Source organism: Cyrtonyx montezumae, unplaced genomic scaffold, assembly GCF_038088225.1.
Source record: "Cyrtonyx montezumae isolate F1298 unplaced genomic scaffold, pur_monq_1.0 scaffold_3, whole genome shotgun sequence".
NCBI lineage: Eukaryota > Metazoa > Chordata > Aves > Galliformes > Odontophoridae > Cyrtonyx > Cyrtonyx montezumae.
Window position 1 is genome coordinate 157,705,749 of NW_027072034.1, and position 144,179 is coordinate 157,849,927.

The window sequence follows — 144,179 nt, forward strand, 5'->3', positions numbered from 1 at the left end:
GTGGGCTTGGCTTCCTTCAAGACCTAAATCCATGCTTTGTAATGATCCTTTTCCCATCCCATAACTTGGTATACTGGACTTACCCATTGCCTAGGCTGATATGTACTGCCTATGCTTTAGGAAAACATGTTCTTCTGCAACTTATGCAATGATCCACATATCAAAGCAAGGGCGCATAAAATCACACAATAAAACTAGTGTACATCCCTCTTACCAGCTCTCAGAGTTCCCAGCTCTCACATCAGTATTCAATCAAGCTAAATACTGCACCTCAACATTAGTCATATCCTCATCTTCCTCCAGCTTGATTTTTCTGGAAGTCTATTTCTTTGAGAACTGTCCACCTTTGGGACTACAAATTCCATCACTATTCAGAGCTGGCTCAACAATGAGCATGGTTGTGCTACACTTCAGAGGTCTGCATGAACAGCCAGATAAATCAGGACCAAATCTTCTGTTCTGGGAGACAAAGAGGAAAGTATCTTAATAAATTATTTCAGCTTTTAATGTGTGCAAAAATGTATTTCTTTTCATAGTGCTGGATTTCAGTCATGTTCAAAGATGACAAAATGAAAAAGATCAAATGATAAATCAAAACAAGAGTAAGAAAAAAGCCTGAGGGATGCAGAGAGCTGACAACAGATGATCACAGAAGAGATGATCAAATTCTTGCTTATTCCAGAAAAGCTTGTCTTAACTAAGAATTATTTCCTGGATATATGTGTAAGTGACACAAAAATTTCAGATTGACCATTTTTAGTATACATTGTTGGACCAAAATGTCAGTACATTAGAATTCTAGACAGTCTGTTCATCATTTTCAAGGCTGATTAGTACTAATATACATATATAAATATTTAAAAATTTGTTGAACAAGACAAAGACCCAGTAACTAACAAATCAATTTCTTATTAGGTTACACCAGAAAATAGAGTGTCCAGAAGTGTGTGCCATCTGTAAATATTAAGTGCATCAATCTTGGTTCCTTCAAATAATCAATTTCCTTGTGAAAGGAAGATAAAGGTTTGAAATAAGAAAAAAAAAAAAAGGAAAAAAACTCTGAAACCAGCAACAGCTAAATAAGCATAGTAGGCTAAAAGTAAATTGTTCTACTGTCAAGAAAATAGCTATTTCAATTTTTCTTTTATTTCTTCTTATTTTTTAAGGAGTTGCTGTTCTTGCTCATTATAATGACAACTAGTTTAAAAGTGTTAAGAGAAAAAGATAAATCACTTCTGAAATGTGTTTTGAAGAAGGTTAGCTAATACATAGGGCTTTGCAACACTCACTGCAGTTATTTTTTAGATGATTGATTGGTTTGGGCTTGTCTCTGATCAGCTGAGGGACTTTTTTCATTCTCATGTGGGCAGTGGAGGAATATCCTGTAAGGCAAGGAGGTGTCCTCCCTGGATACCCATTATTATGAGATATTATGAGGATGCAGACTCCATGGGAGCATGCTGCCTTCTCTTCCTAAAATCAGCGTCTTATATTAGCTGAGCACTTCACAAAAGTACTGTCTTGTTGTTGTTTTTTTCTTTAATTTGCAATGAAAGCCTGCATAACTAGTTGTGGCATAGCTGTCTACGGTAGATAACTTCTTACCTAGCTATTGAAGTCTTGGCACCTGGTTGCTCTCTTTTATTTAGCAGGGCAGAACTCCTCCATCAATGGAAACTCTCCTTGTTTGGGAGACAAGATCTTTGGATTCACCCATTCAGGCATTGTTACAAGTGTCAGTATGTGAGACATTGGTACACTTTCACTGTGTTTCTAATCACTGTACCAGTTTTCCAAATTTCCATTCAAGTTAACAGATCTGGCTACTCAGCCTGTCACATTCTATATGATCCAGTTTGGTGGGGTTTTTTCACCAGCCTGTTTCTGCAACAAGTTTTCTCACAGGTGTCTGGTGTGAATTCAGCAGAAAAGCCATTTTGCAGAGATTGGAGGTATATTTAAATAACCTCATTGCGCTTGCATTCCTTGTGGGAAGAAACCTTTCAGCTTTAACTGAAAAAATACCCTGAGTCTTCTTGAGGAGTTCTCAGTGAGGGAGAAAGAAAACATGCCCAAAGCCACCAATGTAGCATATCTTCTAGTCTCTCATCTCCTCATTAAAAAGCCTTGATTTGATTTTAAAATGTTGCCATTCGGCTGTTCAGTTGGGACTCTGATTTTCCTTCTGCCAGTGTGATGGAAATCAGACTCCTGGGTACTGGCAATAATGAATTAGTTAAGCCCAGATCCCCAGACAAATTTAGGCATGATACCTCTGAACTTGAAGAACTTTCAAGTAGCCACATCCTAGCATAATAACTAAACCACTGTGTGAGGTCTGCATTTTTTTAAACCTTGAAGAGGAGCGGCTGGGATCACAAGAAGAGAATTCACATTGAACGTGTGCTCACCTAAACACAAAAGAATAGTCCTTATTTGCAATGGAAACAACAGGGTGTGTGTCCACTGACGTGAACACACACACATATATAACAGTACATTTTATCCAATGTAACTTTTAATTTATTAAAAGAGTATACACTAAGAAGCTCATCTTACAGTAGGGTCTCAGGAAGGGTCATGTGCTGTTGCTTGTGTTCAGTGAAATAAATGAAATCATACAGTAGAGTTAATCAGCACCATCGTTTAAGAGCAGGTACATACTGCTGCAGTAACGAATGACTAAATATAAGTGACATAGGTGTACTAAGCCAGGAATATATCCCAAACAGTATATCAGTGATTGTATCTCTCTGCTAAAGCTGAATTATCTCTCAGCTGTGGCTCCTGCTGCTTTTGCCTGTTAAGTCTTAATATTCTTGCTCTGTAAACTCCACAAACTCATGCAACTGCTGTGGAAGGATGATTGAATTACAGCACTGTTGTCGCAGCTGTGGCTGGAGGTAACCAGAGGTGGTTAGGTGACCAGAGCTCAGATAATCGGGACAGAAATCAAGTGAGAGTGGAGGAAGGATATAGCAATCCACAATAGGTATGATTCCAAAAGAAGAGTGGCCCCAAGGTGGGTTGTTGTCTTATCTCTCTGTTCCTTGTTAGAATTAGGACACTTGTTCTAATTTAAACTTGCTTTGCTCTGTACTCTGTTCTTCCATTGGCACAGCTTCTGAAACCAGCCTTTGTGATGATGAATGTGTGAAAGCAATGCATTTCTATAGCCCAAGGGATGAGATCTTGGCCATTCAGTGCATATCCCTTGGTTAAGTTGTGGTCTCTTCTTCTATTCTCCACTTAACCTAGCCAAGTGACACATGCCTTTTCAATTTCTTTGCACACCAATGCTAGATGGCAGATCATTTCTATTTCATGGCACACTTCCATTTCATTAATGAATATTTGAAAGTTTACTTTTGTTCAGAGCTCAGTGGAAGCCTTTCAAAAAATTAAACATCGAGGATTTGAAAAGCTAAGGACACTAACAGGTGGGATAGGTGTTTTCCAGTAACACAGTGTTCAGCCTGAACATGACTACAAGACCACTGGGCATGAGAAGAGAGTTGTGACAACAGGCTTGGCCATGATGACAACCAGAGTGCACACCTGTGTAAAGCACCTGATTTGGTGGTTTGCCAACAACTTGCTTACCAAAGCAGCCAATAGTGGGCGTGAAAAGGATGACCAAGTGAACAGAGTGTGGATGTGAGATCTCTAGCTGTTTCTGATGGTTCAGGCAGTGCAGCAGCTGTTAAGTGCAAGGATCACTGGCTGAGATGGAACCCACATCCTTTCAGTAGGCAGCTATGAGAATTCCAGGTTGGTTGCTTGTAGCTGAACTACTTTTACTATAACAATGTTATGTTGGCTGTGCCCAGAATCCCTATTTCACCTGCCTTCTTCCCAAGGGAATTTAGGCACCCTGAGCATCTGCTGCATCCTTTTCATATGCCCCACTGCAGCACAAGCCTAGCCTTTGTGGTACCAGATTTTCTTCCCTACATCATGCTGTTTTTCTTCAGTTGAATCTCACTCATTATTTGCAGCTGATATTATTAAACTTTTCCCTTCCCTGTTCATTGTTTCTCTGTTCTGACTGCTTCTCCTGTCAGTTTGGTTATTATCAGTACTTGTTATGTTCTTTATTATCAATAGAGACCAAATCCTCTATACTCCACATCACTGCCATCCGCAGCAAATCTGATTTTAGCTTTACTTTTAGGTGACAAACATCATCTTTTGCTTACAGTCCCATAGCCATGATGATGCCTCCCTCAGTGTTAATCTGAAAGAGTTTTGCTTCAAGTAAAATCTCCCAAAAGATGCTAGGAACTGCATCTGTAACAATGCCAATGCTTATTCATCCAGATGCACACTGCTCTGTAAGAGCCAGGGGTATTTTGTACTCTCTCTTAGGGAAGTGTGTCTGCTGCAGTGAAGCAAGCAGGATTTGAGCTGAGCTTCAGATGGAACAAGAAAACCATGCACTAATTAGTTAATTGGCTGAAGGATCCTGCATTATATTGGCTGTGTTTAGCATATTCATCCACAAATATATATGCTCTGCAGAGCTGTGGGCCTTGTAAATCCTAGTTTTGCCATCACTTATCCCAGCATTACATTGACAACAGGATGACTGATGCTACTTCGTATTCAGGAATATTACACAAGCATAAAATCAGGAGTGAGGTGTGAATCGTGTCTTTCTTTCATGCTCTGTTATGCCTTCAGTTAGCTTTATCATGAAAGGATGGTGTGAATCACTGATATATACAGGAGAGACATGAGTATCCCTTTTCTACACAAAAGAACCATATGGTTTTGAAGAGAGAAATCTACATGCAGTCAATAATTTTGTGACTTGCCTCTGTATCCCAGCCCATCCAAATACTGCTTTGCAATCACTTTGCAACACGGTGACTCTCACTTTGTGGTGAGCTATTCTGGCCAAGCTCTTCTCCTTTTGGTTTACTCCTTCTATCACACACACAGTTCCCATAATAAATGGTTCGGAATGATCAAGGCGTATCCAAATTACTGTTGTTTAGCTTTAAACTTTCTGTGGAAAGAAAAAAAAAACAAAACAAGAAATTCTGGGGATACAGGAAGAAAAGCTTTGGGACTTTCCTAGTATTTGAGGCTTTGAGATTGTTTCTAATAATGAGAAGTGGAGGGGCAGGGATTCTGCAGTGTGAAACAGCATAAATCTCACAAGAATAAGGGCATGAGATTAGCCTGGTAGTATAAAGTTCACAATCCCAGGTGGAATCTTGAAATAAAATGAATGACACTATTTCCAAAGCCAGAAAGGTTCTGGGGATTGAGATGGGTAAAGGGAAGAATAAGGTGACTCCTATAGATACAGGACATAATAGCTTAGAGAATTTTTGTATTTAGAGTACAGTTCACTCATCTGAAAAAGTATAGAGACAATTGTCAAAATTACCTGGGAAATAAAATATGTGTATATAGGCATGGCGAGGGTGAGAACCTAACTTGATGTCAGGGAAATTGCTGCAGAAGAATAAGTGATGATTAGAACCTCTCTTATTCCACAAACCTGATATTGAGTCTTCCAAAAGCACAGTGACTATTTACCCCATTGAAAAAAATGTAAACGACCAGATTTCTTGTGTGTGTAATGCCAGGAAGGGTAAGAGAAGCCTACAAACTGCTTTTTGGAGTGCACCAGTCACTGTAATTCTGAGCACAAAATGCCAGTAGTATTTAATCAGAGCATAGGATCAGAAGTATTATGTCTCGTTTTATTTACATCAATTTTCATAAATGTCATTCAAACAGAAGTTGTCAAGCCTGAGCTTTTGTGCACAGTAAAAAACAAGGATTTTCCCAGAACACTGCTTTATTCATTAAGTTCGGAGTCTTACATTTGGAGACAAAGTCTTTCAAGAGTGACACACAATTAACACCTTCTAAAAATTGATGTTTCTAAATATCCCACCTTGCAAATATCCTAGCAATCCATATTTTTAATGTCTTCAGATGTAAAACATGCAGGAATGCTTGAAAAGCTTTGCAAGAAAAGCTTAGGCACCTGATTCCTACAGAAATACATTTGATGTTGAGTGCCACTCCCCTTCTGCATTTGCCCACTTTATCCTTCCTAAATAGATTATAATGAGTGATTTTAATATTCCAGTCATGCAAATCTTCCCCCAAGATTTCAATAATGCCAACAAGGTCTAATGTATACTCATAAATGAGCTATTCCAATTCCAATTCTTGTTTATTACTCAGACTCCCAGCATCGGAGTATAGGCAATTAAAGAATTTCTTCTCTTCACATCCCTTGGTGCCTTGATTAATTTTGTTCTTGACATCTTAATTTTGTGCTAAATGAATGCTCATTCATTCCTCCCTTTCTGCCTTCCACTTTTCTTAACTTAACACTCTCCTGACTGCTCAGCTTGATGCCTTGAAGACTTGTTTCTCTCCTGTGAAAATTGAGACCATCCCACCAAAGTAGATCTTTTCAGTTCTTTCAGCCACAAATGTCTGCCTCATTCTAGTGACGTTTGGCAGGTTTTTTTTGTTTGTTTGTTTGTTTTCCTCTGCTTGTTGGAAATAAGATTTCTAGGCAGAAGATTCATCATTATGAATCATCAGTATGCAGGGATCCTTCATCTGCCTTCACTCTATGCCACAACTCATAGAGAGTGTGACTTATTTTTCTCTGGTACACCACAAGCAGTGAAAGCCCTGGGCAGCGTATCAAAGAATCATAGATTTGTTAAGCTTGGAAATACCATTATTCTGTTCTACCACTCTACTCTTCTATTCTAGTTCTAGTTTTATTTTACCATTCTATTCCAACCATCAACCCATCAAGCCCACATGTCCATCCACCCTTGCAGTAATACACTGTGATGCAGTTTGGATGAAAATATCATACAATTTCTTCATATCTGGGAAAGTTCATTTCATTCTGAACAGTCTTTTTGCCACAATTGGTGGCCTTCATGTGATCAGATATAGTACATGAGAGGTAAATTTCTCCATCTCTACCTGTTTATTCAAAAGAGATGTAAGGCCTTCTAGGGATAAATTAATATGAATTAGGGCAGATAAATCATGTCTGGAAAATACTCATTGCTCTCTACAGGCAAGGATGAAGAGTTCAGCTGTAGTTTTCTGTAACTGAGACTCCTGGATCATATCTTCCCCATGATACACCACCAGAAACAGCATTTCAAACCCTTGTAGTTCCATTTGGGGATCTCTGCTCTGAGTTATGTGAAGGTTCGTGGATATGCATTCAGAGTGTGTATTATGTCAAATACCATTCAGAAACATAGGCAAAGGCAGCCCACTCTCTAGAGTATTTGTAATCTAAATGAAATCTTCAGTTTCTATCCCTTTTCTGGCCAGGTATAATGCAGAATAACTTCTAAAACATTTTAAACCCTTCCAGCTTTGCAGATTGTGACTGTTTCTCTGCCTGGCCATCTGAGATATTGAAGAACTGAAGATGTACTATACATAAAGCATGCTAAGTTGTAAATACACTGTATTTCACTGCTGGCATGCAAACAGATGCACATGTGTATTTGTGCCAAACTGTTGCTCTTAATAGCATTTCCAAGCAAAGCATTTCATGTTCCATTAATATGAAATGGTAGTGAGATATTGATTTAGATGTGGATGCTAATAATCATGCAGGGCATTGAGACAGTGTAATGACTAACCCAGAAAGAGAAACAAGTAGCAGTGCAGGATGAGCCCCCAGTGCTGCCTGGCTAGGAAAAAAAAAAGGTTGGGCAACAAGTTTATGTATACAACAGAGGAGATATTTGTAAGCTGATGGTGTCCTTTTGAAATGAATTCTTCAGAGAGCCACAGCAGATTAAGTTACCATCCTGCATCTGTGATTTACTCTGGCCTCATGTAATTTCTGCAGGTGCTGATTAGAAGTGCTCCTGAAATCTTCAGCCATAGCTCAGCTGAAGGGACAGGCAGATTGCCCTACATCTGCAGTTCCTAGGAAATGACCCTTTTTTCCATCTGGATTTTTTTCTTTAAGATGGAATTAAAACATTTTTTCAAATTTATTTCTCTACTCAGTCCCTTGGTGTCACATCATTTGAGGAAGCTGGCAGAGCTGATAGCCAAACCACTTTCCATCATCTATTAGCATTACTGGTCAACTGAAGAGGTAGGAGGCTTGCCAGTGTGACTTCCACCTGCAAGAAGAGTCATAAGGAGGATGTGGTAAACTACAGGCCTGTCAGCCTGACCTCAGTGCCAGGAAAGGTTATGGAGCAGGTCATCTTGAGGGAGAGTGCAGGACAACTGAGGGATCAGGCCTAGCCAGCATGGATTCATGAAAGATAGATCCTGCTTCACCACCTTGATCTTCTATGATCGAGTAACCCACGTGGTGGATGAAGGAAAGGCTGTTGACAGTCTACCCAGACTTCAACAAAGCCTCTGATACAGTCTCCCACAGTATTCTCCTGTGGAGGAAGCTGGTAGCCCATGGCTTGGACAGATACACTCTTTGCTAGGTAAAGAACTGGCAGGATGGCCTGACCCAAGAGAGTGATGGTGAACAGAGTTAAATCCAACTGGCAACTGGCCACAAGTGTTGTTTCCCAGGGTTTGGTACTGGGGCCTGGCCTCTTCAATATATTTGTTCAGTGATATTACTCATCATATCTATCTTCAGTGAGTTTGCAGATGACACTGAGCAGGCAGGAAGTGTCAAACTGCCTGGGGATAGGAAGGCTCTTCAGAGGGATCTGAACAGTCTGGATCGCTTGGCTGAGGACAATGGGATGAAGTTCAGCAGGACCAAGTACCAGGTCTTGCACTATAGCCACAACAATCCCAGAAAATGCTTCAGGCTTGGGGCAGAGTGACTGGAATACTTTGCAAAGGAAACAGATCTGGGGGTATTGGTCAACAGTCGGCTGAACATGAGCCAACAGAGTGCCAGGTAGCCAAGAAGGCCAATGGCAACCTGGCTTGTAACAGAAGCAGTGTTGCCAGCAGGAGCAGGGACGTGATCATCCTGTGTGTTCTCAGCCCCAGGGAGACCACACCTGGAGTACTGCGGTCAGTTTTTGGTCCCTCACTACAAAAAGATATTGAAGGCCTGGAGCATGTTCAGAAAAGGGCAATGAAGCTGGTGAGGGGTACAGAGCACAAGTCTTATGAGGAACAGCTGAAGGAGCTGGCACTGTTCAGTCTGGAGAAGAGGAGGCTCAGGGGAGACCTTCCTGTTCTCTGTTCGGCTCGATCAGTGAGGATTGCCGCTTCGGAGCTGTCCCAAACAGAGCTACAAGGTAAAGGGTTCCCTCAGCCAGGGACCCCAGAGACAATAGGAAGGCCACAACTCTTGGACGGGCAGCTCTCACGAGAGCGGCTGATGGCGGAGTGCACGTTGCCGGGTTCCCGTTCCCTGGGTCCCCCTAAGCAATAGATGTGTAGCATTGGACATTGAAGAGGAGGTGCGGGAAGGTTCCCCTAGGAGGTCATCAATAGTAAGGCAGTCGACTCTGCGCCCTGAGACTGCCACTGCCAGGAGAGAAAGAGGGGTGATTGTGGTTGAATCCCTTCTCAGGGGTATGGAGGGCCCCATTTCCCGACTGGACCTGAGCCGTGGGGAAGTGTGCTGTCTCCCTGGGGCCTGGGTCAGGGACATAACTAGAAAATTCCCAGATCTGATACTCCCCAGAGATTACAGTCCTGAACTGCCTGCCTGAGCTATGAGTTCAGCGATGAAATAGCGCAGAGAAGCCTGTGAACTACGAAAAGAGATTTCAGGGATTTAGGGTGATTAGTTCAAGGGGTGGGAGCACAAGTGATGTTTGCTTCCATATCTTTTGTCCTTCATCTTATGGGGTGAAGGACATGGAATGGGCTAGGAAAATTCAGGTAATGAATAACTGGCTGAGAGACTGATGTAGAGACAGAAAATTTGGGTTTTTTGACCATGGGGCAGTTTACTCAGCCTTTGACCTGTTGTCTGTTGATGGAATGCCCCTGTCTCAAAGGGGGAAATGAGTCCTAGCATAGGAGCTAGCAGGGCTCATCAAGAGAGCTTTAAACTAGCTGTGACAGGGGAAGGGGATAAAACAGGGCTTACTAGAAAAGGGCTTAGGGGAACAGTGCTGGAGCTGGAGGTGAGGCAGATGTCTCAGCTGAAGTGCATTTACACCAATGCACACAGCAGGGGCAACAAACAACAGGAAGCCATTGTGAGACAGGCTAACTATGACCTTGTTGCTATTATAGAAACACGGTGGGACCACTCCCATAACTGGGATTGATGGCTACAAGCTCTTCAGAACAAATAGACAAGGAAAAAAAGGGTGTGGTGTAGCTATCTATATTAAAGAGTGTTTTGATGTTGAATAGCTTCAGGTTCAAAACGATGAAGTCAAGTGTCTATGGATAAGGATCAGGGGGATGTTCTATAGGGGTGACATCTTGGTGGGGGTCTGTTATAGACTGCCAGATCAGGACATGGAGATGGATGAGGCATTCTATGAGCAACTGGTAGAAGTTGCATGACTGTCAGCACTCATTCTCATGGGGGACTTCAACTTCCCTGATATATGCTAGAAATACAATACTGTGCAAAGGAATCAGTCCATGAGATTTCTAGAGTGTGTGGAAGATTGCTTCCTGACACAGCTGGTACAAGAACCTACCAGGGAGGTGCCCTGCTTGACCTGCTCCATGCTAACAGAGAGGGACTAGTAGAAGATGTGAAGGTTGGGGATTGTCTTGTCCAGAGTGAATACTGTAGTGTTTGCTATGCTTGGAAATGTCAGGAGGGTGACTAGTAAAACTGCTATCTTAGACTTCCAGAGGGCAGACTTTGACCTGTTCAGGACACTTGTTGCAAGGGTCCCTTGGGACTTGCTCCTGAAGAGTAAAGGGGTCCAGGAAGCCTGGATGCTCCTCAAGATGGATATCTTAAAGGCATAGGAGCAGGCTGTCCCTGAGTGCTGTAAGGTTTGCTGGAGGGGAAAAAGACCAGTCTGGATAAACTGGAAACCTTTGTTGAGACTCTGTTAGAAAAAGAGAGTCTTCATCCTCTGGAAGAAGGGACAGGCTAATTGGAGAGACTTCTCTGTAGAAGTTGCCAAAATATGCAGGCAGGAATTTAGAAATGCAAAAGCCCAGCTCGAATTCAGATTGCCTACTGCAGTAAAAGAGAACAGAAAATCCTTTTACAAATGCATTAATAGTAAGAGAAGAACTAAGGAGAATTTCTCTCCTTTGCTTGATGCATCAGGGAATGTGACCACTGAGGATAAGGAAAAGGCTGAGGTTCTCAACGCCTTCTTTACATCTGTCTTTAATAGACAAATCATTTATCCTCAAGGTACTTTTTGCACTGACCTGGAAGTCTGGGATGGAGCTCAGTATATACCCCCTGTGATCCATGCAGACACAGTCAGAGACCTGCTTCTTCATCTAGACTGCAACATGTCCATGGGACCAGATGGGATCCACCCAAGGGTACTGAGGGAGCTGTCGGATGTGATTGCTAAGCCGCTTTCTACCATCTATCAGCATTCCAGGTTATCTGGAGGGGTTCCAGAGGATTGGAAGCTTGCTGATGTAACTCCCATCTACAAGAAAGGCTGTAAGGAAGATCCAGGGAACCACAGGCCTGTCAGCTTGACCTCGGTATCAGGAAAAGTTATGGAGCAGATAAATCTTGAGGGAGATCACACGACATGTGCATAGCAGCCAGGGGATCAGGCCCAGCCAGCACAGGTTCACGAAGGGCAGGTTGTGCTTGTCCAATCTCATCTTCTTCTGTGACTGGGTCTCTTTCTCTGACTCCTTTCAGACTGGTAGATGAAGGAAAGGCTGTTGATGTAGTCTACCTAGACTTCAGCAAAGCCTTTGACATGGTCTCCCACAGTATTCTCCTGGGAAACTTGCAGCCTGTGGCCTGGACAGGTGTACCTTCCTTTGAGTAAGGAACTTGACAAGGGGATTGAGTGTACCCTCAGTAAGTTTGCAGATGACACCAATTTGGGAGGATGTGTTGATCTGTCTGAGGGTATGGAGGCCCTTCAGAAGGATCTGGATAGCTGGGCTGAGGTCAGTGGGGAGAGGTTCAATAAAGCAAAGTGCCGGGTCCTGCACTTTGGCCACAATAACCCCATGCAATGCTATAGGCTTGGGGCAGAATGGCTTGAAGAATGTAGAGAGGAAAAGGACCTGGGAGTGTTGGTTGATGCTTGGCTGAACATGAGCCAACAATGTTCCCAGGTGGCCAAGAAGACCAACAGCATCCTGCCCTGTACTAGAAATAGTGTGGCAGCAGGAGCAGGGAGGTGATCATCCCCCTGTACTCAGCTCTGGTGCAGCCGCACCTCGAGTACTGTGTTTGGTTTTGGGCCCCTCACTACAAGAAAGACATTGAGGCCCTGGAGCGTATTCAGAGAAGGGCAACAAAACTGGTGAGAGGTCTGGAGCACAAGTCTTATGAGGAGCGGCTGAGGGAGCTGGGATTGTTTAGTGTGGAGAAAAGAAGGCTCAGGGGAGACCTCTTCACATTCTGTAACTTCCTCAAGGGAGGTTGTGGTGAGGAAGGGGTCGGCCTCTTCTTCCAGATAACTAATGACAGGACGAGAGGCAATGGCCACAAGCTGTGCCAGGGAAGATATTGACTGGATATGAAGAAAAACTTTTTTCTCTGAAAGAGTGGTCAGATGCTGGAATGGCCTGCCTAGGGAAGTGGCGGAGTCACCATCCGTAGAGCTGTTCAAGAAGTGTCTGGTTGAGGTACTAAGGGGTATGATTTAGTAGCTTAGTGAGTAGGGATGATGACAGGAGGATGGTTGGGTTAGATGATCTTGTAGGTCCTTTCCAACCTAGTGTTTCTATGTTTCTATAACTGCCTGAGGGGAGGTTTGTAGCTGGGGGTCAGCCTCTCTTCCCATGTAACTAATGACAGGACTAGAGGGAATGGCCTCAAGTTGCATGGGAGGAAATTCAGGTTGGATGTTAGGAAAATTTTCTTGGAAAGAGTGGTGAGGCATTGGAACAGACTGCTGAGGTAGGTGATGGAGTCACTGCTTCTGGAGGTGTTGAAGAAAAGAGGAAATGTGACAGTAATAGACATAGTCAGTAGGCATGGTGGAGACAGGTTGTCAGTTGGACTAGATGAGTTTAGAGGTCTTTTTCAAAATAATGATTCTATTATTCTATTCTAACTACGGAGATGTTGCAATGAACACACAGAGGAAACTCAAGGAGGCCAGAAGGAGAACTTAAACCTTTTTTAAACCACAAAATCACAGTATAATGGAATTTGGAAGAGACCTCTGGAGATCATCTAGTCCAACCTTTCTGCTGGAGCAGATAACCTAGAACAGATCACACAGGAAACCAACTCCTCTGTCTTCACAAGTTAGAAATGCTATAGCTGTGTGGCAACGAAAACCACAAGACCATACCTTAGAATACTGTTAAAGAAGTCAAATCAAACTATGCTATGTGGTATTAATTTAGAATTTCAATTAGAGCTTACAATTTGCCATCCTCTTAGTCCAAGTCATCTTCTCAAACCAAAGCTTCCCTTTCCTTGTCTGTTTCCTTGAACAATATGAAGATGGAAGGGAATTGTTAACATTATCTGATTTAATATGATGACTAATCATTCTCAGAAGAAAGCATGGATTGATTTTGTCAGACTGATTATAACTGAAGCATGACTGGGAAGGGGCTGGCTGCTCCAGTTAGCACGGTCAATGCAGATTTGCAGGACCTGAGCTGGTTCCTGGCATTTCCACGGTGAATTCAAAGTAACTCGACTTTATCAGCTAAGTATAGGACAGCTTTGTATACTTGTCTATGACAGCTTTGAGTTCCTCCCTTCCAGGGGTGAGTATGATGAAGAAATAACTGCATGTTTCTTTCATTTCAATGGAGCCTGTGTTCCCTGAAACCCACCCTCTCACTTATTCTGGCATTCATGCCATAATTGAGGAAACCCTGTACCTAATTTGTTTTGTTTCACTCTCCTGGGAGAGTTTTAGGCTTTGTGAAATAGTTCATCAATAAATGGCTTCTTTATTATCATTTTTCAGGGTTCTTCTTTTTTGGATTTTCATTACATCTCTGGCTCTTGTCTTGATTATTGTTGATGGCTGACCCTACAGTGCAAACAAGAAAGATGGTGGTGGCTTACACAGGATCACTTTTCTGAACACCTTTCTCTGCTCTCCCTTTAGGCTGCACAATGGGCACCACGAGTCATGATAGCAGAATCTGATTTTTGCCAGGAACTTTCATGTGTGCCTTCATTCCCCACTGGAAGAGCTTGATGTTTTCCTTTGGAGTTTGCCTGGTTATTTTCCCACCTCTTTTCTTTTATTCAGTCTTTCTCTGAAGAGCCTATAAGAAAACCTATTTTGTAAAGGCTTTATTTATTTATTTTTCTTGCAGAAAAAATTAACTCCCTGCACAGACATTCTGGGAACTTTTCAATGTTCTTTTTCTGTGTGACACAAGAAGCTACAAGAGGAACATTATCTCTGCAAAGCAGGAAGTCATTGCGTTGCTTCTAAAAGCTGATCTTGTTTTATCTCACTAGGTGTTTTGCTCTGTTAGTGATGCACTGGAATCTTGCACCTTGCACTAGCTCAGTAGCTCTTGCTTTCCTTCCTTTTAGCACTGCTTCTCCTGCAGTCAGACTGTCCTCACCATGAGCAAACTTGTCAGCATCTGGCCCATTAATAATGACTTGTTATGAAATAAAAATTAAGCAAGCACTAAGATTATTGTGCAGCATTTCTCAGGACTTATTATCAAGAGTGATTGTGCAGACATCTCATTGCATGGGGGTAGACTGCAGTTTGGTTAGAATTAACTCACAACATCTGCTTTATTACTGTAATGTATTATTATATATGTGGGATGAAAGATGTGAATAGCACTTGAGCATAACAGATCTATGCACAGAAGAGTTTACAGTGTAAGGGAGAGACAAAGCTGGAGCAGATGACAATAAGCAAGGGCATGAGACCTGTGTGGCTGCAGTTCAGTTTGTAAACTTCAGCAGACTTACTTCATATATCTTCTTGTTCTTCCTTATTTAAGGAACATATATAAGCAGCATTAATCACACAGGTGAAGAGTCAAGGGCTTTATCTTTAATAGCACTTCAGTTTTTCTTGTTTAACTTTCTCCCTGTGGACCCAGTACTTAGATCTGGCCAGGTTTCACCCCACTGAGGAGCCAAAGAAAGCAAATAAAGGAGGTTAATAGGGATTTATGCCAGAAGAACAGCAAGTAGGTTTTGATCTTGAAGGCGTAATGGCTTAATGCAAGAGTGAATCTTAAGCATTTTAAAATGCTGTTAAACTGTATGTCAATCTTTACTCTAACGCCATTTAACTCAGAGTTGCAAAGCCTGGAAGAATAGTGGAAGGTGGTAAAAACACAACAGACACGTATTTTAAAGAATAAATGAAAGCAAACTGATGTGCAAAAGGAGAATACAGACTTTAGTCAGCTGTAACTGAAATGGATGTATGTTGACCCTGTCCAGGAAGATGCACATGTCGTATGGCTTATTACTTTCCTAAAGAGCACATAGGCCTTGGACTGAAAGGGTTAAAATGCTGTAATGTGGGGATTGTTACCCTCCTTTTGCTGGAGAGGGAATATAGAATCTTAGAATTATTAAAGTTGGAAAAGACCACTAGGATAATACGGTCCAACCATCAGCCCAGCCCTACCTACCATGCCCACTAATCTTGAACACCTCCAGGGACAGTGACTCCACCACCTCCTGGGCAGCCTGTTCCAGTGCCTCATCTGTCTTTCTGAAAAGAAATTTTTCCTAATATCCAACCTGAACCTCCCCTGGTGCAACTTAAAGCCATTATCTCTCATCCTATTGCTGCTACCTGGGAGAAGAGGTGAACCACAACCTCCTTTCAGGCATCTGTAGAAAGTGACAAAGTAGAGAGCCTCCAGACTGAACAATCCCAGTTCCTTCAGGCAATCCCCATCAGACTTGTGCTTCAGCCTCTTCCCAGCTTCATTGTCCTTCTTTGGACACACTTTTAAATCACCTACTACTTCACACCAAATACATTCATAGTATCACCCACTACCTATTATGCCAGTGAACACACCTACCAGCCTCAATCTGTACTGTGCCCCACTACTTTTAATTTTCTGTATGCGTTTCAGGATAACATTTGCCCAAGGAAATGCTGAGAAATCAGCTATTGGGTGTATCTTGCCTTTCCCAGCTGAATGTTTAGCTTCTAAGAACACCTTAAATCTGCCAGGAACAAAATGGAATATGAAGAACCAATTTCAATTACAGTGTGTAAGGTGGTTTCCCAGCAACAGGAGTATTTAAAAGCAACAAAAATTAACATGACTTAAAAAAAAAGCAAAAGCAGTAGTTGCTGATTTTCACAGTGTAATATTTTGTATTCATTAAAAAGTACTTTTTGAGCATTGCTTCTGCCTGAAGGCACAACCCCAACTCAGCTTAAAATCACGTTTCTCATTTCTTCTCTGAAAAAATGCTTACAACTTTACAAAGACAGAGAGGGAAAAGAAGCAGATGGAAAGAAAAGACAGAATAGACTGGAAACATAATTGGTTGAAGCTAAAATACTGACTACTCTCTCACTGGAATATCAAAATGCAGTTTCTCTGTCAAGGAGTAATCCCATTTCCTTTTGGACCCAGCTCCTATTCTGAAACACACAAGGAAATATTCCAGCCTTTCCTCCCCCCCTTTTCCCCTTTTGTTATCTCTACTGTACAAATATCCTTCTTTATTCTCTCTAGACACTACAGTTTTTTTCTCCAAAACCTCTCACTTGGCAGATAAATCCAGGTGAGTTTGTGCTCTGTGAAATATCTGTTATAATGGAGAGTTAATAAATCCCAGATGTTGTGCCCCAAATCAGGTAACACAGTTTTAAATGCAAGGAAATGAAGGACTGGTATCAATAGAAACCAGTAAGATCCATAGCATCTTAATAAGCTCAAGTACACATAGAAACTGGGACAGGTAAGGGATTCTTGTATGCTCTTGTGACCTTAAAGGATTCATAGTATTTGAGACACTTATTTCCCCTAACACCTTATACCTGGCAACAAATATGCATTCTCTTTGCACAGGTCTGGCAAAGGGCAAAAGTGAAGGGAAAATGAAATACATCCTGTCTAACCTTAGGCACCTCCTATGTAGACTTGTATACTAAGGGAAGTCTCATTCCAGAAAGGCCCAAGAAAACAGGTCTCTGACAGTGGGGAAAGGCCATTAATTTGGTGAAAGAAAACAGATTCTGGCCAGCTCAGAAATGAAAACAAAACTCTTCAACCTCAGAAATCTATTTCTCTATTCTTTTTACTACTCGAAAAAAAAGTATCTTCCTCAAAAGAAATTAACTTCCTCAGAAATACATTACCGTTTTCAACCCAGATTGGACCAGAGGAAAAATCCTCAGCATTTGTATGCTTAATGTTATTCAGAAAGAGACATCAAAGACATCTGTTGCTTTGCACAAAAACAGCAGGACACAGATCACTTGCGCTGCAAGCATTGCCCTGACAACATCAGTCGTTGGCATTTGGGGATGTGAAGAGAACATTCTGGTTAATCTGCTTTGTCTGGGATGCTAGACATCCAGAAATCCTGGCCAAATGTTCATATTCTTTATTGCATGAGCAGCATTTCTAAGTGAGTATGGGAAGATATATCAAGGAAAGCTGCTGGGGAACAGGTGCAGTTAGAGGAGTATGGACAATAAATATTTTGTTTCTCTAAGGGTTGCTTATTGACTGATGAAGTAGTAGGGAAAAGCTGATTTATCTTTCCGCATCAATTCTAGTTGTAGGACAAAATCACTTATCGCATGGTGTGTAAACTCACTGGCTTGTACCTCTTCAAATACAGATTCTTAAAGCAGCAACAGATTGCTCCAAGTATGAGGATACAAATAAGGATTTGAGCCTCTTGCCTGCATATAACAGCCCTGTAGCAGATGCAGTGCCGTTTAAAGCATCTTCATAGGGTTGACCAAGATGAGGAGTAGGCTTGAGACATCTTTATAGGGTTGGCCAAACAGAAGTTCCCAGTTTCATCATGTACTTATGCTTGGACAACCAGACCGAATCTCCCCAGATGAGGGGGGATCTTATCCTGAGCTTCCACATTTATTATAGAAGTGACCTTGGAGAAGATGAAGTGGCAGCCAAAGAAGCTACAAAGCATAATGAAATTAGAGAGATAAAAGTGGATGTAGACAGCTGCCTTTTCCCCTCCGTGCAAAGAGCAGAGAGGAGAGACCCCAGGGAGACCTGTGAGCTCATATTCTCTACAGGCTAACTGTCAGCAGAAAGCCACTGGGAGTGAAGTATTTGCAATTTAAATAAATTGAATTCAAAAGCAAAGGGCATGAAGTACTGGTCAGCAATAAACTCATTCTTAAAGTTTCTTCAACTCCTTGAACTGACTGCTGCCATTCCTTCATTCAAACTATTCTCTTAATGAGGTCAGTCCTCTACAAAGCCACCCAAATACTAATGGTTCATTTACTCTCTGCATCCTCAGCAGTAATGACTTAGAGCAGCTTTCTGTTGTAATTAGCATTTATTTTCCATCCTCTCCCAGGTCATCTCTGAAGCTGACTGTCTCCATAGTTCCAGGTATTCAAGCTTGGAATTAGATTTTTGCTAAGATTTTCCATCCAGAAAGAATACAAGACATCTGAATTTTCTTAGAGCCTCACAGTTCTGTGGAGTTACTTGGGGTGGTGAGGAACTCATGATACATCATAGCTGTGGTGAGGGGTTGTCTCAGGGTCCATAAGAACTGAGAACCATGACCACCAATAAATGTTCATCGGGCATTATGAGTCCTTGTCCCAGATATATATATATAAACAGAGATTTAAAACTGGTTGTTTTATAGGTGACCTCCATCTCCCACTGCTTTCAATGTGATAGATGCTGTTGCTATAGACACAGTGGTTGCTGAAACCATTGGGCAGCTGAGACTTGTGGAGTAGGAAATAAGAATAGTGCTGTAGAAATCAGGAGAGTGGAGAAAGAAAATCTGTTGAGAAATAATGAAATAAATGGAAGGACTGTTCTGAATGATTATATTTGCATTTGGTTATATTTATATATACGTATATGCAATTGGTGGAAATTTTGTAAAAGCTCGTTACATTTGCATTTGGTTATGTTTATATATATATGCAATTGGTGGAAATTTTTAAAGCTCTGAGTACTCAATTTCTTCTGAGATGTATTAAATATATGCTAGAGAATTACTTTGCTAAGGAACACTAAGAATTTTCAGATAACAGCGATGTGAGGCAGTCGTGTTTTCTTTGCTAGTTAGAGAAGAAAACAGCAGTCAGTGTGGAAAAGATACATATATATATATATATATATATATATATATATATATGCACATTAAAAAAAATAGCAGTTTTTGTGAATTTTCACTGAAAAATGATATTGGAGGGAATTAAAGAGTATCAAAGTGCACTACTGGTATGCATAAGTGGCTGATTTTCAGGCTGGAATTATTTCATGGACACATCCATTGGTTGCAGATACTTCATTCTTATTCATGTTCAGATTAAATTTCCTGCAGTCCAGTTTGTGCACATTGCCCCTTGTCCTGCTGCTGAGGACCACTGATAAGAGCCTGTCCTTTAGTTATTTGTAAGCATTTATAAGATCTCTTCTCAGTTTTCTTCAGGTAGAACAGTGCCAGATCTCTCAGCCTTTCTTCCACATCCCTCATCATCTTTGCAGCCTTTTAATTTCTCTGTCTTTCTTGAACTGAGGAGCCAGAACTGTGCACAGTACTCCAGAGGTGACTTATCTAGGGCAGAGTAGAGGGGAAGAAGGATCACATCCCTCACTCTGCTTCCCATGCTCTTTTTGATGCACTTTAGGCTCCTTCTTGGCCACAAAGACACATTGCTGGCTCATGGTCAACCTGTGGTCCACCAGGGCACTCATGTCCTTCTCTGCAGAGCTCACCTACAGCAAGTCAGACCCTCTCTTGCACTGAAGCATGTGGTATAGGTTATTTTGTCTTCATTCACCAAGTGACAACGTTTCCAGGCACCTATAGTGCTGAGAAGGAGTTAAAAATATTGCAAAGCTGTCTGAAAAAAAATAAAACGCACACCCACAACACTGAGACTAATGTTTACTGCTGTTTGATCTTGCTGCTTATGTGGGGGATCAGGAGAGTTTTGATCTCTTGAGGTAAGTGAGACAAATGTTTCTTATCAGTTGAGGTTGGCAGTGGAGGGGAGCAAACTTCACATCAACTGCCTCAACTAGCAGACTGGTGCAGAGCTAAATACAGCCATGTTCACAGTCTCTAGCTTCGTTAGTAAATTGCTACATAATGAACCAGTACATAGTGACTATCTTGTTTTCTTCCATGGCCAGTGACCTGTTAGTATTTCATCTGTAGACTTTTTTGAGCAGAAGAGGTGATTTAAATCACAGCCAACCTATTCCTATGACAAGCAGCAGCCTGATCCCTCTTGGATCAGTCCAAACCCTAGAAGTGGAGCTGAAAATAAACACAGTGCTGATTATGCTGGAGAGAAGAGTTCGATCATTTCATTAACCCTGATAATGTTTCAAACGAAGACCTTAATGGTACAATCAATAATTCAGTCTGTGATCAGTTTGTTAGTCAGCCTCAAACACTTTTCTTTTTAATATGGATCTCCCAGGAGGACCATGAACTACTACTCACAAGAAGTAATTTGGGGTGTGTGTAAAGAATGAATTCTGGGTTTTACTTTGCATCTTCCTGTAAATCACAGTCATTTAGATGTTGTGTGATTTATTCCAGGTGCACTCCATCTTCCTCCCATCTGGTATTTCTCATCAAATTATTTGGGTATTCATTTCCATCTTCAGCACTTTGCAGGAAAAGCAAATCTCTGAGATTTTCCATGCTAAAGATGATGGGTCTCCATATTCAGTGCTGGTGGGTTTTTTTTCAGAGATTTTGCTAAATATTTTTGCCTCCACTTCAACTCCATAACATCTGTGGGGCTATCACATGGCAGCACAACCTGAGATACCCTTCACAGAGCTCATTAGCTCAGCTCAGCTGCATGTCCCTTCAGTGCAGGCCACCGTTTTCCTGGAAAACCCCATGCAGGTGCCTCTACAGGCTCTGCCCCTTTGACACTACCAGGGTCCCTTGGACCCCTTTATTCTTCCCTTTCTTCTCTCCTTAGTGAAGGTTTCTAGCTAGCTGATAAAAAGCTCCCAGATACCATCCTGTGTGCAATGGCACACTCAAAACAAAAAAAGAAAAAAAAAAAGAAATGAAAAAGAAGAAAATAAGTCTGTGTCTTGCAGGCACAAAGGATCTTTCTACTCTTTGAAGACACTTAGCCCAACGGGAGCTGGGCAAAGGGAACTAACATGGAAGTATTTGTTATTTGTGCCGGATGTAAAACAGGAGAGTGATTTCTTTGCGGAGTTTCAGTTGTAAGAAATATTGGCATTTCCTTTTTGCTTTCGATAGAATTTTATCTTCTGGCTTTGACATTTATTAATTTTCCACTTATTAGGTTGCCTGTGAGATTTTCACTGGCTACTTTTTTTCCTTCCTTTTCATTATTATTTAAAAGATCAGGATGTGCAGAGTTTTCATTGTCAAATTAAACAAGCTGACTAAATATAGACCCTAAAACAGGAGATTTTATCTGGGAAACTCAGATGAAATTATGCAGCTGACAGTTGTTCAAATGAGTCCTCTCAGCTACAGTACAATAGCAAATGATATTCTTCGTTCCCTTTACCTTTTCTTCATTATGTGTTGAAGGGAGAGGAACAATAGGAAGGGGCTGTCCTGGCATTGCATATATTCCACTGTGATAACTTCACTGCACACAGATAACAAAGCATTTGTGGTGAGCACAACACACAGCAGCGAGACCTTGGATATAATGCAATCCACAACCTGCTCCAGGCTGCAATGACTTGCTAAGTCAGCTAATTACTTTTCCTAATATTTCCGTGGTAGAAGAGCATGTGAGAAGTGAGTGAAGACTATACTGATTCCTACACAGATTGTCTGGAGTTAATGTACCTGAGCACTGAGGCAGCTCTCTAAAGGAAATGCTCTATTTTCTGTGGCAGATATTTTGCTATAAGGGGAAAAGCATGTTCAGCCTTGTCTGTCGTAGTTCTCATGTGGTTCACAGTGAAAGAAATCACATTACTTTTAGGAAAAGATGAATTACGTAGAACTGTGGGTGGCTGGGATGGTGGCTGAGAAGCACACCTAGCTCATCCTGAAGGCAAAAAGTGAAGTCTGGCATCCCATAAAGATCATCAGGCTTTTTACAAAGAGGATGAGACAGTATATATAAATAAGCTTAAAATATGGTGTGGGGTGGGTCTGACCTTGGGAGTAGCTCATATTAGAAAAGACCTCCAAGATCACCAAGCCCAACTGTGAATTGATCACCAACATGACCATTAAACCATGTTTCTAAATAGAATCACAGAATCACCAAGGCTAGAAAACACCTCCAGGAACATGAAGTCCAACCATCAGCTCACCACCACCATGTCCACTCACAGAATCATAGAACCACAAAGGCAGAAAAAAGCCTCCAAGGTCACTGCGTCCAACTGTCAATCCATCAAGCAGAGTGGGCATCCACTTGAAGTCCCTATATCCAAACACAGCATCCATCTAACTGATGGGTGCAATTCAAGTTAAGAGATAGGGCCCGTGTGTCAGTGATTCAGTGAGAGCCCATGTATAGGATGTAAGCTTAAGTATTCAAAATAGTTTCAACCCTTCACATCTGTATGCTTGATTTTCATTCTTCTCTATCAGTATTTCATTTTTCAAAACATTCCAGGTTCTCAATGCAAGGCCCAGCAAGTCAAGGGAGGTGATCCTCCCCCTCTATCTGCCATGGTGAGGCCCCACCTGGAGTATTGTGTCCAGTTCTGGGCTCCCCAATACAAAAAAGACTGGAATCTCTTCTGAAGAGTGCAGTGGAGGGCCACAAATATGATAAAGGGCGAGGGGGTATAGGGGGAAGGGGAAGGGTATGGAGATAACAGATGGGTCTACAAAAAAACAACGGCATGATTTGAGGAGGAACGGTAACTTTACTAACTCTAATACAGCTGAAAACTTGGGAGAGACAAAAGTTTCCAAACCAAATCTGAGAGCTTACATTAGGGAAAAACTGCACGTGTTGTATCTCCCTGGCAGCCCAGAGAGTGTGCTGAGAGAGAGAGGCTGGTGTCTGGTCTGGACCTCCACCTCTCTTCTGCTCCCCGCCACAGCATTACCTCCTTAACTCCCTGCAAGATGTGATGTGGAATACTGGCATCAGAACCACAAAACCACATCTTTACAGTGCTACCAGTAACTTCACTTTCAGTTTGCAGTTCATGAAGTTGAGGTATCAAGGAAATTTGACTTGCCAAAGGACTTTGACTTGACCTAGGACAAAGGAACACAGTTCAGGTCTATTGAGCTCATTCCACTGCTCTGGAGCTGAGCTCTGTTTCAGCATACATGAAAGATTTTGTCATAGACCAAACTCTTCATTGCAAATGCCAATGGGGGGATGGATTGAATGAGTGGTGATATGTGCTTATAATCAATCTATTTACCTGGAAACCAACTTACATTAATACTTCTCTTTGCTGTTCTAGCTCAGATTCCATTGGGAAAAATTTCCTCCCAGGGCATGGTCCAAACCCTCCGAAATTCAGACATTACCAGATATAAGGCTGCACTGGAGAGATAACAGATTGCCCCCCCCTTTGGGTCTGAGAGTTGCCCAAAGTTTTCTTCCAGAAATGTCTTGAGAAAACCTTGGGAGATATATTCAACTGAAGAACAGCTGCACAGCTATTCTTCCAAGCTGTCTGGATAATGGCATTTTTGGGGACTAGTGATTCAGTGACAAAGCACACATAGTCCTCTCTTGACCTCTACTCCCCCATTCAGTAAGGACATCCCTCACCAGCTGGGAAATGGTCTCACAAAGCCTTCTGCAGGTTGCTGTCACTCTTATACCATGCCAATCTTTTTACTGTTCTCACATTTACTCTTAGATGCCTGCTGAGTGTGTTTACACTAAATATTGCTTTTATTCTGTCCCTCAGTGCTCAGACAGGGTAGGGGGGAGTTCTAAGGAAAAGGTGCTTTGTAACAATACTATTATTATTTTACTTGTGAACACTTTCCCCTTCTGCTAGATTGGATTTCACTCCAGCTATATTTCTTTTGAGTTTGAAGGATTTTTTTTTCCTGTCCTTGTTTTTCTTTTAGTCCTATTCTCTGTTTAAAAGCAAAGTCATCAATAATTGTAGATGAAATGTATTTGCTGTAACTCTCCAGGATAACATGGTTTGAATGCTTTGATTGATTTATGTCTATAAAAAAAAACAAACTGCATCAGCCATTTGTCTGTAGAAACCTTTATTTTCTTTAAAGGTATGAGCCCTGTGCCTCATTAGTCTCTCAAGCTTTCCTTTTGGTACCTGTTGTGTTTCACACATTTTTATAAGCTGTCTGCCTCTAATAAATGAAATTATACTTCAACTGTAAAGTGTTCCCATAAGCAATCAAAGAAACGCTGCCTCATATTCTCTGAGAATAAGCACCATCAGTACCATTGTCACATCATCAAGATACAGTAGAGGTTGGTTATTAGTTTTATGCTACTCTGACAGCTTTGGTGGTGCAACATCTCTTAAAAACCCCATTCCGGAGGAATCAGAGAATTGAAAATCAGCATTTATCAGCCGAACTGTGCCACTATGACGTTACACCTGATTATTAGACAGAAGGGTGACTCGCTTCACTATAATCCCTTGAAGGTCAGGAGCTGAAATTAGATGAATTAGAAGTGAAAATCACATGCAGATTCATTATCATGACTTGAAATTGTCAGAATGAGTTATGGGGGTGTGGCAGCACCCTCATAGGGCTTCTGAGAAGACCAGCTAAACCTCCTTTGGTATCCACAGGCAAGTAGGAACTTGTTTGCTTTCTCTCTGCTTCTTTGTTTAAAAGAGTGAGAAGTGAAAGGATTATGCTTTTCCAGGGGCATCTTCAGGTCAAATGAGAAGATGAATGCAGTAGTGCTTGTGCTCCGGTCTGTTCTTGTCGCACACCTACAGTGTAATCCAGAGGAAGAAGATGAGCTATCTTATGACCTGCAGTATTATTAAGTTCCAGAAGAGCACAGGCTACCAGCTTCCTATTTTCCTAGCACTGTACTGGCATCCACTGATGACCAGTTACCTGCTCCCAGGTAACTACAATAGCACGAAAGGGAATGGCCTTAAGTTGCACCAGAAGTTCAGGTTGGATATGAAGAAAAATTTCTTAATAGAGTAGTGAGGCACTGGAATAGGCTGCTTGGGAAGATGGTGGAATCACTGTCTCTGGAGGTGTTCAAGAATTGTGTAGATGTGGCACTGAGGGGCATCAGTAATGCGTTGATGGACCAACTAAATGATCTCAGTGGTCTTTTCCAACTTCTATGATCTTATGATTCTATGATTTGGTAGCAATATTTGGAATCTGGCACTGCCTACACCTTTTGCTTTTAATGCCTTTTCTGAGGTTGCACCATCCATTGTCATATTTATAGATCTAGGTTATGCCCTTTAGTTGCTTTGCAATAACTGCAGCCACAAGAACAAGATAGCTGTGGGAGACACTTGCCTGCTGAGAGAGCTTAGGGCACCATTGGGTGTGAGTGGAAGCAGCCTCACAAGACAAGAAAGCTACAGAGGAGTGGGTGCAGAGCACGGGTATTGTTCATGGCAAGGCTAGGCACTGCACAAAATTACCTTAAATACTTAAAAAGTTTTGTCTTAGCTTTAAATTCACTGCAGCTCAATAATCCTTGCTTATATACAAATCTTTTTGCCTTTTTCTTTTCAAACTGGAGAGAAGCAGAAGGACAGGCAGAGTGGAAATCAGCATTCAAAACTCCTCTCTGCTTGCATGCACACTGCATTACTAAAATTAACATTGCGTCTGGTTCGGTGGGATCAATGCTGTAGTCAGATTATGTAGTAATTAAAACACAGACATATCTAGGAAGCAAAAATTGAAATCCCACAAACTTCAATATGCCACGTTATAACCCATCCTTGGGAAGCCGCAAATGCTTGTTTTTATTTACAGGCACATATATATTTAGAGAGAGAAAGCAAATAACAAATTCTTTATTGCCTCTCCACCCCACCCCAGCTATTTACAAACACACATCTGAAATCCTATTCAGAAACTGCTGATTGTGTTCATTGTTCCAGAACACATAATAGCAAAGGGAAACAGGAACTGCCTTTGCGAAGCAGTAATCATTTCAGTTGCCCAAATGGGAGGGGAGCAGGGAGAGCAGCAGATAATTTTTATTTTTACAGTCCAAAGGCTGCATAGACCCATAAATCAAATAATAATCCTTACACTCCATGAATCTAGCATCTCCACTGAGCTACTGTCGTGATCTTGATATCATAGAATCAAAGAATGGCTTGGATTGGAAGGCTCCTTAAAGATCATCTAGTGCCAACCCTGACATAACCTGGTTGCCACCCACCAGCTTAGACTGCCCAGGGCCCCATCCAACCTGGCTTTGAACACCTGCAGGGATGGGGCATCTGCAGCTTCTCTGGTCAGCCTGTGCCAGTGCCTCACCACCCTCTGTGTACAGGGTTTGATATGTTATCAGGACCTAGAGCTTAGCCACAGCTCCTAACATGTGAGCTAGATCATCCTGACTTCTGAATCAAAATCCATATTGATCTTACAGTGCCTCAGTTGGGTTTTCTATGGGTCACATGTCACTCAGACACAGAGCTGTCACTGTGCTTGAGTAAATTGTCCTGGAGAGGGACATCTCCTGGATTCCTGTGTGATGGAGAAGGAAAATGCTTTGGGTAACCAACTTCATTCTGCAGGCATCCATTGTGTTTTTCCTGCACAGACTGGGATGGGGTGTAGAGGCCATGCAGAACGGTCAAAGTAGCAGTTATTACAATGGCTTGGTTAGGAGCAGTTGTAGACACCTAATGGATGCTAACCCTATTCAAAAGTCCCTGAGGTAGCAGGTAGTTAAACCTCCAGTCCTGTGTGTACGCATCAAAACTTTGGTCTATCTTTCTCAACCTAATATTCCAAGGCCCTTTAATACAGTGGTTCCTAGAAAGACCCATAGGTCTGAAACACACCAACTTCATGAGGATATGTCAGATCTGTCAAGGTCACCTCAAGTGAAAACAGATGCCTTTGTTAGCCAATCAATTTGAGCTCCCATCCAGTGTTCCTATTTACACTTCATTATATTTTACACATATCAGTGGTAATGGCTCCAGCCTCAAAGAGCTGCTCTGTTTAAAGCTATTCCTATATTTTAGTTCCATGCAGTTAAGTTTCCTGTACAAAGGAGAACCATTAGAACATGTAGCTTGTGCTGACCCATTCCCCCAGCAGAGCAATTAAAATAAGAATCATGAAAGAGCAATATTATTTTAAAAACACTGCACAAGTTCTGATATAAAATGGCACTAGGAGAGGACTTGTCGAGAATTATTAGTGTCTTATTTTAATTTTCAATAAAAACAGGGAAAGAAGGAGTGTTTACAAGCAGAGCAGTCTGTTCTCCAGTCAAAATACTCTGTCAGACTGTGCTCCAGGACCAAGCAATTAACAACGATCAAAGAACATTTAGTTGTTAAAAAGCTAATGGGGATAAAAACATCACTACATTGATATTTCTTTGCTGCTTTTTTTTTTCTCTAGAAATAAAACCATAATTCTATATTATTTGATACTAGTGAGCAATATTGGTGGTAGGTGGGCAGTTGGACTAGATGATCCCAGAGACCTTTTCCAACCCTAATGATTCTATGATTCTATCTGATGATATAATCCTCATTATTGCTTAGTTGCTTTTCTATGGCTGCAGAAGGTACTTTTTTGTCTAAGAGTAAAAAGAAAAAAAGGAAAAAAAAAAAAAGGGAGCATGTAAACTTCCTGAATTAATCCCTTCCTTTTCCAAAGCCCATCTTTTATTTTAGAAAAGTCTCGACATATTTACAGATTGCACAAGGTGGTTAGTTCAATTACAGCAGGAAAAGGGTAATTCTGAGAACTAATTAAATATGCTGGTATGCAGATGGTTAATTGGATTAATAATTACCTTGCATATGTAAAAAGAGATTTTGTGTTTGCACAGGCAATTTTATCAGGGTTCTCCTGGGAGTAAAAATAATCATGCTAATAAATGATTGTTTCAAGCACTAAGAGAATTCTGTCTTGGTTGTGACTCAACTTTGAAACAAGAAGCTGCTTCCATCAGAAGGAAATTTAAAGAGAAAAACGATTTTTCTTTCTTTTTTACTGTGCTCTCACCTAGAGTCACTTTAGGGAAGAGAGAAAAGCAAAGTGTGTTGTAATCTGTAGAAATCAGAAGACAATGGAAAAATCTGTTTTTAAGCATTTTTGGGGGGTGGGAACAAATTGCCATGGCAACTCTCTAAACGGATATGTCTTCAAGGAAATCATGCTGTTCTCTTGAAAAGTGAGATGCATAATACAACAAGCACTTGAAAGTTATCTTTGAAAGGCATGTGTACAGGAAAATCAGAAATATTTTATAAATTCAAACCTATGAAACATTCATTCTGATTCACTAATGTTTCACACAGCAATTATTCTACCCAAAAGCAGAAGCTGAATAACCTTGCCTTGTACATCTGCATTTTCAAGTGTGCTTTGTGGTTGGACTTATCTGGTCTATCAGCTCTCTTCTTCTGCTTTGAAGCACTCAGAAAGAGCCTCTTGCCATCAATATATAAGTTGCTACTAACTCAAATTTTCATTTGCTCAGAGCCTAATAAATTTACTCCTTTTCTTATAACACTTCTTTTTCTGTCAGGTGATATCAGTCAAAATTTCTTACCAGCAATATCAGAGCAGTGAAACTGCAGAAAGGGGGATGACAAAAGGGAGAATTTGAGCTAAAAACTTTACTAGGAAAAGCTGTTCCTCCAGTTTAAAGCAAGTGGGTGGTTTGAGGCACTTGGTCACACTGAAGCTTATTTTTTGCTTACAAAATTGAAGAATTCTCCTCCTGGCAGAAAAAGTAAGGGTCTAACCTCAAATCCCCTGTCCCTGTTAACAACAAGAGGAGTTTTTTCATGACTACAGGATATTCAAGTCTCTGGCCTGAAACAGTAAATAAAATAAATTAGAACTTGACCAGTATAAATATAAAAATACCATAAACACTCATCTGCCTCCTTGAGATGGAGCTGCCTTGAAGCTAATTGTCTGGGTTGGTTCTTTCTTCCAGCTACTCTTTTTTTTCCCACAAGGCTGAACTTTTAAAATTAATTGAATCCAAAAGGCTGCATGGACATACTTGTTTATATTTAAACCAGATGAACTATCTAGCTCTAGCCAAAATCAACATCTTCCCCATAAACATGTGTACCAGTTTAAAAGTGTCACCTTCAATTGACATGCTACATAGACAAGTCTTGTGGATTGAGTGGATGTTGGCCTTTGTTTTTTGATTTAAGGTGTAAGAATCATAGAATCACAGAGTGGCTCAGGTTGGAAGGGACCTTAAAGATCATCCAGTTCCAAATTCTGCCGTGGACTGGTTACCACTCATGAGATCTGGCTGCAGGGGACCTCATCCAGCCTGGCCTTGAATGCTCCCAGGGATGGGGCATCCACAGGCCCTCTGAGAAGTCTGTGCCAGTGCCTTGCCAACTTCTAAGTAAAGGATTTCTTCCTAACATCTAACCTAAATTTACCCTCTCTTATTTTAAAGTCATTCCCCCTTGTTCTTCCACTGTCTGCTTGAGTAAAAAATCAGAACTAATATTGTGTCAGGTAGGAGTATCAAGTGGTGGAACAACTCACCAGTGTCTCCTTGAGGGCCTTCTCCATGAGACACCGTGTCATGCTTCAGAGCACTGAGCTGGTATCCACCGTGCAAAGTCATGGCAACAAGTTACAGCTTCAGATATTAGAAACAGCTTGTGAACAACTGATTGATTTTTCCCTTCCAAATTGATCTATTGTATTACCTTTCTAGGAGCAAGCAATGGGTCAGCTGTATGTTCAGTGTTTTTTCCCAGAAGGAGAACAATTGTGACAGTAAAAAAAATTCAACACACTTGGCAGGTAGATCTTCCCACTTGGTGAGAAAGGTTGGTAATTAGAGAGCTGGATATAGAAAATGGACACCTTTCATCTTGGCTAAGAAAGTGCTATCTCATCTTATTTTTTTCTTTTTTGAGGAACAAGGCAATATTTTGACAAAATCTAGTACAAATGGGCCCTTAGGAGATAGTGAAGTAGAAATAATTACTGCTGACGATAGGCACAAAGACTTTAATAGCTCTTAGGTATAATAATTATTGGATCTGAGGAAATCAGTGCCAGATTTCACAGCTTGAAGAAGGGCTGAGAAAGAAAACTGGAGGTTTGAAAATCCATTAGCCCTGGGGGAAGACTGGTCTTGACTCAGATTTGATGTCTGAAGTTCAGTGTATATCTTACCATGTGCGTAATTCTCAGACTTCTTCAAAAGATCAGATGAAGTGATTGCAATAAGCCCATCTGTCCTTCAAATCTAGGAATCTTAGAAGACTGTGGAACTGGGCTGTAGCAGAACCAAGCACCTGAGATTCTTTTATGTCCCTTTACTCCCTTTAATTCCTCCTTATTGTGGAGTTAGACAAACTCTGATTATGGGTACTCATCTGTCCTACTCATTCACTAGGATCAAGCTGTTGCAAAAGATGCACACCAAACAACAACAAAGATCCAAAGGAGTGCATACACATATCATCAGAATCTGGTGCCAGAAATCACAAAGACAAATAAAACATTTGGTCCAGTGTCAGGGCACTGGGAACCAATGTGAAGACCGTGAGATTTGTTTTGGTTTGGTTTGGTTGAGTTGGGTTTGGTTAGGTTGGGTTGAGTGCAAGGAGAGAGGAGAGACACAACTATAGATGCTACCTGTGGTGGTATGACAGTGTCTGAGTCGAAGAGGTAATCAGTCTACCCATTATTCTGCATATACATGGAGAGGTTAAGGTTGTAGCTTAATGCTTTGGAATAGTATAACCAAGCCTAGACCAGCACAATCCACCTGCTCCTCATTCTTCTTTATGTCAGGATATGGCCACAGGATATTTCACAAGCTAACACAGGACAACATCTTTCTAAACAGATTTCAGTTGCTGTGGCCATGCCCTGAGCTGGCCAGAAGCTGTGCAGCTGACCTAACGCAGCCTGCCTCACAACAGAACATGTCACTGCTCTCAGAATGGGGCCGCCTTAAAAGCTGTGTGTCCAGAGCTGGAATGACCTTAAACGTATCTCTGTGCAGTGACTGCATGATATCAGTAGGATTCCTTGTCTCTGTGATGGAATCACTATTTGCATGCGTATGTGAACAGCTTAGGGAAAGAATGCTCTGGCTGCTCTGCCCTGTTCAGTTAGGCATTCATTTCCCTTCAGCTGGTTCCAGTTTATTCTGTCTTAAGGTGTAACAACTCCATCAGAGTTAATGGTTTTGTATTCAATTCCAGCAAGAGGATATCAGCTACAAGGGGCAACTTTCAGGTACTGGAAATGAGTTTATTGAATGATTTACAAGAAGGAAATCAGCAAGATTCAGGAGTGTTACCACATCCATGAGAAAATGAAAATAAACAAGTTATTTCATAAATTAAAAGGTTGGGGTTTTCTTGTACGTACACACAGATTTACATAGCCAAAACACAGCTTTCACCTATGTACTAAAGAAGCGTTATAAATGTTCTCTAGAATGTCTTCTGATATATCCATTTTAGGAGTTTTGTAGGAGAATAAGGACAGGATGAGTCTGTCAGTAATCCTGGTACAGGCAAGACAGAGATAAAGGCGTTAAAAGGCCAAAGAAGTTTTATAATTCAGTAACATTTCTTCTGATAAAGCAGTGTTTAATCTGACAGCTACAGGAATTGGGGTGTGACATGAGCATGAGGCCAGAAAATGTAAAATGAAGTAATCACCCTGAAGAAGGAAGTGTTTTGATTAAAGCAAAATGCTGGAAATGTTCATTACAGCATCAAGTCCTGTTGGTCAATTATTGATTCCAGTCGTAAGCCATTAATATGAATACTGTTGAAAGATTTGGGAGCAAAGGTGTTACAGCAGTGCCTGCCACGTCATGAACATATGTTCTTGCTAGAGAATCCTGCCTGCAACCCTAACAGTTAGGAGATCAGGCATGACACATGAGAAGTGACATCGTTGGCACATATGATTTCAAAATAGTATTAGAGGAAAGATGAAAGGGGGTGAAAGGATTTGCCTAGGTCAATGTCATGAATGGGATTAAAATAGACCAAAATTTTTATTGGAAGTGTCTTGGATTAAAATGATGGTTATTGAAGGGAGGACACTGATATGGTCAGAGGGAAGACAACATGGAGAAAGTGAAAACCTATGTGGAGATTTTGACCCTATAGATACTTGAAAAGTAATCATTTCTTAGTAAATGAAAGAGAGACAAGTTCCTAAGTGCTGAACTCAAATCTCAGGACTTTTAATCTTTATTTACAAAAGTACATCAGAAATACCCCCAAAACAACATCCTCCTGTTATCCCACTGAAGAAGGTTTCTGGTGACTGATAGCTAAGCTCATCTGACTTCCTGGGAGCCACGTAGGAAGGCTGCCTGCCCTTCGCTCACCTTTTCTGTCAGTGAGGAGAGGGTGCAAATCTGAAGTGGAAATATATGATGGAGCAGCACATGAGGGTCTGTAGCATTCTGCTATTAGTAGTGTCTTTTCATCATCATCAGAGAGGTATGGAGCAGTGAGCCCCAGTGAGCAGCAATGCAAGAAAACACATGTAACCTCTTCAGCAGGATTCTCCCAGGAGATACTTCAGTGGTTTTCAATTTTCATCCTGATTTGATATTTTCCCATCCCCACCATCCCCATGGAATTTTCCCCAAGGTATTTTCATCTTTCCTTTGTAGGTTATGCCATGAGTTTAACAAACAAAGCAACTCTCCCTTCCCTCAGACAGCCTTTTACCATGGATGAGTGAACATTTGAGACAACAGGACATCGTGTTAGCATGAGCATGTTGTTATCCTTATCCCACAGGGAGCTAACTGAGACAGGGAGAATAATGTAATAAATTAATACAAAAAGGACAGGCTAACACTGTCTTTACAGCTGGATTTCTTTTACCTAATGTTAACCATCTGAAAGTATCTATCCTTGTGCAGAGTTCTGGTCTCTTTCAATACTTTCTAGAGAGAGGCAGTTTCAGAGGTAATTTATCAAAGAGCATGAATTTCATGAAGAAGCTCAGCCAACCAACAGTCTTGGCATGGACATCCGCCTGTACAGTCTGTTAAGAATAATCTCATTCTTCTTTTCTATGAGAAAAAAAAGCAACTGTTCATCAGCAACATTGTTCCACTGCGTGATCTGGCCAAACTTGAAGAAAGGTGTTTGTTGGTCACAGGTGAGGAAATGGTTGGTCCATTGTGGAGCCAGGAGTTGGACTCAGTAATCCTTACTGGTCCTTTTCAACTTGAAATATTCTATTATTATAAATGTGCATAGCTTTTACAGAATAAGCGGAAGTTATAAGGGGACTGTGAGTGTAAAATCACAGACAGGTCAGGATGTAGTTGGTGATGGTAGAAACTGACCAAAGCTGAAGTTTTGCTGCTGTATCTTTTGTGCACTTGGTCACTGAAGGCAACAACACGTGGATCAGCTCACCTGAGTTTCACACAGGGGGAATATGCTCCCAGTGTTCAGGTTGTTGGTACAGACCAAGACTTAATGCTTTGTGAGCAAGTGTGGTATGACCAGACAGCTCCAGACAAGGTGTGCTGAAGGTTATCTGACCTTTCATTTAACACCAAACTTCCCAATGGCACTGAAGTCTGAAACTGCTGGTGTCCAAATCACAGGAGCTGGTGTCCAAAACCCATCCATTGGTGTTTAAACACAGCAGCTGATACTTCAGGTTACTCTCTTTCCCTATGGAGGAGCTAGCTCTGAACCTCACAGAAAAACTGTGTCCCTACCATGCAGTTAGGGTGAGGAAGACATGGCTGTGCACGTTCACATGTGCATGTTATCCTATTCCAGGGCAAAATATGTCTCTGTGGGTATGATAACTATGGATACCTTCCTTGAGGATGTGGGGAAACTGCAAAGCCCCTTGCAGTAGAAATCCCTCCCTAAATCCATCAGACTTTAGATCGGGGCTATTAGCCCTACAAACATCTCTTCCTTGCCTCTAAATGAACACATTTATCCTGGTCTCAAAATGAGGCAGATTACAATTATTTTTTTTTATTTACTTGTTCCGTGGACAGGTGAGAAAGTGTCCCTCCAGAAGAAAGTATGTTTCTCTTTATGCCTCATTAAGACTCTGAACCTACTGAATTATTTAGAAGAAAGCAGAACAAAAATAAATATGGAGGAAGACTTTGTGCCTCTGATTTCCTCTATTTTTCTTTGCAGAAGTCCATCTTTGAGTATTACGTTATTGAACCTCCCTGTTTAATGACCCTTCTAATGCACTGCTATCAGGTAGTGCCATCTGTACTTGGGCAAATGTGCTCACTCGCCTGTTTACTCAGCATAAATTATCTTTATTTAAAGTTTAATGGAAGTTACATCTATTTGGACATCTGTACTTAACAGATTACTGGCCGCACTGGGCCGCCTGGTGGTTCTGCATGAACTTGCCAGCTGCTGTGAAATGATAAGAGCCTGACATATGTTAAGAGCCAGCAACAATCACAGGGAAGGAGTACAATTTCTTTTTCCTTTTTTTTTTTTTTCAATATTTCTGAACTAATAGCAGAATAAAGGAATCCACCCATTTTCCCCCAAATGCCCCCTCCGTCTCCACAGGTCTCTGCAGTCAATCCAAACCTTTTCAGGAGCTCATTAAAAATATCCCCCTCCTTAACAGTGAATGAACTTTTCTGTGCAAGTCATCAAATCCATATACAGTTTGCTGCCTTTTTTTTCATGCGATGGAACACTTCTGTCCGTAAAAAGAAGAGACCAACCCGTTTAATCAGCATCTGCAACTGATTTGGAAAGGTGCTGCCATCTATAGATAGGTATGAGGATTTGCTGTCACAGTTAGAAAAAGTTCAAGAGACAGCTTGAGAATTGAGTGAAAAGAAAGGAAAAATGAGAGAGAGGACTATTGCAGATGTCTAAGAAATTGTCCCACTGTTGTTTGTCCCATGGAGTCCATCTGCTTCGTTCTCTGCCCATGTCCAGCTGTGGAGGACGTATGAGAAAGCAGCAGGAGACTGTGCAGAGAAAAAGCTTCTTCCTGACTCCAGATTGCCAGAAGTTGGCTTATGCCTTAAGAATGCAGGACTCCAGAAAGCTATAATAAGTTTTATAATCTTAAATAAAAATACAGATATATATATATATACAAGCTCTTCACGCCCTTTTGTTTTGACATCTTTACTAGATGCTCATCAATACTTTTGTTCTCCTGAAAGCTGAGCAGAGTCCTTTTCTGTAAGACAAGCAGGAATGGCTGCTGTTATTTCCCTCTCATCCTTCAGCAGTAAATCCTAATCTAGTCCAGTGCCCAGCTGTACAACTCTCGCCATGAATACACAGGGAAATAAGCCTAATGTATTTGTCATCTCTATAGGTGTGGTGGATACAGATTTCTAGTGACAGCAGGGAGAGGTAAGAGCCACAGCAGCCTGGGCATTAGGGTGGGCCAGTCTTGAGCCTTGGAGGGGAGACATTTCTGCACTGTGTCTATGGTGAGATGGCCCTCTGATCTCCAGCCAGATTTCTGTGGGAAGGTGGCAGTGGTGAGGGTTTCCAAGTGGTTCTGTGCAGGATCTTAGGTATGGCATTGGACGTAGCTTTTACACTGGTTTCCTATGCTTAAGAGGAAATCTGTGCTATACCCATATGAACACTCAGCTTGGATTGCCAGAGTGATTCCTGCTACATGAGACAAAAGGATACTTTCCTTGAAGTCTAGCAGTTAGAGTGTGTTACAGACAGAAGCTGTCTAAATAGGAAGCAAATATGTTTGAGTTAATCATGTCTCCACTGATGGTGCTCTTAATGGACTTTCTGCTAGCACAGCTGAGGAACAGGGCTTTCAAAAATAGTGGATATCACCAAGTCACACTGGGAGCATTCCCTGATCCTCTACTGTTATGCACAAAATACTCTATCCTATTCTCTCAAGGTTTAGCCAAGATTTAATAAAATTTACCTGTACGAGTATTTTATTTCATTATTTTTCTGCCTTTCAAGGGAGTGATGAGGCTGGAAAACTCTGCCTGTGCTCTCTGAATCCAAGGTTTTTTTCTGCACTTGTTCTCAAATGTCTAATATTTATTATACAGCACTCTGAAAAAAAAAATACAGCCAAAACAAGAATACTATCCAGGTTAAAAAGACAGGCATTCAGAAGTTGAGAAAGGGTATGGATGGAGAATGGCTGCAGGCAAAAATCCTTCTCACTTCAATCTGAATTTGAAAAGACCTCAGCTCTAAAGAGTTGGGGAGTTAAAAGCCTCCTTCACAACCTGTGTAGCAAGCACAATGTACAGTCTGATCTTCCTGCCTGTCATATGACATTGTCATTTGCCAAAATGTTTTGCAGCCTGTGCCTTTCAGAGGATCACACAATCAAAAAATTATTTTAACTGGAAGGGACCCTTATGGGTCATCTAATCCAACTCCATTCCCTGAACAGCTCATTCAGGTTGCTCAGATCTCCATCCAGCCTGACCTTGGATGACTCCAGGGATGGGGCATACACCACCTCTCTGAGCAGTCTGTACCAGTGCCTCACCACTCTTATCCTGAAAACCTCTTTCCCTCTAGACTACTGAATCTCAGCTTGTTTGTGATATCAACCTGCTATCATCTGCCCCAGCTCTATTGAAGCCTGCAGAGCTGCACATTGTCTACACATTGTTTCATGAAGCCATGATTTTTATGTAATAGCAATGAATTTAGCCTTCATGTCTTATGAAATGATGCATTTAGTTAGACAGTGCTAAGAAGAGTGTCGTAGACCTCTCAGTCACCATACTCTATCATTCCATGGACTATAGTACAATAATGCAGATTGCCCTGAATTAAGGATGACAGTGCAGACAATGAAGTTTGAAGGTATTCCTGTGTCTTGCCTGGCACTGAGGAAAACCAAGTGCTAAATAAAATCTCAGCACTGACTTGGCTAGGTGAAGGGAAGTTGTATGAATGTAGTCAATGCCCCATTCTTGAAGACATTCAAGGCTGGGCTGGACAGGGCTCTGATCAACCTGATTGAGCTATAAGTATCCCTGTTCACTGAATGGGGTTTGGACTAGATGATCTTTAAGGGTCCCCTCCAATTCAAATAATTCTATGATTCTATGAATCCTCCCACAGTTTGCATTTATTCTAGAGCAAAATGTGAGATTTACCTTTCTTTACAGCAGAGTTGCACTTCTGGCAGGGTAGTGACTTTAATGTGACTGAATAAATTTTCCTACTGAGGAAAACTACCGAGTATTAAAAAAGATGTTTTATGAAAAGATTCTTTACTCTTACTCTCAGTTTTCAGGGTTACTTTAATCCTTTCATACTTGACTAATTTCTCTCAGGATGAGATGATTAGTTGCTTATGTTTCCTAAATTCTTTGATACAAATTTAGCCCTGGAGAAAACAACTGTCAACTTGGATTTGTTGTGGGTATCTACTGGCCTTGATGATCAAATACTACTTAGGCCCCAAAGCTGCTCCTGTTTAAATGATGATCCATGAAGCTCCCTGGAAGCAGAACCAGACTCAGGCTGGGTTTCTGAAAATAAACTCCTAAAGTCTCGTAGTAAAGCTTCATAATTACTGACCCCTATCAAAGTGGATTGAGTCTCAGGGAGAAGTAGCAGCAACCTCCTACTTTCAAATATCAGGGCAGTCAAATACCTAGTTAGGATGGATTTAAGGTGTCTGACATAAAAACATAAAAGACATCAAAGCAGAGTGTGTCTACCAGAAGCAAAGACAAATATGCTTTTCCACTGTAAAATAACAGAAGCATAGAAACCTTTGCTGTTTGGGGCACCAACACTCTTTCTTACAACATGGAGATCCTAATAGGATGTGGGTCACGAGTGAAGATCAAATAAGGTCTTTGGAGCTGCTGAAGAAGGGATGGACCAATGTGGAATGGTAGAAGAAGCACTGCCAGTTTTATCAGGGCTAAAGGACTCTTCTACACTCATACAACACTATGTAAAGTGGTAGGACATAAGGGGATCATAGAATTATAGAATCATAGAATGGCCTGGGTTTTAAAGGACCTCAAAGAACATCTGTTTTCAAGCCCCCTGCTGTGAGCAGGGCTGCCAACCAGTAGACCAGGCTGCCCAGAGCCACATCCAGCCTTGCCTTGAATGCCTCCAGGGATGAGGCATCCAGAACCTCTCTGGCCAACCTGGATCATTCCCACTTCTTCCTTGGCTTTCTGGGGAATGTGTCTCATGCTCAGTCACATGAAGACTGGCCTGAGACAGAAAACATCAAGAAATCTGCCCACCTTTCCTCTATTTCTTAAGAAATAGAAGAAAATTTTCCCTTGGACGCTCCCGATTCAAAATAGTCCATTACAGCTTTGTCTTCCCTAACCTTTATGGAGAGAAACAAACACAGATGAAGTGTGGTCGCTTCCCTTTTTCACCAACACAAAAAATTACTTTTATTTACTGTTATGATTTAGTTGCCATATGTTGTGTTTTCATCACGTGGCTTTATGTAGAGCTAGGTATGTTTGCATCCTGAGGACTCTGTGTCTGTAAATACACATTTTTATTCTATGTTTGTATGTGGTTGTCTGATGTCAATATTCTTATTGTAGTAGAACTGGTGCAATGCAAGCACAGCCTGCCACACTGCGTAGGAAAATACAAAGCAGGGCTAAAAAATACGTGTGTGTGAGAGAGACAGAGAGAGACAAAGAGAGACAGAGGAAGAAAAAGGTGTTGTATACGTACACACATATACAGACAGGTCCAAATTTCTTCTATCATTTACGCTACTATAAATCCGAGTTAACCTTGTTGAAATCATGACAATGACTTGTGAGTAAAATAAGCAAATTCACAACTGTGTTGTAATGTAATTACAGTTTTGATTACTTAAATATACAGACACACACACCTTCCCCTTCCTCCCCTGCATGCACATTCCTGCTTAATTTCTGAGCATTGTGGGAATGAAAACTGCTACTTGCTGATTATTATTCTTGGAACGTATCCTTGAGTTACAGGTACTGGGTGGTGAACGGGCTTGTTTTTATTGAGTCTTTGATGGAGGTAAGACAATACATAATTAAGAAAAGGCCTGCAGTTTCTAGAGGGAATAGAAAGTCAGTAGGTCCACAATGAATTTGTTCAGAGTACCTGAACTGAAGATACAAGCATTTGTTGGAGTCAGTTTCAGGTCTTGTATGTTGCATGGGGCATACTGATTAATTATTGTCATCTCATTCCTGAGTATTGGCCTTTTGGCAGATTAATTTATTGCAGTAGGAGGAATTATATGCAAATCAAGCAATAATGCTTTGTTTCTGAACTAAATATAAGGGATTAAACTAGCTGTGTACCCCAAATCTGAAACATTTATACTTCTAATTTGGTTTTAATATTTAGTGTAAATTAAAATACATTCTTAAAGAGCTTTGAATGAAGCTCTTTTTTTTTTTTTTTTTTTTTGGCATTGCAGATTAAATGTTTTCTTGTTAAAAAAAAATTAAATGGTGGTCTCTTCCCTCAGTACTATATCACTCAGAGCTTATAAACTGAAGCTGAAAAATGCTGTACTTTGGAGCTACTGTGAAACAACTGTACAAATAAATCTGTATGTTAAGCCAGGGATATTTATCAGGAAGAAAACACTTTTGCTATCACCAAAAAGAATGTATTATTATCAATTTAACACATTCAGAAGGCATGTGCTTCTAAGTTAAAGTGGTAGTTTAAAAATATGATATTATATACTTCTTATTTACTCTCTATTGTCTTTTTTTTCCTTCTAATGTCTGTATTCTATCTGTTCTTTCCTCCAATGTGCAAGATATAAAATATTATGTTATAAAAAGTAAACAGGGACTCTTACACAATCAGATGTCTCCAGGGAACCTGAGCAATAAGGTGAAATTACCCTTATATCACCATTAGAGTCACCCTACTATCCCATGAGATTTGCAACAACAGCTCAGGAAATGGCAGCCAGAGTTTCTGGGCCATGGATTACAAATCATCTGCTCTCTGAAACATGCCATGAAGTTTGCCACACTGACTTGCATTGACTTTCACTGCTCCATATGAATGCAATGATCTGTCTCTCACAGGTAATTTAACTAGCAGACAAGGTGCCCCTTTGATGCACAGTGACTTTCCCCAGTCTTATTTCTGGTTGTACTCTCATCACACCATTTTTTGTTGTTGTGTTTATGGTATTTAGCAGCCCTTTTCAATGGATAGATGCCAGGACAGTGTACTGTCCATGAATTCCCTGTCAGGGATGCAGTACCAGTCCTACCACTGGCACTGGGCAAAGAATTGGGGTTGGGAAGACCATGGACAATGCTGGGCTTCATCTTTTGGAGCACAAGTCTTATGGGGAGCAGCTGAGGAAACTGGGATTGTTCAGTCTGGAGAATAGGAAGCTCTGGGGAGACCTCATCACTGTCTACAACAAAATGAAAGGAGGTTGGAGTAAGGCAAGAGTCTGCCCTTTTTCCCAGCTAACAGAGATAGGAGGAGAGATGATGTATGGAGATAAGATAATAAGTTGTTGGCTTAAATGCAGGAACACTTCAGAAAAGTCAAAAACACAAGAACATATGGTGTCATAGGGACAATCCTTATTGCCGGAGAATTTAAAACTGCTTAGATCAATATTTGCTAGGATTCGTTTAGATGCAATGGATCTTAGGCAGGAATAGATTAAATGGCCTGTTGAGATTTGTCCTTGTCCTGTTTTGCATATTTGCAACTTGTTTAGTAAGTTCATTCTCCCACAAAAGCCTAAGTTCAAAAACATTTCTGTATGGGTAGATGATCTTCTTCACTCAAATTCACCTATTTCAGAAGGTATCACACCAGCTCTTGGGTAAAATGCACTAACCTTCTAGCTTCATGTTACACTATGAGTAATTAGTGCATTAATTAAAGTTTACTAAACATTTTCAGATATTCAGAAAAGTGGTACATCCAACAGGAAGGTATTATTGTTGTGTCATGCTATAAATAAATGAGCACTCCAGTAACAATGGAATATACAGCAATAAAGAAGGAAAAGCATCAGAACCTTGACAGTGCAACAAATATTGAATTTGTTGACTGTGAAAGAAGGGGATAAAAATATTATAAACATATAAAAACGTCTACATCACTGCAAGGTACTAATTTATTGTCGGTAACCTCTTTGAGAAGGTCTACCAAACAAGCCAGTGGTAATGTAAATTATTCAGAGAACGACTCTTTGGGAAATGGCAAGTCCTCACCTAGCTAACAGAAATACTGAATTAAAGAATGAACAAAACAAATAATAATAAAAAATACACTGTCTGGTTATTTATTAGACTTTTTGGAGATTAGAAGATAAGTGTACAGCCTGAAATGTTAACTTGATAAGGAGTCATTAGGCAGTTAACCTGTCATACAAATAATGGATTGCTTCCCTTTATGTGGCTATTTCAGTTTAGTAGCTGTTTCCATTAGACAACAAATATATCCTCAGAGATCTGTGGGGATATATTTTTAATAACAGCAGGGGACAATCTCTCTCTTACTGATGACTTGGTCTTCATCTTTTTCAATTACATTTTGATCCAGATTTTCTTTATTCTTGTGGCATAAAGGAGCCAGGATCTGTCCTGTGGGAACAGGTCTATCTCCCATGAGACAGTCACCACGTAGCACTGATCTGTGCCATGTTGTATCAACAATTTGAGCAAATAAAGCTGCAGTCACCAGCTCCAAGAGAACTGTGTGGTCCTCTGTACTGAGCATAAAATGACCTTCTGTTCGTATTCATTTTTCTTGCCTCTCTCCACCAAAAAATATCTCCAGAGAATATTCAGCTCTGGAGGAAGTTCCTGATGTCCTTGATGCAAGTTTTGGCTTCAATAAGATGCAAATATATATGCCTCAACCATCCAGTTAATAATAAGCCAATTGAATGGCAATTGCTTTTAGCCAGCAGCAAAGTGAAATAGTGTGGTAAACCTGATGGAAGTGATCTATCCAGCCACTAAGAATGGTATTTTAATGAATTAACTAATGCAGTTAAGAGATGCTTAGAAAATTAAAGTGTAAAGCAGCTAAATTACATAACAAAACACATGCTAAATGGTGATTATCTGGTTCAGTGCACAGCCTGCTGTGAGCTTTAGGTCACCCAGTATCTCCAAGATGTCATTCCAGTATCTGAGCCATAAATCCCGGTCCCTGAAGCAGAGAAACATCATATTTTCTTAAGCTTTGAGTGCATTTGGTTTTCCCTGCACTGGGAGTGTTTTCAGGTCAAACTTTGTAAACACAAATGCTGCTTCTACAGAATCCTCAAATTCCCTGTTCCAGCTGCCAGAGTAAGGGTTGCATGCCACTTGCAACCTGAAAGTATTGTACATACCTGAAACCACATACTATTTTTATGGCACTCTTGGTGTAGCTTTTGCTCCCAGATACTAATACATAGAATACAATACTGGAGACCAAATTATTCCTCCTAAGAACTTGTTAGGGATTCTCTCCTCATATTATTTGAGTGTATTGTTGATCCATCTTCCTTCATTGCCATGTTGCTGCATGGAACAACATTTTACAAAATGAATGCATAGAGGTGCTTGAACCCCTCCATCCTTCAGATGTGTTTGCAGATCGAGACTTAAATACAACATCAAAGGTTAAAGGAAGAGACTTCTAGTGCAGAGCCCAGACAGGAACTACCAAATGCAACATGAGTTTCCTGGGTGCCCTGCTGTCCAACCTCTGTCACTAAAAGATTTATTATCTGGGATGCAAGTCTTTCCCCACAAGGAGAGGATGTGGAGGAAGGATTGAGCTCTGCCCCTGGCCAAACCCACATAAGAGACATGGACCTGTTTCAGTGTGTCCCGAGGAGGGACACAAAATGATCCAAGGGATGGAACAGCTCTACTGAGAGGACAGAGAAAGCTGGGGCTGTGCAGCCTGGAGAAGGACTCAGAGAGACCTGAGAGTGGCCTTTCAGTATCTAAAAGGGTGCTATGAGAAAGAAGAGGATGGGCATTTTGGAAGGATCTGTTGTGACTGGACAAGGATAAATGGCTTCATACTAAAAGAGGGGAGATTTAGACTTGATATAAAAAAAAGGTCTTTTTTACAGTAAGGGTGGTAAGGCACTGGAACACGCTGTCCAGAGAGAGTGTTCCTGGAAACACTCAAGGTCAAGCTGCAAGGGGCTCTGAGCAACCTGATCAAGCTGTAGATGTCCCTGTTCATTGCAGGGGAGTTGGACTAGATGGCCCAAAATGATTGAAACGATTCAATGAGTCTATGATCAGGAGACTCACTTGCAGAGCCCCACTTCCCTCTCAGCTCCCCCTCAACTGTAGAGCACCTACTCTGGAATGACTACAGACAACTTTTGCTTAAAAAAATAAAACAAAAACTATAAATCATTTAGAATCATACTACTAATCTTATTATAAAGCATTATAACAAATTATAACAAATAGTGCTGCTTAATAACATCATATTTGTAGCAAGATATTATTCCCACATATATCACCGTGGCTCTTGTTGGCTAGGTGCTGTGTGAATAGGTAAGAATGATTGATTGGTTTGCTTTTTCTCCTCTTCTGATTATAAGGCATGGCAGCTTAGATTCAGAATATTAAACTATGCTATAAAATATATTATTAATATGTACAGCAACCCTCTTTTTACAGCCTTATGCCACTTTATTGCTACAGTATCATTCTGAATGTGACATTAATAAAACAGATGTAGTAACACAGCCTCTAAATTGGTGGTTATTGGTAATGAGGGAGCAATTTTGTAGTGGAGTTTGTTGGCAAAACTGAAGGACCATTATTAGTCTGATGACTGACTAATTAGTAATTATTCACTATCTGGTTTGTGACCCAGCCCACAGTTTTTAGAGATATTCTCACAAATACACAATTTTAAAGCTACTAGCCAAAACAGAACTAAAATAACAAGCTGCTGTTCAATCTGAGCATGAATTTCATGAATTTTAGATTCAAAAACAAGTAGCAAGAATTCTTATCCCCAGTCCCATAATCCGATGCCATAAAATTTCAGGGATGTCCATATGCCTGATTGCAAGGGAAGACACGTGCTGGCATTTAGGAAAATGTCAGAGGCACCACTCTGTTCCTGATCCTGTAAGGGCTGTGATCAGCTTTCTGTTCCTGAGAAGCAGGTTTACAGAACTCCATGCACTCCATGGGGAAGGCACAGCTGGGGCCATCAGATACTTTGCCCTGGGAAGCTGGTAGCATCTCAGCAGTCCTCCATCCTAGGTGCTTCAGCTCCTCCATCATCTCTGTGGCCCTTTGTTGAACCCTTTCCAGTTATGTCCATGCCACTAGTCAGGATCTCTCCACTGGCATTCTGACATGACTCAGTGATGATGTTCCTCTTCTCAAGTCAGTTGTAGACAAGGAGCTTCCTTAACATGGAGAGATGCTCCATGTTTGTACTGAGCAACTGGCAAAAAAAGGAAAGGATGAGCTGATATCAAAAGGTAGTTGGTTTGATCAAGACTTTTTTTATATAAAGATGAATTTTCTAGAGATGAAGTTTGCTTGATGAAGCTTCCTGAAGGAGCTGCAAATCTGGGGACTTCATTTCCCCCTGGGGATGTTCACCCCATTGTTAATACTGTTAGATCTACAAATTGCATCCTAAAAAATCAGGGCCAATTTTTTGTCTTCTTAAATGAAACTTTCACCTCATGTAGAATTCATTGTGATACATCAGAAGAGTATAATTATTGCCTCAGTAACATTTGCGTTGCGTTTATGAACAGGTCTTATCATCTGCTTCTTATTGATTTTTTCAAGATATATTTTCAGCAGTGCTCCTTGTCCATAGGAGGAACGGTTTCTACAGCATCTGGACATCTTCCCAGGCTATTTTTCCTGCTAAACCATAAATCATGTGTCTAAGTTACTAAATGCTATTAAGTGAACTTCTATTCTTTTTTTTTTTTAATTATTATTATTTTTTAATGGAAGGCCTTACCTTGACAAAACTGCTGTGAGTGAAATAACAAAACAATGTTAAACTAGAAACTTTTGAGATAACTTTGGAGTGCTTTGCCAAACAAAAAATACCAATGTTCTTTCCTTGATATCACTGAAAGAATATCACCAAGGATTCTTGGATGATTTTTTTATCTGAAAAGTGTTTCTCCAAAATGTATTAAATCTTCATAAAAAGCAGCAGAATCACATGTGTTTTCCTGTGTGATTCACCCATCACACTTGTATGTCTGTGCCAAGCACTTCAGGTTTAAACACTTAACGGTAAAGGATGAGCTACAGAAGTGCCATGTGATGTGGAGTGTGTGCTGGTAGGGTTAAATAGCATTTTTGCCACCATCTGTCCATTCTGCCTTTCCTCCCTATAGCATAGCCAGCATTTCATAGTCACAGAACTCCCTAATATCACATCTGCTTGTAGTTGTCGTGAAGGAGCTCTGATGATTCCAGTCCCTTCAAAAGATAAAAACTCTCAAAGGCAAAACAGCAAAAATGAGAAATATTTACAAGTTCACATGAATACCTTTTATGGCTGAAATTTTCTGTGTTTTTATTGAGCTACATTATCTATGAAGATATGACCAGGATTAATATTTGAGATTCACACAGTGCACTTCATGTTTGGAGCATGATATCTAGTAATCTCAGGGATACAACTTTTGCTGAGAGTGGTGCCAGTCTGAGGAAGTCAAGATCAAACTAAGGCTCAATAAAACTTTGATAGGACTTTTTGGGGGAGTGGATTTGATTATGACCAGTCATGCTAAAATGAAGATGGAAATTCAAAGGCTGAATTCATCCTGTGGTCAAGAGGCCGCATGAGTATACTCTCATGTGACAGTCCAACAGGGAATCTTGCAAAGTCCATTTCAGCTAGTAATTGATGGCTTCTTTCAAACTCGTAACTCCTTTGGCTTGGCAGAACAAGATAAGCTACAAACACTGAGAATTATCAACTTGTCAGGAATTGCTCTTAATCTTTTCTTTTAATGCCTTTTTCTTTTTTATTTTACTGGTCTGCTTTTCATTTAGTTGTAGTTTGCTGTTATTTTTGCTGATATCTTGCAAATAAGGAAAATGGAATTAATGAAAGCATTTTTCCAAGAATTACACACTAAAATCCAGCTATTCTATCTTGTAAGCAGCAGAGTTGAGGCTAGATGACAAGATGAGTTACACTACATCAACACTGATCGTATGCTGCACAACGCATGTGTACCGCAGGGTGCAGAGAGACTTCCCTCAATCTTGTGTTTAAAAGTCAGTTCATTTACATTTATACCTCTTCCATGAGGACTTTACAAATCCAGAGGAACAGTAGAGTCACAGTCCATTAACATTTCAAAGCATACTCACGGTCTAATGCTCAGATATCCATCCCATGTGACAAAGGCATTCAGGTACAACAAATGAACAGCTACGAGAATTTACTGCCTTACCAACACATTGAAAAAACCTTCAAGTTTTCTTTATAAAGTCAAACCATTTCACATAACAGACTACTTCCACTGCTGTTATATCTTGCAGCAAACCCAGTTCCTTTCTCACTATGTAGCCAAGGTTGAAAGGAAGCCTTTACCAAGACCAATAAATATTGCAGCATTCCCAAGATACATCATTATTCAATGAATCTCAAGTATTGGAATTGCTCACACAAGTTTCTGAAATCTTATCATAGAGTCACACAACCATAGAGAGGCTCAGGATAGAATGCACTTGGAAAATCATCTGGTTTGAATGCCCTGCTGTGGGCAGAGTTGTCACCCACCAGAATGGGCTGTCCAAGGCCTCATCCAACCTGACCTTGAACACCTCAAGGAATGGGACATCCACACTTTAGGAAGGGAAATCTAACAAATCTTAGGAAGAGCGAAATGTTTCCCTAGATACAAGTGATATCATGAAGATGATAATAGACTCAGAACTGTGTCCTGCACGCTAAATCAAGAGGAACTGTTATTCTTGCTCTCTGTTCCGCAGTGAAACCAATGTCTTTGTCTCCTTTTGGCTCTCTGCAGTATGTGTTTCGGACATAGGTACAGGAGGGAGGAGGCCTCCAGCACACCAGGCTATTAAGGGTGGAAATGACAAGATTCAGAGCAAAATGTGTTTACTGAGTTTCAGAGGCTTTCTGCATTAGCTACAGACTCAGGAAAAGGCGCTACTATTATTGTGCATTGCTGTCAAAGGAAATAGTGCCTATTTTCAGTCTGTGTTCCGAAGACATTAACAGTTGCTGAGTTGTCAAAAAAGACCACAGTGTAACCTCACAGGTTTTGAAATCTGAGATGAGAAAGGCATAGAAGAAAGTGCAACATGATAAGACCCAATTGATTATATCTCACTATCTGGCAGAAGCAGTGATTCACACTAGTAATGCCTATCTGTTGATGGAGCCAAAGAAATGCGTGGTTGAAACTATGTAAGTTGTATTTTTATCCTGTTAATCTCCTTCAAATTCACGTTTTCATCTTTTCCATTTCAACTCTGCTCATGTCAGCCCTTGCAAATAGATTAGACAGACATACGTCAGGAAGGAGCTGGTTAAATCTCATCCAGCCTTGAGACATGGGAAGGAGCAGAAAACCGCTGAGTATTCTCCAGCCCTGTAACTCCTTGAGCCAGCAAAGTCCCTCACACATATTTAATTTGAAGCATATTACAAATTCTACATTGATTAACAGAACACAATGGGACTTTTAAGATCCAGAACCACTGATAACCAAAAACAGAGCGAACTTTGCTCTTGTAATGAGAGATCATTGCCTTGGAAACATGCAGAAGAGCCCATGAGAAATTTTCAATTGCAGATCTGTTAGGTTTGCAACAACACAAATAATTCAGGTGATTTTGTTGTTGATCATTTTCATTACTCTTCAGATGACTCAGTGGAACAGGAAAATGGGGAATCTGGTGGTGATGAACTCATTGGTCTTGCCACTTCATTCTATCTTTCTCCTGTTTTCTATGTCTACATTGTTTAACTGCTTCTTTGCTTCAATTTTGATCAATCAGTTTTTAACTGAATCAGAAGGGAATGTGCTCCTTACAGGGCACTCCACCACTCCTACTTCCTTCTCCTTTACTCTATCAGATGACATCCTTATTTCCCAAATCTTCCAATTTTTTCAAGGTAATACCTATACAGACAGTATTCTGATTACTTAATTGTAACGTGCTGACTTGTTCTTCAACTGGGAGAGTGCTACCAATGCCTGCCAGGCAACTGTGTAAAAAAACATGAAAAGTACGGGGAGAAATATTGAACTGGAATCAAAAAATACTTTATTTTGAAGTCTGTTGCAAGGAGGTTGTTATATCAGTGCAGTATCAATGATATTTAATTCACCAATACTGTGTTTTAATTTGCTGCTTTTGTTCTTATGTCACTATTCGTTTGTACCCATTGAATAAGTGCTTGAACATAAAACCATATGACCAAGTGTAGTCAGTGTCGCCTTTGGAAAGTTATGTGGTCTTTTTGGCCTCTTGTCTTCTCCTCTAGGTGTACTACTTTCTGGTGCTTACAAAATGCAGCTTTGGGCAAAAATAAAGAACCGCAGAACTGTGAATCAGCAGATGGTGCACTAGATAAATAAGAGGAAAACAATAAAGGATAAATAAACGACATGAAACAAACCTGGTCACAGTCAAACTACAGATTGTTAGCTTCAAACTCCAATAATTAAAATAAAATTTTATGTCTTGTTACTGGTACAATCATTTTGTTTTTCCAATCAGCACCGTTATCTCTTCCCTGCTCTTTACAGCATAGTGTAGAGGACCTGAACACCACTTCTGTGAGATATTTCTTTATACACAGAAAAGGAATGGAATTCCTGAGGGAATTAACACTGAACATTTAAGAAAATGTCAGAGTCTTTGGAAGGATCTATTTCATGACTAGAGACTTGCAGCCCCCTCCTAGCCTGTCTGGTTCAGCCATGACTCTCTCTGCAGGGTAAATAAAACCTCTGAAGGCACATTGGTAGTCAGCTTAACAGCTTCACACCTAAGCTGCTTGCACCTTTTGACAGCCAAATTTCGCTTCTGCAGCTCCTATTTCATGATGCTTATTTTATTCCTTGATATAGACTTGGCCCAGCTCACCAGAAAGAAATACCTTTCAAAAGTCAGTCAGTTTAGAAAATAAGGACCAAATGGAATTTGCTCTGATAGCAGTACTCTAGATAACCCTACAGAGGAATGCCAAACTCTTTGGTCTAAAAAAATAAATCTATTGATTATTCAGAAAGAAGGCAATGTGTAACTGGAGGGTGAAGCAAAAGGAATGAGTACTTCTGCTTCTGAAAAGAAGGGCAGTCATACAGCATCTCAGGATCTCAGCTGTTTGTCACTTAAGGAACATGTGATAATACTGTGCTGTCTGGGAGTGTTTGCAAAGTGGATAACTCTGAGCTGACACTCAGGAAATTTCTAACCAGAACAAAAGGACAAGTCAACACACATACCCACAGCAGCCTCTGATAAATGGAAGGATGCCACATTGGTAGAGCAGGGTGCGTGCAGAAAAGGCTAACACATTCAGAAAATACACAATCTTGAAGTGATTACATGCTGGAAGAGAAAAAGAACAAGAGAACATTGTATTCAGCAAATCACCAAAGAATAGCGAAACTCTGAAGGGTGGTTCAGCATCTCTCAAACAGGCACCATTGCATTCAAAAGATGCATCTCTGTGATGGGAGCTACAATGCAGACTATGGAGTAGCTAAAGACTGAGACATGAATAATAGAATAAACAGAAAAGATGAAAATGAAGCTTCAGGAAAGGAGTTAAAAATCCACATTAGTCACTCTGGGCAGTCTGCCTCCTCCCCTCCTATGCCACACTACTCTTAGGGTAATCTCATTGAAGTCAACAACTAAAAAAAACCCACCAAAACTGAAAACACCTTGGTGATTAAATGAACTAAAGGGATTATAAAAAGGATAAAATTAACTGTCAGCCAGTGCAATATGCATCTTGCTAACATTTACTCATCCTAAAGTCACACTTTGTTTTTTTTCCTCCGGCTTAGTATGTTTCCAGCATGAAGTACAAGAGAGATTAATAACCATAAAACATCAACATCTCATTCAGTGAAGACAATCAAAGTTGCTTCTCCACATTTAAATTTTACCTGAATACCACACTCTTGGGTTTTGTGAGCAGAGGGAAGGAAGGGAGGGGATGAACAAGGTGAGGGATTTTTATTCCATATCTTCCTGCAGTCACAGTGTTGACAACCACATCCCAGCTGTGCTGTCAGTGGAGAGAGGCAAATACTTATGTAAATGTTATCCATGTAATCTATCTAATATCTGCATTAGGATGAGATAACTCACACACTTTAGATGATTACAAAGAGAAACATGGGGGCAGTGATGCTTCACTTTTCAAAAATTCAAAAGTCAAAATTAGGTGAGATGAAGATGATGCCTATAATGCAACATGTCAGGAATACTTGTTCCTGAGGCAATCATTTCTATGCTTTTAGCTCAGAGGGCTTCATGCTGCTGCTGCCTTTACATGGCAGCAGGACTTTAAGGTTTCTGTAAGACTTAAGGATTTGTCAAAAAATATTTGTAAATCATGGGATCTGATTCATCTCCATCAGTTCCGTCTCACGTTCTGCCCAGTGATAACCTGCATACTGACCCAGCCCCGTGCAATACCAGTAATCAAATCCTCCATGCACAGCATTCCATAGAATAAAGCTACAGTCTCTTAGAGATAGATGTACTCACAAAAATGTGGTTTCAGCAAAACATCTTATTCAGTATGAAATTTTTCTGTTTACTTTGTGAACAGTTTACAGAAATGCCTCAATTTTCTAGAATATGGTACTTGCCTTAAGCCTCAGTGCTCTACTCAGGTTTTAATCTATTCAGTATTTGGGGAAAAAGGGAAATTCTTCTTCAAGACATTATGCTCTCTTTCTACTAATGCTGGGGATAAAATCTGTCCCAAGCTCAGATTTCCCAGAATCCTCATTTTTCAATAGAGTGTGTGGGCTTCTGGATACGAGAGAAAATCACTGAATTCATTACTGAAATCCAACAGTTCGTCTAAAGGACTCTCTTTGAATGGTACATTTCAAGTTCTTTGGATTGGAAAATAGGCAGCCAGTTCACCTGTACATATATTACACATTTGCCTTTAACCTTCTGAAAATCTTCTCCTTGGACCAGATTCTGAGCAACCTGATCAAGCTGCAGGTGTCCCCTGTCCAGTGTAGGGGAGTTGGACTAGGTGACCTTTAAAGATCCATTCCAACTCATATGACTCTACGAAGACCAAATGAAGGGTGTTTGCTTTTTTCCCTCTTTTCTTCCCTGAAAAAGATTGAATGAAGTGTCTGTGAATTGATCCTGGACTGAGAATGGACTGTCATGACAGCTTTTAATCTAACTGTCCTAAGAGGCCTTAAATAAGATAGCACTATTCTAATGGGAACATCACAGCACAGACATAGCTGGATCAGACAGCTACCCAAAGCATGTTATATTGTAATTCTTCCTGGCTTTTCTTTAAAGTCAGAAAAACTCTGAATTCTTTCAAACTCTTAGCCTTTTTTTTTCAGTCCTACTTCTTGTCAGCTTCAGGCTATTCCTAAAAGAAAAATACCCTGAGAAAGGCTCTCACTGGTCTTCAAATCTCAATATCTTATTTTTCTTCTTGCTTTAAGTTAATGCTGAGCTCAAATCTGCCCATACAACTATTTTAGTAAGCTCTCCTTAATCTGGTGCTATCAAGCAGGACGTTCAGAGATGTACAGAGCATCCACCCATGGAGTCAGCTGCTACCGATGGTGGTAGTCCAACTCCAGTACATGAATCAACGGCTACTGTTGGTGATGAATTATAATCACAGGATGGCCTGGGTTGAAAAAGAACCTCAGAAATCACAGAATCACAGAATCATAGGGGTTGGAAGGGACCTTAAGAGATCATGGAGGCCAACCCCCCTGCCAAAGCAGGTTCCCTACACCAGGTCGCACAGGTAGGCGTCCAGGTGGGTCTTGAATATCTCCAGAGAAGGAGATTCCACAACCCCCCTGGGCAGCCTGTGCCAGTGCTAGTTTCAACCCCCCTTCAGTGGGCAAGGTTGCCGACCACTAGACCATGCTGCCCAGAGCCACATCCAGCCTTGACTTGAATGCTTCCAGGGATGGGGCATCCACAACCTCTCTGGGCAACCTGTTTCAGTGCATCACCACCCTCTGAGTAAAGAATGGTGGTCCTGTTTCAGGAAGGAGATAAGATTCCTAGATTTCCTTCCAACCACTATTTCTGTGATTGTAATCATCTTGCTAAAGGTGTTTTGGAGAGTAGTAACATCCATTTTAGTTTCAGTACAGTCAGGGTAGCCTATCTCTGTGCCTCTGATAAATCCTTTTTGTCCTAGATAGAATTTGCCTGTTGACATTTTAGCCAAAAGTCTTAGATAAAATGCATTTAAAGTGTTCATCACTTTATGTTCCTTACTTGTATTTGTAATGTGAATGTGCACAAATGGGCCACGGAAACAACTGGGTCACATTTGTTTCCAGCACACACGTGCACCCCCCAACATAATTGTCCTGCTCTCTGCAGTAGAGTTACCTTGCTACCTGGGGGTTAATGAACTCCCAAGAACATTTTCAGATCAGAAGAAAGGCCAGGAAGCATCCAGCACAGACGAAGGTTGGCAAATGGCCCAGACAATCTGAATAAGAAAATAAATTGGAAATCCCTCAGGGAGAGTGGAATATTCAGAATTTTTATGTGTTTGCACTGCTCCATATGCAAAAGGAGTAAGGTGAGGAGGACCAATTCTCCACAAAATATTTGATTGGTCCTCAGGCATTATTTAGAATCATAGAATTGATTGAATTGGAAGGGACCTTTAAAGGTCACATAGAAAACCCAAACTCACCTACACTGAGCAGGGACACCTACAGCTAATCTAGAGCCAGACCACTTTTATACCATGGAAGCCCTCTGTTCTGCAGGATGTTCTGTCTCCTGAAGTGGACTTTCACTCTTTTTCATGCCATCTGGAAGTGTTTTGTTCACGATACTGAAGGAATGAAGGGACATAAGCAATGCAGATTTTTATTTTTATTTTTATTTTTCTAAAATAATAAAAATGTTTCCTGTCTTTCTGGATGGCTGACAAAACCTGTGTCACAAGAGAATGCATGACAATAATGTTCCAAAAAAATATATGAATTATTCCTCTTTTTAGATATGTGTTTAAATTGTTCAGAAGATCTGAAGTTTAATTAAGCTGTGGCTGCTCTTAAGCCCTGTGAATACCTGCATGTGAGATCAGAAAGCAACAAGAAAGGAAAATACTCATGAAATCTGAAACCCTCTTCCCCTTATCACTGAACAGCCATCCAATTTTGCTCTGGGCCCTGCAATTTTTTGTTTCTCACCTCGTGCTTTCCTGCTAAGGTTGAATGGCACACACAGGGTGTTGGTCTGCTGGCTTGAAATGAAATTGCAAAATGTGAAGGATTCTTCTGTACAGAAATGTATCTAGAAATGAACACCCAGCTGTAAATACTCCTTAATAACTTCTTTTTTTATCTAATTTGACCTGCTGGCTCTTTGCTGGCTGACAAGCACAGTGATATGATTTTAATTCACTCCCATTTCTCCCTTACTTTTCCCACGGAATACAAGGAAAAACTCAAAGGCATTTGCTGGTCTGCCACTATGGTGAGTCCTTCAATGAAATCCCACAGATTGTCACTGGGAAGAGTTTCTGTCCGTGGAGTTTTAGATGCTGGATCTGAAAATACATAAGGTGGATGCCGAGGCTTCAGATGATGCATGAACCTGCCTCCCAGGCACAAAATGCTTTCAGAAGGTTGGAAATAGCACCTCAGCTTGGGTCTTTCAGGAGTCATGGCTCAAAAAGAGAGAAATGGTCTGGAAACACCACCCTGAGAGGGTTTCAAGAACACAGTAGATGTGGCACTGAGGGACATGGTTTAGTGGGGATGGACTGATGGTTGGACTAGATGATGGACATGACCTAAAGTTGGTCTTTTCCAACCTTAACAACTCTGTGATTCTATGATTTTATGAAGCCTTTACCTGTCTGGGTCTCAAACAAAGCCTAAATGGGCTTGGGCTAACCTATTTATACTCATGGTATAACTCAGTAGCGTTCCCAGGATTTCTTTCCCTTTCTGTGCTACTAACTCAAAGGAAAGAGCAAAGACATTCTGTGTCAGTAAGGCTTTCATGTTAGCAGAGTATTGCTTACAGTGAGTGAGAGGCGAGGAAGATCCTTGCAGCTGACTGCCATTTCCTCCCCATTCAAAATCCACAGCAGTGCCCATGAAGACATCATTGTAAAGTCAGTTTTGAGAATACATAATTCAGTAACTTCAATTTGGCCCTCAAGGCAACTGTGGCATTTTATATAATGGATTTACTCATGAGGGGGAAATTAATTGCATCTTCCTCTCTGGTTGCTCAGAGCTACAACTTCATGTTCATGAGGCTGACTCCCCTTAGGAGTCCTGTTTTTTGTCAGAACAATCTAAAATTGTCTCTATGTCATTTATTATTACAACAACAACCGAGCAGCCTATGTAAAATACAAAACTGGGCACATTTAAAATGGTTATGCACTATTGCTTCTATGAACAGCATGTTTTAATGAAAGTGAAGAAAGAAATGACATCCATGATATATGCCTGTTGTAATTTTGGGATATTTGGCTATAGACAGAAGAGGCTCTGAGGAAGACAATTGTCTGGCAATTGTGGACATATTGCAAATGGCATCCTCTTGCTTATGCATTCATGCTTTCATTTGGCCCTTGGGGCTTGTAGGAAAATTAAAATGGCAAAAGCAGAACGAGATGATTCAAATAACCCCTGCTGTCCAAGCTGTCATGTATCAATAAAGCCACTCACCTAACAAAGGATTGTTCACATAAATATTTACTGCCATCTATACAAAGAAACATTATCCTTCCTGGCAGGAAGGCTCAGTGATATGAATGTCCATCAAAGATTAGAGAATCTGAAGTCTACTTCAGGTAGAAGTAGACTTCTTGAACATACAGCTAATATGTTACCATGAATGTATTATATATAATTACTTGCACATTATATCATCTCAAATAGGAGCCCTCATTACAGCTATGCTCTCTAAGTGCTAGATGCTGTACAAGTATAGAAAGCATGTAAATGATCCCTTCCTCAGACCTATAGTAGAGTTGTTACTGCCTCTGATTTTTGGGAGAGATTGAAATGCCTTAAAATATCCCCATGCAACTTGCACAGTGTAGAATCCATGAGGCAGACTGAAGTAAAAAACTGCACAAACAAATGCAGAAAGAAATGATAAAATACCAAATCACACTGAACTGGCACTGCCAATATGAAAATCAGACAAAATATGCAACGATCAGACAACAGTCTGAACTCCAGAGCTTCCCTGCTTGATTGTGAAACAGTTCCTGTGGTCATTTGAAGTTCTAATAAGTCTTACAGAAGCTGGAGAGAGTAACAGCATGTTATAACAACAAAGAATGCCATGCCTTCTCACCAGGTGAGACATTCTCCCCCATCACAACATACGTTTACTTAGAAAGGCAGCACCATTACAGTAATAAGCTAAAAGGGTTTTCTCTTTCTGCACACACTCACATATATGCCTCACTCCATTTCTAGGATGTTTAAATGTGTTCTACCAAAACCTGGGCCTTTCATGTCACTGCCTCTTTACACACTGGGCAGTAGCTAGCTTGCATCTTTCCTCTTCTGCAATCCTTCAGTAAGCTGACTTATTGCTCTGGGTTTAAGGCCATGGAGTTGGAAAGGACTGAAAGGAAAAACATTTATACATGTATGTACAAACACATACCCCTCTTCTAACACTTGGTCTGGAGAAAGGTCCTTGGAAAGAGTGTGAGATACAAGAAATGTAGTTGGAAGTCATAGAAACATAGAACATCCTGAGTTGGAAGGGACCAATAGCAGTCACTGAGTCCAACTCCTTGCTCTACACAAAACCACCCAAAAATTAGACCAAATGAAATACCTATGTACAATGATATAGTGACCTGTCAATAGTCCTTGATATAGTTATCTAGTTTATGGGAGTTGTCTAGGGTTGTTTTTATCCTAGCAAAGCCTCTATGCCACTTCTTAGCCATCTCCCAACCTTTTCATTTCTTGTCTCTGAGATGACATATGGGTGATTCAGATGTGTAAGCCAGGGTCTCCTTGTGGCACACAAGGGACAGGTACAGCAGCTATGGGACATAAGATGTTTGCTGTTTCAGAGATAGGTACTTTGGGCACTCTCAGTACAGAGTGCTCTAAATCTTAGTTGCAATCATCCCACACTTGAAATCATGGAGTTATAGAACCATAGAATAATTTGAGTTGGAAGGGACCTTTAAAGGCTACCTAATTCAACTCCCCTGCACTGAACAAGGACACTATTCAGGAGTTGGACTAGGTGATCTCTAGAGGTCCCTTCCAAGACCTATGATTCTGTGACCTACAGCTCCATCAGGTTGCTCAGCACCCTGACCAGCCTGACCCTGAATGTCTCCAGACATGGGGAATCCACTACCTTTCTGGACAGCCTGCTCCTGTGCTTCACCACCCTTATAATAAGAAAACATTTCCTTCAATCTAAATCTCCCCTCTTTTAATATGTAGCCATTTCCCTTTGTCCTATCCCAGCAAATCCAAAGGCATTTATTTCTGCCAGGAATTCTGAGCTTTTCAAGGCCATTCCAGAAGGAAAAGGCATGAAAGAAGCTGCCTTGAAAGTGTATGTGGAAAGGGAAGAAAGCTCAGTTCCCCACTAAGCTGAACAGTGGAAGGGCCTTCATGAAACATTCATGCTCGCTTTGAATATTATATAAGAGCTGTTAGCAGATGATTCATATCGTGTGTCATTTACCCACCAAGTGCACAGATTGTTTATAAATATGTTATAGTCTATCTTTAGAAATATAAACGACTGTAATTAAAGATTCCTGTTTTTAAGGCTGGTGAAGTCAGTTAACTGTGGCATAATGGTTACTGAACGCTGTTTTAAAATACCATCTGAAAAGCCTTTGCATATTCATGGGGCTGTTGCTTATACCTTCTTGTGGGGACTGCAATTTTTTTTCTCCAGCTATGATGTTAAAGAAGAGCTTTAAGCAAAAGATATGGCTTAAAATGCAGGCTGGCTGGGAGTATGATTTCCAATTTCTATCAACAACAGTGCACCATATCCTCTGTTGCAAATTTGCTTACTTAAAATCAGTGTATGACAATAACTGGAGGAATTCATCCTAACTTTATCATTCCCGTTTGGTTTTTTTTTTGGTGTTTAGTGATGTTATATACTGTTTAAAAGATGTACTTTCCACCCCAGGGAACACTGCATCTTTAAAGTGGGCCAACTGTTGCATAAGAAGTACACTGTACCAGGACAGCTGAATACATCCAGGCCAAGTTATATTTTGTGCTGTCATACTCCCTGAGAAGAGATCAGTCATCATACTTCAGCTTCCTTTGAAGAAATGTCTGTCATTTCTTCAGTGTTTGGAGCTACAAAATTGTCACTTCAGTCAAAAACAAGCAGCAAAATAGTCCTTCTAGTTTGATTCTGTTTTCCTTTTCCTTTTAGAGGCATCAACAATATGAAGTTTTGATACATTCTCTGCTTTCTCCATCCCATGCATGCTGTTGGGCACACTGATACTTGACACAAGCTTTCCTATGACATTGCCAGGCACATCCCTGGTTTCAGACTTAGGAGATCTGCATGAACTTGTTTCAGCCTCCTGCCTGCTACGCTTGGATTCATTTGCTGCTAAATACTCAGAAGAGAAAATCTGAATGCAACAGGTCCTTGCAGAACACTGATCCCCTGAACATCTATGCTAGCTCATCTTGAGCTGTTGGTGGTTTCTGGAAGTTAGGCTGTTTGCTTGTAAGTATTCAACACCCTTTCAAAAAGAATTCTGAGGAAGTCTCATAGCCTATGTCCAAAACCGTGCATGGGAACAGATGAAGTTTTGCATCTCCTAAATAAGAGAAATGGTTAAGGGCTGCCTGGGAGATCAAAAGCTGCTTCTAATCTAGTGAGAAGAGGAAACAAATCTCCAGTCAAAGCTTTTCTTGGAAGATATCTGTATTAGTAAACATTAAGATGTTTTTGCTCTTGTCAGGTTGCTCTAAACATTTATTCTCTGGACCATTGGTGGAGCCATCTGGAGACAGACTGATAGTTCAGAACTGGAGCTGTTGATGAATCATAGAATCATAGAATGGCTTGGGTTGGAAGGGACCCCAATTATAATCAAGTTCCAATCTCCCTGCCACAGGCAGGGCCACCAACCTCCAGATGTGGAACTAGACCAGATTGCTCAGGGCTCTATCCAACCCAGTCTTGAACACCTCCAGGGACAGAGCATCCACAGGCTCTCTGGGCAGCCTGTTCCAGCACCTTACCGCTCTCTCTGTGAAGAACTTCCCCCTGACATCCAATCTAAGCCTTCCCTCTTTGAGCTTAAAATCATTCCCCCTTATCCTATCACTGTCTACTCAAGTAAAAAGTTGATTCCCCTCCTGCTTATAATCCTCTTTTAAATACCAGAAGGCTACAATGAGGCCTCCTTGCAGCCGTCTCTTCTCCAGACTTAATAAGCCCAGCTCCCTCAGCCTGTCTTTGCAGTGGGGGTGCTCCAGTCCTCTTATCATCTTTGTGGTCCTCCTCTGGATGCTCTCCAGCAGCTCCACATCCTTCCTGTTTTGGGGCCCCCACACCTGGATGCATTGATCTCTATGCCAGGATGGAGTTCTGCTTAGTATCTCTTATTTTGGTTGTTAGGAGCATCACTGTGATTCAACTCCACCCAGTGTAATTGTTTATCAACTCAGGGACACACTCTGAGTCTCTTCACCATCCACACTTAAGCCACTCTACAGGAAGGGGTTGTGTTTTCTAGGGTCATGAAAGATGTCCAGTTTTCCTGAATATTTGCCTCAGTATTTTTTATTTATTGAGTACCTATTACTAGGATGAATAATCTGCTTTGGCAGTATTTACAGCCTACATTGAAGCATACAGAAGCAGAAGTTCAACTCTTTAAACTGAAAGATCAGCTCTGCAGAGTTAGCAGTTCAGAAAGATAGGAAACTAAGCCAAATTCTAAGTCTTGATCCTATCATTCTATCTTAATGCAGTAGCAGCTCTTGTAGTTTAGAAACAGCACTTCATCAATAGGGTCCTAAGATCAAAAACACGGAAAATTTTTATTCTTGAAGGTTGTTTGCAGTTACTCTTAAATTTGGCATTTTTAACTGTGGAAGCTGGAATTAGCTAGGCTTCTCCTCTGCTTTAGACAAGTGTTTAAGAAGTTTGAACAAAAATTCCCGCTTTATTTTCAAGAGAACAAGAAGAAACTTCATTGCTACTTTTTTTTTTCCTAAGTGGTTTTGATTGGAAAGAGAAGAAGAAAGGTGACAGAAGGATGGCCATGGACAACTTCGTTTAGCACCAGGCTTCAATCTTTTTACAGGGATCCCATGTACTGGGATCACCCTTGGAGGTGTGTTCCACTTCCATCCTTTCCTCCTGGATGATGGTCAGTTTGTGTGAGGCCTCATTTAAAATATACTCAGACTTTTCCCTGTCTTGCAAAGTGCCGAGTCTACTTGTTTGATTCTCGCATCCATCAAACATGGAACTTCATCATGAACGACAATGCTGCAAACCACTGAGAAAAGAAAATGTAATGGACAGTCACCTGCTCTCCTCTGTGCTGTAACCCTCAGTTCCCGTTCCTCTTCCACAGCTCCAAGTGTCTGATTTCCAGCTTCCTCCATCTCTCTAGCATGACTGAGCTTTCCTAAGTGCTCAAAGATGGGCAACAGCTGTGTACATCCCCTGAGAGCATCCACGAAGATTGAGATGCCACTCAGCAGTTCCCATGTCTTAGACTCAGTGGCAGATCTGTACGAGCACTAAAAATTACTGTTTCAAGTCCTGATAAGTCTATATAAACCACAGTTGTTGTTGCATATAACAGCATTTTTTTAGGCTTTGGCTTTGTTTGCTTTTCCTTTTCTTTAAAGAAGAGGAGAGAGAAGAGTAGAGAGTACTAAGTACAAGTCCATTTTTCAGGCACCTTGTTAGAGTACAAATGTTAAACAGAAGAGAAAAAAAAAAACCCAAGCAGCTGTCAAAATTCTCCTTGTCCATGTCTGATCTCATCTGCAAAAGACACATCATGAGAGCAAATTCCAGATTTAGGCCAAGACACGTGAGAGTGTAAAAAGTAGGTTTAAGAAGGAAGAGAGAGGATGAGTAGTGCAAGACCTGGCTGTTGGGAAGCGTGACTGGTGACCAGGGAGGCATGCTTCATCTTTTTGCCCAACCTGCAGTTTTAGGAGTGTGTAAATGGAACTTAAGCAGGACAGTAATGTTTTCTGGATTCATCCAACCCACAAGTCCAGTGACATTATCAACCACGTCCCGGGGAGGAAACACCAGAGTAGAACTTCCCTGCATCCCAACTTAGCAGTCATAGTGCTTCTTCACATGCGGGCCATCCACTCTGGGCAGCTGGGGCCAAGGATGTGTGTATGATGGCAATCAGTCAAAGAGGAGTGATTTCAATTTAATTTCATTGCAACCTCTCACCCAGGCTGTTAACGTTTGGGAAAGGCTTTTAATAAAATAGGACAAATGGTGATCTCATTTGCTGTAACTAACGCTATCTTTACAGATGCACCATCTGATTCCAAGCACAGAAAAACAGAGGATTATTGGATTAATTCTAATCTCATAATTGATTCATTCTGGGTTTAGCCTGCTTGTAAAGCAAGATAAGATCTTAATATTGTGCATTCAGCACAACAACCGCTTGCCTTTCAGAGCAGCCTCTAATTCCTGTGAGTGATTAGCTCAAACTGCATTCCCACTTTGGCACAGTCCCAAACTATGGGGAAATTTGGAGCAACATCCAGACTTCACAGCTGGCTGTTATCAAAAAGGGGGGCCTGGCTGTTTTCATGGCTGTTTAACATTCTGGCAATGCCAAGTCACAAAGAAAGGGGGAAAATAGTGCTGTCATAGTTCTAATGAGGGGAAAAAAACTCATATTCCATACTAATGCTGGACCTGGAAGTAGGTTATGGGGATGGACACAAAAGCATATGTATTGCATTTAGAACCTGGACACAGTTATTAGTGATCTAGATATTAATGATGACACGGAAAATGTGGTGTGACTCCTGTTTCATTCATGCCACACACACTATCCACCTGAAAGCTTCTCAACCAACCAACTCAACACATCTCAGGGGAAGGACGAGCAAGATCAGGTGTCCAGATGCATTCGTGTGAGGTATTTCAATGTTTATCATCATAAACTTTTCTCCTCCTGTTATGACTTGTCTGTCTGTGTTAATATTTTAAGTACTTTGAGAAAAGAAGTACATCCATCAGTGTTTTCATGGAGTGATATGTCCTAATCCTCCAGCTAATAGAAAAACTTGTGAACCAACCTGACTTTTGCCTGGACAAGCAGTGACCTCCCAGCTGAGAAGGGAACTCAAGATCCGAGGAACATAGTCCTAGTGGGATTGAGTGAGTGTGTAAGATAAGCAGAGTTCTTGAATGAGATTCAGAATGATTTACTTCAGGCTGTTATTTATTCCCTCTCACTAAGATGTCCTCTAAAATTTGGTATCTGAATCTGTGAGCTGGATCACAACTCAAATTTCTGTAGCACAGCCTATGTACCCAAAAAGCCAACATATCCTGTTCTGTTTTCTCCCATAGAAATAGCTTCAGGAAACAGTCACAACTCCTAAAGAGACTCCATTCTCTAGGTCCTGCAGGACAGAAGAGGATAGAGAGAAAGCAAGGGGCTTCCTTTTGGGCAAAGCTTCTCTGACAGTAGGAACTCAATGCCTGATATCATCCACAGCTTGTTCTATTGACTCTCATTTCTAACAAACACCATCTTCTGTCGAGCTCAGAACTATATGCAACCCAAGTATCACTGAGGCTTCATGAGCTAAGATCACTCCAAAACATCTTCTGGGAAATAAAAAGCACTCCGACAAACCTCTGACCACTTCATGGCTATGCCTGCATTGTTCTTCTGTCCCCACCTTGTCCTTGCCTGGATATGTCTGAGCTGAATTACATTTTCTCAGCTCACTTTGGCGCTGAGCTTACCACCCCATGTTTTAATAAAATGACTCTGCCCCCTCCTCCCCTTCTTCAAACAGACTATTCCAGTATTTCAATTATAGCACTGGTAATTAGAAACCTTAGCAAATGAATAGCAGCTTCATTTAAATAGAGGCCAGAGGAATATAATCTCCCTCAGACATCCCCAACCATTTCTGTCTCTCCTGTGAAGCTGCTTGAGGCTAGCAAGAAGGCTATCAGCTCCTGGGAGATGGCTTTGAAAAGATGATGCATAGTTAGAGACCAGATAACTGGGAACTCTACTGGATCTCTGTATCTGATTGCCAGCTATAACCATAGCAAACCAGAGCAGTTCAAAGGGCAGCACTGCTTCCTTATGGGCCTTGCAACTCCCTGGCTGGGCACTTCACATAGCTGGGAGAAAGGTTTTGAAGGCACTGTTTTGTCTCGTTTTGTCTGAAAAATCAGGCACATTAATTGGAGAAAGTTGCCAATTTCCACAAAATTTTATTTCAGCAAGACTCAGAACAAAGAGACGTGAGATGAGATCTTTTCAAAAATTACTTTTTACTTGTTTTTGACCTGGTATTTTCTTAAAAAATACTTTTTCGATAACTATGCTAAAAAAATCAAAGCGATTGCAGTTGGAATGGGATGTTTCAGTATTACTGGATATTATTATTAAAAATAATGATTTTAATTTGACTTAAATTAGACTCTAGTTCTGATTTGCTGAGGAAAAGCATTTATATAGCACAAGTTTCATAGAATCACAAGATCATCTGAGGTGAAAGGGTCCATTACAGGTCATCAAGTCCAACTGCCTGGCAATGAACAGGGACACCTGCAGCTAGATCAGGTTTCCTTGACTTTAAGAGAAAAGACAGTTTCAGAGCTTTCTTGAAAAACAAAGCCATTGCTATTCCCTTGGAAATTCGCTCAAAATCATTTTGATTCTTTTCACTGCTGGGAGCTCAGTACAAAGTTGAAGTGCAACCTTCGGTGCTAATGTCCCAGATGAGGAGAACCTAATTCTTCTTGACCTTATTCTTTATGTTCCTCTATACTTACGCAGGATGAAGGTTCATCTTTACTGCTGGAAGGAGCAATGGGCTATGATCTGTGTTTCACTTCTACCAGCTTCTGTTCAGAGAGGACCTTGGCAAATAAGGAGAAAGAAGGAAAATCAACCTGATTTTATCCAAGGCATAAATGCTTATCTCTAAGAATATCTGCCTTAGAGTAAATTGCTGATCTCCATGAAGCTGCAGGAGCATTGTCAGGAGCTGCAGGGCAGATAATGAAGCCAAGTGGAGAGCTGCAGCGTGAGAAACTCTTTTCCTAGTTTTGATGCACTGTATACACAGAATCTCATAATGCTTCACTAGGAGAAGTTGAGTCATTTGAACTTTTAAAGCAATCCACTTGGAAACACATTCATCCCTTTAAGCAGAATGGATCCAATAACAACTGTTTTCAAACAGCATGTAACTGTTTGTCCATCCCCAGATATCTCATTCACACATCTGCAAAGTTTTGTCGCTATTGTCCTTTGATCGGGACAAGTTTTATGATTGTTTCTCCACAGAGTCTGAATATAAGCCAAGTAATAAACACTGAGCATGTGTGACTGCAATGAGTTGGCCATTCAGATGATGCTACTTGAGACAGAAAGGCGAGGGCAAAGATAGGGAATGTATCCCAGATGACAAATATTGGCAGAAACCTTGCAACTTGGACAATGAGTATTATCTTAGTGTTCCTACCCGTGCTGTGAATAAAAAAGCCATGGGTACAGTACTAAACCTTGATCTTGCAAAAACTTCTCCACTTGAATAACTGAATACACAAATATATTCTAATTGAGTACAGGTCACCTAGTGATTATCTACAGCTCTCAGCTAGCATCAGTCTTTAATGTAGCTGCATGTTTTGTCCTACATTGGCTCATCGTCTATATAGACAAGGAGCACAAGCAGAGAAGGAAGGGAAGGAAGACACAGTGATGCTTCAGATCTTATGAAAAATCAGTGTCTGAGCTATGAGATGTCCCACATGGGTAAACCTTCTGGGAAGAGTTATTTCCAGGAGGTCATATTTGCATTACCAAGATCTCTGCCATACAAGCTCCGTTTGGTATGTAGCATGCAGTGTGTGAATGACTGTGTCCAGCCAATCTAATCATAGAATCATAGAATGACTTAGGTTAGAAGGGACCTCAAAGATCATATAGTTCTAATGCCCTGTATCATGCAGGGTTGACAACCACTAAATCAGGCAATAGATCAGGCTTCCCAGGGCCCAATCCAACCCAGCCTTGAGCAGGGATGATGCTTCAAGGCAGCAACACCATGGATTGTTACTTGCACAGGCTGTGGATTTACCTGTCTCCTCTGTTTTGCTGACTTCAGTGCACATAGCCCTGGAGTGAGGAGCTGTCATTTAAGGAATATGCAAGCACAGAAGCTCTCAGATCCTCTGCAAAACCTCTCTAGCATCAAAAGCTTCAATTCACATTGAATCCATCACTGTTCACAGGAAGAAGCGAGGCTACTGGGTTCATTCTCAAACTGCAGGTGTGCAGGATTTAAGTGTTCATGCATGTGGGAAGGAATGATTCTAAAGGTCTCTGCTGAATGAGTCACCAGCTGGGCTTGGTTTCTATGCTAATTTCAAGATAGATTTGCATTATCAGAGGCCAAGAGTAGGGTTTTAAGAGAAAATTGGTAAATTTGTAGGTTAGTCCTACATCCCCAAGAGCAGCGGGTGTGTGCTATTACTACTATGAGAAATACAGTTGGGTGGGAGGAAGGCAAATTGAAGGATAACCCTACAATTCTGTGATTCTGTGATTAGTGTAATGAGTTGGCGTTGCCACTGCTATTTTCGAACCCCTCATTAATTACATTGCTGCAGAGACCAGCTTCAAGGCAGGTAAGACTGCACTGGGCAAGGGGTCTAGAGCCAAAAAAAAAGTCTGACCAAAAAGCTCTTTTTAGGGCTTTTTTGAAGCCAGCAAAAGCACTGTGCCTATGCCACAGAGCTGGCAGCCTGTGAGTGGGCTGCTGAGCTAGCAGGGGTAGAGCTGGCACTGCCCACCCCTTGACCATGACCTTGACCAGGCTGCTAGGCTATAAACAGCTTTAGGGAGGGCAGAAGTTAGCTTCCACCAACATAGTACAACAAGTGACAAAAGGGTGTTGCTGCCCACTGACAGCAGGTAGGGGAAATCAGAGTGTGAGCACAGCCTGCACTGCCCATACAGTACTGCAGTGGCAGGCGTGGGAAGTGGGTTGAGCAGTGTGTGTAAGTGCTGTCTCTTTTGCTCAGCAGTCTGGTTCTCTTATCAGTAGTCTGAGGCTGCAGGTTTAACCATGGTCTCCACCAGACAGAGGGCTCACCTGAAGAAGACTGTGGTGACCCAGATGGAGGGCATGCCCAGAAACGTGGTGGTTCAGGTCTCTGGCTGCAGGGAGTGCCTGAGCCTGCTGCTGCTGGGAGATGGCAGCAAGGATTCCACCTGCGTGAGGTGTGAGTGGGTGGATGAGCTGCTCAGCCTGGTGGTGGAGCTCAGGGAGGAGGTGGAGAGACTGAGAACCATCAGGGAGTGTAAATGGGAGATTGACTGCTGGAGTGACTCGATTTTGGGACAGAGAGAAGGGTACCAGGGAGATACCCTTAGAAAAGTGGTGGATCCCCTGCCCTGTCACAGGCAAAGATATCTGATGCGTGAGGAGGGTTGGAAAAGAGTTCTGGCTTGACATCAAGAGCACATCTCCTGCCTGCCTACCCTGCTTCCCAGGTCCCCCTAAACAGTAGGTTTGGGGTGCTGGAAATTGAAAAGGAGGTGAGTGGGGAGGCAAGGGAAGATCTGCCTAAAAGGAGGAGTAGGGTGAGGAGGTTGTCCCTACACCTTGAGACTGCCTCTGCCCGGAAACACAGAAGGGTAATTGTGGTAGGTAGTTCCCTTCTCAGAGAAGGAGACCCTGACCTGACCTGACCCATAGGGAGATGTGCTGCCTCCCTGGGGCACGGGTTAGAGACATGACCAAAAAACTCCCAGGTCTGGTTCGTTCCTCTGATTATTATCCATTATTGATACTTCAGGCAGGCAGTGATGAAATCTGTCAGTGAAGCCTGCATGCTATCAAAAGGGATTTCAGGGGTTTAGGATGTTTGGTTGAGGGAGTAGGAGCACGAGTCTTATTTTCCTCTCTCCCTTCTGGGGTGGTGAGGGATATAGAGCAGTTTAGAAAAACTGAGGACTTGAATAAATAGCTGAAATCTGGTGCTGGCACAAGATCTTCGGGTTCTTTGATCATGGGGCAGTTTACTCAGTACCTGGACTGATGGCTGCAGATGGGTCTCACCTGTCTCCTAGAGGAAAGCAGATCCTAGGCCAGGAGCTGGCAGGGCTTGTTGAGAGAGCTTTAAACTAGGTATGAAGGGGGAAGGGGAAAAAATAATGCTCGCTAGGGTGGAGGGAGTACTTCAGAGATGTCAGCTAGATGTCAGCTAGGGAAGAAGGTAGAGGTGAGAGGGACTTGGGGATGTTATTGTAGGAGATTGCAGGGAAAATCCCTCTAGGAAGCAGTGAGGAAAACTTCAGATTTCTTTTGGAAGTTTGAGGGAGGGCCCCTCTATAAAGTCAGTGTGCCAGAAAGCCCAACAGAAGTGCCTTTACACCAATGCATGCAGCATGGGAAATAAGCAAGAGGAGCTGGAAACTGATGCACTTGGAAAATTATGATCTGGTTGCTATCACAGATACATGTTGGGACGAATCTCATTGACTGGCATATTGTGATAGAGGGCTACAGGCTCTTCAGAAAGGATAGGCAGGGTAGGAGGGGAGGGGGAGTTGCCCTCTGTGTTATGAAGTGGATAGATCATGAAGAGCTGTGTCTGATTAACAACCATGACCAGGTTGAGAGCTTATGGGTTAGAATCAGGGATCAGTCCAGTAAAGGACATCTAGTGGTTGGGTTCTACTACAGGCTACCTGATCAGGAGGAGCCTGTTGACAAGGCCTTCTTGCTTCAACAGCAGGAGGTGTTGCACTCACAGGCTCTTGTCTTGATGGAGGATTTCAACCACCTGGATATCCGCTGGGATAGCAGCATGGCAGATGGCAGAGACAATTCAGGAGATTCCTGGAGTGAGTTGAGAAGAACTTCCTGATCCAGGTACTAGATGGACCGACTCAAGGTGAAGCCTTACTAGACCTGGTGCTCACCAATGCGGAGGAGAGCATTAGAGAGGTTAAGACTGGAGGCAGTCTGGGCTGTGGTGATCATGCCCTGGTAGAATTTGTGACCTGGAGGAATGCAGGTTTGATGTTCTGAGGAAGTTTTTCACTCGGAGGGTGGTGACATGCAGGTTGCCCAGAGAGGTCGTGGAAGCCCTATCCCTGGAATCATTCAAGGCAAGGCCAGCTCTGGGCAGCCTGGTCTAGTGGTTGACAACTCTGCCCATGGCAGGGGGGTTGAAACTAGATTATCTTTGAGGTACTTTTCAACCCTGGTCGTTCTATGATTCTGTGATACAGAGAAGTTATGGATCCCAGGACACTTGGGACTATTGGAGAACAACTACCAGCTTGGTAGTCATTCAAAGTCTCTGATGTTTAGTGAAAAGATTTAGGGTATTGATCCAGTTTTCAGTGTGCAAATGTCATTGCCTCTGAATTACAGGCATTGCAGCCAGCCTATCTGAAAGAGGTCCTGTACTGAGAACCGTCATTAAGTGACTGTGGAAATGGATTTGCCACTGACACAGTTAAAGTAGAAAAATACTGAAGTGTGTTCATCTTCAGTGAGGATTTCAATAAGGTGTGTAGAATGATTAGAAAGAGCCATTTAGAGAACATATTCCAAGCATATTTATGGGCTTACATATGAAACTGAGTTATTTTGCAGACACAGAGAATAGCTCTAGTCTGACTAGCACTATTTCCTTAACTGTGGGAAACTTAAATCCCCAACTCAGGCTCATTTCATAAATAATAAGATTTCTCACCTCTCAAATGCCATCGTCAGTTAATCCTCACACATGTAAATATTAGCTCTTTTCTTCCATTTGAATGTACGCCTTATAACGAAAAAGAAAATATCAAATTCACTTCCTCATGGCATCCAGCAAGAATAGTTACATGAATTATTAAATGACAGCATTCAAAATGTTCCCTTTCTGTGAGTGAAGAGTTGTAAAGATGGATGTTCCCCATAAAGTATATTCCGAGGTGAAAAAGCAACTTATATCCATTTTGGCACTTATCCATCAACCCATTTATTATCCATCTGTTTAGTATTCTTCAGGTTTTTGAACTCAAGGTTAAATTGTAACTCCACTACAGATAATAGGGTTGAGCTATTAGTTTCAGTAGGATTAAAATTACATCCCTCGCGATTTTCTTGCAAGTTTACACAGCTTCCCAGAGTTCAGCACTTAGTAAGAGTACAGAGGATTCATAGATTCTGGGAATTAACATTCTAAGTTGTAAACAGTAGGATGGAAAAGCTGCTTCATTTGCCTTCACCTTTTGGTCAGATTCTGCTAGGAGGTGCACAGGCACTTACTGACGTTGCAGTCACGTATAACACACAGCCTTAGCATAAGCTACATCATAAATCCTCTTCCTTTGCCACGTCACTCAAACCTCTTTGTAGGATGCAGAGGGAGAAAGAGAGACATATTTTGTGTGGTTGCAGCAATACACATACATAACTCTGCAACTGGAAAACCCTAAGAAATATTTGTCTTCTTTGGTTGACATTTAACTTAAGACAGAATTAAGATCTCAGTGTAAGGCCTTTGACATCGATTACAATGTACCCCTTCACTTTTGAGATTATAGATAAGATTCATCTTTGTTTTATCTGTTTAAAGAGCCCCATCCAGCCTGACCTTGAAGGCATTCAGTGATGGGGAATCTACCACCTCACCAGGCAACCTGTTCTAATGCTTCAATATCCTCATTGTAAAAAACATTTAAGGGTAGGATCTCAAGATCTCTGCAAATGCCCATATACATTTCAATATGCAGTTGTCCTGAGGACAAGTCTTATCCAAATTAGTTGGGGAGAATCTCAAAACAGTTTAGAGCCAGGGTCTTTAATTCATCTAGAAATGGAAACCCACCCCCACACTTGCATCTCCCCAAAACAGGCCTGTTCCACCATGTCCTGGTTTCTTACTTTCTCATCTTCTGCTTACATCCTCACTGCCTCCTCAAATCAGGACCATCCTTCCAACAAGCTCAAACATTTAGTCTGATTTCCCCTAGAGTTGTGGTACTGGCAGGTCAAGTTTCTTCACAGGGCACACTGTTGAGCATTAAGCTGCCCCCCTTCATGCAGAAATCTCTTACTACATCTCAGATGCTCAGTGGGAACTGTTCATGCATTAATTCTCTCATGGACATGTGAGTAAGGCACAGATCCCCACGTAAGAGCAGTACCCTTTGGGCTGTTGATGCTTGGTGAAATAATGGACAGTGATGGCCCAAGTGCATGTGATGCATTTCTTTGTATCTTCAGTTATTCCAGTATATCAGAGCAGGTGTGTACACCTACAAATACACATGCAGGCTGCAGCAATAGGAGCCTCCTATTTATCTTCTCTGTAGGAATCTCTGTTCCTACAGACACTGAATGGTGATAACGCTTTTTACAATTACAACCAAATTCAGAGCTCTTCTACAGAGATCTTGGATCCTCTGTTTAGTCACTGACCTTCCCTTGGAAGGCCTGCAGGACTGAAAATCAAGAAGTTGGGATGAAAACAAGCCTCAGCAAAAGGAATTCAAACAAGCAGTCGCAAAGTTGCATTTCACCTTTGTCCCTGCATCTCCTCCAAGAGACCTGAGTGAGAATTATTGCTAACACAGACTTTGTTTCCACACACACATTAGATCAGTTTTTGGTGGTCTATGATCCATCTCCCCACTATATAGAACAAATCGTGGAGGTGTTGTTCTTCATTGTACTTTCAAGCTTTTAGTTGTAATTCCAGAACCTCTATTATTAGGCAATTACACTTCAACTGTGTCATCGAATATATTTAAAATATTCTCATTTTATTTCCATGGAATCTATAACTTGAAAGGAAGGAAGGCTTCAAGAGCACTGTTCAACCTAAAGGAACATTTCCAAGACTCTTATAGCATGCTTCTAAGTACTTCATAGGAGTATAAATAATTGACTTATTACACCAACTTCAACGGTAAAGGCTGTAAAAATCATTAAATTCATTTTTACTTAAAAATTGGTTATTCTTAAGAAGGTTTTTCATAGAAATGTTTAACCATTTCCATCCAAGAAGGCTGCTTCAGCACTTTGCACTCATTTATATTATCTGCAACTCACACATAACTCAATTGTTTCACGACTAGAATGCTACAGGACCTTAATGAGCTTTTAGAACAAGTGTGATCAATAGGATTTAAGAAAATGCAGAGTAATTTTTGGCTAAAAGACTTCTAGGACATGCAGTGTCACCCTTGTCAGCTGCGTGGGAGATTTTTGACTCTGATGTTTTTGGGTTTCTGCATTTGTTATCCTTCTGAGAATGAATCTTCTGTCTTGGACAGTATCATTTGGACCCTGGCTGGACCTTGGTTGCTTTTGAGCAAGATAAAAAAGAAGGTTATTATAACCACCAATTGGGCTTTTTCTAAATTCTTGGTCATTTTATGAAGTTGCACTTGGATTCAGCCGATGTCTCCTCTTAGCATAGCAGCAAAGATGAGTTGCTTGGTAGGAGTGCGGGGGTGGGAGTCAAAGGGCAGAAGAAGTTTAATCATCTTTTTCCCAAATTTGTTCTCACTAGCCAGAGGATTTTGCAGATAGCGAATGATAAATCCCTAGCAACACAAGCCCCTGACAGATGGTGTTAAATGGTTTTGAGAATATTTCAAAATCTGCCCTACTTTTTATTCCCCAAATGTTGTTCCCTCTCTGCTCTATTCTTTATACAAAATTTTCCTACACTGTCTCCCACATTCTCATTTGTGCTATAATTTACGCTTACTTATGCTCCAAACCAGAATCCCAATCATCCATTTAAAAGGAGAAACAACCTGCTGAATTTTAAAGCCATTTCTTTTCCTCCCATTGGGCTGGGTATCCAGTGTGAAAGGAAGGAGAGTATACCAGACTGATCTGAACTTACTTCCTATTCTCCTGAAAGGATTGTCTGGGTGCAGCATCGCACACAAGTTTAGTAAGAGCTTGCAAACACACCCTTTCTGCAGAGAAATTAGATAATTCTCCTTTTATATTCATTGTAGTGACTAAAGGCCTGAAGCTGTCATAGAGTTAGGGGCAAAACAGTATTGTGCAAGAACATGGAAATACGAGATTAAAGACTACTGGAGAAGTCATCTTTTACATGTTACTTAAGAAATGGTGGTTCTTAGAGGTAGGGAAAATGTCCAGGTCAGCCCTCCAAATGGAACATCAGTGAGTTATAGTTTCCTTTCCAACCCAAGTTATACCTCCTTGCAGACAGGGCTCCAAAACCTAAACTTTGAAATTGACTTCACATTAATAAAAGAAGCAAACAAACAAAATGAACACATCTTGTTTGTTTGGTACAAAACATCAAGACAGGACATGCCTTTTTCTGGAGAATGATTGCATTTTCCATGGTTTCATCAGTCCTCTTTAGTGATCTCCTCCTGGAGAAAAGGAAGATCAGAGTTTAGTTACTTATTAATTATTTTAATTAATTACTTATGAATTATTTTACTGGGAACTATTGGTGATAGGTGGACAGTTGGACTGAATGATCTTGGAGGTCTTTTCCAACCCTGGTGATTCAATGATTCTATAGTGTCCTTTTGCTAAATGCTATGCTACCTTCCCTGTGGAGACCTGTTCCAAATACGGTTCTCAGGGCAACTTGTTTGTCTTAATAGATCCTGTAGATGACAAAGGCAGATGTCACCTTTGTTTAAGGCCCAAGTAGGTGCCATCAAGAGAAGTCCAAGAACCAAAACTGCACTTTCAAGGGGATAAATCCACATCAGAAGATAAAGCTGCATAAGAAAAAGTAAAGCAATCTCATGGTATCGCATCTGCCAAAGAAGAAATATTCAAGTTCACACAACCAGATTCTTTTGCTTTTCCATCTTAAGTTACAAGCTGATGATGTATATATTTTGCCAACATATCAGATGATGCTAAGAGCCAGAGCAGCTTCTTAACTTGGCAGAAAATAAATGTTTCCTTCTACCTCTCTTTCACACCCAAAAAAGAGGTAATGGATAATTTTCCAGTTCAGCAAGATAAACAGGACTAGAACAGTCCAATACAAAGGAGCATAGGCAGAGCAAGAGGAGAGAAGTGGAAAGAACTGCCAGCAGGAAAGAGAAAGAGAGTGAATGTGAAAGACCCTTCCTTCTGATGGTAACTCAGATATCCATGTGAGTTACCATTACTCACATTCAAAGCGTGACTGCAAAACACAAGAATGTTTCTTTGTTCCTGCTTTTAATTTGTGGCTTACACTTTTCAGTTTGAAAACCAATTTTCTGGAACTAGGAACCTGCGCTTTTAAAGTATGCATTTCTCAATATAGGTCTAGAAGGAAATAAACTTGCAGATACTTTCAGTGGACATCAGGTTTCAAGGATGTCAAGACATCCTTAAGTCTAAAATAATTGCCCTTTCGGAGTAAGATGCTGAATATTTATGGGTCCCCAAGGAGAAAATGCTTATTTTCATAGCTAACAGGGTTTTAATAGGATGCCTGGACTGTATTCCTGCCTATTTTCTAGCAAATGACTATGAATGCTTGCTACATAATACAAATAAATAAAATGAATAAAAAGACAAACTTGCTTTCAATGTATGATTATTATTTAGTAGATAATTAAAAGCCAAACCTTATGTCTCTTTTCTAGATACACAGAGATTGGCCCAGATAGAGAATTTTTTTTATTTTGGTATAACTGGAAATAGCTGCCCATTGACTGCCTGAGCAGCCAGAGCTGAGAGCTTTGAATGAGACAACCTGAGATGCTGTCACTCCTTCTGTATTTTATAGAGTCATGGAATCATACTATCATTTTAATTGGAAGAGACCTTTGAAGGTCACCCAACCAACTTCCCTGCAATGAACAGGGACACCTACAGCTCAGTCAGGTGCTCAAAGACAGGCCCAGCCTGACCATGAATGTCTCCAGGATGGGACATGCACCACATCTCTGGGCAACCTCTTCCAGTGCCTCATAGGTTCATAGGTTCATAAAGTTGGAAAGGACCAACAAGATCATCTAGTCCAACCATCCTCCTATCACCATCCCTACCCACTGAACTACTAAATCAAATCCCTTAGCACCTCATCTAAACGCTTCTTGAACAGCGCTAGGGATGGTGCCTCAACGACCTCCCTAGGCAGGCCATTTCAGTGCCTGACCACCCTTTCAGAGAAAAAATGCTTCCTCAGGTCTAATCTAAACTTTCCCCGGCGCAACTTGTGGCCATTCCCTCTCGTCCTGTCATTATTTATCAGGGAGAAGAGGCCCACCCCCTCCTCACCACAACCCCCCTTCAGGAAGTGGTAGAGTGCAATAAGGTCTCCTCTGAGCCTCCTCTTCTCCAGACTAAACAATCCCAGCTCCCTCAGCCGCTCCTCATAAGACTTGTGCTCCAGACCCCTCACCAGTTTTGTTGCCCTTCTCTGAACACGCTCCAGGGCCTCAATGTCCTTCTTGTAGTGAGGGGCCCAAAACTGAACACAGTACTCGAGGTGCGGCCGTACCAGAGCTGAGTTCAGGGGGATGATCACCTCCCTGCTCCTGCTGGCTACACTATTTCTAATACAGGCCAGGATGCCGTTGGCCTTCTTGGCCACCTGGGCACACTGCCGGCTCATGTTAAGCCGAGCATCAACCAACACCCCCAGGTTCTTCTCCTCTCTACATTCTTCAAGCCATTCTGCCCCAAGCCTATAGCATTGCATGGGGTTATTGTGGCCAAAGTGCAGGACCCGGCACTTGGTCTTATTGAACCTCATCCCATTGAGCTCAGCCCAGCTGTTCAGCCTATCCAAATCCCTCTGAAGGGCCTCCCTACCCTCAGGCAGTTTGACACATCCTCCCAACTTGGTGTCATCTGCAAACTTACTGAGGGTACACTCAATCCCCTCATCTAGGTCATCAATAAAGATATTAAACAAGATGGGCTCCAAAACTGACCCTTGGGGGAAACCACTCGTAACAGGATGCCAGCTGGACTTAACTCCATTAACCACTACCCTCTGGGCACGGCCCTCCAGCCAGTTCTCCACCCAGAGAAGAGTGAACCTGTCCACACCATGGGCTGCCAGTTTCCCCAGGAGAATACTGTGGGAGACCATGTCGAAGGCCTTGCTGAAGTCCAGGTAGACTACATCAACAGCCTTTCCCTCATCTACCAGTCTGGTCACCCAGTCATAGAAGGAGATGAGGTTGGACAAGCATGACTTGCCCTTTGTGAACCCGTGCTGGCTGGGTCTGATCCCCTGGTTGCCATGCACGTGCCGTGTGATCTCCCTCAAGATCATCTGTTCCATAACTTTCTCTTATACCAAGGTCAGGCTGACAGGCCTGTAGTTCCCCGGGTCTTCCTTACGGCCTTTCTTGTAGATGGGAGTCACATCAGCAAGCCTCCAATCTTGTGGGACCTCTCTAGATAACCAGGAATGCTGATAGATGGTAGAAAGCGGCTTAGCAATCACCTCTGCTAGCTCCCTCAGCAGAGGTGAGACCCCATCTGGCCCCATCTGGGCCCATGGACTTGTGGCAGTTCAGATGGAGGAGCAGGTCTCTGACCGTCTCTGCTTGGATCACAGGGGGTATATTATGCGCTTCATCCTGGACTTCCAGGTCAGGGCAAAAAGTACTCTGAGGATAAATGATTTGTCTATTAAAGACAGATGTGAAGAAGGCATTGAGAACCTCAACCTTTTCCTTATCCTCTGTGGTTACATTCCCTGCCTCATCAAGTAAAGGAGAGAAATTCTCCTTAGTTCTTCCCTTGCTGTTAATATATTTGTGAAAGGATTTCCTGTTCTCCTTTACAGCAGTAGCCAGTCTAAATTCGAGCTGGGCTTTTGCATTTCTAACTTCCTGCCTGCAAATCTTGGCAAGTTCTCTGTAGTCTCCCCAAGTAGCCTGTCCCATCTTCCAGAGGACATAGACTCTCTTTTTCTAACAGAGTCTCAGCAAAGGTTTCCAGTTTATCCACACTGGTCTTCTTCTCCTCCGGCTCGACTTACGGGACTCAGGGACAGCCTGCTCCTGTGCCTTTAAGATTTCCATCTTGAGGAGCATCCAGGCTTCCTGGGCCCCTTTACTTCTCAGGAGTGAGTCCCAAGGGAACTCACCACCCTTATCATAAAAACTTTTTCCTTATATCCACTCCAAATTTTCCTGCTTTCAGTTTGAAACTGTTTTCTCTTTTCTTATCACAGACCCTGCTAAGAAGTCTGTCTCCTTCTTTCTTATAGCTCCCCCCCCTTTAGATACTGCAAGCAATTTAGATACTGAAATATATTTACCATGGAGGAAGCCAGACTTAAGCTAAAGAGCTAAAAATTCTGAATATCTGCCATACTTTATAAGAGAATCCCAGCTCATTTTGCCCAAATCAGCTGTTGGATGCTCTGTGAGCATTCATGACCAACTCCTCCATGCTGATACATCTGCTTCCCTGGTTTCAATACACAGGATGTTATCAGGGATGTGAAATATAAAGTATAATCTGCTAATCAACCCAGACCTCTAAAGTTGACTCCAATTACCCAGCCTCAAAGATCTTGTGTTTCTAATGGGATGAATGGTTTACTCACCTGTGCTTCAATCCCAGTTGTTTGGGTTTTTTTTTTCTCTGCACAGTAGTCCTTATTAAATTATAAATCTGCTTTGCAATACCTAGGTACCAGTGCCTTTGCCAGTGCAATCCCTCATACACAAAACTGCCATGGAGAGAAAAAGCAGCTCTGTATGCATCAAGATGCCGTTATCTAGTTACCTTGGCAACACTGGAGAGGATTTAGGGTGACCACTGTGTTGTGGCGATCATTTTATACAGGAGCCATGAGAATACCATGAGGAACGGAAGGTTGATGGGGGACATGCTAGAAAGTGATTTTTCCTGGTTTCAATGCACAGTATGTTGCAAGAGATGTGAAATAAAAAAGAATAACACACTCAGAAGCAGGAAGATAAAAGAAAGCAGTGTGATCTGATTTGTAACACAATATTAGAGTCAATGAAATCCTTTTTTATAGTTCCCAAACACTTGCATAGAACATAATTTGCAGAAAGCAGCAGTTTTCAAGTTGCCAATTGCTAATTGTATATTTTTTTTCTCACTGTGGGGAATGATCTTTCCAGATTCATGTATTTGGGGAAAATTTTCCTTGAAAAAAGAGAGATAACAACAAAACCTATGTAGGACTGTATCTGCAAACTCTTGTACGTGATAAATGGCAGAGCCTTAATTTTGAAATCAAAACAGTGACCAAAGATCAAAAAGCCATAACAGAAAATAAAAGAATGAGAGATCTTCGAGGAAGAAAGATGTATCTTCTGATTCGTTGATTCTGGGGCCATTTCATTTCTCCTCCAACTGTTCAGTGTTTTCCTGAGACAGAGAAATTCACAGAATTGTTCTTGTTTTAAATGGTAGTTGTAGACTCATTGCAAATATATAAACAAAAAAGGACCTTCCAGAATTATTATTAAAAAAAAAATGACACACAAAAAATTATCCTCCAGGTCCATGCCCACCTCCAAGATAATTTTTAAAATAAACTCAAAGTAAATCCTGCTGAAGATGCTGAAGATGATAGCAACAGCAGTGCAAACATGTCCCAGCATAGCTTTGAAAGTACTTTGGGCTCGACTCAGTTTATGCTAAAGAGCATGGACTGACAGTGACTTCCATGTACAGAATCATGGAGTTTAAATCACTTCAGTCAAAGAAGAGGACAAGTCCTCTTGTATTCCAGAAAAAACAAATGAAGAATTGTAACGCAAGTTACAGCAATGAAGCATGAGTATGTTTTATCTGGAAATTAGAGTATGGTTCCTATCCATTCAAGCAGTAGTTTTTCAGAGGAGACTTCATCTTCTTAAAGAGAGAAGTGAATACTTTTAAGGAAGGATTATAATTTTTGAGATATATTGTCCTGATATAATATATGTATAATATATTTATGAGCTATGTTTTCCATATACTATTTCTAAGGTACATGTCCCAGCCAATCCCTATGCCCTGGTATGGAAACAGGCATCATTGCAGAGATGATATAATGATAAAATTGTTTGAACTGGAAAAGATCCTTAAAGGTCATCTAGTCCAACTCCTGTGAACTGAACAGGGACATCTACAGCTAGATCAGGTTGCTCAGTCCTTCTCATTGCTTCATGGAGGTTATTCTGCTCCTGAGCAGACCTCACAGATGGCTCAGAGCTAAATAGGTCCTGATATTAATTTTGCATGTATGCTCAAATAAGTAATTACATTTGGAGGACAGAAAAGATCTCTTTGATGACCTTCTCACTGCATGAGATCACAGTCAGCACAAAAATGTTTGGGCCATCATGAAAATGCAATTTCACCTCTGCCTTACGGTTTCTACAAAACTGCCTGTTACAACTACAGGTCGCACCCATCCCATTTAGTCCAAAGGCTGGGTTGTGCAGTGCTGAATTAAGCTCTCTTTTCTCTCAGACCAGCTGCCAGGTACACATCAGAGATTATTTTGATGCAGTAGAAGAAGGATAGATGAAGCAGAAGAATGCCACTGCCCTACCACATAGCTGTGTTTCAGAGAAAACAAACCATGAGAGCATACAGTGTTGGGGGGAGGTAGAGGGGAAAAAAAAACACAACTGTTTGCAAGAGCCTGATGAGTCACATCATTTGAGTGTGCACATAGTAAGTGCTTGGAGATAGACATAACTGAGCACTTATGCAAATGCCAGACATCATGTTTGAACAAAAGGTTACTCAGCAACATAACCTGAACCTTTTATTGCTAATGAAGCATTAACTTCCACCTCAATATGGGGCTGCGAGGAATTTAGCTTTTTTTATAGATCAACACATGATTGAGTGATATAAAAATAACAATATTCAGCATCTCTTTTCATCTGAGACAGAGGATTTTGTTTCTCAGAGGATTTTTTTGTTTGTTTGCTTGTGGTTTTCTTGCTTGTTTTTAACCTGGAATTTCTAATTGACAAGACGAAACAAACAAACAAACAAACATACCCCCTAAAGTACATCTTGATTTTTGTTTGTTTCTTTCTATTATGAGATGAGACATTTGGAAAACAGTGATAACATGAGATGTGGTTGTACTGAGCGAAAATGTTACTTAGCCCATCTTACATGGGCAAAGATATTGGGATGCTGGCAATTTTTTGCACAGATCAGAATATTGTTTTAATAGTGACACACGAAGAAGTGTATATGGGTAAGAGATAGTCAAGTTTCCAGAGGACCCCCCACTGAAATTCTCTACTTCAGCCCAAACTGTGGTCCCTGAGACTGTCCCTTGTGGTCTGAAGCTGTTATGCTAAATCAAATTGAACATCACAGTTCTTCTAACGTGCATGAAACATGGAGAACCAAGGATAATAAAAGTGTTGAACTTCTTTTGGAGAAGGGCATCAATTTAATTCTGTTGCTGAGGCAGAAACATTTGAAGAGATGGATTAAAACCAGAAATCTCTCTAATTTAAAGGTCATTCTCACACTCATAATATAAGGAAACACACGTAAGTGAAAGGGAAGCTGCCTACATTGCAGTAATAGTTTCCAACTTCCTTTGAAATTATGCTAAAACTGTCAGACTTCTGGCATGAGGTCAAGCAGGAAGGGCAAAGAAGCAGCCACTTTATACATTTTAAGTAGCCAAAACCCTACAAATGTCAGAGGTCTTCTTTTAGGTATCATAGTGTAAAAATGATGTGAACAACTCCAGGACCTGCAGTAAGTTAGTGCAGGGATGTTCTGTCACATTGTCGTGGAACCCAGGTTGGACAGCATGGAGAGCAAAGTGAGGTCTTCAGGTCTTTGGGAAGATCTGGGGTAGAAGAGGCTGAAGGCACATGCTTCAGTGTGGTGAAGGGAAGAAAACATTTCTGCCCTTTGTTCATGGCCAAATATCTCTAGATTTGGGTCTGTAAGAAAGAAAGGGCCAATCTCTCTGCATTAAGAGTGTTTAGCTTTCAGTTAAATAGCTGGTTGGTTCACTGAGTGTGAATCTTTATCGTAGCACATCTAAAAGGCACTTTTCCCCCCTTCTTAGAGAATAAATCCACTTAGCTTTGGAAGTAACACATTTATCTGCTAAAATAAAGGTCAGTTGCATGACTACACATGGGTATATGTCCAAGAATGTTGCTAAAGCTAGATGGGTGCCAGCCCTAGGAGACTGGTTATACCTAGTGAAAGCACTTTTGCTATGCTTATTCTGGTTAATGGGACAGAAATACTAAAGTGATGACAGTGCAGTGAGTTTGGAGTCAGAAATGATGTTTCTATGGTGCAAAAACAAAAATAGTATTTTTTAACTGCAGATAAGTGCTATGAAACCTTCAGAAAGAGACATCATCAGAACATAAAAGCTAGAAACTGCTCTTGTGATTCAGTTCAGGTCCATCAGCTAAGAGCTGAGACCTGGGATGGCAGTTTCACAAACTCCCAGTAACAGAAGTGCATGGTCTTGATCTGAATACAGTTTGATAAAAAAAAAATTAGACCTCCTTCAGCATTTTTATATCTCAACAAAAGGTTAATATATATATATTTTACATATGAAGAGTCTGGGCAGATCCTTCTTCATAGCAATTCGGTATCAAGGTAACACCTTTAAATGCAATTGAGTTACTCTTGATTACTGCAGCCAGAAGTGAAGTGATTTTGTTCACTTTGATCTCTTGCCATAATGTGCTTGTTATTGAGAGATGTTATTTCTCTAGATACAACTTATGTCTTAATGACAGTTGTAAAACTTATAGCAAATAATAACTTTCATTTTCAGTTAGAGACAGACTGTGCAACGACACCCTAGTTAAATTCTGTTTGTGGCACTGAGGGATATAGTTTAGTGGGCATGGTGGTGATGGCTTGACACTTGGACTTGGCTAGTGGTCTTTTCCAACCTTAATGATTCTATGATTCTATGAAACCTTTACCTGCTTTCTTCTCCATGCTGTTGATGTAGTAGAGAAAGAGACAGATGATGTGGACAGAAGGAAAGAAAAACATTTTGTGGTATTAAAGAATACTCAGCTGTTTCCAAGTTTTCACTCAAACCATGAGATTATTATTTCAGAATGTGATTGTTGGCCATTAAAGGTAAGTGCTAAGTACCTGAGCACCTGGCACTGAGTACCTGGAGTGGCATCCAGAAGGACAATAAACCTGGAAATAAGTAAGCCTTGAAATTCAGCCTCAAGGTTTCAAATCCCAAACACCACAAGACTCTTCCATACAAGAATGAAGAGCTTGTGTGAGAGTGAAGGAGTTTGATCTGCACTTCAGGCAGATGTACAAGCTGAGGAGCATAAAAATAACTCTGAAAGTGTCTCTCTTGGTAAGCAGTGCCACTTGTAGAGGGCAAACAGCAAAGCTGATTCCTGAGAAAAGCAGAGTGCCAGGTGTGAGCTCACACCTTATGAATTCTTAAAATTACCCTCAGTGAGGCTGTTTATTTGTTCTGTTATCTTTCAGTCTTTTCTTATGCCATGTTGTTGGAAAGAACTGCTAAGAAGAGACCAGAAATAAACAAGGTAAAGGGCATTTAGTGCTGCTACCATGTTCCACTCTGGATAATCTGATCAAGCCATGTCATGAGAAATAATTCTTTCGGGTTATGGCTTGGGAAACTTTGTCAGCTGATTACCACTGAGCCCAGGTAGCTGCTGGCAGGTCTCCATCTCTCAGGTTTCAGTTCCCAGAAGACATCATGACTAGTAAGGCTGTGTTGTCAAGGTATTCTGCAATGTATTTCACCAGGAGACCATTTTTTCTACTCACCCTTGACATGGCCAGGCTTCCTGATGATACTAAATTATTCATTCTTATTCTCCCTGTCCTGAAGAGACAAAGCTGGTCACCAGGAAAATGATTTAGCTCAATGTACCAAAAAGCCTGGCATAATTTTTGTCCACTCAGCAGTCTAATTTGAATTTTAGGCTACATTCTGCCCTACTTGTATCAGAGATTTAGTGAAGTGAGGCTGGAAAGTAGTGATTTTTCCCCTCAACTGGTCTATCTATCTATCTATCTATGGATTATATTAAATTTGATTACATTGGTCATGTATCTAGTTGATCTCAGTATAAAAACTATCAGTGTGAATGTGAAATAATAGTATCGTAGAATTGTTTGAGTTGAAAGGGACCCTTGAAGGTCACTTAGCCCAACTTCCCTGCAATTAATTTCATTTGCAATTAGAATTCAATTGCATTTAGAGTAAGCATAGTTGGACCATGTTTTGATCCATTCTGACAAATCCAATATACTACAGGAACTTTTATCTTTTATCTTTATACTTTATCTGGAACTTTAATACATCCTACTCATTATCTCCTCTTTTGAGTTGTTGTTCACATTGTGCATTAATAAAGGTCTCATTTGCTCATGTGGCCTATGGAACCTGTAGCAAACATTTCCCAGAAGGACTTATTTCACACTGAGGATTATACAAGGCATAACAAACTGACAGCTAGTGCCTCCCCACAGGAGCAAAACCGTCATGCTCATAAGTCCAATCACAAATTCTTTTTAGCTCAGAAGAAATCAATGCCTAATGTTTCTATGCTTTAAATTTACATATAGCAATGCAGACACACACCTAAAAATTCCTTGTATGTACTGTGTCCATCTAAATATACAGACATATATAACAAGTGCATTAATGCATGTATCATGCAAGTTCATAATATCATCTGTATTTAAGATTGTAGAAGCATATGTATGTGTGGGATAAATATATTTATCTTTCTATCTGTACATACATAAACTTATAGTCAATCCTGTAGAAATTATGGCATGATTCCTCTGCTTTATAATCTGATGCTATTAATTTTCTTGGACTTTATTAATAAATCACAGGCTGAGGTAAATTTCAAGTCCCTTTTGCAGTTTCCCAGATTTTAGGCTAATAGGAAATTTCATCAACCCAGCTTCCCTCTCGAAGCATGAGGGGTAGAAATCACTCATCATTGTGTGCAATGGATGTTGACATCTAGGGAGATTTTACTGGGTGTTCATTTAGTCTGTCATTTTTTAGTTTGCCCAACTAAAGACATTATTAGCAAAAACGGCACTGATTTTGTTCATAACTGTATGGAGGAATCTCTGAAGTTGAGTTCATGAGAGGAGGATATGCTCTCCTGATGCAGTTCTCTCTCCCCAAAGTCACAAGGTATGGTGACATTTCTAAAAGAATTACTAGTAAGATCTGCTTTCTTCAGGAAGCTTATCTGTTATACAAAGGAGAATAGTTTCTCATTTCTAGAGCATCCCAAGGTGACATAGTAAGGTTCTGCAAGCTTAGCTAGCTGTGACATATTCACTTGATGTCACGGTGCCAGAAAAGACACTGAAGTGTTTCTCTGTCTTAAGAACTAGTTTAAGAAAAATTCCTGTTGGCACACACTTCTCCCTGAGGAGTCTTGTCCAGCATGACACCCATGGTAGCTACATTATAGTAGCAATGGGGTGCAGAATTCTTTTGAAAAGCAAGTCTAAAAGCATAGCTTTGACTCTTCATTTAAATAAGTCAGTAGTCACCATGTAAAATCTGTTAGCTGCGGCCAAAACAGATGAAACTTCAAGTTTCTGATATACTTATAAAGTTACTGCTGATTAAACTTGTGAAATCTGATACACAGGAAAGCCTGACAGCAGAACTACACCACTACTGTGACAGTTTTCTCATGTAGAAAAGCACTGAGAAATATGTTCTATACTATTGGAGTGAACAAAAGAATTTTAAAAGTGTTTGGATATTTTTTAAGAGAAAAAACTCCCGAGAAAACAAAATCCCAAATCTGCAATCATTTCACTATCTGTGGGAACTTAAATGCCCAATCCAGTGAGAACTTATTCCAAGGAGCAATGTTTTCTGCTGAGATGGGAGTTCAAGATAACTTGCCCCAGAAGGTGGCTGGGTTTGATCTCAGGAAGCAAATCTCTCACTGTCTTCATTCAGAGACTAAGTTCATTATGCTGATATTAGTAGGATAAGATTGTTAACAGTATTTGTTAATCTTTGCATGGTCAGAAGATGCTTGCTCAGCAAAATTCTGGAATCCGGGATGCTGAAGGTCTGCCCTGTGCATGGTTGCTCCATTGATTCATTGTATTTTAGGAATACTGCTAGGCCAGAAGGGTGAAAGTGAATTTCTACTATTTCTGCAGTTGATGCTGATTGATACCTGTCATTTGTCTGCACAAGCACAGGGGATCATATTAGCAGCTTGACTGGATGAACTTAAGCCACTGGGCTTTTACTTGATCTCCAGCAAAGCCTAAAGCTATGGAAGATCTCCAGGTACACAACCCGAAGAGGTGGATGTGCCAGTCTGGTGCTTTGTTTGAAGTGTGAGGAAATAAACCCATAGAGAACTTATCCCAGCCATATCAGGTACCAGTAACAATGGAACCAGCATAGCAGAATCACTGACACCGGTGAATACATACTCACAGAAACCCTTGTCAACCCAGATGACCACTGTGATTCCAGTTGTTCTCTGACATTGTTCCCCAAGTTGTGAGATTCATCACAACTCTCTTCTTGTATCTTTCTTTGAAGTAAATAGATGATTTACTATGATGATTTTAGAATATTAGGTCAGAAAAACAGCAGAGACCTCTTCCTTTGTAATTATGAGCAGAATGATTCATCTCATATTCAGGAATGAATTAAACCCAAATCAATTCCTGACAGATGTTTGCCTAAGCTAAAAGCTGTACTGACAGATCTCCCACCCTCCCTATTTTTCTTAATGTCTCATCTGTTCAAGCTTTCCATAATTAAGGTAGTAGTTTCTTGTTCTCACCCCATTCCCTCCTTTTTGTGAACCACTTCATGTGGTTCCTAACAGCTTTTTATCAGCACAACCCTGCCCACATGCTTTTTCTTTCACCAGAATATCCCTTTCTGAACTAAGCATTTAAGAACATAAGAACAAAACAGAATATCTTAAGTTGGAAAGAACCTGGAAGAATCATGTTCAGCTCCTGGAACGGCCAATTCAGCCCTGTGTGGTATTTTGCTTTCTCACAGTGTCATGAGATATGATCATACAAGTGTAAGACCACTAAGATCACATAGTCCAACCATCAACCTACCCCCACCATGCCCACTAACCCATGTCCCTCAGTGCCATGTTTCTTGAACATTTCCAGGGACAGTGATTCCACCATAATAGTAATAACCAGAGAAACATCTTTCTGATGCAGCAGAGAAATGTCTCTAAACAATAGTTCATATAAACAAAAAAATAAATCAGAGAATCATAGAATTTGGGGTTGGAAGGGACCTCTAGAGATCATCTAGTACAACCCCCCTGCCAAAACAGGCTCCCTGACCAGATGATAATAATTTGAAACTAGTAAACTTGAACAGTCTATTAAAAAGAACTTTAAAAAGAAATCAAACTACCTAGAAAAGTTTGGGAAGATAAATAAGCCTGTGCGTTGATTCACAGTTGCCACAAGCTTATGGATAGAGATGCTAACAGGAATCAGAATCACAGAATCACAAAATGCCTTGGGTTAAGAGAGACCTTAAATATCATTGATAGTCCAAGACATGAGGTCCAACCCTCTATCATGAGCAGTACTACCACCCAACAGATAAGTCTGACCTGGATTCCCATCCAACCTGGTCATGAATGCCTCCAGGAACAGGGCATGCACATCTTCTCTGGGCAACTTGTTCCAGTGTTTCACCACCCTCTGAGTAAATATTTTTTCCCCAGAATCTAACCTAAATTCCTCCTCTTTTAGTTTCAAGCCATTTCCCCTTGTCCTATCAGGAAGGTCTGTCTTCAGGCTCAATGAGACCCACTTCAGGAAAAAGCAGACAGCATCTCATATCAGCATTATTTGATATTTTCTTTATATTTTATGATGATTATTTATTATGGTTTAATCTAGACGAATCTCTCTATTTCAGAGATAAATATAAAAATATAAAAATACAGTGGAAGAAAAATGTCCAGTATGAAAATGGCAAATTGAAATGGCAAGAAGGGACTAACCATTTTGTCAAATACAGGAAACCATCAATTAGCTCAAATTTCCTCCCCAGCTCCATTCAGCCTGGAAGGTGTTAGTTAAGACATTTGTCATTACGTTGACTGAGTTTGCCTGAGCTGAGTTGACATTCAAATCATTAGTTATCTGCTATATACAGAAAACACAAATGAGAGACCAGGACAGATCAAGAACAATCCATGAGATGACAGAATTTCCAGGGATATGAATGGGGGTCCTGTGGAGTCACCTGATGGCAAATATGGTCAGTGGTGTGAGGAGGAACCTTGGCTTTTCTTTTCATTTCTCAGCAACATTTTATAAATGAAGGGCATTACCCAAAAAAGAGATCTCCAAGGTGTTGTGCCAAGGCTTAGCAGTGCTTGAAGATGTCATACTTAGCTGAAAAGAGAATTTGATTGGAGGGATATGGAAGGATCTTCAAAGAGAAAGGATTGCATCTCTGTCAGCTTTAATTCACACTGCCTGTGCTAGACTTGAACATTTTGTTGAAACTGCATCTTATTTTTCTAGCAAATAAAATGGACCAGGGCTGATTTCTGGCCCTCAGGACAAATGGTATGGCACATGAGCTCTTTTTAGTTCTGCTCCTCAGACAGGTTGGCCTATTCTTTACCATATCTACCTGCTCCTCGGGACTGATGAGAGCTGGTGTGGGACACAAGCAATGCTGGAGCACCCGAATTGTCATTCTGTCTGGCCTGAGCAAGCCCCTCTTATTTAAATAGCAGTGATGCATCCTGGGAGGTACAGCACTGGGAAAGTGATGGGTGCTGGGTCAATGCTTGCAATCATATTCTCCTAAAACATTGCTCATACAAGGGCTGTTCTGAAAGTAATGTCTCCTATTTTATTACATTGGCCCACAACATCAGAGGTGGATTTTGGTGGTATGACAGTAAAAGATGAACTTCTCACCAGTATTCCATTACATTTTGTTGCCATGTGACAGATGGCAGCAGAGGGGCAGCCTGACAAAATGGCATCTGACACGAAAGTGTGGATGAAGCAAAGGTGTGTCACTGAAATACTCCACGTAGAAAAAATGTCACGGATTGACATTCACTGACACTTGCTGAACATTTATGGAGACCAAACAGTGGATCTGAGCACAGTGGGGCGGTGGGTGAAGTGTTGCAGCAGTGATGACAGCAATCTGAAAGACAAGCTTTGTTTTTGATGGGCATGCAGATTTTAATAGGGGCAGCATGCAGGTCTCTTGTCTGTCACCAGCAAAAATGCACAGTTAATGGTGGTGAAGGTGTTGAAAAATAGTATTTTGTAGCTGAGAATTTGATCTATCAAATAGTGTTACTGTGCTCTTTGTATCTGTTGTGGTCTCCACGGAAATAAATAGGAGGCATTACTTATGTAGCAACCTATGTTCATCACAATGTGCTTGCTGTCTCCCATTTTTCCCCTTGCATTTCCTATGCAAGCCTTAAGGTCCTGCTGAGGTCTTTCCCTTCTGCAGTTAAAAGAAAAAAAAGGAACATTTCATTCTCCCCAGTGGTGAGAAAGTTTTGACATTGTTCTCAGCTGTAGCAGGACTGTGTATCCTGGCCAAAACAAGAGCGACTTGGCTTTTCTGAGCTCTATTTAAAATAATGAGCCTGGCCACCAATTTAAAGAGCAATTGTGTGGCAGCTTCCTTCATCCCAGACATTGTTGCTGTCTCTGGTCTGGTTCCAATATGGATGGCTAGGTACCAGGAACATGGGAAAATGGATATTTGCATTGCTTTTTAATGAGATTTTTCTTTCATAATGAAAATTAGGGACTATTCTACGACTGTGGTCCAAAATATTTTGGGTGAGGTCTGATCTCTAAGGTCCAGGTGGGAACTAAATTGAAGCCAGTCCATTCTACCGTGCCTTGTTTTCCTAATTAAAAAATGCTTGCTGCATATGAACAAATGCTTTTGCATACTTTTTGCAAGGATGCAAATATCCTGAATCACCGTGGACCTCAAACTTATTTATCGTCTCTGAGGTGAGAATCAGGATCAGACACTCATCAGTCCAACCTCATCTATACAGTCAGAGGAGGAGTGATGCTGGGTTACCTTAACTGGAGCTACAAACCTGCAGTGGAAGCAGGCAGCCTGTCATTTTCTGGAGAGAACTGACAGAAGTTGCATTTTAATATCTGATTTTACACCGTTGCTCCTTGTTTAATCAGATCAGCACAAGCTGGGCTGATTGTACTGGCAAGGAAAAAAAAAAAAAGCACAACATAGTATCCCTGAACAAACACGCTTGTTGAAGAGCAACTGAGCGTTTGGCAGATTATGTAATGTTGCAGTAAGTAACTGCATAGCTTAATGCTATGGTTTCCATGGAAACCATCCAAATGAAAGGTAAAGGAGTTTAGCATTCTTGGCACTGAGGAGCAAATCTCTTCACCGAGACGTACACTTAGGGGAGCAGGGATTTTCTCTGTCTCGCTCGGCTTTGCAGAAGAGGCAACCTTTGGCCAACTGGGGAGGAGAGCTGGTTTGCAAGGTGTGAGTGCTGTTCCCTGGCCAGGCTGCGTGCGCACCTCACACACAAATCGAGCTGCATGAATTTCACATATGGCACTGGAGCCAGCGAGACCAGTCCTGCTCACATGGAGTTGCAATGTGACAGAGAAATGAGTGTTTTCCATGAAAACTTTTTGCTAATAAAAAAGCATCTACTCTTGCCTGATTTGGGAAAAGAGCAAACACATATATAAAAAGCAGGAAAGCTGGCAAGGAGCACTGCAGAAGGAGATGTTCAGGGGTATCCCTCTTAGCTTTGGGAAAGACGAGATTTACCTGCTTTTCTCCTGCAAGAAGGTTGTCGTGACGTGGAGGTCACCCTCTTCTGTTGGGTAACAGTGATAGGATGAGAGGGAATGACCTTAACTTGTGCCAGGGGGTGGATATTAGGAAAAATTTCATCTCAGAAATTGTGGTGAGACACTGGAACAGGCTGCCCAGGGAGGTGGTGGAGTCACTGTCCCTGGAGGTGTTGAAGATGTGGCACCGAGGGAGGTGGTTAGTGGGGATGGTGGGGATGGGTTGATGGTTGGAATATATGACCTTAGTGGTCTCTTCCAACCTGAATGATTCTATGATTCTTTTGCTTCAGCTTAGCCCTGCAAAGCTCAGTGGTGTTAAAGCAAAGTCTGCTGCTGACCTTGGTGAGTTGTGGATCTGATGCCTTTCATCCTTGGGTGTGAATAGTACAGATCTATGACTATATTTAATGCCACACGGAGGCAGGTTTGAGAATGAGTTTAGATAGGCCAAATCCATTGGACTCCCATGGCTTAGTATTTAATGTGGAGCCTGGCAAATGGATGGGGAGGTTGTAACACACTGACCCAAACTCACCAGGCAGCACAGGCAAGAAGAATGCCATGTGAGGTCCACTTTGTCTTTCTCTCTCCAGAGAGACACAGCATATGACCATGAACTACCTTACAGCGAAGGCTTTCATAGAATGGCTTAGCTTTGAAAGGATCATAAGGATCATCTAGCTCCAACCTCCCTGCCCTGGCTTTACAGTAGAGGCAATGGGCAGGTGTGGTCTTCAGAGCAAACCTGGATCTGTGTTTAACTGATGGTACAAATAGAGCTTCAACAAATCCACCTCTTCATTTGTGTACTAAGAATAAAACGTACCCTAAGAAGTATTCACTAATGTTCTAGCAACCACTCTCAGGATTGTATCAGTTTCAAAAAGCAAACAATTCAGAAGCAAAATGAGAGGAATGACCCATAAGCAAGAGTGATGAGGTTTTGTTAATGAGGAAGAGAGCTTTTCTTGAGAAAGTCGACTTATGCTGCTTTTTTTCCTGACTGATTATACCACAAAGCTGTGATTTGCTCTGACACAGCTGAACTTCATGGTGGTGCTGGGATACCAGTGGTCTGTGATGATTTTCAAGTAGTCTGGATGTTGCAAGACTCTCAGATTTCAGGTGAAAATACATGTCCAGTTTGAGATTTACAAAGAAAAGCCGTAAAGCATGGCATGGGCGAAACCAGAAGACAAATACAGGTGATTTGGAACACATCCCTTCTCTTTATAATCGTGTAAGTAGTTCGTCAGTCTCCAGAAGCTGAGATTATTCTGTGATACAGTTCTGTGACAGAAAACTGATTCAGAAAAATTAAAACTTTTGTGTGCTGTCCTGGGGATGATTTCAAACATACCTCTGGTGTGCTTAGAACCTCAATAAGGAAGAGGTTTTGGTTTATCAACTTACCTTGGGTGTTTCAGTTGGAAAGCTTTTCTCTGTCAGATCTGTGCAAATCCTTTGGGAGTCTTCAGAGGGTGATCATGAAAATATTTGCTGTGCTGCTGTTCTGAACACAGAAGAAACTGAATAATGTAATCCTTAAGGTTTGAAAAGAGTACTAAGATCATCTAGTCCAACCATTGCTGCATTGCCTGGTGCTCCACATCCCATTGAAATGGGTCAGTATTAGCTGTCATGGTAGGTGGCATGCTGTGCTCCTTTCTGTACTGCTAGCAGTCTGCTCTCCTTCCTTATGTCATGCTTTTCAAAGCAACAAAGCTCAGTCCCCAGATCAAGTGCTTTTGTAGCACAGGTGAGACTGGGAGGAATTTGGGATCCCACTCAAGTGGTGATATGGGTAGGAAGTGATAAATGAATTAAATAAATCACAAATGTTTCTAAGTCTGAGCCTTAAGGGTTTGATTCCTCACTTTTAATTACCGTGTCTCTTTTCTGTGTGCATTCAGCTCATTTTCTTCCTCTGCCGTGCTGTCACTTAGAGGCTTGGGTCTGCAAGCAGGCTGCCAGTTTAAAGAGTTGCTGTGAAGCAACTTAGCTATGGCAGTTGCCCACAAACTCTTAAAAAACCCAAACCAAGAGGCAATATCTCATATTTTTACTTAATGTAGTATATACGATAATAGTATAATATAGCAGTATATACTAGATCAAGCTACTGCACATTTCTTGCAAAGGGGTCAGGCAAACTGTAACCACAGAATTAGTAAATTAGTGCACAGGAGTCCCCCACACCATGCTGTGTCCTCCACAGACATAATCGCTTGGTTTTGAGCTCCTTTCTAAATAGAGAACAATATCTCCATTTCTTTTACATTATTCCTTTAGCTATTACAAAGCATCCTACTCCTTTTCAGTTCCCTGCTCTGATACATTTCTCTTAGAATTCAGCATGGGAATTAGGTGCCTGAAATGCCTTTGGTGTCTGGGCTGTCATTAATACACTTACAGTTATTATCTGAAAAAGCTGAGAATAGGAATTGAAACAGATGTGCAAGTGTTTGGACCCTAATTTGTATAATCGATCTACCAATCTGCCCCTATTGTAACTGTGATGACTGAGAAATGTAAATATTTAATTCTGACATTCATTTTCCTACCCTGATACAGCCTCAGAGATGTACTTTCTTCATCTGCAGACACATCCTCCTGCATCATTCAGCTCTTGTCTGCTGTCATCTCCATTCTGGCACTCTGCTAATGAGTTACAGGCGTAAAATACGTGAGGGCCGTGGTCATATTGTGACCTGAAATACAGTGGTTGTGAACAGAGATCAGTACCGAGTACTAGCTATGTCCCTTCCCAAAACCTACTTTTCATACTCTCTCCTTCTGCACTGTGTGGACTCTGCCTGAACCCACAACTGGGAGACAGATCAGGTTTTGTTTCCACACATTTCCTTAAAGACTCAACAAAATGGCCAAGATGTAGCTTTAAATCCACAGAATTCCTGCCCGAATAAGAACTTCCATGTGTTATAAAGGGGGAGCTTCAACAGGATTAGCAATCTCTAGCAAGCTGTTTGCAAGCAGATAGTTTCCTGTGCTGTTATATCCAAAACAATTTCTAGAGATAATAATGGGATCACAAAGGGACAACTCAGTTTGCTGTATGTTAAAACCCAAGAATACTCCAGCAGGCACTTTCAGAACTGTATTGCCTTGTAGAGGAGACCAGACCTTCACAAAGGACCACGTTCATGAAAAACACTCTCTTTGCACTTCTCTAATTCTCTCTCACTTGTTGAGTTTATTCCAATTTTGTTTTGAAAGCAGAAAAATAGTCTTTCAGAAAAATAGTGTTTCACATCAGCAACTGTTTCTGCTTCTTCATGTGCAAGGTCAGCTGTATCACTGAACTGTCAGATGCTGCTCTGCTTGAGCCTAAGTGGGCTGGGGGGTTATTTTTATCACCTCGTATGTGTGGTTAATCAAACTTCCTCTTCCATTCCTGGTAAAACCAGCAAGTGTGGTGTGGGTGTCAGCAACAGAAATATTTCTAGGGGCTGGGTGCTGACACTCACACATCTGTGTGTCAAGAACAGAAACTCCTTTCCTATTTGCATAGAAGAAAACTAAGTTAATGGGAAAGTACACGTGATGGAAAGCTAGTTACTCTTGGTAACCACAGCATTGCCGCCAGTGCAAAACCCAAAATGAATCTGCCTGGAGACTGGTGTCAGCTGGAGATTACCACCCACTGTTACTGCTGAGCCATTGCTAATGGCTTCCTGCTAACCTCGTGGTGGGTTACACAGGCAGGCATTCAGACAGGTCTTGCGTGTCTCCATAGAAGGAGACTCCACAGCCTCTCTGAGCAAGCAGACACAAGTGCCAAAAGTTGTCATTTCGTTTGGTCTCTTCCATTTCCAATAGATTTCCAGTTAGGAAATCCCAAACAGAGGCCACAGACATCAATCACGGAGGTGAGGGTTTCCGTGTACTTGTCTACTGTAGCTTCATACACCAACTTGATTCTATTGATGGGAGATTTCTTCTATGAAAAATTCAAAATGACAATGGGTACTTCGCCAGGGAAAATTAGGTCTTGTGTTAACACAGTCCTCCTTGGAATACATGCTTCCATTCTGAAACATTTTCTTTCAGATATTAATGTTGGAGGTTTCCTCTCCAATGGCGTTATTAAACAGCATGAGGAGAATTTTGCATCCAGATTCCACCTTAATATTGATGCGTTCATGTGAACAGATGTCTACTTGCATCTCACACAATGTGTTATCAGATTAGAGATTTTACAGCAACAGCTTTAATTAGAAGCACAATATTTGTCAGTACAAAAAGCCTCTTTCAGAGGTGTAAATCCCCACTAGGTTGGATCCTGACCTACTTCTCCACAGTGCCATCTACTGTAAACAAGAGACTTCTGTTCATTCTGCTTTTCAGAAATTCATCCTCCTTTATTTCAAGACACCCCTAGGTTCTTGGTCCAAGCTCATCGTGCCCAAGGCTGGGGAAAAACTGCCATATTTCAGTGCAAGAAATTCATTTTTGTGATCCCTAAGGGCTAGCAAGACCCTGAAAGTCCCCTTTCGTTGCAAGAAGACAACAAATGGGTCCCACCACTGGAGAACTAGGACAGTAACAGTGCATTCTTCTTTCTGGGTGAAATTTCCCTGACAATAATCTATCCTAGATCTGAGTATCAAAAAGCGATTCCCCGCCACCTATCAGTTTGGTCCTTACATGATCCTCAGTTGTATTTCTTCGTCTACTTCCAAGGCCCAGCCTCTGAAAGAAAATTAGGCATTGTAGATGAGGGTAAAGATGTGTGAAAGACATCAACTAATGATGTGTGGCATCAACTAATGCTATGGAGGAAAGTGTATTTTAGCTTGAGTAAGAAGACACTTCCCCCCCTCCCCCCCTTTTTTTTTAATTTTGTTTTGTTTTGTTTTTTGTCTGGATTTTAAAAAGAAATCAGCTTTGATGTAGGTACCTCAGCACAGCTCATGTCCCCAGACCAAGGCTTCAGCGTCAACTTCTGCCTGTCACCACTGTCCTGTTCAAGCCCAGTGTTTAATACGGCACTAAGGGGCATGGTTTAGTGGGGAAATATTGGTGGTAGGTGAACAGTTAGACTGAATGATCTTGAAGGTCTTTTCCACCCTTGGTGATTCTTTGATTCTATGATTCTATGAATTGCCTTCCCACTTCGTGCTCTCAGAGATGTTCAGATCCTCATGGGGTTCCTTGTACAGGAACAAAGTATGACACTGTAATAATCCATCTATAAACTCTGGTTCATCCTACATCATGTCATTTGAAGCACTTCTTCTATCTTGCACACTCTGGTTTGTGCTTGCTGAGCCATTTATCATTAATTTCTGCTATAATGCACAGCACAAATGAAAATAAGAAAAGCAATGGAATAAAATCTTATTTGAAAGTGAAAATGAAGAATGGCAAGAGAAGGACTCTGAAATAAATTTCTGAATATATTCTACAAAATATCTTCACCAAACTAGATACCTGAATCATCTTGAGATCAGCGGGAGTTATCTGAGCATTTACTACTCAGAGATTCTTCCAGTGAAAGAGATTCAAAGCACTCCATGTTGTGTCTGCTTGAAATTATATTCTTTGTGGGAATAGCCTAGAGAAAGATCTGTATCCTGAAACAGCAAACCATGTTTTAGAGCTCAAAAGTTCTTTTATGTCTGAAAGGGAGAAGAACCAGCTAAGTCCATCTGTCAGAAGAGAGGTATCCTCCCCCACGTTAACCACAAGAAGATTTTTGTGCCAGCTTATAAAGACCAGGAGCAAAGACTGATGGGTGGTTGGGACTTCTAAACCCAATAAATGTTCTGAAAGTCATCTAAAACTTCTTGATAACAGTGGTTTGTCTGTAAAGCACAGGCCCAACTCACACCTATCCTTAACATGTGAGAGTGAAAGCAGTTCTGGATTCTCAGTTAACCAGAGACCAACACTGGCCATCAAAAGCCAATGAAGATAGCACTGGTCAAACTTACATATACTCACAGTACCTGAAAACAATCCTGTAGTTAGCTGGAATTTTCTCAGAGCCAGAACCTGGTTTTGGCCAGTCAACATTATGACCAGCAACTCCATGGTCCAGAGTAGATTCATCTAGTGCTGCTGGCACCCACAGCAAGGTGCAGACAAAAGAAATGGCTCTGTGTGGAGTCAAGTGAGCATAAGGGGAACCTCTGGGGAAGTCTGTAGGCCTTGAGAAAGCACCTAACCTGATCCCGGGCTGATCTGGCAATGGAAAAAAGAAACAACCTTTCTGCATCTGTGTGTCTTTGCCTTGTGGTAATGACTGATAGAGTAAGGTGGTTTAGGCAGACCCAGCTCTGTTCTTGAGGTGTAGTTCATTTAAATAAGTTGTCTTCCTTTGGTTATCACTTCAGCCTGTACTTCATTTCCACATTGGAAAATTACTAAAGTCTGTTTTTTTCATTTTTGTTGCTTTTATTGCTGGGATGTGGTGCTTACTTTGGCTGAGTCCTTAGAAGAATGCTATTTTGTCTCAAAGAACACTTGAGAGAGAAGGTTTCCTGTTTATTTGTTTTCTTTTTAATACAAGATTGTTTCTTGCCCCATGCCTGTATCAGCTGTGATAGCCCTCTTACGAATGTAGGGACACATTTTACGTATCCCAGGAAAAAACTCAGTCCACTTATAATTGCAGAATTGTTTGTTCTTATGCCTAATACTTAGAATGCATTTGCAAAGGCTCTGAAGTTACTGTTGAGTTCACAGGTGCCAAAATAGCACTGTGTGTTTCAAATTCTTTCTGTCTTCTATTCTTCATGTAGAGGATAGGACTGTCCATAATGACCAGCATCGTTTCCTGCCATCCTGAGAGCAGAGCAGAACAGTAGTTAGTGTGTAATGGTTTCTCTCCTGGCCAGGTGCTGAGTATTCTTTCAGAAGAGCTGAATGGCTTCACCTCCTACCAAAGTCATGGCAAGGTGAAGATGCTCAGCCCCTTTGCTGGATCGGCCCCCTCGTTTCCAAGGCAACTTTTCTTCATTGAGATTTAATGAGAACATGAGGAGATCCACGAGGCCCTTTGAACAAGCAGGGGAATGGAGAGCTTACAGAAATGATGGTGCTTTTCAGGGAAAAAGGACAGGTGGCTGAAGTGAACGGACAATAAATTGTTCGACATTTTAATGGGTTAACATGATATTGCAGAAAATGACCTGAATAAAATGGCTCAATTCCCATGGAGAAAATAAAATAAAATAAATATAATAGGAAAAGGAACCATAAAAGGCTGAAATGTGGGTTTATTCAAACTGCCTGAATGGAAGCGACAAGAGCAAGCTACATCCCTTGTTATAGCCTCTTAACAGCAGTTGGTCTCAAAATGAACAGGAAAAAGAAAGTATTTGTGATAACCTGATACAGAAAAGCTGGTTGGGTAAACTGCATAAAACACACATGTTTTTTTGTTGTTGTTATTTTGTTTTGTTTTGTTTTTGCAGATTTAGTAGTGTTCTTCAATGCAACAAAAAAGGATACTTGTAGAAGATGTTACAACACAAGCCACAGTAGGTCTTGTTCTAACCTTAAGCGCTGTCATCTGCTAGAGAAAAATGAAATTGTTGCTTCTACTCAAAATTTCTTGGATCATTTTGAGGCCATGCCACGTGTTTTTTCACCATAGATTTTTCCAGGTTTACTATAATATGAATAGATATACCTCTTAAAAGTAAAGTACCTATTACAGAGGTCAAAACCAATCTATCCCATGTAGAATAGATTTGCTAAACAAGAGAGCTAAGTAAATATGAACTTCTAAAATACAAAAAAATACTGATACTTTAAGGCTTTTCTTTTTGTAAATTAGATTTTAAAAAACCTGGAAAATAGTTTTGTTTTGTTTTTTCATTTGAATGAAGTCTGAGCCTTTTGCATTTAGTATTAGCAAACGTCTTATTTAAAGTCAGTCTTGAACTAAAAGTGTGTGTCCATTTTGACTCAGAATTTTTGAGCAAGCTGAGTAAAAGTCTGATTTTGCAAATTCTTTTTTGGAGGGAAAGATGGAGGGACATATTTGTCAATTTGACATGAAAGAAAGAGAATGCTCATTTTTTGTCAATTTAATGAGAAATATTTTAGGTTGAAATATTTTGTGTAAATGTCGAAGTGTTTATAACATTTTTTCTAACTTTTTCAAAGGAGGTGCTGGCAATTTCAGACTTGAAAATTATTTTTTCATTACTGAAAAGGAAGAATACTTGCTTTTGAAAATGCTGAAATGAATGCTCTAACAGGTAAATTACTGAATCACCAAGATTGGAAAAGACCTCCAAGATGTTCCAGTCCAACCATCAACCTGTCACCCATGGTTCCCGCTAAACTGTGTCCCTCATTGCAACATCTAAACATTTCTTGATCACATAGCTGCTTTGACTGGTGAAAGAAAGTTTTGACAGGAGCACTTTCATGGATTCCACCAAAATTCACAAAAAAATTCAACACTACAATTATGTTTCAGTGGATGAAGCATTCATTTAGCTCTAAAATGAGGACAGCAGCTTCAGTTGTGTTTGAGAATGATATGAGATGATTATAAAGACAAATATAGACCCAGTCTGCTTCCAGTGATGTAGGACCCATGCTGCAGTGACCACTGCTAATTTTGCAGGGAACAGTAAATCTGTGCAACTTCAAAGCCAGCTTATCCATCTATGGCTTCTGTCCAAGAGCCACCACACAGGTTAAAGCCCCTAGTAGTGTCAGGGGAAATAAGAATCTGGGAGTAAAGACAGAGATGAAGAAACAAGTTTTCTATTGTTTTGGATGAGTCTTGTTCCACTTAGGCCAGATGAGACATTAGCCTCACTATATCACAGTCAGAGAACGGGGATTCTATATACTGGAGGCTGATGCAGGTTTCAACGCTCTGTCTTTCATTTTGAAGGTCAGGCTTTATCACCTTGTTTTTTCATCTGTTTGTACAGAAGGGCCATTCTTCAGCGTTCCAAAGAGAGTATTCTGCTTTAAAACAGTGGTTGTAGGGAGAGAAGTGAGTTAACACTTAGTCTTTCTAGTACAGTACTGAAGGTCACAATCTGAGTATCTATGAAAAGTTTTGGCCTTGTCAGCACTTTTTGCTTATGCACCTTCACGTGTGACTTTAAAGCGGTGTCTCCAACCATAAAGTTCTCCCAGTCTTTAATCTTACCGACTGTTTTCTTGAATGTTATAGCCAAGATCACTTGACTAATTCAGCTTACAAAGTACTACTGGGAAAGACTATTTATGATAGTCCCATCAAGGACAACCAAATTAGCTGTAGCAAGCAGCCAGCCTGAAGAAGAAATAAAACAAGGGAGTGAGATAATTTGGAACAAAATGCAAAAGAAGCACAAATCATTTAATAAAGGTTTTCCCTGGAGGAATGTCTCTGAGCAGCTGAACATCAGGACATCTGAAGGGAATTAGGTCAATTGTGTTTAGATGCAACATGTACTTTTTTTTTATTATTATAATTGTTTGCTAGTCTTTATGGTCCAGATTCTTTCCTCAGTTTAACTGATGTTAGAGTTCAATTCATGAAAATAATTTTTTGTCTTTAATACACAGAAAGAGAGATTTATTTCAAGGAAACTGAAATATTTTCCAAAGTGGAATGATGATGTCTAGGGACTAGGAAATAAAATGGAGTATAACTAGGAAGCAGAATACCGTGAAGTATGACCAAAAAAAAACCCCAAACATCTGTAATTCTTGAGTGGGCTGCTGGTTTAAACTGCTCTCTTGTACATAGGTTCAGTATCATACACTTAGCATTCCATTCATTGCATAGATCTAAGCACTGACACACATACCTGTAGGCCAGGAGTCACAGAATCACAGAATTGTAGGAGTTGGAAGGGACCTCTAGAGATCATCTAGTCCAGCCCTCCTGCCAAAGCAGCTCCCTAGCCCAGATTACACAGGTAGGCGTCCAGGTGGGTCTTGAACATCTCCAGAGAAGGAGACTCCACCACCCCTCTGTGCAGCCTGTGCCAGTGCTCCATCACTGCACTGTGAAGAAATTCCCACGCACATTTATGTGGAACTTCCTATACATTTCCCTTGTCCTATCCCCACACACTGAAGAGAAGAGTTCAGCCTCATCCCTTTACCTCCCACTCCTTAGGTATTTATAGATGTGGATCAGTTCCCCTCTGAGTCTTCATTTTTCAAGGCTGAACAGAACCAGGTCTCTCAGCCTTTCATTGTAAGGGAGGTGTTCCACGCCCTTTATCATCTTTGTGGCCCTCTGATGGACTCTTTCAAGGAGATCCCTGTCTTTTTTTGTATTGGGGAGCCCAGAACTGGACACAGTACTCCAGATGAGGCCTCATCAGGGCAGAGTAGAGTCCAGAAGGACATAAGTAAAAGAGAACAAATACTGTCCTAATTCCTTGACTACTTCAGATGAAAACCTTATAGTGATATAGAAGTTCAAGAAAGAGATGATCTCTACTCTATATCAGATTTCACATTCCCATGGGCAAAAGAAAGGGAACATTTCATGGTATAGCCCACCCACATCTGTAGACCTCAGTAAATCTTGTTGCACATCCACTGCTAACCCAATGCCACAAGAAATGAAGTACTGTAGTTTGACATCGAGCAAAAAGATCCTAGGTCTACAGTGCTGCTGGAGAAGTTGGCTCAACCCTTAGCCAAGTATCTCCATGTGCTGGAATAATGTCCATGCACACGTGTCACAACAGGAGAAACTTTAGAAGTTTGCAGCCTTTCAGTACCTAAAGGGAGCCTATAAAAAGGAGGGGAGTAAACTCTTTGAAAGAGTAGGTAACAGCAGGACGAGGGGAAATGGTTTAAAGTTGAGAGAGGGAAGAATCAGGTTGGATGTCAGGGGGAAGTTCTTTACGATGAAAATGGTGAGGTGCTGGAACAGGCTGCCCACAGAGGTTATAGATGCCCTGTACCTAGAAGTGTTCAAGGCCAGATTGGATGGAGCCCTGGGCAGCTTGGTCTAGTATTAAATGGGGAGGTTGGTGGCCCTGCCTGTGCAGGGGGGGGTGGAGATTCATGATCCTTGAGGTCCCTTCCAACCCGGGCCATTCTATGATTCTGTGATGTACAAGATGGATACAGGGGTGGACTGTATGCTCCAACTACTGTAACTAGGGTCAGATCAAGGAGATTATAATCCACCCTTCCCAGCAGCAGTCCCTCCTTGTGTGTGTAGAAACATTTCCAAGGAAACTGTTCAACAGAGAAAAAGACTGAACAGACATGACAAGGTCTAGCTACAATCCTTTTGCTGCAGCTCTGCTCCTTTTCTAGAACACCAAGTAGCAACTGATTCAAGAAAGTTTTATTGGCCATAAGTAAAGTGTCTATTCATGAGAAAGAGTGAACTTCCTAAGCAGTCATGGTTTCTTAAACATGCAGACATGCTCACACATGCACACATACACACTGAAGAAGTTCAGTACGGTTTCAGATTGGATATTAGGAAAAATTTATTTTCAGAAAGAGTGGTGAGGCATTGGAACAGGCTGTGCTGGGTGGTGGTGGAGTCACTGTCCCTGGAGGTGCTCAAGAAAAGGACACATATGACAATGAGGGACATGGTGAGTGGGCATGGTAGAGATGGATTAATGGTTGGACTAGGTGATCTTAGTGGTCTTTTCCAACATTAATGATTCTATTATTCTCTTGTCTGCTCTCAGAATTGCACAGCCAAAGTGTCATTGGAGGTGAGTTTCTAAATGTCATAAGGATAAAGACTCTTTGCTGGAATTTTGTGCTGAAGGGAAGGTCTCAGAGGGAAGTAGAGAAAGCAAGTAGTGTCACTACAAAGACAGAGCCTCCTGTTATCCTCTTGCCTAATACACACATTGTGCATGGGTTTTCTCTTTGAGGCCAATTTTTATTTAATGTCACAAAGAAGCGTTTATTGGAGAGAGCATGAATCCTTTGAACTTTTAATTAGTGTTGAGAGGGGTACTCTCTTCTTTTCCCTCTGCCCAAAGACTCTCAATTCACATCGGGGTGTGCCAGCTTCCCCATGCTCTTTTGGGAAATAAGGATGCCCTTGAGACCGTGAAATGAAACCAAAGCAATCTTGGCAGCCTCAGATCTGAACCCTCAATAAGATGCTGAGAAACAGCAGTTTAGTTATGCTGATTTTTTTTAATTGACAAAGCCCTCCATCCTTTGATCTTTGAAGGGCATGTTTATTCAACATTGTTCTTTGCAGCTATATTGCTTCTGGTTACAAATTGTGAGAGTCATGTTCTGTTACAATGAAACAATAGGATTTAATTATTAGCAGTCTTCAAAGACAAATGCAGGGCTCACAGTCTTCTCTGATTACAAGGTCAGAGCAGCAGATCAGTAACTGAGAAGCAACAGAGTTGAACAATCTTATTTACATTATTCTGAGGAGAAAAAGTGTGCACTTCTTAATTTTAAATTAATTTTTGTTCAAATTTTCTGTATTTGTAAAAAAAAAAAAAGTAATCAGCATATAAATCAGGAGCTTGATTGGATTTCACTTCCTCAACCTTATTCAAGGTTGGTTGTTCTTATGAAATGAATGCATTATTTTTCAATGTTAAATTCAGGATTAGATAGATACAATTCTATGGGCAGCTATTGTTAGGAGATCGAGCAAGCTGATCCAAATCATTCATTCCAGGTTTAAAGACTAAAGGTCACCATTCACATCAGTTAATAACATAGCAAAATCTGCCAAAAGAAAAGGTACAAAGTTAATCTACTCCAAAGAGTAACTTGGTACAAAATCATGATAAGCATGGAATTGTCAGCCACATGAGTGAAGAATTCTCCATTCCTGGAAGTTTTAAAGCACAGGGAGGCAAACAGCTTTCAGGAGTAGTTTTGAAACAGACCTTGTTTCCACTGTGTGTGGAAACATTTCTACGGTGAAACTTGAGTCAAGATTCCTTAATAGAAAATGGCATTGCATGTCATCATAACCCAAGGAATAGCAACTTCTACTGCTAATGTGAGTAATCGTAGTTCCTAATCAGTCACTTAGGCATTATGCCATCCCTTCAAGCAGAAGATGAGCTCAGCTTATGGCATTGTGAGACCACTCATTTAATATTAACTCAGCTAACAGTTCTCTGAAGAGATCTATGTCTTTTCTATGGCTATGTCTATTATACAAGCAGTTTAGATTAACTTTTGGATAACTAAAGAAAGTGAGATGAATCTGGTACTTAACCTATGAATTGGTCAACTTTTCCAACTCATTCTTGTTTCTATCTTTGAGCAGATAATCTGTAGGTGCTATTTCTTTAGTTTTCTTTCTTCTCGTGTCTCTTAACAAAATGAGTTGAAGTCACCAAATGAGGAGCACAGAATGCAAAATAAAGCCCCTCCAATAAATAAATAAATAAATAAATAAATAAATAAATAAATAAATAAATAAGCCAAACAAACAGAACTGCAAAAGATATTCAACTGAAAAATGGGGCTATTTTACATCGATGTTTCATTTAAATTGGTGTCATCTCTATGAATTTATAGGTTCTGATACTAAACAACAAGTGCAAATTCCTCTGACCATTGTGTTTCAGTTTGGAGTGCAGTGACACTGGAATATGGAAGAGTTTATCGTCCTTGCTATATGACCCAACAAGGGTTTCAGCTACTGATTTGGAGATATCCTTCTAACCTGAATTTTACCACTGCGTAGCTCTTGATGCTCCTTCACAAAGGAAAATGAAGAGCAAGGCAAGAGATTTTGAATAAACATGATACAAAATGTTATCAAAATAAGGTCTATAATCTCCTTGGAAAATCTGAATAGATCTATGCAAATTGTTTCAAAGGAGTTGCACCCAGAGCAAACACCACCTGGAACTGGTGCCACCTACTAAGGTGTAGATAATTGAAAATGTGAAGTGACAGAAAGTGCTGAAGATCTGCAGGCAATCCAAGTACTGATTTTACCAACTTCTACTTATCTCCGCATGGAGGAGATGTCTTGATTTATACATTCTTTGCTTCTAACTGAGAGAAATAGAGAACTGTAAGACTTGCTATGCATCATAGAGAGATGTTTAGGGCAGCATTGTGCTTATCCCGAAGGCATCTGATGTCAGGTAAAGTGCTCGCTTATCATCAGAGCATAAGAAATGATGTGTCTCCAGGTTTTCAGACTGGTAAGTGGTTAGCGAAGGGTTACATCTGGATCAGTATACTGGGCTTAAATGCCCGATTTCCACCAAAATTATCACCTTTCTCTGCTTCCTTTACACCTTTGGAAATCCTTGGGCTTCCCTGTAGATCTCACTCACGTAGCATATTGCCATGTTCTAGAATTAGTCCCACTGACCTAGTGAGCTAGAGGAAATCAGGTTAAAGGAAATCACATAATTAAGACCCCAATCCACTGAGGTTTCTTTACTCATTAGCTGCCCAAAGCCTAATCCAGCATCTGACTTTTATTCCCAATGATAGCTTGAGTAAATCATATTAGGGATTTTATTTTTACATATCACAACTGTTCCCATATTCTGGAACTACAAACTTTGTATTTCTTTTACAAGAGTTGAACTCTCCAAATCAGAATTCATGGTTTTAGACTGTAATTCTGTGACAAAAGGCAGAATAACACTTTCAGATAAGCAAAATCCCCAAATGTATTAGTTGCCATGAAATTGCAGCTGGATGATGTTTGGGTTTTGCTCGGTCAGGCTTTTTCTTTCTGTTTTGTCTTAGTGGACTTCTGTGATAAAAGTATCGCTCATAATCCCAGTCTCCAAAGACATTATCATGCTGAAGATTACAGCAATAAGCAGTGTGACTATTTCTTGCAATTTCAATAGTTTTCCCACAACAGTTTCTGATGCACTTTGATGAGCCTGTTCTCTGTGAGGATGCTGAATCTCATATGATGAATGATTATTCTTAGTGGATTTGATCAAGATGTAGATCTGTGTCCAATTGTTGTCACAAGTTTACTGACTTGGTCTTGGGCAGATCAACATATTTTTCTTTTAAGCACTCATGTTCCTAACTCCCATCAATTTGCCTCAAAACCATGTAAAATCTCATAGACTTGTCATGTTATCATTAAGGTTGGAAAAGGCCTCTAAAATCATACAGTTCAATCATTTCACCTACCACCAGTATTACCCGCTGAACCATGTCCCTAAGTCTTACACTTTCCTTAAACACCTTCAAGGATGATGACTCCACCACCAACTATGGCAGCCTGTTCCAAAACCTCACCACTCTTTCTGAGAATAATTTTTTCCTAATATCCAACTGAACCTCCACTGGCAGAGTAAGGTCACTCCCTCTCTTTTATTACTATCACCCAGGAGAAGAGGCTGAACCCCATTTCACCATAACCTTCCTTCAGGCAGTTGTAGAGAGTGATAAGGTCCCCGAGCTTCTTCTTCTCCATACTGAACAAACCCAGTTGCCTCAGCAGCTCCCCATAAGATCTGTGCTCCAGACCCCTCACCAGCTTTGATGCCCTTCTCTGAACATGTTCCAGGCCTTCAATATCCTTCTTATAGCAAGAGGCCCAAAACTAAACAGAACACTTGAGGTGTTCCTCACCAGGGCTGAGTACAGAGGGATGATCACTTCCCTACTCCTGCTGGCTGCGCTATTTGATACAAGCCAGGATGCCATTGGCCTTGTGGACCACCTGGGCACACTGCTGGCTCATGCTCAGACACTGACCAGCACACTCAGATCCTTTTCCTATGCATAGCTTTGCACTGTGATCAAAGTGCAGGACGCAGCACTTCGTGTTGTTGAACTTCATCCCATTGGCCCCAGACCAATAAATCCAGCCCATCCAGATCCCTCTGTAGGGCCTTCCTACCCTCAGGCAAATTAAGACTTCCTCCCAACTTGGTGTCATCTGCAAAATTACTGAGAGTGAACTCAATTCTCTCATCCAAGTCACTGATAAAAATATTAAACAGGAGCAATTTGACAAGCAAACTCCCCTATCTAATTTTAACCACCTTCCTGAGACTCCTCTCCACTTCCAAAGTAAACAGCTCTTTTCAGAGGGCAGTGCAAATTAATCCAAGAGCTTTCTGTCTCCCTGACCTGTAGAAGTGCTTTGTAACCCAGACTTTCACTCTCAATCTGGTTTACAAATTTTAATGGAAAAAAAATTGAACTCTGTGCCTGAAATCACTTACTCTTATTTTAGAGGTCTGAAACTGGTATGAGAGGTATGAGGTATGAAGAGGTATGAGAGTGGCTGGTCACTCTTCTAGTCAGTGACAAGACTCTGGAGGGTAGTTCATCTCACCTTAGGCAAATATACCAGACTCTTTTTAGGCATCTGAACGTAACCCAACAACAGATGATCATATAATCATAGAATGGCTTAGATTGGAAGGGATTTTAAAGATCATTGAGCTCCAGTCCCTGCTGTGGGCTGGTTACCAACCACCAGATCAGGTTGCTCAGGTCCCCATCCAACCTTGCTTTGACTGTCTCCAGGAATGGGGCATCCACAGCTTCTCAGGGCAACCAGAACTGGTAAACACTTTAACTAGAATCATGCAAAGAAAGTTCATAGGCAAAATACACTGCTATAACTGAAATTCATCATTCTGAGTCAGTATAAGTAAAAATGTACAAAATTGTTTGTGCTGGATGGACAAAGTTACCAACAGATCAAAGCAGTAAGGCAGAGAGCAGGAACAAGGTGATGGGTGTATTTACAGGCTAAAGATAATTGCTTTATTTGTACCCACTTAAAAAACAATGAAAAGCGTGGCTCAGAAACACTCTCTTGCTGAACTTTCAAACACAAAATAATGATTTTCATATTCATTGACAAGCTTCATTAGCTGGAACTAGAGCATTATTTCTAACACACTTCCATATTCCCCTATTCCTGGTATATTCTTTGTAGGGAAACAAGTGGAGCAAACACTTTTGAAATGCTTGTATCAGCACCTTGATGGGAAGAATACAAATTCAATTTCCCTAAGGAATGAGAAACAGCACAAAAAATTACAAAAATAGCAAACACTCTGTAAAAATGAAAGAGGGAGAAGAAAGGACTATCCAGAAACAATTCTATGGGGGATGGACTTAGACCAACAGCAGGCAAAAATATATACATTTAATGGGGCTATTTAATGGGCAATTTATGGTATCCCAACATCATCTGTTTAGGGCAGAGGTTAGAAAGAGACGCGATACCAACGCTGAATGAATGTTTGCTGCCCTCCTGTGTACAACTGCAAAAAGACACCTGCAAACCTGTAAGAGCTCTGGATTTTCTGTTTAAGACGTTCAGCTCCTGGGCTTGCAGCTGGCATGGAGCACGTGATAAGGATTTGCCCCAGATTTGAGCTAGTGAATCATCCACGAATTGACCAAGAGTTCTTCTAATGGATCTGAGCCCCTATTCTCCCACCATCTGCTTGCTGTATCCATTACTCGTATTATATTTAGATACCATTTGCTGCTTCATGCATGCAAGAGGAAAAAGGGTTGGGAGTAGCAGTTTGTTCCTTCATTGCACCCTGTGAGAGAACAACCACAAGATTTTGGGTTTGGAGCTAGTGCAGGCAGCCTCAATTTTAGCCAAAGCTGCATTGGGGCTCACTGGAGGAATGGATAATAAATTAAAACAGGAAACTGATACATCAAAGAAACCACCTATCCAAGAGTCTTGGGCTCTCCATCACTGGAGAGATGCTTCTAAAAAACGCCTTAAGTAACACATACTTTCAGGAATGGCTGAAGTGGAGTTCATTCTCCTTGGAGGAAAAAGATAGTTTGGAACATTGCTGACTCTCAACATCTGTCCCTGAAATTCTTATATGATTTTGTTTGCAACACACATACATGTCACCAAAGATGCCCTGTCCGTGGAGACACTCAAGGTCAGGCTGGATGGTGCCATGAGCTCCTGATTGAGTAGGTGTCTCTGATCATTGCAGGCTGTTGGACTAGATGACCTTTAAAGGTCCCTTCCAACTCAAACAATTTTATGATTCTATGTTCTTCTCTGACTCTGAATTATTACACAAGGTTGCATACTTACCTAAGCACAAATCAAAAGGTAGAGTCAGTATTTTTACGATAATCACTTGGCATATTTGTCTTAGTACTGTTTGGCTCTAACACAACATCCAGGAACCCTGTGCTAGGGAAAATGCCAAACCTAATTTTATGTTTAACTTTTAGACTTTATTTAATTTACACCTCATATTCACTTCCAGTATCTTTCTTCACAATGATTATTAAATTTAAATGTAATTCTTAGTGGCTGCACAAATTACTTTTACGAAGATTATCAAATCTTCTTGTGCTAAGTAAATATTAGAAACAAATGTATTACTACACACTCACACACAAAATAATAACTCTAAGCAGAAGGATATTGAAGCATAGCAACATAAAGTCACTATAAACTTTCCAGGTAACAAATGGATATTTCTTTATTGATGTACTTGTGACTCACTGCAAGCGAATTTCATAGATCTAAATATACCCTACTTACATTATGCCAAAATGGGAACAGGAGAGTAAACATAAAAATTATGTTTCTTTACAGTATACAAAGCAAATCTCTTCGGTCCACGCTGTGTAGAGAATGAAACCTCTTCCTTTTGTTTACTGAACATGCGGGGAGTTTATTTTATTCGAGCCAGCTTCTTTCTGCAAGGTTTCAGCTTTAGAAAGTGATCAAATTTTGAAGTGCTGGTTCACAAGTCCTGTCCTGGGGCTTGGGCTTGATGATTTCTTGCAGACCTTTCCAACCATTCTGTGATTTGGGGAGAGGGAGACCAAATATTGTTCTCAGTTGTGCCATTCCCTTGGCTCCAGCTGTCTGATTTCAATGGGAAATCTGGTCATACGGAAGTAATCAGGGAAAAAAAACTGCCCAGTCCAAAGATTCCAAAGTCTCAAAGTTACCTCATTAAGGATGATTGTTAAATAATCACTTTATCTGAGGACCTGGGTTTTTCTGCTTATTTTTTCATGGTTATGCTCAGTGCTAGGGCTTCATCACAAATTTATCTAAAAGAAATATAAAGCTGGATCTCTATGGTTTTCAGATTTTTTTCCACTGGTCTCCAAAGCCCTGGGTTTGAAGGTTTTCTTTTACAAAACAAAGTCAGAGTCCTGTGAAATGCTGAAATCCATCAGTTTGAATTCCTTTAGCCAAAATTTTGTGGAACTAGCTAAGAACACAGCAACATGACATTACACAAATGTGTAGAGTTAAATAAATAATCAGAGATCTGAACGATGTTTCTCAGATAAGACCAAGCAATAATGGCCCTGACTGTTTTCACATTGGGATTTTTATAAGTTTCTGGGTGGAGAACCCAGATGACAAGGAGAAGTTTCCAACTCCATCATATTTCACATTCAGTTGCTTTGGTAGGGAAGTTTGCAGGGTTCTGCTGGGGCACAGTTATGCTGTTGACACTTTCTTGGCTGCATGTCCCTACAGAGGGAAGTAAAAAGAAAGCAGGACTGCTGTGCCAAGCGTATTAGCAATCCTGTCACATCATAAGGGGAACCTCTGTAGAGGAGACACTGAGGATGACAGAGTGAGTCAAAGGACCAAGAGGTGGCATGGCACTGACCAGCTCCTCCTCCATGATCTTCACATCCATACTGAGGGAGGGGATGTGCTGTGAAAATCTTGAAGTCCATCCCTCCCTCTTCACAAGAGAAAAAATGCAGGCCAACTTCTCCGCTTCTCATCCCTCAGTCCTTATCACAAACACAGAAGGTACAGTGTCACTACGGTGGGCTCGGAACAGTCCAGGGCTTACCTCCATTTCAGGCTGGATATTAGGAAAAATATTCTTCTCTTTATGAGAGTTGGGGCGCTGGAACAGGCTTCCCAGGGAGTGGAGTCACCATCCCTGGAGGTGTTCAAGAAACATGGAGATGAGGCACTATGGGACATGGTTTAGTCAGCAATATTGGTGGCAGGTAGGTGGTTGGACTAGATGATCCTAGAGGTCTTTTTCAACCTTAATGGTGCTATGATTCCATGATGCATCTGAAAACCCCTCTGCCCTGTGGAAGGGGCTTTAGAGAGCTTAGGGATTGGACAACAAAGAATCAAACAGGCAAATCCCAAGGGCTGATTTAGAGGTTCCTGTGTTAAAACAGAGCTGAAGACGTCAGGGAATCTAAAGTCCAGAACAACTGACATCTTCCTGAGGTGGTTCTATCTCTGAAAGATCAAGCTTGAAGTCTTAGAAGACTCCTCCAAGATGCTGCCACTCCCCCTGAGCCCTAGTGTCATGCTGTCTTCAGCTTCTGCCCTTACCTTGTCTCTCCACCAGGTATATTACATACCAGACAGGAGAGTTGGTGGCTGCAAGCCTCCATGTAAAAATCTCATTTCTTCACCTCTCCAGAGATGAAGACTAAGAAAAGCATTAAGCCTCAGTGTGTAGTAGGACTCCTAACACAGATGACTGCTGACTGCAAACCAGCCCTTGAGCAGTCTTCTTGGAAAAACATCAGTAACAACTGCCAGCTGATGGATTGCCTTTGCTAGATGATGAACTCAGCTGGTAGTGTTGTCCTATCTGAGCACTTGTTTGTAGAATGAGTAAAAAAAGTGATCACACCACAGGCACACAAGTAATGTAAATTAGCCTTTTCTGTAGAAGCTAGAAGAAAAACACTCATTGAGAGGCCCTGTCTCCTCATAGGGCTCATTAGATCTTGGACTTGGAATTGCCTGCAGGTTGAAAAAGAATTTTTCTTTTTTCAGCAGATGAGGGGTAAGGGATGTGTTTGAGCTGCTGTCTTCTCTTTATGATAACAGTTCTTCAGAAACTCCAATTTCCCAATTCTTCTTTTTTATTATTGTTATACATTAGGGTCACAGCTCTGTTGGCCCTGTTGCTTCCCATGTAGGGAAGAACTTGGGATCCCTGGCCTTCAACCAGAAATCCTTTGACAGTTGATGTAATTTGGCATAAATGTAGGTTACTATTGAAAAGGGCCAGGGCATTCATTCCTGCCTTCTGTTCCTTCCCTCATTCCATCACCACACAAAGCCATGAAGAATGGGAAAATTGGGACTGAGAGACAAGATACCAAAGGTCACCTGCCATAGTGAATATAGAGTTGGATGGGAGCTTGACCCTTTCTGAGTGACCTTGGGCTACTTCAGTCTGTCAAGCTTCCCCCTGTATTCTGTAATCTTTACATTGTAGGTTCAGAGAAATTGAGATTTTTTTTCCCATAGGTGTGAAATACTGGGAGAAGAACAGATTCAGCAACCTTCCCTCTTAAAAGAAATAAGTGTCAGTCTGAGCAGGAAGCATAAAAGAACATTTGGAGTGGTGGGAACATCAAAAATTGAACTCACTCCCAACCAAGAACTCGAATTACAGCCATGTGAGGTGCAAGCCATCCAGATGGATTTTCTGCTCATGTCTACAAAAAAAGACATGCATCAGCAAGATTTTATTGGATGTTTCTCCCTGCTTCTCAAAACTATATCCATTACACTACTTACCATGCTTGCTCCCTACCTTATGAAGTGCTTTGCTCTTGGCTTTCTCTCCAAGGCACCAGTTTCCACTCCTTGTTCAGAGGTGCTCAACATGTCTGCATACAGCTATAAATATCTTTCCAGCAGAATCTGCTTGTATTAAACAATACAAGAGAGTGAAGCATGCCTGAAATTTCCAATTTGTTTTAGTGTGCAGTAGTACTTAAATTTGAATTCTGCTTTGAGGGAATGTTCTTCTGCAAGACAACCATTCTGTAGTTGATGTGTAGACTTGTACAATGAAAAAATTAAAGCCTTGTTTTTCTCATCTCAAGTACAGCCAGTCTGCCTCAGGAAATATCAGCAAATGAACTCCAGGAAATAAAATACTGTTTTCAATGTGCCAGTGCATCAAATGAAAACCAGGGTTTTCATTGAGATCGCAAAATCACAGAATTGTTGACGTTGGAAAGGACCCCTAGAGATCATCTAGTCCATCCCCACTGCTAAAGCAGCTCTCTAGCCCAGGTTGCACAGGTAGGCATCCAGGTGGTTCTTGAACATCTCCAGAGAAGGAGACTCCACCACCTCTCTGTGCAGCTGTGCCAGTGCTCCGTCACTGCACTCTGAAGAAGTTTCCATGCACATTTGTGCAGAACTTCCTATGCTTCAGTGTGTGGCCATTTCCACTTGTCCTATCACCACACGCTGCAGAGAAGAGTCTGGCCTTGTCCCTGTGCCTCCGGCACCTTAGATACTTATGGATGTTAGTACTGGTGATAGGACTTAAGCCCCATCTTTCATTTCTATCAAATCTGAGATTTGAATAGGAGTGAGGGGAGTTGCATGAAGAATCTGTTAAATGGCTAAAACTGGTTGACACAGCTTCAGAAATAAGGAAGTTATCTAGATCCCATAAGGATTAAATTTGATTAAATTCCATCTCTTTCTCTCCTTCCTACCCAGGAAGCAAACATTTCAGTTCTGTTTCCCTCTCTTGCCTATTCAGATAGAATATTCTTCACTCCTCTCTCTCTCTCTCTCTCTCTCTCTCTCTCTCTCTCTCTCTTTCTTCTTGGTTTGATTTTGGATGGGTTGGATTGGTTTGGATACAATTTGGTTGGGGTTTTTTGGATTTAGTTTAGAACCAATCACATAAAGAAACTTCAATATTTTTCTTTAGAAATCACTTTTAATCATGGCAAAGGTTCTTAACACTTTTACAGCCAGTAGAAGATTACTACCTTGGGAGTGATGGAGCAAGGGATGACCCAGCAAGAGAGAAAGGCAATGATAAAAAGCCAGGATGAGCTCTGAAGAAATGGGTGGCTGCTCTCCCTACTCGTGTGGTGGGCACAACTGTTGCTAGGAATGGCCAAACTTCAGCAGTGGACTTCAACACAAAGATCCTGGCCTTGCAATCATCAGTGGCTATTCTTTTGTTTTCTTTGTACTGTACCCTACAGCCATACTCTTAACATTTGTTACTTCTGGTTCCCTTTATTTTGATACAGTGGGAAGAAAGTGCATTGAGCTCTATCACATCCACCAGGAACATCCTTTGTGTGTAGGCAGCTCTGACAAAGTCAGGGTCTATAGGTAACCCATGAAAACAACTTCACACGTGTTTTCTCATGCTATCTCCTTCCCTTTTTATTTCTGCTCTGAGCTGAATGAGAAAAAAAGCAGCTGAATAGGAGCTAGAGAGGGGTGATATATGCCACAGGTGATGGGAAGCAAATCCAGCAACTTCTCAACAAATGCTTTTTCCTCCACAACCAGCTGCAAATAGGTTTTATTGCCCAATGGCTAGATCAAGTAGACATTTAACAAGCTTTAATTCTTCATCAAGCTTCATATTTTTCACCCGGGAATTCTTCCTCCTTTTCACCTAGTTTTCTTTTCCTTTGTTAAAAGCAGGACATGACAGCCTGAAGGGTGATGTCTATTGTTACAAGTTGAAAGATCTAGCACACTCCAGAGTCTGAGAGAATGAATGAATTATTAACATCCTTCCCTACTGTTCCTGGTAATGTATGCAGTGCTTGAAAGGGCTTTTCTTTTAGCTTAAAGAAGCATAGATATTAGCAGTTATTCAAAACAGCCTGGCAGATGCTGTATTAATACTGCTTCTCCAGGGCTTAATGGGAGTGAACTTTGGATCTTTCTGGCTGAACAGAAGAAAGGCAATAATCCAGGAACAGAAACAGCAGCTTTGCAACAGCAACTAAACAGCTTGCCATATCACCCATGGTAATTTGTTTGAGAGGTAGAAAGAAAACTACTGGGCTTTCAACAGGCTTGCCTACTGCTATTTACATGTTTTTGGATAACCAAGGCAGTTAACCTGTAAACAGTTACCTGCAGATCATTCTGTGGCCAAAGAGGTAAGAAACATACTTAAATGACTCTTCTGTACTATCTGTCCTATTCTCTGAATACAAGGAGTGACAACATTGCAGTCTCCTCCTTTGTGGCATCTGTTAATGGATTTCAGATGTGGCAGAGAAGGTTCAGGTTGAATATTAGGAAACATTTATTCTCAGGAAGAGTAGTGAGATATTGAAACAGGCTGCCCAGGGAAGTGCTGGAGTCACTGTCCCTGGAGGTGTTCATGAGAAGGGTAGATCTGGATTTTGTCATCAGCCTCCCACACTCCACAGTCACTCCAGCTTTCTGCACAGTCCTCTGTAAGAATCACTTAAAAGTCTTTTGCTCACTCTACGCTACTTTCCATTTCTTCCTAAGTCACAATATTGTTTCTCTGAAATACCTACATTTATGTCCACCAGCTGTTCAGCTATGGGCTGTGGAGAAGGAATGTGTTGATCTGGGCGTGCAACAGATAATCCAAAAAGCTTGGGTTTTTAGTACTATCTGTTGGGCAACTTTTCTGCATCCAGCTTTCGATGCTAGCAGGGTTTGTGATGCTGCAGTCCCAGTGTTAAGCTTCAGTTCACCTGGCTGATGAGCTCATGTGTAAGCAGTGGAGGATGGATAGAAGATGCATGCTCAGACTGGCAGGATGTGCTCTCAATCATATATCTGAGTGGAATTCCTCTTATATGTGTCTTTGCAAAAGATACTGTCAGCTGATGTGCTGGACCATAAAATTTCATTCCTCAGACCTTCAGCAAGCCAAGTGGTGAGAAAAATTCTGATCCCTTTTCTCGTACATGGGTAGCATTTAAACAATCTGGCAAAAGTTTTTGAGGGGAAGTAAGGAAAGAAGAGTAGATCAGACTTTTTTTTTCCCAGACTGTTTTCCTTGCTGAAAATCATGGACTCCTCTTCTTGTTTTTCTGCTTTCAAATGAGCCAACTTTCAAACCAAAGGCAGAAAAACCTTTTGTTGCAGCAGTTAAGTGTCAATTTCACTGGTGATTTCACCTTGATATCACCTTGAGTGCTGAATTTTTCAGGATCCCATGAGGGCAATGCATAAGATTTAAGTTCTTGTGGTAGTGTAATGAGCATGATTATAGAATCATAGAATCATTTGAGTTGGAAGGGAGCTTTAAAGTTCATCTGGTCCAATTCTCCTGCAATGAGCAGAAACATCTACAGCCTTGGTCCAGCCATACAGATGAGCAGGGTATTTATTGTGTCTACAGCTGCATGCACCACAGTCCTGTCTGCCATGTAGTGCTTCATCCTCTCCCACAGCTTGACTGTAGGCATCCAGCGCATATATCTGGATGGAAATTGTTCAGGATGAGCCTCAGGAAAACAAACTGGGCTCGGTCATGACCAAGCACAGCCACCAATCTATCAGTGCTTAAAAAGAAACAAAATGACTCATGTTGCATTCAGCATTCACGGAAGCCCAGCTCGTTTCTACTAAAGTAGAACAACACTAGGTGGCACTGACTTCATGGTGTAGAAGAATTCAAAGGCGCATAGCTAGATAAAGCTGATGATGAAAGCAGGAACTTGGTAAACCTCACTTTGGGGAGCCTTCACATAGCATCACTGAGGTTGGAAAAGATCGCTAAGATCACCTAGTCCAATCATCAACCCATCCCCACCATGCCCACTAACTGCGTCCCTCAGTGCTACATCTACCCTTTTCTTGAACACCACCAGGGACGGTGACCCCACCATCTCCCTGGGCAGTCTGTTCCAATGTCCAACCACTCTTCTGGCAACGAAGTTTTTCCTAATACCCAATCTAAACCTTCCACCATGAGGGAACTTCTGCACCATATAGACATTTAGATTCTCATCCTCACAGTAATGCCTTGAACACATTAGTGCCAAGAAAATGAAGTATTTCCTTTTTAACTAGGACGCGAAAAAAATTGAGAGAAATCAGCTCCACATTTAAATGCTCGATTGAGTCCCACAGATGCTCCTCCTGCATGCCCTGTGTCGTTAAATCTGATAACGCACATGAGTGCTTTGTGAATTAATGCCTAATCCCAACGACAAAAGTCATCAAGTTTCCTGAAGTCTTTTGAGATTTTGCATCAATAACTTTGATGTTGTCTCCTAAATGCAGCCTTCTTCCCTAGCATCACACTGTTGGACTAGATGACCTTAAAAGGTCCCTTCCAACTTAAATGATATTATGATTCAATTATATGAAAACTACTGCTGCAGGTCATGGTTAAGCACTCAGTGGATCCCATTGTTTCAAGAGGACTCTTTCAGAGTGCATAAACATAATCTGCACTTGAGTGCTGTAGGTACAGAGTTGATGAAGTAGCATGAAGCTAAATGAGATCAAAGTAAAGGTTTGCTTAGTCACAGAATTACAGAATTGTAGGAGTTGGAAGGGACTTCTAGAGATCATCGAGTCCAACCCCCCTGCCAAAGCAGCTCCCTAGCCCAGGTTGCACAGGTAGGCATCCAGGTGGGTCTTGAACATCTCCAGAGAAGGAAACTCCACCACCTCTCTGTGCAGCTGTGCCAGTGCTCCGTCACTGCACTGTGAAGAAGTTCCCATGCACATTTGTGCAGAACTTCCTATGCATTTCCCCTTGTCCTATCGCCAAACGCTGCTGAGAAGAGTCCAGCCTCATCCCTTTGCCCCCCACACCTTAGATATTTATAGACATGGATCAGGTCCCCTCTGAGTCTTCTCTTTTCAAGGCTGAACAGCCCCAGGTCTATCAGCCTTTACTCATAAGAGAGGTGTTCCACGCCCTTTATCATCTTTGTAGCCCTCCACTGGACTCTTTCTAGGACATCCCTGTCTTTTTTGTACTGGTCAAGACCTGTCTCCAGAAATTGGTGGGATTCAACTTCAGACACTCAAATTTAAATGCCTAAATGTGAAGCTGAATTCCTCCCATACTGTAGAGATGTCTGTGCACGCATTAGGAGCTAAACTTATTTGTAGATGAATGATAGCTAGAGACCATATGGAATGTGTCTAAAATGGTACTGGCCTTGTGTTGCCCATGTCATGAGCTTTAGGATGATGCTGAGTCATTCTTCAGGCTCTGCTGACTACCTGCACTGAATCTCTATTGACTATAGTGGATGCTGAGTATCCATCAAGCTAATAGATTAGCACTTGTGCTCTAGATGTCTGATGCACTGCATGGTACCAAAAAGATAGGCAATTTCTCCTTTATCTCCTTTTACACATTAATTTGATTTTCCAGTCCAGGTGATTTGATCTTATTTCATCAGATTTTTCACTGGAGAAAAAACAATAACAACAACAACAACAAAACAGTCTTCCCTGAAGCAAAATAACTTCCTTTCTAGACACAGGCACATCAGTTCAATGCTGATGTGTGTTTTATGTCAAGCAGTAAAATTCCCATGTGTCACTGTTTACACATTAATGTAAAGTACAGGATTAGGCTATAAAATGAACGTGCTGATTTCAGTTCATTTGTCCACAGGAATAAATTACACCATATGTCAAGTACTGGTAGAGCCTCAGTGTGGAGGTTTAATGGAGCTATCCATTAATAGACTGGTAACACAGCCAAAAGTGAATAAACATTAGTTCCCTGATTGTAGTGCATACTTCCAAAAAGCAACAGCTAAAAGTTAACAGAATTAATAATGCTCAGAGTAAGAAATGTTAAAGGAAAACACAGAGACAAAATCTTGACTGATATTTTAATGCTAATTTCAGCTATTTATTTTTTACTGTAGGACATGCAATACGGGATCATTCCAAGATGGACCTGATATCAATCCCTCTTGAGCTTTGAGCCACTGGTTCTTATCCATGGTCAGGTATACACTGCAGACTAGTTCTGACACACTTTCAATCAGAAGCTGATCAGACCCTTTCAGTACAAGGACTTTTCAAAACCTGTGAGCTACAGATGGAAAAACAGATAACTTATTCAGAGATGTGGGTAACACTTTGAGGGGTAAATTTAGTACCAAAACAGAGGTATATGAAGATAAAAGGAGATGTCATTCACTGAATAATATTATAAGAAACTGGATTCCTCTATCACAGGTGGTGACTGACACCACCAACACCCTAACTGCAGACCTGGATCTTCCACAAATACTTTTGGTCTGAGGCTGGAGCTGTTCTTCCTGTTCACACACTACACATCCACATTCAGCTTAAATAACAGCTGAAGTCAATAGTCCAAATGTATCTAAGGTAAATTGATCCCTGATGCTGTTTTCCCTTGCTTTTCCCTTTGTATGGTTGTAGCATCTCTTAGAATTCAAATGCTTCTATTTGACATGATTCTTTCATCTTTCAGCAGGTGAGGTCTTGCTATTACAATCCCCTACATGTTATGTAATTATTGTAACAGTTCCCTTAGGGCTGAAGTCATTACAACTGTCATTTGATTCGCTTTTTGTCACTGGGTCTTTTAAAGAATAACTGCATCCTTCACATAGAACATGTTAATTTCTTTCCACGAACACACAAGTCTTTCTCCTCAGTTTCTCAGTGACTTGATTTGATTTTGTGTTTCTTTTACACATATTCATTTCTAACTGACTAATGGCCAAATGGAAATGATGATCTCCTGTTTGATCACATTTTTGTTTATAATATGGGCTTATTGATAGATCCAGCACAGACAGTTAACCAATACATCTGAACCAACATGAGTTCTTCAGACATCTGCACTTTGGGTTTACAATATATAGGGCTTATTTAATATTTCTACACAGCAGTATTTAACATATATAGGGTTAAATTTAAGAATTAACAGCTTTCCTAGAAATGTTTGCTTCCAAGGAAAGATAAATCCCTCTTGTTCATTCCAAGCTATCCCAATGGCCTTTAGCAGGATGCTTGTCAAATTCACCATCAACTTCAGGAAGCATCTAACTCAGCTTTTTTTATCAGCTCGGATGGTGCCACACATGAAACACCTGGAAACAAAGCATGCTTCATTCCCACACACAAGGCTTCCTCATGGTGAACTTGGCCCTTAGTCTGTGGTTCCATCTGTGCTTGGTGACATGCCAACATATCCAATGTGCTCATATGTGAATACCATATGCTTCAGATGGATCTGAGCCCAGGCTTGCAGATCCACAATGAACATACAAGGACAAGCTGAAGGAGTTCAAAGGTTATCATTAGCCAGCCATGGAGATTCATCCCTAGAGAAGTACCCATAACACAAATAACAAGTAGTTTAGGGTAGCAACTCACCAAGCCATACAGAATAGGATACATTTCTATTTTGAGATGGTTCTTTCACCACCCTGAAAATAAGTTCTACTGGTTGCCATTCTACAACAAAACATCTGTGCAGAATTGTTTTTCACTGAATTCTTCTTCTCACAGATGGCATCTGCCATGAAAATGAGCCGGTGTTATGTGATATTAGAAGGAGTCAGCATATCTGGTTGGCCAAACATAGCCAACTGTGGAAATATCTGCTGGGTACAAACCAAGAAAGTATCCATGCATTATTTACTATTGTCTTGAAAAGGTTCATATCATTGACTGAATCATAGAATGGCTTAGGTTGGAAGCAATCTTAAAGCCCATCCAGTTCAAACCCCCCCTTTGCTATAGGCAGGGTTGTCACCCACTAGATTAGGATGCCTAGGGCCACATACATTTGAGAAATTAAGATTTCTCTTACTTTATATTGGTAATGGATAATCTACTTTACTCAGCATTAGTCACTTTAAAGTGGTGTAATTTTCCTTTATCACTGTTTGGGCCTATTTTTTATAGGGGTAACCAACCCACCACAGATTTTATGTTGCTCTGAGCTGCTGCCAAAATTTGTTTCAGATCAGTTCGTATTCATATTTGCACTTACTCTGTTACTGTTTGGGGAGGAACTATTAGGTCACCACTTGAACATGCTAATTGTCTGCACCTGTGCTTCACATGACCAGAAGGAATGGGCTCAGGGTGGAGCCCCCCTGGACTCATATAAGGGTCTGCCATTAAAGGGAGAATGTTTCTTGGACCTAGGATGCTTCCTGAGAAGGAGTGCTGCATCTCCAGTGAGATTTCCTCAGGTAGGTGAGGTTCAATTTTTCTTTCTGCATGACTTTTGGCCTACCTGCAATTACTTTGCCTGATATTGCCAAGAATCTGTCTGAAACAGTTTTGCTTCTTCATGAGTAAAATATCTGATAAAAGTCCAAAGAAAACTTGGACTTTTATCTGATAAAAGTCCAAAGAAAACTTCCAAAAAGAGCAAAGAGTAGCATCCCAAATTTTCTGAGAAGGCAAAGGATTTGGCTGCCAGCTTATGGATTGCTGGATTGGAGAATCATAGAATCATTAAGACTGGAAAAGTCCACTAAGATCAATTAGTCCAATTGTTAACCCAGCTGTACCATGCTCACTAAACTATGTGACCCTCAGTGCAACATCTATTCTTTTCTTGAATATCTCCAGAGATGGTGACTTTATGATGTCCCTGGACAGGCTCACCACTCTTTTGAGAAGAAATTTTTCCTAGTATCCAACCTGAAACAGAGACATGCATTACACCCACCAACTCAGCATTACCTAGAGTAGAGCCACGCTGTGTGATGCAGACAGACCAAGCTGAGCCTGGAAGTTTCTGCCTGGTGACTCATCTCCTGCCCTATAAAAGTAATTGTTTCCCCATAGGTTAGTAACTTGTCAGGTGTAGCCTGCACAATTACAATTGATCAATGGTATGTCAAATTTTATATTTGAGCAGCTGCTACCAAAGAACAATATTATTAGTTATAAGAAAAATAAATGACACTGGTATCCAGCATCACTGCTCAGCACTGCAGCCCTAGTTTCACACCATAACACTGTGACAAGCACAGCTTGGTAGAAAGATGATGTAAAACTAACCAGATCTTTTGGAAGGCTGTCATAGTTTCCACCAAAGGAGAATAAGAGAACTCATGAGTGACTCAGTTATTGGTCAAGTCAGTAACTCTCTAGCCACTAAAAAGCTGTCCTTTCCTTACAAATGAACAGAATACACTTGCTATATCCCATGCTGCTGGTGCCAAAACCTCAACATCACAAATGTTTCCATCTCAGATGTGTTCGCTGTTAGCTCTGCTATGTGCAAGTGCATTGCATCAGAAATGGTAAAACAGACTTACAAAATGGTCCGTGTCAAATTTGCCCCAAAGAGCTGAAGAAAATGGTTCCTTTAACTTCTCTCATTGATGTGGATGAGTGAGGTGTCAGAGGGGAAAGTTCTCATGATCTGTGCAGCTGCACAACAAAAATTCTGTTTCCAGGAAAAGGAACAATCTTCTGAAACAAAATGAGATGATTTGTGCCCACTTCAAACATATGCACTCCGTCCTCCAGTTTTTGTTTCACTGACAGAGGTACGTCTGGGTGTAAATAATCTTTTTGAAAGAGTCAATTTTATTCTTGTTGACATATTTAGGAGGAAATCTTGTATGTATATCAGGCATCTTAGCCACCCTGAGCTCTATAAAGCAAATGTTGTGGGTAAAAAGTTTCCTTCATGTCCTGGGTAATGTAGAGTTCCAGTACTGGAAACAAATACATGCGGTAACCTAAAAGGAGCCCTTGAAAGCCAAGACATGCAAAGCTATAACTGTACCACTCAGTTAGTTTGGTTAGGACACCTTCTCTGTCCCTAATCACTTTGACGTAGCCTGCCTGGTGTCTTAAGGCAAGAAAGATGCACAAAGACCTACCAACCTCTTATGTGCTAGGTCAGCATGGAGGAGGTACATTTGGGATAATCAGAGGTCTGTGCAGAGCCAGAGGCTGTGGACTGAGGTAGGAGGAATGCTCTTCTACTCTATGTGTGGAAATAATTATAAAGAGAGAGTGCCTGTAAAAAGTCATTGTAGGGCAAAATGTGTTTAAGAGCACAGAGCAATTATACTTTGAGTACATTTGTCAAGGAGTTGAATTTCATGTACGGGAATTGAAAAAAAAGACTCTCCTTTTTCTTGAAAACAAACAATAAACCTGCTTTTCAGGAAGTTACGTTGTTCCTGTTTATCTTTTTCCCTAGAGAATCAGTAGGGAAGGCTGATGTTCAGCTTCTTCTCTGCCATTGGCAAGGAGTGATCCCTGAAACCCTTGAGATAGAAAAGCTTGCAAGTCTGCAAAGAATAAATAGCTGCATTTGAGTGTTGCATTTTTCTACATTAAACTGCTGGTGGGCTCAGCGGACAACGTATTCTCACAAACTTGTGAGACAGCTGTTGTTTTTTTCTTCTGAGGTCTCCAATGCAAACATTTGACATGTCTGGTTTCATAACCACAGTGGCAATATCTTCTTCCTCTGGGCTCCATTGGAAGACAAATGCTGGAGGGTTTCTCACTTTTACTTAACTTTATCATTCTATGATTCTTATTTTCCTTCCCTTGACTCATTCACCATCAGAGGTTCTTGGGCAACAGGAATTATAGAATCATTCGAACTGGAAGGGATCCTTAAAAGACCATCCAGTCCAACTTCCCTGCAATGAACAGGGACACCTACAGGTAGATCAGGTGCTCAGAGCCCTGTCCAGCCTGACCTTGAATGTCCCCAGGGATGGGGCATCCACCATCACTCTGAGCAAGCTGTTCTAATGCCTCATTGCTGTTATCGTAAAAAATCTAAAGGGAAAACCTCCTGAACAGTTAGTCTGTTAGTCTTTCAGCCTATCTCAGCTATATCTTGAAATCTTGATCCATGGGGGTTTACAATTTTCCCAGCCACACCTACCTCAAAACTCAGTGAATGTGCATCTGCTCTCTGACTACCGCTTCCCAACTTCCTTCCCATGCCCTTGAGTCAGAGAAAGGTAATCCAGATCAGGGAAGGCTTTTGAAGTCTGACAGGTGCGTTAAAACGGGATAAGAAAAGAACAAACAATAAAAATGTGTACTCATACATCTATTGTTTTGGTTTTTTTCTTTTTCTTACTTGCCACAGGAAATAGGCATCAAAAGGCTGTTCTGAAGCACCCAGAGTGAAAGGTGAAACAGAACTGCTCTCATAACTGAAGCATGTGATTATATTTTGCTTTTCCTAGAAGGAAAATCGAAGATAATGGTACTTGTTTATGAGGAAGTTAAAGACAAACTTCCCTCTTGGAGGCCTGAAGGATTTCAAACCTGTGGAAGAGTCCACGATTCAGAGGCTCATTGAGATCTGAGAAGGTACAAATCCATTGCTCCAGAAGTCTATGAGAGAGACAGAGCTGGTAGATTTAATCATCATGTGGGAAGATGTCCATAGCGTCTTCCTGCCCCAGCAGTTGTTGGACCTTTGCATAGCATCCCATCTCAAACACTCCCATGGAGAGAAGTAGTAGTTTAAATTCCCCCTGTCAAGAAAAGCAGCCTAGAGTATTTATTGCCTGGAAGGACTCACTAAAAAGCCATCTATGGGGCACATCACATAACCAGATCCTGCAGACTCTTTGTACAAAGATGTCTGATCTTTAGTTTGACTCTGGAAGTTAGATAAGTGGTAAGTGGTGACTGAAGCAGATGGGATGGGTAGGAGAAAGACAGACATACTCTGGCTGATGATTGGGAATTTGTAAGGAAGAAAATGAAAGGGAAATTGGGATGGTTGGAAGTACTCAGTGACTTGGGCAGAATTCAACAAAGAAACCCGCTACAACTAGAAAAATATTACGATACTGTACTTCTGCTTTTCCACAGTGAAACAGCGGGACTTCAAGCAGCCTATCTCTTCTGAGAAGTGGAGCTAACTATGAGAATGAACAAATGGGTTTAAACCAAGGGGAAATCAAAGAAACCGCTGAACCTGGGGCTGAACAAAACACTGCAGTCTGTGACCTCCTTCGGGTTACTTTGTTGATTTTCAGAGAATGTCCCGCAGTGTCATCCTCCTCTGAAATCCTTTCCTATTATAACATTTTTATTTTCTTATTTTGAGCCACCAAGACTAGAAATTAAATGGCTGCTCCCACTCTGTCTACACGTTATCTCAACTTGAGCTCCTTTTTCCTCACTGATGGAGCGGTCAGGATTGCAACTAAGTCTTGGTTCTCAGAGATCACAGATAGGTATAACAGCTCCAGCATATCTCACTTGCTTGGGTGGAGGGAGTGGTGGTTGTTCATGGTTTTGTTGTGTGGTACTGGGCCCAGAGTTCTGCTCCTTGAGGCTTCACCCCATCACCATGAGCTATGCAATGAGGGGATGCTTTGGAGGGTGGCAGACTTTGCTCAGGATGCTTCAGCAAAGACAGTGTCTTTGGAAATTTATTGTTGCAGTGAAAAGGAACCAGAGACAAAACAGCTTTCAGAGGTCCCTGGAGGATCTTTGCTCAGTAGTGACTTAGAGATAAGTAATCCAGCAAATGCCTACATATTTCAGGTCCTGATCACATCTGCAGTCTTGGGTCTACAAGGCTCATAACAAAACCTCTTAGAAATACAGTTCTGTACATACTCCTTTCCCAGACCTAAGTGTCTGTAATAACAGTAGTAGAGTGTTAACGGTAACATCAGCAATCAACATTAACAGAAAGCCAAACTTAAATGATGAGAAGTAAGCACTAAGTATCAAGGTTTGGTTAAACAGTTCAGTGTTAACCAGGAGTCAGTGGTTTTTCAGATACCCCATGTTATAATCACACAGTCGGTGTTGGTGTTGCAAAGTAGGTATATGGCAGTAGGCTAAAACATGTGATTTTCCTTGTGAGGTGTTCTGAATACAGAAAGATTACTACTATTCAAAAAAGCAACTGGATAAATTAGTAGAATAAAAATCCAGGAAAATGTATTGAATGTAGAGCCACAGCTGCAGGAAGCTTATGAACAAATGTTGCTCTGACCTACTACTGGTTTGACTTGAACCCTTGTTCTTGTGCATCTTCTTTGAAGTGACTATGAGTGTCCTGACTGTATTACTTCTTGACAGGCAGTGGTATGATGAATTTTTCCAATTTCTGAAGTGTTCTGTGAAGGCTTGCATCCCATCTTGGTTAGATACCACTCCAGTTGGTTATTCCAGTTGTCAGATTGTAGAGACATTCAGGATACGGTCTCAAGGTGATGTACAGGTGTTCACCTCATCTAAAATGACTGTTCCACAGGGCTTGTGAAGGCAAGTGCTATACTCCTCAAATCAAAAAGCCTTTTGTATAAACAACATGGTATCCTTGCACTACTACTAGCCAGTACCTGCCTGTGTAGACTGCCTGAAACTGCAGGCAGGGATGGAAACATGAATTGTCACCAGTGCTAGTGGCACTAGAAACCACTCACTACATCCTGAGCTGCATCTGGGGCTTAATGATGTCAAGTTTGGGTGCAAATTCAGACCTGTCTGTGCTCTGACATCCTTCTTCCACTGAATGCCTTCTCCCACTTTTGGCTAATGCATCCTAAGTAAGCTGTCAAGGGTTGATGCTTAACCTGTGATACACTATCTTCCTGACCTTTTAGTTCCTGATTACCATCACACTCTGATCTCCTATTAAGATATCTAGCTTCCCACAAAGCAAGAATTTCTCTTCCTTGTCAGACTGTTCATAAAGTCTTCATTGTTTTCAGTTCCTTTTGTTTATTGCTGTTATGAAGCATCACAGTCATACAGCTTGTCTTGATGTGGAGTGCAGTACTCCTCCCATTCTTGCTGCACACTTTTATAGTTAACTTCCTCTGCCCGAGTTAGCTGAAAAACGTTAAAAGTATGAATGTTTACAGCCAGCTGTCATCTGAAGCAGAGAGTCCTTCTGACTGTCTTGCTTTTTTGTGGCATGCTTGGTGTGGTGATACGAAACAAAGCAGCATCTCTCCTCTCTCCCTGAAGGTGCAGTTCTGTTAGGGTTTATAACAAGATTCATCTTTCATCTTCCAGACAGTATACAACTACTTTCTATTACTTCAGCTTTTCACTGGGGTAAGGTAAGGTAACCAAAGGGGTATGGTAACCAAAACTACTTGTGTCATGCTCATGCCTGGTGGCTTTGAGTGAATGTGATTTTGCTATGTCTCAGTGCTCAACGAAGGATACGAAGGATATGTAGATATATATTTTAAATGACGACTCTGGTTATAGGTGGAAAAAACGTGAACATCACTTGATGTATTGATTGGCTTGTTTGTATTTTGTGAAATGAGATGGGCAGTTGGATTTCTGCTCCTATGTATAAATTCATGTATGTAAGATTGTCACTAAATAATGTTTATTACAGTGGCTGTCAATGTTGTCAGTCAGTAAATCAAAGCCTGAAGGATTCTAGAAAGTTTGCAATGCTAAGGGGCCAGCTGAATGCCTTAAGGCACCTTCCAGTGACTCAATCCCTGAAAAAATAAATATTTACAAGGATTTACCTCTCACAAGTTACCCCTGTGTTTTGTGAAGCTTCACATTTGGATACTCACGAATCTTAACAGAGCCTGACTTTCAGGACATGCCACTCAGCCTTTTATGAAATCAATATAATGAACTTTCCAACAGAGCATAAAAAGCCCAAAAGCAGTTCCAAAGGGTTTACGGAAGTCTCCTCCTCAGAGGTTTCCTTCTTGGCTTAAATTGCCAGAGTTTGTTCAGACATGTTCAGAATTAATTAGTTTGACTATGGGTGAACATCTCTGAATTTCATGGCTTGTGCATTTCCATGTTACCTAAGTGATGGCAGCCATGTCCATGAGATGTTCCTTCCTTCCTGAAGCAGTAAAACATCAATGATATGAAGATACAAAGAACAAATTCTTTCCTGTACAAAGAAGAAATATAAAGTTCTCTGCGTGAATGAGTTGTTTTGCACAATAAAAAGGATTTTTCATACACTGCCCCATTCCCCATTGCGCTATTGCAAATGCATATTTTAGGAACTCTGAGGATTTTGAATTCAGGCATAAGTGCACACAGGCTGTCAGCAGACTTTGGCTAAGCTAGCCATATTCAAAATTCTATTCTTTTTTCCTACAGTCCAGTAACACCTTTTGTTTTCTATGGTGTTTTCCGGTCTATGACTCAGGTGCATAATTTCCATTAAATGTAATGTGACTGAAACCTTTCATTGCCCACTGCACTGTGCTTCTCACCTATGGTAATTACTCTTATTTGTGCTGTTCAAAAGTATTTACAGAAAAATACTAGGCTAGATTCATCGGTGACATAGGTCTTTGCTCAGAGAAAAATCGGTGTCATAGTAAAATAGGATCTCAAGAGACTCCTCCATGATCTATCCTAGGGTGTGATTGGCCATATCTATTTCAGTTCTCCATCATGTTTTCAAGCAATTGTCAGAAATGTCAGGTTTGAGCCTTAAACTTCATTTCTCTTTAAGCTGTGCACTTCAGAATCTTGTCTAAAAGAGCCAGCATCCGATATGTTCTAGTGAAGTTCCAAAGCACATACACATACCATGTATGCATACACACACAGGTATTTCTTGCTGTCTGAAAGCCAGATTCAGACACTAAGGTTCTATTTCTTTTTTTAATTATTATTTTTATGTTTTGCTCTCTGTCATGGAAAAAATGAGTTGATCATTCACCTCACGCTTGAGCCTGAATCTGCCCTCTCCAAAGCTGGCACAATGCTGCTGTAATCTTAGTGATTTACACCAGAAGAAAAATAGAGAAACTGAGAGAAGAGTAAAGCTCCTCTAAGCATGAAACTGAAGAGGTTTATTTTAGTTGTATTCATTCCCAGGCTTTTCAGCTGGGAACATTTTTTTTTTCTTTACTTCCTACGGTGCAAAATGAGACTACTATAAAAACTCCCCTATTCTTTTGCAAGTTCTTCTGCTTTGCAGCATCCAGAACCCTTGGAGCAGTCTCACAGAAAACGCATTCCTCAAAGACTTCTCACAAGAGCAATTGATTACTGGTTGTTTTTCAACTTCATTGTAAAGTGTGATATGGGGAAATACAAACAACATTGACTTAATCTTGTCACATAAGGCACAAAAGATCAAATAAAAGTGAATGATTTGAGTTTGCCGTAAGCATCCATGATCGATTTTATGGACTCACTGGACCAATATCCTGCAGGATCTGGGAGCTATATCTACGTGACTTTTACATAAACCCAGCTATGATTTATCTAACCTGTTTGGACCCAATGCAGCTCAATCTGTCAGCAGATACCCAGGACAGTGCTCAATCAGAGCACTGTGTTGGTACACTGTGCATTAGGAATTCCAAGAATGGACATTTTCACCTTCCTCCAAGTGCATTCCTTCATCATTTAAGGCTTTTCTAGTGTGGTTGAGGTATACCTATTGTGCGGATCATATACAGCAATAGGGGTGACTCAGAGAGGACAAGTAACACACAAACCTTTGCTGTGATGACCCTCTCTAGCAATCCTATTTTGTAGGATTTATTGGTCTCATGATGATTTTATCATGTTTCATTCTTTTGCCTATTACGTGACACAGTCCACTAATGGTTAACATCAATCTCATCATTTCAAAATACATGGACCAGTTGATATTAGCTGCAAAAACAAAATAGAAAGAGGAGCTGGAGTGAGGCCACGTCCACAGCTGCAAGTCAGGCTTGAATGGTGGACAAAATTCAAACTTTTTGAATTTTCACATCTGGCAGTTGTAAAGCCAAAACTTGGTGCTACTGAAGAGCTCATTCCTGGGACAAACATCTGATCTTGGCCAAGGAGATGGAGAACTGCAGCCCTCCCACTTCATTTCAGTTCAAACACATACAGCAGACACAGGAAATTGCTGCTTGAGAACACAAACAAAAACCTACACTGATCTTTAGTTTCATTTTTGTCCCCAAAGGCAGGTGATTCTCATAAAAAATGTGAAAGACTGAACAGAAGGTGGCACCACTGCAGGGGACTGAGTTGGAAGGAGCCCTATAGGTTATTCTCTCCATCCATCTTTCTCAAGGCAAGATCAGCCCTATCCAAGACTGTCTCAGTAAATGTTTGGCTCAGTTACTTTGAAAAGAAAAGCAATAAAGAAGTTCCCACCCGTTTTCCATGGAAGCTACACCAACTTATTACTAGCCCTGGCATTAGGGTTAAAGCTTTTTCTGTGTCTAAACGAATACAAGATGAAAAGCTTGTTTCTCAGTCAAAAAGCCTACAGATGTTTCTCTGTAAATGTTCTCACAAAAATATCACTTTTACTGATACTATTGTTATATTATTAGGGTTGTTTCACTTGCAGTGCAATATCAGCATCTCAGGGCAAGGATAAAACTCTATCAAGCTATCAAGACAAACCACTGACCAAAGCCATGAGTCTAACCACAGCCATCAGATAAACCTATCAATTAGGGCTTCCTGGAATACCCTATACAACCAAAGAGAAAAACAGAGAGAGAGGCTACTGCCCTCAGTTCTAAGTTGGGGATCTCTTTCTTAAACATCATGATTTGAAAGGGGATTAGAAAGTACAACCAATGTCTAACCCAAGTAGCCCCTCCTGAAATTTTAGACCAAAATGTCTTGTTCTCAGAAAATTGTTACGCCTTTTCTTTGTCACTACTGCTGGCGTATTTGAAAGCTCTTGGTGTATTCTGTTTAGATTCTCATTTCTCTGGATCTAGACATCCCTAATTGCTTTCATCTTTTGCCATGGCCATATTCTTTACACCCTGATCCTTGTTGCCATCTCTAGATCTCAAGAAATCTCAGGGCCCATCTGTCACTGCAGTCAAAGAGAAGATGACCTCTAGATGATCCAGCCTTTAAATACAGGCTTTTCAAGCTGCACTCAAACTGCAGGCTTTTCACTTTAATTGAGTCTGTGCTCAATGGGGACTTGTCCACTGCATCCAAACTGGTTGTGTTTTTACTGTTTAAGGAAGAAATGAAACTTTAGTTGAAAGTACAAAAGTACTCTCTAATAATTTTGTTTCCTCCTCAGTTCTTTTTCATCTAGTTTTGTTTCTTCTTTTTGTTTTGTTTTGTTATAATATCTCAGGATAATTTAGAAGGGGATCACAGCCACCAGGATTTATTTACTGCAGCAGCACCCCTTTAATTAGCACTGAGAATCAAACTGTGTTTCTCTTGCTTTCTCTTTCTTCCACCAGAAAGTCTCTCCACTGAAGCAGTTATAAAAATGCATGGTCAGTCCTGGGCCTGGGCCTGGGCCTGTGAAATTACACTGCTTCCACATATTCTAGCCAATTTTGTAGTGAAACTCACTGTTCAGCTGAGGGAAAGTGTGGTAAAACCAGAAGTATTCACTTTTAAAGTGTTCTTAGTTCGGACATGCAGATATTAACAATGTCAGTATGAAGAAGCAACTGCATTTTTGAATGTGTAATGTGAAATCAGTAGAACAAAACTTATTAACAAATCTTAAATGGAAACTGTTACTGTGATACAGGCAGTCAATCTTCACTTGTAAACTAAGTCCAGGGAAACAGATTAAAAGGAAACCAGAATATATCATCTTGTCAATGAAAAGAATTCATTTTCCCAGGAATCTGTATTGACAGAGCTGTATTGGGGTAATTACATTAGTAGTCAACAGCACTGTAAATCTTTTAAACTTTTCATTGAGTTCCTCAGTTACGTTTTATCTCTCTTAAAAAATTGAAAATATAAAGTTAGAGAAAGATTATCTAAATCTTGTATGGCTCCAGATAACAGCTGGAAAATAAGTACATTTTTACTCACAGAAAACCCTTCTCCAAAAATACTTTTGAGCTTAACTTCCATTCCCATATTGGAACAGGCTGCCTAGGGAAGTGGTGGAGTCATGTTCCTGGAGGTGTTCAAGTAAAGAGGAGATGTGGCACTGAGGGACGTGGTTTAGTGGGCATGGTGGGGATGAGTCAGTGTTGGACTAGATGATCTCAGTGGTCTTTTCCAACCTTAATGATTCTATGATTCTGTAATAATTTGGTCATTTTTTTCCTCCCAAAATCTAACCATTGCTCAAATAAAACCACCGTGTCTCTCTGAATCTTGTGTTACTCATATCCTCAGGACATCAGGGCTGCGGCAATACTCCTATTAAAAAGTCAGTTGAATAATACATTAAGGTGAACTTCTTTGTAAACACATCTTTCATGTCTTGTGTTTATTTGTAAAAATAAAATGAAGGAGATAGTTTTGCTTTGCAGCTCAAGAGAAAAATTAGAGAAGGATGACAGGGATGATCAAAAAGTGAGGAACAACAGCCTGAGGAGTAACAAATAACCCCAGACCCATTTCCAGTCTGAAGAGGTGGCTGAGAGAGCACAAGAAAAGTTTGTCACACTTGTGTCACACTTAGTTTTCCATTTGTTTGAAATCAAACTTGCAGACAGCAAGGATCATTCCCACTGCAGTTCTCCTGTCTCTGCATATGTTGAAAAATAGAAGTGAGTAAGCTCAACGGATTGGCTGATGCCTGAAGGCTTCACGTTTTCCAGTACATCCTCACCCCATATCCCAGCCTTCGGGTTCCTGCTATGAAAATATCACTCTAGCAGGTAGGGGGGGGGGGGATGGTAAAGAGAAACCCAACACAGCTGTTGTTAGAACTTGGAGAAATTTGATCTGTGCTGTAGAAGGGAGGAAGACTCCAGCTTTCCTGAGCTGGGTGCTGTATCACTCACACTGTGCTGCTGTGCAACACCTTAATGCTGTACCAGTTCCAGCTCTGCTTCATGGAACAGGTAGACACAGGGGGTGGTTACTAAGAACAAGTCCCAAAAACCCCTTCAGCAGCTCGTCTGCTCTCAGTCTTGTCTTCTTGTCAGCTCTCAATCTGCCAGCATCTGGGCAGCCTACAGTTTCCCCAGTCTAAATCAATTCCCCCACCAACATCAAAGACTTCATTTATTTGAGGGGGAGGGAGGGCAGTAAGTGTTTTGGGGAGGGAAGTAAACCAATGTACTTGACTGGAATGTGGGAGGTGGCTAATCATAAGAGATCACCAGTAGAAATTACCAGAAAAAGCACAAAAGAAGGTGGGATCTTATCACCACCAGACATGGTTAAGAACGTTGTTCAGACGACAGAGAATGGGTCAACAATTTTTTTGCCTTATTCTATGCTTTCAATGAGCATTAGACAGCCTATCAGTGGGGGAATATGTAGGATTCCCTTCCCATAGAAGGTCAACTCTGAAAACTAATGATGCCCCTTCTCCCAGTGTCACAGTTTGACACTTAGGTAGCAGCAATTGGATGAGAAGGGATGACTTTACGTTGCACCTGGGGAGGTTCAGGTTGGATATTAGGAAAAAATTATTCTCAGAAAGAGTGGTGAAATATTGGAACAGGCTTCCCAGGGAGATGGTGGAGTCACTGCCCCTGGAGGTGTTCAAGAACTATGGAGATGTGGCACTGAGACACTTAGATGTGTACCTTCCCAGATCTGTGGCTAGAGGTTGTGTGTGATACTCAGACATGTCTAAAATGCCACCATACCTATGACAGAGCAACTGCATGGCACCCTCCAAGTCCACGTACCCTGCTAAAAATCAGCTCCATTTTCTATAAAGAATGTGACATTTAAGTGCAATCCAGCAAGTGATAAGCCTGCAAATGCCAAGAAAAGTTAAAGAGCAGTCTGACACTTCACAGCCAACCAGATAGTCCCCAGAATACCATATTTTACTAACTTTAATTTTAAGCTTTTCTTTAACAAATGTAGCATGTCTTGAGTATGGATTATCAGAAAGATCAAGATGTTCAGATCTGAAAATACCTCATGGCAACTGTCGGCTCTAACCTTTGCATATTTTGCATATCTTTTTCCTCATAATTATATTCCACCCACCATAGGATTTAAGCTCCAGAAGGCAACACTTCTATAGAGGATATTTTTTAGAACATAATATCTGCTCTGAAATGTAGCTGGGAATTATTAGAAGGTGTCCTGAAATAAATGTTCTTCATTAGACCTATGCTAATTCAGAAGATCATAACATTTTGAAGCAAGAAAGTACATGCAAATAACATATGTCTCATAACTAGGAAATGGCCCCAAGCCTAAAAACTTGAGTCTGGATCTGGATTTTACATCTTGCAAAGTGTCAGGAGCTCCGGGCTTGGGATCCTGCTGAAGAAAACATCAGAAACAAATTAGGAGCAAGAAGAGCAGGAGCACGGAAAGATCCCAGCATTCAGGGTCACTCACAAGCCCACCAGGTGTGGAGACACCAGCTGAATTCAAGCATCAGGAGGTGGTGATTATACATTAAGACTACAGCAGATTCTAGAATTATGTGCAGATGTTATGGTTATAGAACTATTTGATGGGCCTTTGACCATATGCAACTGGCATCAATCTGACAGCTATTCATAATACCAGTCATGTTTACTGGGGACAGTGCAGTACAGTGAGGACAAGTGAATGTAGATAGCCACATCTTCACAGGAATGTATTTATCTGTCAAGTTGAGAGGACCTTAAATCCCTCCCTTTTTTTGCTCTATTAGCATGTGGGCAGAGCAGATGTTCTTATCTCACATAGATTTGCATACTGTAGATTTACACCAGCATGCATCTGTTCGTGAAATATATTTATACCCAAAGGAAAATATCACTCTAGGTTGTAGAAATGACAGCACATGTTGGAAAAAAAAAAAGATAAGAAAAAAAGTGTGTTAAACCTGTTGAACTTAGTGTCAGCTTGGAATATGTGGGGAACGTGGTTCAGTCAGGAGCTTACTCTTCAAGAAAAGCATGGAACAGAACAGGGTGGAAGGAAAGTTTCCATAGGCTGAGAAGACATAATCTACAATTGTACTGAACTGGAGTAAGTTAGCATTAAGACAAATTCCGCGCAGGCAACTAGATGCCCTGTACAAATGAGCAACAAATAGCAACAAATGACTAAGGGAAAGCATAATACACCAAACATGCAGCAATACATGCTTCAGTGTTAACCTCTCTCCAGCAATTCATATTTCCAGGCCTTCACAAGCCCGAACGGATCTACTGGAATTTGATAAATCCTCAAGAGAGTATTAATTATAGATCATAGAATCACAGTATCATAGAACCATCAAGGTTGGAAAAGACCACTGAAATTATCTAATCCAACTATCAACTCATCACCACTTTCTGTGGTTCACACTATGCCATTTCCCTATGTGCCACACGTGACCTTTCCCTGAACACTCCAGGGATGGTACCCCACCATCTCTCTGGGCAGCCTGTTCCAATGCCTCACCACTCTTTCTGAGAAGAAGTTTTCCCTAATATCCAACACATTGCGAGGAGATCTGCGTGTGCATGTGTACCTGAAGCTGTTTTTTTTTTTTTTATGTATAATTTAATGTCTCGCTGTTCTCATACTTAGACTGAACAGCCATCGTTGTCTCCATGACACTCATGTTTTTTTACAACTGTCACGTGACAGGATAAGAAATCAGAAATTTTGGTTACATTTTGAGGGATTTGGATTGGATATAAAGGAAAAAATATCTTTCTAATGGTAAACACAATGTGATGTGAGATGTTGAAATACCTACATGCTATGTAGATCAGTTGATTATATCACCTTGCTATGAACTTGCGACGGTAAGGGCTATGTGCTCACCATGGTGGAAACGACCACTAGGTGGCTTGAAACATACGCAGTACCCCATGCTTCTGCCCAAAACAGCATCTTAGGCTCGGAGAAGCAAGTCCTGTGGCGACATGGAACTCCAGAAAAAATTGAGTCTGGTTGTAGCATATCTCCTACCATGCTCTAGCTGCTGTTAAGAGCGAGCGCTACAACGGGTTGTTAAAAAACACATTGAAAGCAATGGGTGGCGGAACATCTAACTGCTGGGTGAAAAATCTGGCAGAAGCTTCTTGGCTGCTTAACACCAGAGGCTTAGTCAATCAACATGGTCCTACACAGTCCAGCTCCCTACGTACCGTAGAGGGAGATAAGATCCCTGTGGTACACATAAGGAGCATGTTGGGGAAAGCAGTGTGGGTCCTTCACGCTTCTGGAAAGGGCAAACCCCTCCGTGGAACCGTTTTTACCCAGGGACCTGAGTCCACTTGGTGTGTGATGGAGAAAAAGGGGGATGTCCAGTGTGTACCACAAGGGAATTTGATGCTGGGGAAATGCAATCAGAAATACCATGCATATATACGTACATATGTTGTGTGTGTGTATGTGTGTGTATTTAATGCTTGTTAATCCATGCTCTGTATATATATATTCAACATGATGTAGTGGAAAAAGGGATGGAAGGTCATGGCTTTATGATTTTTGGTATTGGTGTTCCACATCATAACACCATGTATTGCACTGAGACTTAAAGAGCTAATGCTCCAGCACCATGGATCATCAATAGATATGGGTATATCTATCTCAGAGAGAAGAACTACGTATCCCAGGGGACATTGTGTTGCTTTGTATTTTTGCGTTTTTCTGCTCAGAGGGAAAGATAAAACCTGACTGCGTGTCACGAGTCACTCTCTTTCCTATGGGAATTGACCCAGCAGCAGGTGCTCGCTGCCGTCTCACCTACAATGTTTAGGATAAGGCCTTCGGTTTATCAGACACACTCTCTTGCTCATTTTATTTGATTTATTAGCTTCAATTCCAATTATGTTGTATTATATTGTGTTATTTTGCTTTTCGATAACTTATTTATTAAATTAGCTTTCCTCCTCAAATTGTTGCTGCTGGTTTTTTTTAGACCTGTCTCCCTTTTCCCTTTTCTCCCTTCCCCTTTTGCAGGAAGTGGGTCCGTGGGTCCCCTACACCCAGTCATCACAGAACCTGGATGAACCATCCCATGAACTGCTGACCACGGTTTTCTCTTTCCCTTTGTGTGGAAATGGGGAATGCAAGTCCTCTGGGGTATGTAGTTGTTTTTCTCCTCAGAGAGCCAGGTACATGGAAATTTGGCAGTCCACAGACTGAGAGCATTAGCTCTTTGACTCCCAGTGCCTCACAAGATGTTATGATGTGGAATACCAATAAGAAAAAATCATAAAACCGTGCAGCGCCTCAAGGCTTGCGGCCTAGCGTCTTTGATCTCTTAATCAAGAACTGGTATATAAAAGAACGTGGCCGTTGAATTGTAGTGGTTGGAAGGGACCTCTAGAGATCACCAAGTCTAGCCCCCTGCCAAAGCAGCTCCCTAGCCCAGGTTGCACAGGTAGGCATCCAGGTGGGTCTTGAACATCTCCAGAGAAGGAGACTCCACCACCTCTCTGTGCAGCTGTGCCAGTGCTCTGTCACTGCACTGGGAAGAAGTTTCCACACACATTTGTGCAGAACTTGCTATGCTTCATTTTGTGGCCGTTTCCCCTCGTCCTATCGCCAAACGCTGCTGAGAAGAGTCCAGCCTCATCCCTGTGCCTCCCACTCCTTAGGTATTTATAGACGTGGATCAAATCCCCTCTGAGTCTTCTTTTCTCTAGGCTGAACACACCCAGGTCTCACAGCCTTTCCTCCTAAGGGAGGAATGTAGAGGCTGAAGGGCATCTGGAAAAAGGAAATTAATGGAAGGTTCCTCTGAACTTATTAGTCGGGCGCGTTGTTCTGGGTGATTTTGGAAGTACAACATTTGAAACAGAGGATAATTGAGAGAATGGAAATTAAGTGGAGTAAGGTGGAATGTGGTTTTATTCAAGATCAATTATTCAGATTGTGGTCAGCATGTTACACAACCCAAGAGAACATTGAAGGAAGGAGCAAGGCATCTGAGAACCCAAGCACCTCCGTGTCAGAGGTCAGCCTGAGCTTTGGGTGCTCTTCTGAGCAGCTGGAGCTGGTGTTTGCCTGCTGCCTTGAGGTCTTCTGGTCTGGCTCGGGGAAAAGGGGGAAAGCAGGGCCTGACCTTGCAGCAAGGAGCGGCTTCATGTGCGCCTTCTTCCTTGGAACCTCTGCCTGTGCTGCCTTTAGCATGCAGCTGCTGTTTCTTCTTTGGATGATCCTGAAGTGCCCTGTCTGGTGGATGGGGGGAGCTGCTTTCAGTGTTTGGGGCTGGTGTACATCTGAGCATGAACAAACTGAGAACTTTGCTTGCATCTTGCACTACCTTGTTAGTAAACCCGAAGCACAAACCAGTTCATTTAACTTCTGGTTTCAACCTGCTTTCTCCTACTGTCACACTCCTCTCCCCAGAGACTCTGAAGCAATAATTCATTTCACTGACACTGAACTAAAAGCATGAAAGCATTTTTATTGATCCAAATGTTTAAAATGATTCAAGACGTGCCTATCATTGTTTAAATGGGCACAAACCCTCTCAAATCAATGAACTTGCTCTGATTTGCAAGTTGTCACTTAAACAGTACCGTTTCAACAGAGTCTGTAAATTGGACTGTCAGCTCTTCATTAAAGTAAAATTCTGCATGAATTTCAGAAGCCAACATTAAAAGGCTAAAGGGAATATATCCAGACTTACCATCACAGTTATTATTTAGCATTCATCCTTCACTAGCATTTTGACATGTACCAAAGTGAAGAAATATCATGCTAGAACTTGTGCAGATCTGTAGAAGTTAACAGCTGCTCTCCTAAAGATATTAAGGACTGAAATCACAAAGAATTGGTGGGACAGAGGGCACGAGGAGAATGAAATAATGAAACTGTCTACATGGCCTTCAATGCTAAGTGTTTTGACATTACAAAGTGTCAGGGCCCTGAATACTGCATGGCCTTCCAATTGCAACATGGAGCTGATTCCTCATTACTGAAACATGCAGTGGCTTAAAAAATAACATGAACTGAGAGTTTGTGCAGTGACATTTTTAAACAGGCACTGACTTCTAGGGAAAGCCCACAGTGAATATTGAACAAGCCTCTGCATTTCCTAGGGTTGGTGTGTAGGACTCGAATTTCCTTTTTCAGACATGTGCAGTGACCTTTATGATCATTTTTAATGCTGTGATTCCTCTGGTTCTTAAGCATTATCCATTTGAGGACTTCAACAGAATTAAATATTCTTTGTTGCTAATAAATGGAGACCTCAATTGCCTCACCTGGAAAAGGACTGTTGGCTAATGCCTCTAGTGCATGGAAGAGTGCTCAGCAATTGCAAGATAGTATCTGTGCACAAACTAGTTGCTGGATTCGACTGCTACTTTAGATATACTTAAAGCAGCAACTTGATGCCACACAGCACTTGGATTAAGTCCAAATCTGCAAGGCTGTAGTGAAATGTAAAACACAAATCCCATTTATTATTACTTAAGTCCCACTTAAACCCTCAGAATAGACTTCAAGTACAGCTAGAGTGCTGCAATTGCCTCCTGCATGGGAAGTCTTCTAAGATACAGTCATATCATTTCTGAGCATGTTTGAGCTTTTCCTTACATATCCTGACGGGGCACGGTGGATATACCCCTAAGGGAGCATGATGTGGGCCTTACAGCTCTTTTCTAACCTAAGTGACTGTATGAAACCAACACCACCAGAGACAGAATAGCCACAGCTGTTGTTCTGATGATCTATTTTTAATAATAGGCAAATGCTCCGGAACTGGGTGGGTGGACTAAATGTGTGAAGCCCCTGAAGCTTAGGATAAACTCTAAAGAAAAGGATGCTCCAGAGTCTTTTCACCCTTTAGCTCCTGAAGAAATCATTGTGCTCTCAATTCTGTAGCAATAAGAACAATCTGTGAAGAAGACTGTGATCTAATACACAGATACTGACTTCTTGGTACGATCAATCAACACTTCCTCTCCCACATCTCTACTCTCACAGAGCAACTCCTTGAAATAGCTACAAGAGCTGGTTTCAGATGAGCTCAGGTATTTCTGTCCTGTACTTCAAGGCAGGCAGCAGCACTGGCATCCTTAAAACCAACATCCTCTGCATTAACATCTACCCAAAGCAAGCATCCTTACAATGTGCAAATCACCACTACCTCAATAAGCATATGCTATTCCAGTCCCCTCCAACACAGCCCCATAGACTTCCTACTCCTAGACAAGTTCCTGAAGGCCACCTACAGCATTAACTTGTCCTTAATTTCTTTCTCTTGTTCTTCTCTGGTGCTCTAACTTGAGTGTGGAGTTTTCAGTGCTTCTCTCTACCCTGTCAGACCCCTTGAGCACATCATATACAAGGACCATACAAAGCAGAGATGAATGTTTCTCATGGAAACAGTGGAGTGATCTTCAGTCATTCCTAGTCCAAAGTTATAGTGAACAATGAGCACATATCCAAATCATAGCCATGAAATTGTTGGCGATCTTTTTATTTCTTCCCTCACAAAACCACATTTTTGCTCTTGCTAGCAGTGCTGCAGACACTTGGCTATTTAGAATGGTTAAAAAAAGCATTGAATGCATCCCCTAATAGAAACACAGGATTATTATTATCAAGTTCCTCCTCCTGATCCTAGCTGAGATCTTGCAACCATCTACCTCCAAGGACCTTCCTGCCCTGAGGGCACTTGGTTTCAAAGGGAGATTGACACCATCTGGTCTTGGTCTCGTCCATACTGCAGAAAATAGAGTCCACCATGCTTCCTACCACTGAGGGAAAAGGTAGCCTGGATATCCAGTCTCCTCTGGTGATCAGAGGCTACTGTAAGAAAAACCAAACACATCATTTTGAGATTTCTGAGGCCCTAATACAAAGGATGTGACAGCAGTTCCCTTAATCAGAGCCTGACTTGTTTCCATCAACCACTGCTGATGGTAAACGCGCTCACATTATACATTTTCATTGTACTGAGAAGAAAATGTTTTGACCTTTCACCTTAACCACTAAAAGAAAGCAAGCCAGCAAACCTTCTCACCCAAAATATTCACCACAAAGAGGTCAGGTGTGAGATGTTACTGTCAGCAGCCTCTGTTCACCCCAACTTACATTAATAGCAGTGGGGAAAACAGATTTCTGGGAAATTTAGGAGGAGCACGTACACCACAGTGCTCAGCAGAATAACTCATCACTAGCAAAATTTCAACACCAGCTGCTGGCTTTCTTATTTTGAATAGGTCAATTCGAAAGAATTAGCAGGTCCACTCAGCAAGAGAGATGTGGAGCATTCAAAGGAATGAAACAAAGACTTCACAGATCATCTTGGTCTCGTATCTTCTCATGCATAGATTACAGAAGGAAAAAATATGGAAAGGGCCTTTTTTTTTTTACACCAAATCAGTATTTCCTTGACTGTGCCTTCACCATCTTGAACTACCTCTGGCATTAATTAACATCACTCCTTGGGAAAGGCTCTCCAATGGGACAAGACTCTGTCTTCTTCCCTGCTAGGTCTTACCCATCTGTTCTCTCCCTACGTCTCCCAGGCACAAAATAGTCCTTGAGACAAGATGTTCAGGGACTTATAAAGCTGGGATGTATCTGTGTATGTTCAAGCCATTCACGTGAAAAAAATGACTTTTAGACTCACGATTGGAAATAGAGTTTTGCTGCTATTTTACATGAAATGCAAACTCCCCAAGGACCAGATTATTAATTCTCAGTGAGAATTAATAGGGATGATGCCTTTGTGCAAAAGCCAGTGAAGGGCTATTGCTTCCACTCCAGTAATGGGAGAATAATCTCTGAGAAAAGGGAACGGATTTAGCTCACAAATGATTCTGTACTTTCAGCAGTTTCAAAGCACCACACTACTCCTGAAATGTAAACTGAAGTGTGTGGTCCTACATCACAAATCTTTTGGCTATTGAGCTGGCTGGGGAGGTTTTCACACGCTCCTCAACCCAACCCACCTCATGCCATGCTCTTAACGTAGACATACTCTGTGAAAACTGTTCCCATTTAGAGGGAAAGGGCACTTTTTTGTTTGTTTGTTTTTTCCCCAGTTTTGATTTACTTGTTTGTCTTAAATTCAGACCACTTCATTACCGTGGCTCGTAGCACTGTGATCAGCTGAGTCAGCAAAGTGAGGAAGCTGCAGGCTGGGGTGGCAGGATATGGGCAGGAGGAAGGCAGTGTGGGAACAAGCCCTTATAACACATCCTTTGCATCTGCTTAAAATGATGATTTCAAATGCTAGTAGCTCATGTGCACTGACAAATCATAACATCAACCCCAACACAACTGAACAGGGACTGAGAAAAAGCTTTGAATCTCCACAAACTACATCTGAGTGACCTTCATGGACGCTGACTACATTCTGTTTCTACGAGGGCTGCTCCAAAAGTAATGCCTCCTATTTTATGATGTTGGTGATATGGCAGCAGAGACTGAACCTTCCTACCAGTATTCCATCCTGTTTTATTACCACGCAACAGATGGCATCAGAGGGGCAGTCTGACAAAATGGCATCTGACATGGAAGTGTGCATGAAGCAAAGGCGTGTCGTGAAGCAAAGGCATGTCCTCTGTGCAGAATATACTGCACCCATTGACGTCCATTCATGGTTTCTGGACGCTTCTGGAGACCAAACAGTGAGCACAGTGAGGTGATGGGTGGTGCTTTTCAGCTGTGGTGACGATGACAGAGGGTCACCTCTGCAAGTGCAGATTTTTATGAGCGTGGCGTGCAGGCTTCTGTTCATCACTACTGAAAATGCATAGCTGATGGTGGTGACTGTGCTGAAAAAGAGAATTTGCTCTATTAAGTTACGTTATTATGCTTTTTTATATCTGTTACATTTCCATGGGGGAAAAAATAGGAGGTGTTACTTTTGGAGCAACCTGTTTACACGTTTAGCTGGTCCTCGGTATGGTAGTAACAATTTTTGGATACTGTAGATCCATAGATCATTTTTTTTTTTTAGTTTACACGTTGTGGGGGGTAATGCATATCTGTAACCAATGCATGTGCAAGGAAGAAAAATCTGAATGTACCCGGCAGAAAGATTCTCACATAATTACCCAAGTTTTTCTGTTGAAGAGCCTGGGATGTGTACTGTCACATGGTGTTTTGCAGGTGGTTTAATTTGCTCATTGCATTTCCTGTCCCCTTCTGAGGAATTCTGGGAGCTCCAGGCTGGAAATACATGGCAGTGAGGCAGGCAGACCTGATTTGGGGAGTGCTGGAGAGAATGGGAGGAGGCATGAAGTGATCTCTCCAATCCTTTCCAAACCTGTTTTTTAGGACTGTGATAAGACACTGAAAGGTGAACCTCATGGTAATATGTAACGCGCACTCTGAGCAGAAATGGAAACTGTGAGGGAGGAAAAAGAAAAAAATAGTTTTAGTATACTTCTTCACACTGGAAAGGAGTTAACCTCCAATTTTCTTCCTCTTCTTTTTCTTTTTCTTTTTATTTTTCCTAGCATTAACAAAGTCTCAGTGAATTCAAAGCAAAGGCAAAGAGGAGCAGTTTGCTCTCTTGCAGCAGTTACTAAATGCATCCCCTAGTTATTTTTCCCCACATTGGATTAACAAAGAGCTGTAAATAAACACCCTTACAAGCTAAACAACAGAGGCCAAATATTTTGAGAATGAAACTCATCAGAAAGGCCCATTCCCTGGGCAAAGTGTTCAATCAGTTTGATTTATTATTATTTTTTTTCTTACTGAAAATGTGGGTGGTTTTCAAATACAGGAAAGAAAACATGACGGCTTGTGGTGATACTTTCCACCAGAAAGATGCAGCTTTAAGGGCTTTTGGTTTCCAAATACCTACACCCACAGGAGTGGCCTCGTCTGTTGTAGAAGGCCATGCTTGATTAGCTGTACAAGTCAAATTAAATGGCAATAATAGCACGCAGCAGTTGATGCGTGTTGCACTGGAAGCTTTGTGTCAGCTGGGTAATTAATATGGCACATGCCTCCCAGACTATGGCACTGTGGTTTTTAAATATGCAAAATGTTGCTGTGAAAAAGATGAGAAAAAATCTGTTCTCCACATCCCTGGTGGATAGGACAAGAAATAGTCTTAAATCACATCAAGTTTATATGTGAAAGAAATGCTCTCTGGCATTGAAGAACAGCTATGGAGTAGGCTGTCAGGGTCAGGAGCCCATAGAAAGGGCATGTTGATTTTTTCTTGGGGCAGAGGATAAAAGATGTCCTACCAAGGACTTTTTCCAGCTCTGAGATCTTGTTGCACAGCCAAATGTCTTGCTGAGAGATGACATGAGCTAAAGTCTATTCCTGTCCCTACTTTAGAGATGGGAGGCCCAATGTGTTGTGTAATACCGAGAGCCAAACTGCGAGCCTAAACATCTGCAGAATCTCCTGTAAGAATGGCTCTCATGTAACCAAGTGCTGGGTCATCCTGAGTAGGATCCTGGGCAACAGAATTCAGAGAACCATCTCAGTCTTTCAGACTGACCACCTGTGACTCCTAAAACTTTCAAAGACTTCATGTGTATGAAGTCAAAGAAAATCTCTCTTCTACAGTTTCTGACAAGAGTGCTTCTGTAGGATGAGGGGATTTCTGATGGTCTTTACCACAGTTTTGGGGTATCCTTTCCTTCTTGTTGCTCCCCTCCCAAGTTCTCAGGCCAATTTCCATTCCACTTGTTGAACAAACCCCAGCATCACATCTAATCTTCCTGTGAAGGAGGCCATAAGAATGATGGAGTGCAGAAAGTCTCATCTCAAGTACATCCCACAAAATGTACTGGACAAAACTCGTATCTCACATCCTCAAGTCCCAGAAGAGACACACTAAATGAGAACGTTTCATCCTCAACAAGCACATTTCATCCTCATTTGATCTAAATAACTGGTCCAATATTGGGTCTGTCTGGAAGAGATACATCTCAAACGCCCATGGCCAAGAATGTAACATGATGGGATGAATGAATGAGGAAAGAATCACAGAAACATTTGAGTTGGAAGGAACCCTTAAAGGTCATCTAGTTGAACAGTCCTGCAATGAACAGAGACACTACAGCTCCATCAGGTTGCTCAGAGCCCTGTCTAACCTGACCTTGGATGTCTCCAGCTATGGAGCATCCACCACTTCTCTGGGCAACCTGTGCCAGTGCGTCACTACACTTACCATAAAAATCTTTCTCCTTATGTCCAACCTAAATCTCCCATCTTTTAGTTTGAAACTATTTTCCCCTGTCCTATCATGACAGACTCTGTTACAGTCTGTCCATTTCTTTCTTGCAGCCCCCCTTTAGATACTGAAAGGCTGCTCTCACATCTCCCCAAAGCCTTCTCCAGGCTGAACAGCCCCAGCTCTCTCAGCCTGTCCTCACAGGAGATGCGTTCCACCCCTGGCATCATTTTGTTGGCCCTCCTCTGGATGCACTCCATCAGGTCCATGTGTCTTCATTGCTGAGGACTCCACATCTGGATGCTGTACTACAGCGCAGAGCAGATGGGCACGATCAACCTCCCTCGCCCTGCTGGCCACGCTGCTTTTGGTGCAGCCCAGGATACGGTTGGCTTTCTGGGCTGTGGTCGCTCCCAGTGCGGTTTATAAAAGAGGATCCCTTGCAGGACTGGCCACGACACTCACCCGGGGATGGAGCCCCGGACGGAGCAGCCCTGGAGGAGGCGAAGGGGTGGGGAAGCGGGTGATGCCGGGGGGGAGGAGGAAGAGGCAGCGAGGGCAGTTCCGGCAGCGGGGCGGCTGCGGCTGCGGCACGGCGGTGGTGAACTGCACTCGAGCCGTGCCGAACCGAGCCGAGATGGAGCGGGCTGCGCCGAGCTGAGCCGACCCGATCCGCACGGAGCCGACATTCCTGCGCGGACGGCAGGTACGCGGGACGGGTGCGCCGGTCCCGACGGGGACCCGGTGTAAGAGGGATGCTTGCTGCTCTCAATTTTCATTCCGTCGCACGGTTTTAAAAGCCGTCTTTTTCAAGTGCTTGTGGTTTCAGAATCACATTTTCCTGCCTTTAAGAAGTGTTGTTTTCTCCCTCGTGACATCGCGTGATAGAAAGAAGAGGGGAAAAAGAGGAAAACAGTGACAACTGATTGTAGCCAGAGTGTTGTTCAACACCATGTAAACAAAGATGGAAAAATACTTTCCCCTGCTAAGTTCTCTGATGTATTTTAAGCGTTTCGTGAGTACGGCAGTATGCAATAAGGCAGAGAGGTAGAAGTTTTACAGCTGGTAATCTATCTCATTACCTGTGTGAATCGCTTTGGGTCAAATCTGTAATATTCAACAGACTGACACTGTGCAAAGTTTGAAAGCAGACTCGAGCAGTAAAGACAAATGAGCCATCTCCATCCCTCCTCTGCTGCACGGTGTTGTGAGCTGCATTTCCTTCTGAAGGAGGGGACTCAGAACAAGCCTGGCTGCTTGACCTTCCTTATGTTCCCTGAACAGATGCTGAATGCTCGTGGAATTGAACTCTTGGGTGTAACGGGATCCTTTCTAGTGAAATCTTGTAAATGTGTTGCAGCTGACTTTCCAGTTGTACTTTTCCCAAGTCTACAGTAGAGTGAAGGGCCTTTTTGCAGGCCTTTTTAAAATTTACACCATTGAAATAACAGTGGCAAAGAAAATGACTCGAGCAGCTGAAAGCCTCTTAATTGAGTCATGCTAATAGCAAGTTATTTAGTAAGGTTACCAAGGCAGGAAGAGATAAAGTTTCACTGAACTTGCTATTAAAAAAAAAAAAAAAATGAAAAAGAAAAAATAAGCGTTTTGGAAGGAAGAAGTAGAACTATGTGCAGTGAGTAGAGCAATGTTCTGACTTTCATACTTCTAAACAGATAAATCTTTGAGATCCTGAGGTTGTCCTCCCTTCCTCTTCCCTTCCTTTCTAGAGAAGGACTCCACATCCCAGCTGAGTCCATGCAGAGTTTTGGGGTTTCCAGGGAATGCATGCTAGGAGCCAAATGGGAGGACCCAAAGGAGCACCTGCACCAAGGAGGTTCCTGTCCCCCCTGCTTGCAGTGGGACAGAGCTGCATTCAGCTGGAGGTGTCAGAGGGCCTCCTAAGGTGGCCTACTGCTGAACACCCAGCATTGCTTAAA